This window comes from Mytilus californianus, unplaced genomic scaffold (genome assembly GCF_021869535.1).
Source record: "Mytilus californianus isolate M0D057914Y unplaced genomic scaffold, xbMytCali1.0.p SCAF_11, whole genome shotgun sequence".
Lineage (NCBI taxonomy): Eukaryota > Metazoa > Mollusca > Bivalvia > Mytilida > Mytilidae > Mytilus > Mytilus californianus.
In genome coordinates, this window is record NW_026262593.1 from 58,228,487 (window position 1) to 58,350,382 (window position 121,896).

The 121,896-nt window shown below is 31.1% G+C and overlaps 1 protein-coding gene and 1 long non-coding RNA gene across 6 annotated transcripts; one reads left to right on the forward strand and one right to left on the reverse strand.

Annotated features, from left to right (window-relative positions):
* The first annotated feature begins 26,485 nt into the window (after nucleotides 1-26,485).
* Nucleotides 26,486-121,677, forward strand: LOC127720411 (D-glucuronyl C5-epimerase-like). 5 transcript variants are annotated; one of them, XM_052226988.1, is made up of 8 exons: nucleotides 26,486-26,800; nucleotides 65,427-65,589; nucleotides 96,344-96,413; nucleotides 110,321-110,457; nucleotides 112,693-112,867; nucleotides 113,443-113,614; nucleotides 114,589-114,828; nucleotides 115,745-121,677. In XM_052226988.1, exons 4-8 carry the CDS (start codon nucleotides 110,342-110,344, stop codon nucleotides 116,776-116,778), a joined length of 1,737 nt encoding a protein of 578 aa, XP_052082948.1. In that variant the 5' UTR covers nucleotides 26,486-26,800; nucleotides 65,427-65,589; nucleotides 96,344-96,413; nucleotides 110,321-110,341; the 3' UTR covers nucleotides 116,779-121,677. The 5 variants fall into 5 exon arrangements, with proteins under 5 accessions (XP_052082948.1, XP_052082949.1, XP_052082951.1 ...); XM_052226989.1 differs by lacking the exon at nucleotides 26,486-26,800 and adding an exon at nucleotides 52,424-52,556; XM_052226991.1 differs by lacking the exons at nucleotides 26,486-26,800; nucleotides 65,427-65,589 and adding an exon at nucleotides 81,397-82,077.
* On the reverse strand, nucleotides 66,917-80,717 carry LOC127720412 (uncharacterized). Its single transcript, XR_007990726.1, has 2 exons — nucleotides 80,552-80,717; nucleotides 66,917-70,385 (listed from the first exon to the last, which is right to left on the reverse strand). It is a non-coding gene; the product is annotated as an uncharacterized LOC127720412 (long non-coding RNA).
* Nucleotides 121,678-121,896: the final 219 nt, after the last annotated feature.

A 121,896-nucleotide genomic window follows, 5' to 3' on the forward strand; every position in this document is an offset into this window, starting at 1 on the left:
AGTGCTACGTGCAATATGGCCATTTATTTCCAATATTTGAATTATTATATTCTATTCGGCCAAGTGACATCAACAATGCTAATTTTGCTTTAAAATATCAAAACTATATCGTCCTATTTATTTGTAAAAAAAACCGAATTTTGAGACGACTAAAGATTTCCTATTTTTAATATTTCAGCTATCAAATAGTGGCTCTTGTGATATCCCTTCCTTTACTGACATTGAATGATATTGAATGCTTTATTTTTATATTTGTACTACTTTATAATGAATTGTAAATAATTGATAGTTTTACAGGGAAAAAAGTGGTATTTTTTTATCTGTTTGAGCACAGATTGATTTTTTAAAGCCATATCCAATTTCAAATTTAAAAAAAAAGTTATTTCTTCAAAGAACTTATAAAGTTATCACTAAAGATTATCTTTGAATTGAATTATCCACTTAAAGCTATCGTTTTGTTGCTAAAGTGTCATCAAATTAGGATGAGTTAAAACTAAATAATTAAGAAATTTTCTTTTCTCGCTCTTTAAACTAATGGCGTCACTATGACTCTAAATGTTGCATGATAGCGATCAGCAAATATTTAACAAGTTCCCCAGTCTTCCCAAAAAACTAATGACATGTGAGGTTAATTTCGTCTTAAACATCATTTATCATAACCGCTACAGAATTTCCTATTTGAATGTTTCTATTGGGGTCCAGTATTTTGTATTTCACATTTGGGTATGTTACAGGCCTAGAAAATTTACATGACCGATGATTTATGAATTTGGCGATGTCTTATGGTTAGACAAGAGTAAATGACCAATCCGCAATTGCGTGATACCAAAACACTTAATATGAAGTATCAAAATATTTAAAGGAGTAACACGACTAGTATCACATGTGGAGCAAGATCTGCTTACCCTATTTTATTGTTTTTCGACATGGCGTTGATAGTCTGTTTCCGACTAAGGGTTTGAATGTCCCTTTTGTATCTTCCGCCTCTCATTTATTAGTTATTTGTTTTTATAGTGATTAAGATTATAACACAGTGTTGACTGCTGTACCCCAATTTTTGACTTTTTTACCTAATATGTCTGTCTGGTTTGCTCACACATTGTTGTCAATATAATGGAATTCTATGCGACTGTCATACAAGTGAGTGGTTTAGCTAGCTATAAAACCAGGTTTAATCCACCATTTTCTACATAAGGAAATGCCTGTACCAAGTCAGAAATATGACAGTTGTTTTCCATTCGTTGATGTGTTTGAGCTTTTGGTTTTACAATTTTATAAAGGACTTTCCGTTTCGAATCTTCCTTGGAGTTCGGTTTTTTTGTAATTTTACTTTTTCTAGCACATGAAACATTTGATGTTGATGTAGAATCTTGACTAAGTAAATTTGAAACAATATTACATCACTGCGAACGTATTCGGGTGAATTGTTGCTATTTTACCATTTCTTTGTTATCATTCTTTGTCCGCTCAACTCAGCAAAGAAACTTCAAGTGCTAACTATATTTACCGATATACAAGTGCTATCTTTGCCATGGAAACTCTACAAAATATAATTAATATGACATATATACCAAACTCAATTAACAATATTCGGCAAACGTAAAATTGTACATTTAGATATGTTTTGACTTTCAAAATGACTGTAGCAACCACAGAAAACCATAATGCATAAGGGAACGTTTTCTATAACATGTATAATATGAACCTCAATTCAAATGAAATGCCAGCTAATATCTTTAGTTTAAGCATTTTTGGTGTTTTACCCTAAGTATAGAAGTAATTTTGTTTATTATTGTCGCATTGTTTTGTTCAAGAGAGAGGCGAAAGGAGTACTGTAGATTCAGAAATTATTGCGAGCATTTATTATTGCGATTTTTGAAGAATGGACATAAATGCGAGGTTAATATTGCAATTTTTGGAAAATATGCATACAGATATATGTATCAGATATCCGAATGCGAGTTCTTATTATTGCGATACTCACCAAGTCGCATTAGTCACAATGATAAAAAAACCTCGTAATAATTTCTGAATTTACAGTAAGACCGATACACAATTTTCTAGAAATAGAATAGAATAAACAGAACAGACAAAAGAGAACAATATCTCATAAACTTTTTCATTGAAAGTTTTATCTAAATTTTGTGACCGATTTTTTTTTAATAAGAATATACAATATAACAAGAGGCTCTCGTGAGCCTGAATCGCTCACCAGTAATTTTTTGCTTAAATCTTTCATCAATGATTATTTTTGCTTTTCAATATATAGTAATGAGTGGCTTAAAAATGCCATTTTAATGTTCTTTGTATCTGTCATATTTTCTTCGAAAGAAAAAAAAATGATTTTACCCCTATGTTTCATTTTAGCTATAGTGGCTAATGTTTCTTGATGTACAAGGAAATAAAATAAAAAACTTATACTAGATACTCTGAAACTCATTCAGCCCAAGTTTGGCTGAAATTGATTCAGCAGTTTCAAAGGAGAAGATTTTTTAAAGTAAGCAAACTAGATGAACAAATTGTGAAAAATTGTCTTTAAAGGACAATAACTCCTTAAGGGGTCAATTGACAACTTTGGTCATATAAACTTATTTGTAGATCTTAATTTGCTGAACATTTTTGCTGTGTACAGTTTATCTTTATCTATAATAATATTCAAAATAACCGAAAACTGCAAAATTTCCTTTAAATCATCAATTCAGGGGCAATAACCTAAAAATCAGATACCCGATTAGGCTGATAATTTCATGCCAGGTAGACCTTGACCTAATTAATACTTTAATTTCTCGTCTGATTTGCTCTAAATGCTTTAGTTTTTGAGATTTAAGTCAAAAACTGCAGTTTACCCTATGTTCTATTTTTAGCCATGGCGGCCATGTTTTCTAAGGAAACAAAAAATAATACACAAACTTTATTCTAGATAACCTAAGAATCATTCAGCTTAAGTTTGGTTTAATTTGTTTCATTTGTTCCAGAGGTGAAGATTTTTTAAAGATAGAAAACATGATAAACAAATTGTGTAAAAATTGTCTTAAAGGACAATACCTCCTTAAGGGGTCAATTGACAATTTTGGTCATTTAACTTATTTGTACATGTAGATCTTACTATGCTGAACATTTTTGCTGATTACAGTTTATCTTTATCTATAATATATTCAAGATAATGACCGAAAACTGAAAAATTTCTTTAAAATTACCAATTCAGTGGCAACAACCCAACAATGGTTTTTTTTTATTCATCTGAAAAATTCAGGGCTGATAGAACTTGACCTAATGAGCATTTTTACCCCATTTCAGATTTGTTATAAATGCTTTAGTTTTTTGAGATATAAACCAAAAACTGTATTTTATCCCTATGTTCTTTTTTTAACTATGGCGGCCATGTTTTTTTGACGAAACAAAAAATAAAACACAAACTTTATTCTAGATACCCTAAGGATCATTCAGCTTACGTTTTGTTGGAATTGGTTCAGTAGTTTCAGAGGAGAAGCTGTTTGAAATAGTTTACACCGGACGAACGACGACGGACGACGACAGGTGACGACGGAAGATGACGGACGACAAGTGATGGCAAAAGATCACATTTGGAAATGTAAGCTAAAAATTGAATACCTTGTCGGGTAAGAGAAAACGAGCGGACGAACCAACCTGACAAGAATGAAAAAGGAGAATAGGCGAATCAAAAACAAGCAATCATGTGTTAGGATGCTAACACTAATGTTGCCAAATCATATCACATCCATTCGTATAAGTGGGTCTCTTCTTGAAAAAGAATTATCATACCAGAATAGTCGTCTGATCTGTAATTTTACCGATTGTGTCCCATTCCTCAGTATGACATTTTGAGTGAATGTTGATTCGCATGGCGGTCGATGAACGCATAGCAAGAAACGCTATCTTACGTCGCATCAAGTCACGTCCCGAAGTTCATGTAACTCCGCCAGTTTTTTCGTTGGTAACCTTGATTTGTATCTTATTTATTTTATCATTCAATTTTTATGATTTAAACATCAGTAAACTCTTTTTGGCTAGATTCAAGCACTCAGATTTTTCTTCTTTTACTCAAGCTGGGAAACAGAATTGAAACCTGATTCTATAACAGACGTACAAAAATTGTCCCAATTGAATACAGATTAACCTTTAATCTTTTGTGTAAGTGTGTGAACTATTTCATTTTGAGTCGACACCAGGTGTAACGCATAGCATGATAACAAAGACTATATATCTCTACAATAATAAGGTCACCATTCACAGTATCACATCTGGTACATCATATAAGTGAGTGTAATTGTATACTGTTGATAAGATGATCCTATCTACGTACCGACCCAGTGATATTTTTGTATTGCACGTCATTGTTTTGTATACATTCTTTAAGAATAGACAAAAAACAAACCATGTTTTTCTATGCTTATTCGAAAGGCTTTGACCTTTCATAATACCAAGGATTTTCCATGTTGTACTTCAAACTGATTAACTGGTGTACAGGTTGCTAGTAAAATGTTTGTTAAAAATAAAGCCTGTGCAATGTAATAGAATTATTCTTACCATCCAATTTCAGAGATTAGCTTCCTGTTTCACTTACCAAAGCATTAGTCTGAGAACAAATTCTATATAAATATATACAAATGATAGACACAAGACATAACGTTATTAATGTACTTCTCGCAAATATATATAAATATATACAAATGATAGACACAAGACATAACGTTATTAATGTACTTCTCGCAAATATATATAAATATATACAAATGATAGACACAAGACATAACGTTATTAAAGTACTTCTCGCAACTTATGAAAATAAGAAGATGTGGTATGATTTCTAATGAGACAACTCTCCATCAGAGACAAAATGACATAGAAGTTAGCCACTATCGGCCACCGTACTTCAACAGTGATACAAATCCATTCCGCATAGCAAGCTATATTATGCTCCGAAATGACAGATGTAAAGCTATTCAAACGAGAAAAAGTGCCCGTATGCCAAATACTGAGTAGTATAGAATGTATATTGTCCTGGAATAAAGTATAAACTTGAATATACAGGCGCTGTTGAAAATTTGCTGCACAGAAATGTTAAGTTATCCATAGAACAATTAGAATAATAAAGTATAGTGCTCAACCGATAATTAATGACATTTTCTAAATGTTAGTCCAGATATCAAGTGGAGTAGAATGTATTTGTGGTATCCTTTGGATGTACGTAAGATTTAAGTTTGTCAGACATCAGTATTTATATTTTTGAATTTGATCTCACATATTGGCATTTAAAAGTTTTACATTCAGTGCAACCCGGCAAAAACTGCCAAAATAGCCTTATTTTGATTGTGTCATAATTATTATATAGGAGCAACAGCTTTACCAAAAAGATATATTTCTTAAAAAAGTATTTCACGATAATATTTGTTTAGGTAAAGCTGTTCGTCTATAATTGGACCAAAAACTATGCGTAACATACTCATTTTATATCATATACGAACATTTCAGCATGTTAATGACGGCATAGTGACATCAAAAGTGACTTTCTGCACTAAAGTGTTCAGAGTATATTAATCTGTTGATCTTTCAATACCATTGATATATCTACGAAAGGCTTCCATAGGTTTACATTTTTGCAATTTCATGTCCCGAATAAAGACTCTTATAATACATCCTCCTTTAAAGGCATAGATGCAACAGTGATGTCTTTTTATTGACATCATGTCTAGAATCGAGAAGATTAAGAGTTTTCAATGTGTTATTAAGACCTTATGCTGCCTTTTATATAACATTCCTTAATCTATTGTGGTTAAGGGGTGTTTTGTCATTCCCCGTCTCCCTGTTCAGAATATGTACTTCTTCTAGTCCGTTCGAAAGTACACTTGAACTTTAAGCAACTCAGAACTTTATTTTTAAAAAATTAAAATTAACGAAATTGTAGATGACAATACGAAAAAACCCATCTATAACGACTAAGAAAATACATCTTGATATACATATTTCCATCATAAGCAACAACTCATGCCAAAATTATTTCACTCAAAAGTGCACATGGGTATTGGCTTTTGTGTGATAATGCTAACCTCATCGTCATCATCAAGAGAGTAAACGTAAATCTAATAGTTAAAAATCAACATAGATCTGGCATATTGTAAACAGTCCAACTTCACATATATCTTTTAACAACTACTTGTTAAACTGCAATATTCAAGTCATAAAAAATTCATCAGATTATTTTGAATAGTGTTTAAAAAAAAAAGAATAATAAGTTATGACCATAACGACTCCCGGGCAGATACGTTTTTCCTAAGATAAGAATATTCATCAAATTTCAACACTTTTATAATGTATGGACCTGCTGGCTCCTTGTTGTGAAGATTCATGTAAGATATTCAGTGTCTGATTTAAATCTTTATTGGCACATAATTTTCAGATAGGTTATTTTATTGTGAAATTATATCTTTGAGTAGATGTTTGACAATGCAAATGTTGGAAAAAAGATAAATAGTATTTAAATCATATTTGATTGGATCAGGTATAAACAAATCTATTTACAGTTATAACCTTTGCTGACGTAAAGAAACATATTTACTTATAAAGGACATTTTTTTGTAGAATGAAACAAAAAATCAAGATTTGCAAGACGGTGTTACAGCAAAATATATCAATTGCAAGATACAGTTCCAAAATGAGCAAATTGTATTATTTTTAATGTTTGGTCGCAGTGTTAATCTGATAAAAGAGAGGCAAAAGATACAAAAGGGATATTCAAACTCATGAGTTGAAGAAAAATAACAGCACACAAAACACATCACAGAAAGACTGAAACCCCATCAAAAACAAGGGGTGATCTCTGGTTCTGAAAGCAGTACCCGTTGCACATTTGACACCCGTGATAACGGATGAAAGGAAGTGGTTTGGGTTAAATAGCCAGCTACTCATATAACCGTTTTAAAAAAAAAAGCCAGGAAGTATGACGATTCATAAGGGGTATTTGTGAACAGGTTTCACCCATAATTTGTCATGCATATATAGGACGATAACACATTAACATGTACCGTCAGGTTCTACAAAGTAGGTGTCCGTGCCCGGGATGAAGGGCAAGCAATTTGTTAGCAAAAGCTTTATATGAGGAGATCGCTGCTATGGTTCCACCGAACAGATGTCTTGTTTCTTTTGATATTTCTCGTTCTTGGTTGTTCTTTGTCTTTATTCTTCTTTTCCACAATTGATTCGATATATTCAACAAGACGATTAACAAAAAATTAAAAAGGCTCTATGCAAAGCTCATCCTAAACATTTACATGCAATTTAAAGAGTGGCTTAGTAGGGACTAGAAGCGAATCATATCAAAACCACTTGAAAGAGATAAATGCATCGCATTTTTGGCAATAAATAAGAGTCAACATTTGTTTAAGAATGTTCAGATCTCAACTCTCCATTCTGACCATACAAATCAATGTAAAAAAACCTGCAAGAATCCCATCGACTCCAAAATAATTATTGTTTTAAAACAAAATTTAAGGCATAATTTTTGAAAATATCTTGAAAAAAAAGTAGACTAACAGAAGTCAACACATAAGTGGTGAAATGTGTGATCTTCCAAAAAGCCCATGATTCGACAATAACTATTTAACGTTTCATTCTTCATGTTGATACATCTACTGAGAGGCAGAATTGACCATATGTTTGGCTGCGTTGGCTTAATGTCTCCATGATTTGCTTTATTAAAATTTTTGTTTAACAAAGTTGGCATTACAGAAACGCATGTCATGGCAGCCAAAATTAGAACCAAATTACTGTTAATAGAAACAGTGATCAACCACAACCCCTGTTTTCGTTGTATATATATATGCATAACACACACAACTGTTCGGCATTGAAACTGAAATTTGTAACATTTTTGTAACTTTTGAGTAAGGATTTTGTATTGTGAATGGATGTTTCCTTAATTGTAACAGTATGAATGGAATATTTTCATTAATTTTCACTGCACCGATGCAAACATGAATAAAATTCAACATGCATCTGCCAATTACCTTAATCTTTACATATTACTTTATAATTCGCAACATCATGTAACAGAAGTGTTTTCAATTAATTTAATACTCGTGAAAATTATATACATAAGCCTCTTTCTTGCGCAAGATAATCAACTTATTGACGTTTTCCTGTGCTGTTTCTGCTATCTGTTATTTTTAAACACAAACAAACACTATATGAATTCAACAGTCAACATCACGACTGATTATGGATTCACATGGTGGGTGGTGCATGTGTAGCAGGAGACGCTTAAGGGCATACGATACACTTTTGATCCCACGGTGATTTTTTGACGAAAAGTTGCATATAAGCTATTTTTCACTTAATCAATTCAAATATGTAATAAAAATACCTTCATGAACTAAATTTAGAGATAAATGGGGTCGAAAGTTTGGATATTTACTTGAAATTTCGTTTTTTGGGGACAATTCTATCCTTTGAACAGACATACTTAACTTTTGTATTTCAAAAGATAAATACATGCGGATTTTTATAAAAAGATTTGGAATATCTTCGTTTAAAAAATTAGGATCTTAATTTGTGTAACAAGTCTGTGAAAATTATTCATTTTTATCAAATTTTCTTGATTTTGAAAAAAAACGGAATTTTGTGCTGTATATTTATCTAATTTAAAAAAATTACATCGATGACTTCTTCATAAAAATTGGAACAAATAATCTTCAAATAGTATCAACTCAAATCCCATTTTAAAAAAAGAGTGGTCCATGTATTAGTACTCGTTTTTAAGCTGATGATTAAAATCACTCGCAAAATGCATCTTTTCACGATATGTCGCAGTTTGACGTCGCGAAGCAACGTCATTATCTCCCCTGTAACAGTATCGTATGCCCTTAACCTGTTCAACAAATTAGTCTCAAGCCGTTTTACCGTCATGCGATTCCCTCATTTTGTTTTAGTGTGATTAGTATATTCTTACTGGATTTGTGAGATTTGAACATCGGTAAACTATTGTTGCCTCTAATTTACTTTGGGTCCTCAATGATCTTTAACTTCGTATTCTTTTTGGCCTGTTTTACTTTTTTGATTCGAGAGTCACTGATAAGTCTTTTGTAGACGAAAAGCGCGTCGGCGTACAAAATTTCAATCCTGGTATCTATGATGAGTTTATTTACATTATCTTTTGCAACGTCAATTTTACAACGTGTTATCACCAATAATTTTTATAAAGATTAGATATATTCTTTCCTAAAATTGACGAACTTTATCCTGCAATCGACCTTTCAACTATACAAATACAGGCAGACAGATAACATGAAGCGATAAACGTATAGTACACGTTAATAGTTTCCTATTATCCCGCTTCTGTTGTGAGCGAACGGTTATATTCAAATTACTGATTACGTCACACGCTATCCGCGTTTTAGTCATGCTGTTTTCATTGAAAAACAAAATACAACGGTTGGGAAGTAACAAAAACTATATGTTTAAGTGTGAATATTTTATACAGGATAAAGAAATATTCCTACATTGTAGGGAAATATAAAATGTATTTGTACTCGCTATGAAGCAGATGTCCGAATACTGTATATGTATCTAAAACCACCGAAGTTCACCATGTTTTGATTTTTTAGATACATTTAGAGTATCAAACGTGTCTAGATTGACTCATTGTTCATAAGTGTGTAAGTGTTTTTATTTCCTCATTTAATTTGCGCAGAAAATAACCATGTGAATCAAAGTTTACTGATGGTATTATTAGATATCTAGTTTTGCGCACTAACAATCCTTAATATACTTTCAAATTTCCAAACATGCCATTATCATTTCCCAAGAACAAGAGTGTTATGGAATTAAACAAGTAAAACATGCTCATGAGTGGTGTTAATGCATATACATGCAGGTGTTAAATGTTACATCCATAAAACGTTCTATTTAAGGCATTATGTTATTTAAATAAACTTTACAATGTTTCAACATTTTAAAATGTGGCTAAAGACTTAACTTGAAATTCTTTCTTTGAAATTCTGTCCATCTTCATAAGCGTGTGAGTAACATCTTTTTATAATCGCTTGGTCTGTACCGCTGCTGATAAGCTATAATGCGACAAATTACAAATGCCTCGGTTTTAGCATGATTTCGAATAATACATCGCCTCTGTATCTTTTACAGGTCATTGAATTATAGGATTGTCATAAATTTACAGTTGCAATTCCTTCACATAAATACTATCTTACACTGATTGCCATTCTCTTGGTCCAAAAACGAACTGCATAATCAAATTAAAAAAAGTTTTAATGTAACTGTGTGATTATCATAATGCAAATATGTCAATAAACTAAATATTGCATACTAATGGAGAATTAATGATATGATTGTTCTTTTTAAGAGTACAAAAGTCTTTTCTTAATGGCACATGGATAAGCAAAATCCTAATTAGTTCGACGAGCATGAATACAAATTAGTATAAAAATGACTAAATCTAAATCGGGTACAAATATATTTCATACGAATTTTAAGGTATTACAGACTTTTCACTGACCAAATTATGCAAGACATTTAAAAGAGAAATACACATTGAAAAAAGGTAAAATATAAACAACAAAATCATTCAAATAGATAAAACCAATGAAACCAATAAATGTAGCTAGTATCGTGCCTACTACATGTTTTGTTTGCAGATTTAGTGAAACATTTATTGCCATTATGATCGGAAAGATACGACAGGTGGTTTCCTTTATTAAAATATATTAACAAAAAGTATACAAATTAACTTACTCATTAGCATGTGGAACTTTAACAAAAAATAGATTTTGATTTTGGTTTGACCTAAAATTTACTGAAATGAAAAATACTGATTGCGGTTACGTTTGATGTGGTCAAATTTAATTTGCGTATATATTATCTAATCCAGACCGGCTTTTTATTTGATATTACTTTGAATATTATTGTTGCGCTGAATATATTTTAACATGGAAAGGATCTGTTTGTGATTAAAAGAACGTTTTATGAAAATACAGTCCATTGATTTAATTTGGGTATGACCTTGACGAACCACTTAAACATAAATGATACAAGATTTTTGTTGTTAAAGATTCATATAATTTATTACAAAATAGATTGCATATCTAAACGAATAACTGTAAACATTGAATAATAGATAAACAGTTCATAAATTAACAGCACATCCGTAGTACATAACGATAAACAATTTATACAAATAAAGATGATTTTTAAATTTATTTCGACTTACGATCGTACGGTTCAAAAATGACTAATTTATTACCAGTAGTTAGTCAACTGAATATATTCATAGAACTGTTTCGAAAGTTAAAATCTTAATGGAAAGTACATCAACCAATATTATCAAAGTGCATTCTTTCTCTTTTATATTTTGCTAATCAAAAAGTATTTTGCTAATTCAAAAGCATTCAGAACGTTGTCTTTTATAGGGTGCTACCTTGAAAGAATATATACCTAAAATAGGAAGATAACTTCGCCTTACCCGTATATCCCTAATCAAGTGAAATTTGAATATGTGTATCCTTTTTGAGGGATAGCATTCTTAAACTTTTTATTCTGTTGTTTACTAAATCTTCATGGCACAGCACTCAAACTGTACACATTAAATTACAAAAGATGAAAGAAGACTTAAATTACATTCAGTTTCTTCTTCAATATTTTTCTATTTGTTTATTATGTATTTGAAGTCGGCAATCTGCCAGTCGTGTGTCAGGATGCAATTAAATAAAGCTTTGTACACTCTACGATGAAAACGACATTATCAAATAAAGGAAGAGAAATATACAGGCATAACCAACTTTTCAAATAAAATCAAATAATTAAAGCTTATCAATAAATTTACATAATGCTGAAAATAAACTGGGAAGATTACTTACCTAAAAAAGTAAGAAACTTAACCAAATATCTTTACAAAAACCATGTTATCTGGGTTCAGAATACTGCCTGTACTCTCCTTTTTTAATTCTTCTGTTTATGACAAAAGTAATTTGAATTCCATATCTGAATTCATTTTTATAGTGCATTTTTTGTATATTATGTTCCTCGGTTAATCCAGATAAGTGGGTTGTGTAGCAGCGGATGGCATGGAATAGACTGCTAAAAATACTAATTCAACAAGGCTACATTCAACTGGCATTTTACTCCCTCTCATACGTTCTTAGCATTGCATATCAATGAGAAATGTCCAATAGTATGACATAATTTTGTTCTTGAGTCTTTTATTAGAGATCTTTGTGAACGAGTTATATCCCTTTGGCTTATATTACGCTTTACCAGGGCAGCAACTTGTGTTTGTCTTGTTAAGAGCCAGTCTACAATTGGCAAAAGAAAACAAGGGAAGAAGTGTGTAAAAGCAGAATCAAATCGGTAATTTGCAAATCGACTATTTGGTTAAATTGCCTTTTATCATTGACGTTTACCCCGCATTTTGATACTTCAAAACATCTATTTTATCTTGACTTTAATACGAAGAGTAGGCGAATACTATTACACGCTGTCCTATGAAAGAGATTTGTAATTAGACAGGCATCTGAATATTTGAATCCAAATGGAAGCTATAAATAACAAAAAACGGAAATTGTTTAATTGATATTCTAATAATTTTTACAATTAACGACTATTCTTTTTATTATTTTTTTTATGCTTGCATAATGTATTGTAACGCCTTTGTGGCATATTGAAACTTATTGTCAATAATGTTAATAAATAATTACTGTTTTTAGAATAAGAATCTTAATTCATTTCGTTGATTAAATTACATGAGAAATCAAATCCTCTGCCTGGCATTTACCTTATTCCGTTTCCTGTTGTGGTTTCAAATAAAATGCCCATAGAAAAAATAGTGATTTCTTTAAGATATCAGCATAAAACAACCTAAATTTTGCAACTACTGAGACTATTTTACATTTCCATACTTTTATTTATTTATTAATTTTTTTGGTGTTTTAACGCCACTTTTAGGCGCCGCTTTTGGGCTATTTCGTGGCGGCCAGTTTTTATTGGTGGAGGAAGCCGGAGTGCCCGGAGAAAACCGCCGACCTTCGATAGGAAAACTGACAATCCTAGGCAATTAAGATTGGAGTCGAGTGCACCCGCACGAGCGGGGTTCGAACTCACAACCTCAGTGTTGACTGGCTAGTGATTACAGTAGTAACTGCTTAGAACACTCGGCCACCGAGGCCCCTCCATACTTTTATATACGTTTTGAAATCAATCTCATAAGTCGAAGACAAACTGACAACGTCGTGACAAAGAAAAAAAAACAACCAAACGAAAAACAACAGTCTACAAAACATAAGGTATAAAACTAAACACCAGAACCAAAACCCGGGAAGGGTGGGAGTCTCAGGTAAATAAACAAACATAGTTTGTCATATTTTGCATGTCTGGGACTTTTATAGTCGACTCTACGGTATGGGTTTTTCTCATTGTTGAAGGCCGTATGGCTGCCTATTATTGGTTACATCCACTTCATTTGAACTGTGGTGGATAGTTTCTCATGCGATATCATACCACATCTCCTTATTTTTATATAAGTAAATTACTGGTGCCTCGTATTCAGTGCAATTAATTAAGGGCGTTAAATACAAAATGGGCCGAAACGGATCAAATATCAGTATTACCAAATGAATTTGTATTTATAAATACAATCAAATATATTAAACAGATAGAGAGACACCAAAGGAACAATCAAAAATCGAAGTCGAATCGAAGAAAAATAGATTACCAAACAAATAATGGACACAAACACCACAATGCAAACCAAATAATAGGGTGCTTATGTATAAAGAATAGAGAAAATGGCAAATAAAATAACGAAAAGAGAAAAAAAAAATGGCATAATAAATTAAAAAATAAAGTAATGAAAGAAATGAAAGACCCCATTCAGACCCTTATATATTTGGTATATACCTGTGAAGTCTATGTTTAAAGCATGGGGATGTTTTAAGTTAGGAAATTATTTCTGTACGTGACACGTAAGCTCTAAATGAAAACTTTTATTCAAAAACTATACATATCTATTGCATATTGTTTATCATTTTATGAATATTTGTATTTTTCATTGTATTTGCTACACCATAAGTATTGCATAAATAACAGTTAAGACGTACATTATTAACCATATAAATTATTTATTACATAAGAGGACTGACACATCAAAGAAGTAATATTAAGCAAGTTTAGACGTATAAATTTGCTGCACTAGAAGTCTCTGTTGCATATTGAATGCCAGTCTATTTACGCTTTACCAGACAAAAGTCTGCCTTTACATAATAATGCATCTAATTTTGACAAATTCTCTACTCAAATACCAGGAACTTTATTGCAGTATTACATTATAGTATGCTAGTTTGGTAAAATACGACTTCATGTTGTCAAAAAGTACATAAACATTGTTTCAATTTGATTTTATGCTTCCCTCGGTTCATTTGCCCCTTGCATTAAATTGATATATTTGTGACTTTATGATTATCTATTTTATATCTTATATATGTATAGTAAACAGAGCAATGTTCTTTCACAATATGATATAAGATACAAAGGTACAAAATACATCAACAAGTGTACATGAGAAATTGAACAAGCATTGGTACAAGCAAGAACCAGGACTAATACCACATTAAAACAAAATTTAAGTTAAAACGGTGTATATAATCACAGAAACCACTGTATATGCAGTATATAAAATAGACTGTGAATTTCATTCTCAAATATATCGACCTACTTTAAAGGATTGATATTGCAGATGTATAAAGGGCTATTCCTTTTTTATTTATTGGATCTGTAAAAGCGTAATGATACTTAAAGCGACAATTGTTTGCCATATAGCTACTCAAGTATCTATTTTTTATGTTGTAATGTTATACCACTGTTTCAGGTTTGGGTGAAGGTTGGCGCCTGTTAAAACGTTTAAACCCGCTGTATTTTATGCATCTGACCTAAGTCAGGAGACTGTTGTTCAGTGGTTGTCGTTTGTTGGTGTGTTTCTCGTTTTTTTATATAGATTAGACCGTTGGGTTTCCTGTTTGATTTTACACTAGTCTTTTTGGGGCCCTTTATAGTTTGCTGTTCGGTGTGAGACAAGGCTCCGTGTTGAAGACCGCACTTTGACATTTTTTATTTTCCTGCACTTGTTGGTTACTTCTGTTGGTGGATTGTAAGTCCCCTAGGGTATCGTAAACCTAGGAGTCAATGCTTAACCACTGACATAACCGGCAGACTGTTTGATTGACTTCCATAAGAGGCATTTGCTTTTCATCAAAGCGATGAGTTAAACCAGTATGTGCTGCACCAAAACAATCACTTTTACAGCATTTTCTGTTCCAATACATCTATGAATCTAATGCAAAGACAAAATCACAAAACTAACTGTATGTTTATTTCTGCCATTCACACACAAAAACTGACGCCCCTTTTAGCACCAGTTGTTATTTTTTTTACGTGTAGAATCTGCTAAACTCCCACGCAGGTGATTAAATAAACGTTCTGAATTACCGTATCCAATTAGAATAGACATACATGCGTAAATACTTTTTATAGATCTGCAAGACACAATTGTATGGTGCGCAGCAACGTTGGTATAAACACTATTTATTTTCCATTTCGGCCATAGAAGTTTGGTTATACATAAAAAAAAATTGACTTGATATTGCAAATATTGCCAACAACTCATTCATTTGACTACATTGAAACCTCAACTACAAAAACAACAAAATATTATTGAACTCTTTATCCACTATTTTCTACATAAGGATATGGCTGTACCAAGTCAGAAATATGACAGTTGTTTTCTATTCGTTTAATGTGTTTGAGCTTTTGATTTTGCCATTTGATAAAGTACTTTCTGTTGTAAATTTCCTTTGGAGTTCGGTATTTTTGTTATTTTACTTTTTATTGAACTCCACTAATGTTTTTATTTAAAGAAAGAAAAACTACAGGTAAAATATCGTTTAAAAACTAATAATATCGATTAATAGAAATCATGACATTACATTTTCTTTAAATACATATATTAATTTTTAATATTTTTATGAAATGCTAGACTATAAATCAGTTTTTCGGTATACATACTTTGTGTCACGCGAATGGCGTACGCCTTACATCAAAGGCATATTTTTTTTTTTAATTATATTTGTTGTGTATATTTGATACACACCTGAATGCGTTCTAACTTTTACTATGCAGCTAAATGCTTTTAAATTGCAGTTCAAATAGATTATATCATTCCCATTTTCTGTTAATGCTAATTTAAGTATTTCTGCGTAAATGGCGACAAAAAATATTAAAGGGAACAATTCAATGAAAAAAAAGCAAATCATAATGGTCGAGAATAATGTTCCTCTATGAACAATCGTCCACAAGATCTCCATGTTGTTATACGTAATACCTGTACACTCATCTCGTTGTCCTTATACAGGATTAATATTCCAAGTCTTTAAACGAAAACAAAACAGCTTCATATGTTTTTTTTGTTGTTAATATCGTAACAACTATCTCAGGCCACAAATGCCCACTGGGGCCTCGGTGGCCAGGTGGTCTAAGTAGTTCTACTACTGTAATCACTAGCCAGTCAACACTGAGGTTGTGAGTTCGAACCCCGCTCGTGCGGGTGCACTCGACTCCAATCTTAATTGACTAGGATTGTCAGTTTTCCTATCGAAGGTCGGTGGTTTTCCCCGGGCACTCCGGCTTCCTCCACCAATAAAAACTGGCCGCCACGAAACAGCCCAAATGTGGCGCTTAAAAGTGGCGTTAAAACACCAACAATCAATCAATCACAAATGCCCAGAAAAATAGTTTTTCTTCTGAAATTTGCAAACTTCAGCATAAATATGCAACTTATTTCTATATTTTGTTCTGGCTTAGTTATTTTTCGATGAAGGTAGACAACCCAAAACATTTTATTATAATTTGTACAGTAGCATTACCCATAAAATGATTTATCTCACATTTTATTTTTGGTTAATTAGAGGTTTTTAATAAAAGTCATCAAATATCTAATTTTTCAGTCTATGTTTCAGCACTTTTGTGATTACGTAAAATATCATTGATATGTTATTTTTTTGTGCATTAACTGTTTAAGAACTGTTTATTTATTCTAAAAAAACTAAGGTTTTCTACCCACAGGGCATTGATTTTCTTAGCCGTATTTTATAAAGCTTTCGGAATTTTCGGTTATACACGCGTCAACTTCGAATTTAATTTGGCCTTCCTACTGTAATGATTCGAGTGCCACTGACGAGTCTTTTACAGACAAGACGCGTGTCTGGCGAACCAGATTATAAGCATGTTATCTTTGATGATTTTCTACTCTATGTTCAGATTGATTATACTTATCGTTGTCAATATAATGGAATTTGATGCGACTGTCATACAAGTGAGAGGTTTAGCTAGCTATAAATCCAGGTTCAATCCACCATTTTCTACATAAGAAAATGCCTGTACCAAGTCAGGAATATGACAGTTGTTATCCATTCGTTTGATGTGTTTGAACTTTTGATTTTGCCATTTGATATGGGACTTTCCTTTTTGAATTTTCCTCGGAGTTCAGTATTTTTGTGATTTTACTTTATACTACCGCACCACATTACAAGTATATTTTGAATTTTACTGTTTTTTCATTGGTTTGTATGATCTAAATGAGTTAACGAGTTTAAAACATGGATAGACTACTGTCGTCTATTATGTGTTATTATGTCTCATTAGAGTCCGTCTCCAAATACAATTATAATTGTTGACATCCGTCTGTTCTCAATCTTTACTCATTAGAATACGTTTACAAACACTACGATATCATAATAAGCAATTATGTTCTTTAGTAATTACGCCAATTTGTGGAAATACCTCTTATTTCGTGTTAATTTCTAATAGATAACAAACAAAACTTAACGAAGTCCCTAAATACGTCATTAACTTCAATGCTTGGCTTTGTAATTGTCACTGGATGTCAGTAACAGTTCGGCAGTTATTTTTACGGAAACGATTTCTACACTGAAGAACTAGTTATACATTTTGTAGTTAAGGAAAATTGTAAAAATAAATAAAGAGGTGGGAAATTCCTAGGAACATTCAAAACTCACTGGTCAAAGAGAAATTGACCACGTCATGCAAAAAAAAAAACGAAAAAATTACGAAAAGACAAACAAGTCCATAAAACACGTAATAGAATGATCTCAGGTGCTTCGGAAAGGTAAGCGGATCCTGCTCCACATGTGGCACCCATCATCTTGTTCATGGTTATTACAAATTTATAGTATATCTAGCATGCTTTCTTCATATGAATCACACACGCCTGATAGGGAACATTGGTTTCGAGATTCCACTTGATTTGGAGATTGACAACAGGGCAGGAATATATAGACTTTGACTTGTTTTTTTTTTATTTGTCTTGGAGCTTGTTACTTCTTCCCGTATTTTTACCTCCGATGTTCTGTTTTGCTTGACGTTCAGTATGTTAGCGTTGAAGTAATATTATGTGGTCGCAATGTATTGAAAAATTAAATATTCTAAATATTGGCTGACCAACTGGACAAATCAGGACATGAGTACAAAGTAACATCAGGACATCGGTTAAGTTCGTCTTAAATCGGCATACCTTGAAAGAAAATAAGTAAATTTCAGCATATTTGGTCATGGTTTTGATATTTTTTAGTGTATGTAAATTTCGAACATTTAGAATATTCTAGGCTTAGGGTGGTTCTCTCCTCCTTGCAACATACGGGTATCTTTAGCTTATCAAATGAAAAGACAGGTGAGGATCATCAGGATCGATGTGGTTCAGTTATCTTAAGGATGTCCGCTGCTGGCATTCAAAATAATAAATAGATATAAGAAGATGTGGTATGAGTGCCAATGAGACAACTCTCCATCCAAGTCAAAATTTATAAAAGTAAACCATTATAGATCAAAGTACGGTCTTCAACAAGGAGCCTTGGCTCACACCGAACAGCAAGCTATAAAGGGCCCCAAAAAATTACTAGTGTAAAACCATTCAAACGGGAAAACCAACGGTCTAATCTATATAAAAAACGAGAAACGAGAAACACTTATGAACCACATCAACAAACGACAACTACTGAACATCAGATACTTTTATAAATCACGTCATTTTTCATTGAAAATGTCTGATATATCATTTTGTAATGTAAGATTTTTTTAAATTTAGATAAATACTTTTAGTGGATAAACATTTTTAATGACAGAATTTCAGAAAAGCCTGAGGAGTAACGAAATTTTCAATAAAAGTAAAAAAGGTGATATGAAACCATACTGAATAGTATCGAAGCGTTTATACTGTGTCGATTGGTATTGGCGTTAAAACATAGTACTGTATTACCTTTAAAATATGTGTGAAATGTATCAATTTGTAACGAACATTATAATTAACTTTATCTGTATCTTTCTGCTCAGTGGTCAAAACTATAAATCTTACAAGGTCCAATAAAGCACATCAGATAAGATAAACAACCGGTTAAAGAAGACAAAAAAAAAGTTTTAACTAACATAAATGGTTTCTTTGAAGTAAATAGATACAAAACATTTCGATTACTTGTTGAGGATATTTAAACTAAAGTATTACTTTCTTTTTGAAATGTCGATTACTTTTTTTTTTTTATAAATTACGCTTATCAGTGGTATTTCTCTATCGTAATCATTATATAACATCCGAAGCAAATATTTTGATTTCTTTAATGTAAAAAAAACACAATTTATTCTTAGATACCAAACGACATGCACAATAGAGAAAAACAGTGAGAAAATTCTTTACAATACAATAAACAGATGTTAAACAATGTTAAGAATTGATCTAGATAGATATGTAGAAAAAAAGTCACGATGTTTTTGAAGCTGACTGCAACATGCATTTATCATCCTTACTGATAGATAAATTGAATAACTTCCAAGACAATGTAGAGATATATTGTGTTCAACGTTAAATTATAAATATTAAGAATTGATCTTGAGAGTTATATAGAAAAAAGTCACGATATTTTACTGAAGCTGACTGCACATGCTTTTATTTTCATGCATAAAACATGCTTACTGAGAGATAAATTGAATCAATTCCAAGATAATGAAGAGCTATGTTGTGTTCAACATTAACTAAGAACATTGTCCTGTGTTTTCTTTTATATGAGATAATTTCCCAGGATTCTATGAACATGTTATCTTGTTACAATTGTATACTCTACACTTTCGTGCGTTATGTCAGAAAAAGGCATATATATATATATATATATATATATTTACATTCTACCACTGCATCGAGTATGATACGATATTTCTCCAACCTAGCTTTTTGAATACCCAAAGTTTAATTGTCTCGGGTGCATGATGTTTTAATGCTAGAGATACTGTGTTTGAATCTGTTTCTCTAATGATTTTTGGACGATAGGTAGACCCACTTTCTTTTTCTTTTCCAATTATCTGCAAAAAGATGCGGTCTTTTTTCTAGGCGTCGTCAGGCACGGTATCAATTTTTGGTATTGCGTAACAGGAAAGCATGAAAATTTGACGTCATATTTGATTTTCATTTATGAGATGTTTCCCTTTGAATATCACATGTAACTGCACTGAGAAACATACTTAATTGACTTTTATTTTGCACAAAATTGAAATAATTTGTTGTTGTTATTTGGTATTATAGAGTTAAGTGCCTTTTCTGTGTTGATTTTAATATGCGTTCTTTTATGTAGATTTGGTTATTCTACTGATCGATAACCTCGCCATTCAAAGTCTTTAGTTAATCCTTTTTTTTTCTTTTAAGGTATTCTGTGTTCATGGTAGATCTCTAATATTATATGTTTTATTTTTTTTTCTCAACTCTATATACTCTCCGGCAGATTTGTAGCTTGACATGTTATCAAGTAAATACTCCTGTCTATTGTTGAAGACCATATGTTGACCTCTAGACTTATTTTGGTTTGCTAGAATGCGGTCTCATAGACATATATCATATCTCTTTTTATTAAAAACCAAATATACCGCTACGTACCATAAGTATTTAAAAACCAAGTAGATTCAATAGATGACGTAATCATGAATAGACAATTCCTATTTTAATGATTTTCAATACTGGAAGTAACATCGGATCATAGATGATCATTACAAAATAAAAACAATGCATTTAACAAGCATTGCTTTATTCATTAAAAAAATATTCACAACTGTTTTGTCTATCATATTTCGTCCAGTTTACATAACCTTGCGAGTCATGTTCTCTGTTTAATTGTAAAGTATATATTTTAACTCCTGTAACAACTTTAAGCCCGTATATTTATCAAGAATGTAACATTGAAAGCATGCATATGATGCATACCGTGTCGAAGCGTGTGTTAATTAGGGTTGAGAAGTAGTATGTTGCGTGAAATTGTGTGAAGCATTTTTTGCTATAAGACGTAACAATCAGTCATCTGCAATTGCATGGCAGTCGTGTTGTAATTTTTTATGGCGTCTTCTTTTGTTTTTGTTTAAATTACATTTATTTACTACCATGTTTTTAATAGCATTGTTGGTAGACAGACCCGCCTGTTTGTCAATATTTTGGCATTGATTATTATAACTGGCGTCCAAATATATATTTTTCGTGATATCTTTTTTTAAAGAGGTTGCAATTCTGTGATTCAGTTTTGATCTTTGCAGGTTTGGATATCCTTTCAACCTATTTCGATTGTAGCTTCGAATTATTCACCTTTCGTTCGCCGACCCTAAATTTGTTAAGGGCGTCTCTGGTGAAGGAAAGGAGAGGGTATGATGCGGCCATTTTTTTATCCATGAAATCGTCAAATTAAAACATATCATTACCTATCAAATAAAAGCTTTAAGCTCCAATTGTGAACTTTCTGTTTCTGTGTAGCAACATTCTAGATGCACCTACAAACGCATTATATATCTCCCAGTTGATATAATATTCCAGGGCTAGTGTTTCCTATCTTGATTTCCTTGATAGAGGCTTTGTGCTTGTACATGGAAGCTATTGCATCAAGGGTTCCTAGTGGTTAAGTTCAAGTCATCATTTTGATGGATTTACAGACGCCTTCATGGTTTGGTTGACCTTTATAGAATATCTGTATCAAATGTTATACGAATATGTTCCACTTGTCGTAACCTCAATCCTGTCCACTTTATCTCGGTCATTACCGAAAGCGACTAATTTTCTGAAAATTTACTTGCTTGAACAACACGACGTGTCCACATGTGTTGTGCTCAAACCCAAGCACAGAATTCAAGATAGTATAACTTAAGTGTGTGAGTGTAGAACCACGTGCACCTTTTCTACACAAAAATAAAAAAAACAAAAACTAGCTAGGGAACACTTTTTTATCGGGAGGATAACCTTAGACTTTAACAAATCTTATCTTTTGGAAAACTGAAAATAAGTAACAATGTTAAGTAATATCCTGTAAGTACAGAAACACTGGCTAAAGGCTTGTGCCACATTCTGTATGTGCCTCCTCTTAGTCAGGGGCCTGTAATTCAGTGGTCGTCTTTTGTTGCTGTATATCATTTTTGTATTTCGTTCATTGTTTTTTTACATAAATCAGGTCGTTAGTTTTCTCGTTTGAATTGTTTTACATTTGTCATTTCGGGGCCTTTTATAGCTGATTTTGCTCAACGGTGACCTAAAGTTATTAACTTTTATGCAATTTGGTCTCTGGTGGAGAGTTCTCTCATTGGCAATTATACCACATCTTCCTATTTTTATATTGATAATGATAAATCATCGCTAATGCCAAAGCAATGCATATCTTTATATATATAAAACAAAGGTAGACAGTCGTGTATGAAATTAAATTAAAACATGCAGAATCAGCTATGTCGAAATCTCACTCAAAAAAGGGCAAAAGTTTCGAAAAGTCAGAGATATAGTTTTAAATACATTGAGAGCAAATAAGAAGTGATTATAAAAACATCAAAACGGTATAAAGCGGACTCGTTTTTTTTTCAAGTTATTTTGCATGTTATTAAATGTTCCTATTATGGCCTGTACATGTTAAACGGACGTCTAACGCAGACATGTAAGTGTTTATCAAATTTCATCAAATTGCAAAAGAATGCTTATTAAATTCGTTCCATTTGACATTTCTCTTCAAAGACGTTATTCTTAATAATGAACGTATATTTTTACAGGTTATTTCCAAATATCCTTTACATTTCTTCAAAATTAAACTTATTAAAGTAATTAATGATGCAACCGACTTATTCAGGAATCATATTTCGTCAAATTACAAAAGAATGCTCATTGAATTCTTTCTTTTTTTATATTTGCCTTCATAGACATTATTCATAATGATGAATATATATTTTTACAGGTTATTTCAAAATATCATAAACATTTCTTCAAAATTAAACTTATTAAAGTAATTTAATGATGCAACCGGCTTATTAAAAAAGTAAATAGCTAACATTTTTTCAATTGATGTTGACAGTTACAGCTGTTTTATTAGAAGCCATTTAAAAACTAATTTCATGACTTAGTTTTTTTTTTAGTACTTAGCACACGCCGCGAAAAGTAAACAAGTAAGACTACACGTGGCGAGGTTATGCATTTTACAAAAGTATTTGGTGATTTGATACCGAGATAAGATACGGAAGCTGACATCGGCTTGTCTAACGCGTTGTTTACATGCAGGTATGAACCTGTCGATTTTTTTTGGAAGATAAAATAAGCAGATAGCGAACTTGTTAAATATATTTTTTCACATCATCAATTTATAAAGGTTTCGTGTCGTGTAATATGAGGAAAATTTAATATATTCTGACATACTTAAATATCTAAAATATTTACAATAAAGCATAAGATAAGTGGATAAGGTTGACGAATAATGACAATATTTAAGTTTTGTATAATAACGTCGCTGATGTATGAATAGATATCAGTCTATTGACTTTGTGGATACCCTAAATAATAGTATATCAGTAACTACACTAAACCATTCAAATATTTCTGGGTACAAAAATACAGTTCTCTTATGGTTGTGGGCGATAATCTATTTCCCGCTTGAAGAGATGTTTCTTATGTCACACTGTACGGAGTGTGATATGAATAAGTGATGCGAAAAATGCATTAATTTGGCTGGCAATGTGTTACGAAATTACGACTTTTCTGTCAGTGGCGGATCCAGGGGAAAGGGGGGTCCCCTTTCTTTTTGACGATCAATGCTTTTGAATGGGACATATGGTTGGAACCCCTCCCCCCTTTTAAATGGCTAGATCCGTCCCTATCTGTTATCTATGTGTAAGATTAATGAGGACTTCCAATAGTCACATTTCTCCCTTGACAAACTAAAATTTTTTATTTCGTCAATAATACACAGAACACTCACATGTTTCATCTGCAAATATTCTTTTTGATAAACCTGATGTTATTCTGAAGCGTACCAAAGGCTTGAAAACGTCTGAATTTCTGACACAGTATTATCATGCTAAAGTCAGCTTGCCAAATCTGAAAAATATCACCAGGAGAAAGATAATTTTCACCGTAAGAGAAATAGGTTTACAACTTTGTTATCGCTCTAATTCTTACTCGTTATGAAACCTATAATTATCTCGATAATTACCACAAGACTAATGATGAGCCAGAGGTAACTGTTAAGGGATGTGCCGTTTAGACTAAGACGATATATTATGAGAGTGCAATACTCACAAACCCGGGCATCAACCCCTTACCAGTCCGTATTTTTGCTTATCGTACACCATAAGTTTAAGAATTGTTTCAAATATTTATTACTTCAACTAGCATACCCATACTTCTTGCACTACTTTTTTGATGTATTATCTAACATATTTGTTAACGAATATTGTGAAACAAATAATCAATCAACCAGTCAATTAGTCAAGCGTTGTGTTTTTCCTGTCAATCTTAATTTCTTATCGTTTGACAATCAATCATTACATCATACGGAACTGGTAACCATATCAATGTTCATACTTTATTTGGATTTTAACTTTTTGACTATAGCGTCACTGATGAGTCTTTTGTAGATAAAACGCGCGTCTGGCGTACAAAATTTTAATCCTGGTATCTATAATGAGTTTATTTCAAACAAGTGTGTTCTATATGAAATGTGTTTTCATGTTATATATATGAATGCAGTACATATGTATGTAGAAGGACAACTTGATTCATAGTTATGCATAGAAGCAGCATGTTCATTTGACCTTTTGGGGTTAATAAATGTCAAAACAATATCTGACATTACCTACGTATAACAAAGCATATTATGTCTTATTTTCGGCACACACGTCACATGCTTAATACAAATGTAACAGTAGCGTAAGATATTTATTTTGCCCACACATGTCGTGTGTACAGAAGAAATGTAAAAAAAAAACAACTACAGAAGCACATCACTTAAATCTGTCATTACGTGTACTGCATATATATTGTATATATTTATAGCGAATTTCTAAGATTAAAAATAGGATGGTTACTATTATTACTATCTATTACTACAAATTCATCTTCGATGTTATTTCTGAGAAAGACAAATTGGTATCTCTGTGCAATACAAATATGAAGCTTGCCTAAGAATCCATGGATACGTTTTACGCTGTCTTTGAAGATGTTCAACAAAAGTCTTACGACATCATCCGAAAATAATTTTATCTGAATAGTTGCTCATACATGTACTTGGATATGTCACAAGTTGAAAGACATTCCTTAATTGGTACGAGAAATACTGTACGCTTGGTTGTAGAAGTCAAATGATAGTTTTTAATTGTTTTTTAATAATTTTATGGGCATATTTTTCGTATGGATATATTAAAAACTGAAGATAATGTATCCATATGTTAATCTTTTTGTTCACTTTAAACAAAGTAATATTAACATAGCAAGATATCAAAATAAATGGTATTAAATGGTATTCATGTGAAATTGAATTGATCATTAAAATAAAACTTAATCCATAAAATATAATCTCAACTAATGCTATCATGCTTGTTTTCGCATATATATCGCTAGTTGATAAAAGTTTGAAATATATACGGATTATAATCTGTCATAAAACCACAGCATCATACCAAAACTTTAAATTGATATTACTTTAAAATGTAGGTTTTGAATAAGCTCGATCCACGGGAGTGGGTATATCATCGCTACATACAATTACAGAAAAATGAAAAGATATTTCAATCACTAGCGGAATGAAATAGAACGCGTTAAATAACAAGTTGTTAAGGGTTAGAAATACTTTAACACTTTCAATTCAAAACGTTGGACCTCTTTTCTCACTTCACTCTCGAATTTTCTTTTTAAAACTTACTTTTTTTGTCAAAACTTTTTCGTTGTGTCTTTGTCCGTTGTATGATATATAAGCAAACGTAGATAGAAGTCTACGTGCAGCAGATGATTAAATTATGAAAAGATTTTACACTATATGGACATCTTCTACACGTTTATTATCATAATGATATCTACCATCTTAATCAAGCGTAAAGATGATCATAGACCCATTACAATGAATTTATTACTTGTAAGGATTAAATCTATACAACTATTGGGGATGTTTCGCCAATCACAGCACACGGATGATTTTAAACCTCCTCTTTCCATTCATTGAAATAACTTGAGCTTTTTGACCACTTGTCACTGTTTTGAAGCTTTTTGACTATAGAATACAGCCGAGGCTATAGTTGACAACGGACTTTAGCTCATGTAAACATTTATTATAGTTTGTTAGAGTGCATTTTTGTCAATATTGTTACTGTGAGAGATAGACGGAAGTAAAAATAGTTGACATTTTTTCAATACATTGTTGAATACTTACTAAGGATTACTTTGTTAACGGTAAGTTTTCATATATATATATATATGCATCATGCTTCATATCGTATTACTCTAGCAAATACCATGGAAATAGTGTGCCTACTTAATAACTCTTATATATAATGGCATAACATGTTTGTTTGCGTGTATAAACAAGTCATTTATATGTATTTTTAATTCTTTAACCCATATCACAGAGTGCTACAATTGCAGTCGCAAAATAAAAACTTAGGGTGTTATTTATAATTTTATATGAATTCATTTTTCAGTATTTAATGGATTGTATCTAAAACAGTGATTTGTAGAATTTTCTGTGAATATAACAGGTCTGTTTGAGCGCAGTAAATGTTTCGTTTATTTGGTTTCAAGTGATGAAAAAGTATCATAAAAAGTCTTCGTGCTTACTTTAATCTAATTTGTCGCACCATCAATCGCTTAATTAAATATATTTCTAACAATACGCAGTTAATTCCAATGTAAAAAAAAAACAGAGCTGCGTGTGTGTTTGTGAAGCAAGGTTATATTTTTGAAACTTCTGTTAAAGCACATTAAAAGCAATCTCAAACAATTAACGAAGTGATAATGGTGTTCATTGCATGATTGATTGCATAATGTCTGCTAAGAAGTGAGATCTGAATAGGATTAAATGGGAGAACCTTACTCGAAATAAATCAAATAACTGAAGACACAACTTCTATACATAAATTACACCTATGTGCTACCAGGACGTCTTTTCAATATTGAAATCATTTATAAACGATATTGATGCATATTGAAATAAATCAGCATGCATTTAAGGGATTAAGAAAGCTTATTATTTCCATGTTTCTCCGTAAATCACTTTTAATATTTAGTTGGTAAAGTCTGGCATCTTATCAACTAAATAGTCTTTAATATATTATGACATAATTGTGAATTCATACATTTCAGTGCATTTCAATGCATATTTTCTAATAAGAACCAACTCACTGCAGCTGAATGCAGTTTTTAAACATTATCAAAGTTACGCTTTAACGAATGAATGCAAAAGCCGCATAATCTGTTTCCACGTAAATTGAGTGACAAAGGGTATACCATGCAGTTATTTCCAATGAAATCTGGAATATGTTTTGTAGCATTCAAATTTCATATTAAAAAGTATAATATTTTGCAAATTACTGCTGTTGCTTTACGTATTTACACATATGAATTAAAGAATTCTGGTTTTGTTCGTTATTTAAGGCTGTTGAAGGCGGTCTGAATGTATATGCATCTTCAAAAGTTAGTGACCTTGACAAATTGTTTTTACTATATTGCAATGCAAATTTCATATTGAAAAGTATAATATTTTGTTCTATGAATTCTGGTTTTGTTCGTTATTTAAGGCTGTTGAAGGCGGTCTGAATATGTATGCAACTTCAACAGTTAGTGACCATGACAAGTTGTTTTACTACATTGCAATGCAAATTATATATTGAAAAGTATAATATTTTGAATATTACCACTGGTGTTGTATATACGTATTTACATATGAATGAAAGAATTCTGGTTTTGTTCATTATTTAAGGCTGTTATAGACGGTCGTCTGAATATGATTGAATATGCAATTTCAAACGTTGGTGACCTTGACAAATTGTTTTGACTCTTTTCAATTTATTGAATTTCCGATTGTCTCCAGATTTAATTTACATGGGCTCTTAGTCCGGATTTGACAGTTTCTTGATTATTCAGACATTCTGTCCTGTTACCCATCAATCATTCGGAGAAAGATTTATCAATAACATTGAATAGAACATGCACGGGTTAATGGTAGATTATTGTTTTGTTAACGAGTATATGGCGTCAACAGCAAAATTGTCAATGAAATACTTTGCAAATAGTTAACATACGATAAGAAAAGATTCTTCAGCGTACGATGATAATTATATTGTCTTTTATATATAGGATAGTTTTTGCTGTCTTATCAGTGACTTATACCCCCACAACTCCTTCGAGTCTTCTCTAGTTTTTTTGGTCTGTTTGGATGCTGTATTGTTGACTTGTACACCACATCTCCTTCGAGTCTTCCCTTGTTATTTTGTGCTGTTTGGATGCTGTCATGTTGACTTGTACGCCACATCTCCTTCGAGTCTTCCCTTGTTATTTTGTGCTGTTTGGATGCTGTCATGTTGACTTGTACGCCACATCCCCTTCGAGTCTTCCCTTGTTATTTTGTGCTGTTTGGATGCTGTCATGTTGACTTGTACACAACATCTCCTTCGAGTCTTCTCTAGTTTTTTGTGCTGTATGGATGCTGTCATGTTGACTTGTACACAACATCTCCTTCGAGTCTTCTCTAGTTTTTTGTGCTGTATGGATGCTATCTGCAGTGATCGGGAAGGACGTGCGCCTTGCGCCAATTGCGCTTATCGACCAGAAATGGCGCATAGAGTGACAATTGTAAGCGCCCGCGTGGCGCATGATATTTTTCACTTCGTTTTGAAACGTTGAGATATCGTCAAATGGATTTCCGATAGTATTTCGTGCCGCCATGTGTGAGTACACAACTGTGTAGTGTTTACTCCAATGATAGGAGTACCTATATATTTTTGGGACGTCTCGGGTGTTTTCCTATGGTAATAATAGCAACATGCGGTATGACTGATTACCCCAAAAACGTAATTAACCATCATTCATGATATAATTTTTTATAAACAACTTTAAATTTGTGAAAATTGGCTAGTACAGGCGAGAATTCTTCTCTTATTATAATCTTTTAAGTAAGCTTACTATTATTTCGATTGAAAAACCCAAAAGCCTTTTTATGAATAGCATATTATTTGTCTCCATAAAAGGGGCTTAACTATCCTTGTCTTTTTTTTTTTGGTCTTTGGCTCGTTTTGACATTTTGTAAACATGCCTTCTGCGAATTGTTGTTGTGTCTTATCAATTAACGTTGCTCTCTACTGTTATTCTTGTCATCGTGATGAAGTAATAATAATACAAGTGCAGAGGAAATGCCAGAAACTTCCTCTAATACGGAACGTCTGGAATAAGTATGGTATCGACGTAGACCCAAATTTAATGTAAAAAAAAAAACCATGAACATGAACAAGGGAACAGTACCAGTTTTAACATTGTAAATAAAGGTTATCGTAAATATTGCCCGGTTTGGAAGAAGTTATTGTATTTTCATTGAAATTGAAATTACAAAATCACAGGAACAATATTCATGATATTAATTAGAATCATACTTGTAAGTACAGTGAAATATACCCTTTTTTTATTTTTTGTTTTTATTGTAAACGAATGGCCCACTCATTTGACAACATGGCCCATTAATTCTAAAAATGGCCCATTGAATTTATTTTTGGGGGGTCCTGGGCCCATAGAGAAAAAATCCTTCCAGATCACTGCTATCTTATTGACTTGTGCTCCACATCTTCTTTTATTCAGACTTTTAAATACTATCATCTTACAAAGGCAGTAAGTGTTATACGTGTTTTTTTATGCAGCTCATATTCAGAGTAAAATTTATCAGAATATAATATTTCATTTGTTTGTTTTTTCAAAAAGTACTTTATGGATCTATTGCTTCTTTTATACAATAGCATTATAAGATAAATGTTACATAATAGGGGTTTACAAGACAAAATCCACGGGTTATACCGTATGATGACACGTATTTAATATTGACTCCAATCCATCGTTACAGTGTTTCGGAGCAGTGCTTATTGCTTATTCCATTAGTAGCTGATTTCTACATTATTCAATCTGCACAATTTCATTGTTATTAAGTAAGGTAGCATACTTTTGTAAAACAGAGGCGAATGATATCAAAAGGGACAACTCTTCAGTCGAAAATAAACTAACAACGCAATGGCAAAAAAAAAAAGCGAAAAAGACCGAAAGACAAACAACATTATACAAATCACAACATAGAAACATAGAAAACTAAAGACTGAGCAACACGAAACCCCACCAAAAACCAGGGGGCTCTCATGTGCTCTAGGATAATCAGACCCTGCTCCACAGGTGGTACCCATCGTTTTGCTTATGTTAGTACAAACCCGGTGATAAGTCTATTTGAGTAGGTCACATTTGAGGAAAAGAGGACGGGATTGTGGTTACGACAATCGAAACATATCCGTTGTCATCTGTGAAACAGATATTCCATAAAGGTCAACCAACTCGTGATGACTCTTGTAATTCATATATGCTTAAAAAATTTTATCGGGATTGTCAATATCTTATTTGAAAATATTAATATAAAAGTAAAAGAAGATGTGGTGTATGGGTCAATAACGCAACCCAACGACAACCAAAAACCTTAAAGATTTCTAGCGTCAACATTCTTGAGAGTGCGGATGGGGGTTTACAAAATAGAGAATAATGGGGGGTGGGGTGGGGGGGTGGGGGTGGGGGGAATAAAAAGAATAGAGAAAAATAGACCAAAAAATATAAAGAATAAAGAAAAATGGGCAAAAAGTATAAAGAATATAGAAAAATGGCCTAAAACTTTAAAGAATACAGAAATGAACGACCCCATCCAGACCCTCATACTCGGTCTTCAACAATTGATAAGGAAAATACAATACTAAGTATGTTAAGCTATGAATTGCCCCGAGTGAATCTTATGATTGATTGATTGTTGTTGGATTAACTACCAGTGGTAAATATTGCATGCATGTTGAGTACGAGAACAGAAAAATAAAAAAAAATAAAAAAAATAGCCAGGACCTGTAAAAGGTGTCGTCCGGGATGAAGGACGGGAAATTTGGACTATTACTGGAAAATGAGGGTACATTGGATAGAGACAGAAATGTCACCTTGCAACAGGCCGCTTAAAGACCTATCAAAGAGTTTTTTCAAGGGTTCTAATCGTGCAGGGAGTGTGGCACTCTCTCTACACGAGGCATCGGATTTTACTTGCCTATTCTGACCGGACGTGGCTGCGTATTTATACATCCCGCTCAGCCAAACGGATGTCCAACTTTGGTGTGGGTTTTACTGCCGGTCGGAAGGAGAACACAAGTGACCATATTGCTATTCCCTAGTCATCTTTTTTGCGGGGAAAGGGGAAGGGAGGGGGGGTGTCGAAGAATATTAAAAACCACCCTAAAGGACAAACACCTTTATGTATAACTAAATATAACCAATTGTGAAGTTCCTAACTTCGGAGAGACAATTGTATATGTGAATGGATCAAATTTGTTCGTTTAAGTTGGTAAGAATATAAAAGGAGACTTGGATGGGGTATATATAATGAAACAGCAACCCATTTACACCAAAGAATAACAAACAAGAGTATAACTACGTGTTTATATCAAATTTAAACATACATAAACTTATTACAAGTGATAATTGCTTGAGAGAACCGCCATAACTTTTTGGTAAGGTAAAAAGGCAAATTACAAATGTGATGTCTTTATTCATGTTTAATACCATGTAAAACTGCAATTTAAAGTACGTTGTTAGATCTCTATACACAAAAATAATCATAGATGTGTTAAATATATAAATTTTCCATTAAATATGTTTTATGTTTTAATAGGTTCAATTATAACTGTATTGATATTGGCATCTCAAAATGATCCAATAACAATTGTACCATTAATATTGCACCTATTTGATTGTTATGAATATATATATATATATATTGATCTGGATGAAATTGATGTCTTAAACAGTATCAAACTGTCACGAATTTTACAACATACAAGAGAAAAGTCATGGGTTCATGACTTACAACAAAGTAACTTTTTTGTGAATTGTCAGAAAAAGGGAGGGGGTGGGGTACCAATAAAAAATAAAAAATCATAAGTCGAATAAGAACAGACGACACGATTATCAAAGAAAAACAACGAAAAGTCCCGAAAACACTACACAGAAAACTAAAGATTGAGCAACAAAAACTCCACCTTAAACTGGATTCTTTGCAGAAGGTCCGTTTTTCCAGCTCCACTTGTGATAACCGCCTCTATAAATGCCGTCTCAAAATGTCAAGACCTTCCAAGAAGAAGCAAAACAAAAGAGAATATAACATGACCATGATAAATCAAACTTATATAAAAAAAGAATCATAAAAAAATTAAAAAGCCAAAATTGGTTTAAAAACAAGTGTTCTTTAATGGTAAAAGCTCTTGCTCTAAATGTAACAGTGAAACAAAAACTTGTACTCATTTTCTAAAAAAAAAATACTGTCGAAAGTTCGTTATCTCATTACAATTCGCTATGTCCTGGTTTGAAATAAATAACTATAAAGTACTTTTGACAAAGATTCATATTGCCTGAGATACATTGACAGGTATTTTGTCGAGGTACGTGAGCCACTGTTTCTGAGGCGACAGCGAGTAAAAAAGTCATCAAAGTGACGGGGCTTAAAATTTAAGTTTTCCAAACGCGAGTTTCTTCTACATGAGACTCGTCAGTGGGAACTCCAAACAGTTAGGTAACATCTATGGCAAGCCGTTTTACTAGTTATTCTTACTTCAAGATCTCTAATAAACTTTTTAGTTTATAAGCTATCTGATATAGTTTATAAGATATCTTATATAGTTTATAAGATATCTTATATAGTTTATAAGATATCTTATATACTTTATCTCATATCTAATATTTTGATAATGATGTTTTCTCGGGGTAACAATCTGCTCTCTAATACCTCTCAGCTATGTACTATTTACATAATGTTCCTTGTTAGTAATCAGATAACTGTTTTGTCAGCAAATAATCTTAAAACAGAAAAGGTTACGTAGTATTATATTAAATCAATTTCCTATATATGAGCTTTCGAATCATCTGCAATGACATTGTTACTTTAAGCTCATGAGATAATATTTTCATTTATTTATTTATTTAATCTCTGTCTATATTCTACGGTGACTTCCAAAATCAAATTAACTATAAATCGGTTTATCAGGATCACGTAAAATCGTCGTTTCTGTGTCATCAAAGCACAAATGGTAGTATCTTGATGAGGGTGGTAAAGGGGGAGGGGGTGCTTGCACGGAAAAAACGTGAAATAAGACATAATTTCACGTTGAACGTGAAATAATTTCTGTCATGGACGTTGCACGAAAAATAAAGACTTTGATGTGAACCTTTTGTGACTGAGTCACTGCCTTCTTGTATATATAAACTCTCTGTTTTACTTGTTATTCCCGATTTAGTATACACATTTATGATATAAATGATTTACGGCTTTTAAAAAAGTATTTCTTGACGATCCCTGCCAAGTAATTGAATTTTATTTGAAAAATACCGAGCACGCAAAATAAGCATTTGAAAATCACGATGCACGTAAAATTAAATAAGCAGAACACGTTGAACGAGGCACCTGTCTTGCACGACTGAACGTCAAATAAAAAAGTAAAAACACGTTGAACGTGAAATAAAAAACGGCGATCACGTTGCACGAAAATAACCCTTTACCACCCTCCTTGATCTGCCTACTCAAGTTTGAAAATAAGCTTCAATCCTAAATCATTAAAGTGAGCGACTCAGTTTCCGTATATCGATTATGTCTATCGAAACCATCTTACATTGCATTACAAGAGCGAGAAAAAAAACTATGTTTAGTTTCTTTGATGAGCAAAAAGTACAGATTTCAAGTCCTTATATGTAATATAATATCTGACTCGTTTTGGATAACATTCACAACATTTAAGAATCATTTGATCTTTCAATATTTACAGGTATCTGTGATGTCTTCGCGAACCTATCATTAAAACAAACGACAACATCTTTATATAAAGAGAAAGTACACATACAGTCATTATAGTAATACATATTTTTGATTCGTCATTCTCCAATCAAATTCGTAACTCGTTGATATTTCTCATATATATATATATATATAAGTTGATGGCAGCAAGGACTCGATTCATGTTTCCTATTCTTATAATTACTCACATCTACCTAAGTTGGTCTCTGGGGTAGAGTTGTCTCATTAGCAATCATACCACATCTTCTTATTTTTATATTGAAATCTTAGAAATTCAATAAAATGTCAAAGAGTAAAAATAGTTTTTAGGATTTTATATAACAAAACCACCAGGACCAAAGATTGATTTCATTTGTTTTTTTTTTACTTTACATATTGGATTCTTCCTGTATAACCTTTATATAAAATTTGCCAATCATTGATCTTTATGATATCTACTGGTATCAATTATGTCATCGGGAACATTTTATAGTGTAATACCCACAGTAACTGCGATACTTATCACAAGACTATCGGTGTATTACAACAATGTAAAAACATATATTATCACGGAGATCAATCGTCTGGAATGTGACTTCTAGATGTGACCTCATGATTCCATGGTGGTAAAACATCATCATTCACAGGTAGATCTACCTACACCTGGGAGGTACTTTAAAGGATTGGAGACGTTCTTCTAACTGTTTCATCTAAGTGCAGCTAAGAGGTTCTTCGATGGGTTATTTGTATCGACATGCATCTTAGAGGTTTTTTCAAATAGTGTGATCTACTAACACCATTGATTTTCTTAAAAGGTTTAATCTGCCACCATCTAATAGGTTGATCAGAGAGTTATACCAATACCTAACAGGTTCAAGTGGTCGAATTAAGAAACACTGGGAGACGTAATTCGTTCCGACTTATATTCCTCAATATTAAAACAATCACCCTCGTTTGCTTGCATGCAATTATCTTTTTCGTTCGGAATTTACTCTAGTGAGTACGAAACTTTAAGGAGAAAGTATATAACTGATCGGAAATGCTATATTAACGAAGATATCAGCAAATATTGCATTTTTATTTTACAAAGAAATCTACATGAATAATATGATAATATATTAAATATTAGCATAATTATTGCTGAAATATAAAAAAAACAGGTTTTGTTCTGAAATAAACATTTTAATATAAAAATTTCGAAAGTTTAAATGAGAATAGCCGACATTATGATAGTCTTCATCGTAAATCCTTTAATATCTCCTCTAGAAAATATAAAACATCTCATAGTACAAAATCTAACAACTGACTAAATCTGTCATTTAAATACATTTAAAATAAATCCATTTTCGGCAGTGCTTTAGACAGACATTTATTTCTCCCCTTGCTTTCTTAAATACTCTGGAATTTAACCAATTATTATTATTATTTCTACCTCCCTTTCAGTTTACCCTATTCAAACGGCTCCATCAGTCTAATTGTTCTTGATTTACATTTATCATGAAGAATCTCATCTTTTAAAGGGACCACCGAAACAGATTATCAACAATACGTTGCGTGCATTGTGCAATAAAAAGATTAATCATTAAGATAATTTTATTTACATACAGAAAATAGATTATGAATAGTGAATTTGAAAGCAATAAGTACCGAAAAGAATACACCAATAGCACATTTTATTTAACAATGAAAACATTCCTGACCCTTGAAACACCCATGAACATTCGTCATTTACTAATGAAATATAAGACAAAATAACAAGGTGGGCATTTTGTAAAAAAAAACGCAGATATGTTTCTTCTTCCTCCATATCGAAAATACACATGATGCAATAAACACTCACCTTTTGACCTTCTGGGCGATCTGAAAAGCAATCGCCGATGGTCTATTGTCAAATTTTGTAGAGTCGAGATAATAATTTGTAAAATACAAAAGGTTTAAACCTGTTGGTGTTCAGAAATGTGTGCATACCTTTGGAGGGTGGTCATTCAATGCACCCTATTAGAGTAATCCCATTAAATCAACACTTGAAAGCAGATTCTCTGTTACTATCATTATATAGTCAGTCCATGTAATCTGTCTATTGTTACGTTTGCATATTTGGATCTCCACTTTATCATTACATTTTGTCCTCTGTTTACACAATGTACCCATCTGACCATCTGTTAAGACGACAGTGTCATTGTAATTTGAAATTAAGCTTGTTAGGAAGTAATGTAACATTTGAGGATTTTATTCCTTCATAAATACACAATATCATGTTCACACTACTATTTAGATAAAGAAAAAGAAAAGATGATAGTACCTTACAGAAGTAGCAAGCAATGTATTTGACTCCTATTTTTGTTTTCTCTTTACTTTTTTTAAGTTATCATTTAAAGACCCACTCTTATACCATCTTTATTATCGTATATCTATTTTGCACACCTGTGTATTTCCCAAAGGACTATACATAACGATTCTTGCCCTCCCTTTTAATTGGCATCAGGTGACCAAGCGTCTATTCAATTTACCATGATCAACACAAAAACATGCCGAACCGTTCTAATATAAATTCCCACCGGTCGAAGTTGTACTTTCTGGTTTCCAGTTCGGATAAAGTTTAGTTTAGTAATATAGTAGAACTAAGTTCGTGGTCATTTTATTTAGAAACTAAAAGAGAGGCGAAAGATACCAAAGGGACATTCAACCTCATGAGTCGTAAATAAATGACAATACCATGACAACAAAAAAAAGACAAACAACAGTTTACAAAACACAAAGAAAACCTAAGATTGAGAAACACGAACCCCATCAACTTTTAACTCCCTCTGGCAACTCGACCTTAGATGGATTTGGCTAATATCTTAAGGTCCTTTTTGGTCATATAGCTCTTCAAATGTTTCGGTTCTTATACATCTTTGGTATTCAAATATCCGGCGTTGAGCGTTCTTGATGAAGGTAAATCCAGAAAAGCGCTTCAGGCGCTTAAAAAGTATAAAGTGTTGTTTTCATTTTTATATCTCACTCTGTTTATGAATTATAATCCTAATACTCATCATATGTTGAAGTCTTTCCAAACTTAATAATATCTTAGAATCATAAAACAAGCTCATAAGGCTGGACCATTTTTTGAAATATTTAATTTAAAAATTTTATTCTTCTTCCTTTGTCCTGTCCCTTTTTACATGTCTTTGTTGATGATCATGGCGACGTTTACTTACCACCTACTAAACCTACTTTCATTAAGATAGTACACTTTCACTCCTAATGCTTCCATTTCAATAATTTAAGTCTATCGCCGTGCCTTGTTGAGAAAAAAACCTTTCTGACGTTAGTCACGCGAAATAATGTGATAAAGGAAGCACGATGTCTTCTTCTTGTTTTTCGTTAATCAAAATGCATTTCCATCATTTGTTTGTAGAATAACATTTGTAAGTCAAATGTGTTTTGTCTCAGTCAATAAGTATTGTAACAATCCAAAACAAATTTCCATAACCTTACAATTATTTTCCATTTACAATAAAATCCTTTTCCTATAATCACTAATAAACAATCAGGAAAGGCATTAGATAAAAGTATTTTATTGATGATTTCCTTCATCAAAATTCACAATAAATGGACACTCATGACTTCACTAAAATATCCAATACTTTTTGATTTCCTTCAATTGGAACAGATAATGAGCTATTGTCTGGAACAGTTTTTTTTATGGTGATGGAAATATGCACTAGTCTTACGAAAATCGTAATCGGTTTTCTTTCAAGCCAAAACTTTACTAAATAAATTAATATAACTATTTATTTGATTGTTGACAGAGGAAGGCTTTCTAGTGTTTTTCTTATTTGATTTTGGGGGAAAACTTCCAATCCAAATTATAAGATTAGTACAAATCGATATGTTTTGTTCGGCATTTGTTGTTTATATTCTGTTTCTTTCCTTCTATTGATTTTTATGCATGATTGTTTTTTTTTATAATGATTTATGTGAATATCATTTATTTGTTTCTATAGTAACTTTTGTGAAACCATTGGTGTTGGCACCATTCTATCAAATTTAGTGATGTTTTCAATTTTTTACCTCATCAGATTAGCTTTCTTTGAAGTTGTACATGTGTTTTGCAATCATTGCCGAGGATCTTGTTTTCTTGTGCCAACATGCTTTTGATATATTGTTCTTTAGTATGAGTTAAATTGTGCCCACACAGGTGTGTTTTAATCGGATCTGGCCATATTTTCTATGTTTTTAACGATTTTGGCATTTCTAATATCAACACTTCAACTTGATTTCCCCCAGTGTATCTAACAATATCTACTAGCACTATTTCTTCCATGTTCCTCCTGTAACTAGCTGTCATACAGACCCCCAGCGTTGATATATGCCTGCTATCACTAGACTATGATATGTGTGTCGCGATATTCGCGTGCAACAGGAAGTCATACATGATGAACTACATGAAAGTAAAACGATTTTAGGTAAATCTGCAAAGAGTATCATACAGTACATCAAAAATCTATAACTGACCTTGCATTAATCTCCATATTGTCAATACGCAGTGTGAATACACCATGACAAAGGTTGTAGTGCGATAGATTAAAATTTATTCTAGCCATTGCTTTCGTACTGCCAGATGTCAGGAAGTGTTGCACTGCATCAAAGGTTCAATTACTGTAATCAAAATGTCGATCAAACGGGCGAAAGTTTATAACCATTTCATTGACAATCTTCGATGCAAGAAATGAAAGCTTAGTAGATTTCCCTGGTGGAAAATGTGCAAAGAATATGCAACAATATTTAATTAAGTTCGACAGTTTATAGGTTCGATTTTTGAATTACTGGTAACCAATCAAAGTGCTTCATTTTGATAGATTTGCTTTAGTTAATGGTTTTAAGGATTATAAATTGTCTCGATATGAAATAAATCTGACTTGAAAGAACACGATTTATTGCGAAAATAGCTGTCTTCATACAAAATAGAGACTGATGGTCTTCTTAATCCTATACGCTTATATAACAAGTTAAACTTAAATGACAGACACACGAAAAGACATTTAAAAACTCTACATAAATTTTCATAAATATACAGCTTTTGCGCTAATCGACGTGACTAATTCGTTTTTATTTTGAATTCAAAAAACAATTCCAATTACCTACACTTTTAATGAATGAAATTGGAAAAATAATAGCATATCTTTTTTCTCAAGAATTTCTTTATTTTTCAGTAATTGTTTAATACTTTCCCCCTTTTATTTTATTTTGATTGACAACATAAAGACATATTTGACTTTTTTTTTTTCATTAGCATTATCTGACTATCTATTCATATTATATCTTGTGTAAAGATAAAGGGAAGCAATATTTCTTATAAAATGTAAGTTTCATACAATTTGCAATGCTTCCTTGCTGTTCGATTATTAAAGTATTTGTTCAGTGCCTCCAGCACCAGATGGCCAAGGATTCTAAATTAGAACTTAACGATTTACAAATGATTGGATTGAGTGAAAACAGTCTCTTCATCACAACACTTAATGATTACCAAAGAAAGAAAAACGTCTTATCTTAACTCAAAGGAAGTGTTCATTAAATCCTGTTTCAGGCGGACAGCGGCTAACATCATGATTTGATTATTAAGGTTACCAAAGCTAGATGTTGTATAATTCAGACGTTGGAAACAGACACAGGATAATCAACACTTTATTTGATTATGCGGTTGAAAAGTCCTTTCAAAATGATCTTTATTCGGCATGCTGAATTCTCACACATGAACGAAAGCTGCAAGGCAAATGTACAAAAACACTAAAATGTTCAACGCAAAAAATATGAATATAGCAAATGTCTTTTCCTCGAATGCAAGTTATTTTAAAATAAGGGATTTTTTTTATCATGAGTTAATAATATTACACTTCTTTCCGTGACATGAATGATATGTTCCTGTCACATTCATCGGTTTGAAAAAATCTTTAAAAACTGAGTTCCAGTTCTATATTTTAGATCAATTAAACACTAGTTACTCCATTGAAATTTTGTTATTGAAGATAGGGAATCTGGTATTTCTTTACTATATAACCTGTTTAAATTGTACATAAAATACCATCGTTAGTCCATTTCTGTCCATTTAATGATAGTATTCAATATTCATAATTTTTAAGCATTGTTTATGATATTCAATTAATGGCAAATTTATGGATTTTCCATAACGCAACCATTACAAAAAAGAATAGCATTAATTAATTCATGACACTTCCATTAGCAAAACACAACAGTAATGATACGTATAAGTTGTATATCATTATTACTACGTATAACTTAGACTATATAGTTCAAATTGTTAAAAGTTATAACCACTTTATTTAATCCTTAGGCACACTTACTATTAAGATGACATATTCTTACTTGTTATAAGTGATGTTTTCCTGATTTCAATTGCGTTGCGAGACAGATGATATATCACGAATAGCTAGATTAGAATAATGGATCATACATATCAATTCTTTTATTTGCATTTGATGTAAGTTTGAAGTAAGAGTACAGTAATGAAAATCTGTGTGAGACTAGGCAAGCATCTGACCAAGAGTTATAGAGGGTAAACTATTATTTATATCTCATGTAAAATATAAGCCGTTAATTGTGTTTGAAAAGGATAAAAAAAAAACTCATCAAATATACCAGGCTAATAAAAGAGAGGCGAAAGATACCAAAGGGATATTCAAACTCAAAACTTGAAAATAAACTGACAATGCCATGAAAAAAAAAACAAAAAACGACGAAAAACAAACAGTACGCAAAACACAACAAAGAAGACTAAAGACTGAGCAACATGAACACCACCTAAAAACTCAGGTTCTCCGGAAGGGTTATTTTCGAGGACGCCAGATGCGCATTTCGTCTACATAAGTCGTACCTATATAATTCAAATGTTAAGATATGATGACTTAAAAAATATTGAGGAATGTTTCTTCTTTCATGAAACTTTTGATTTGGACCATGAACGTAGCCTCAGCTATGTGACAGGAATGCAAATCTATCGGCTAAAAATCTTTCATCAAAAAACTTCTTTCATATCACATTTAATGTGAGTTAGGAACAAATTGGTACGAAATTCAATACTAACCATTCCTCCAACGAACGAAAAGTACCTTGGAATAAAGCCAAGGACAACTCAAATTCCCTTAAAACAAGAACTGAATGGGTAAGTGTAGCTTGTTTCGAATGCGCCGGGACATAGTCATTTACAAGTGAGAGGTTTAGCTAGCTATAAAATCAGGTTTAATCCACCATTTTCTACATAATCTGTACCAAATCAGAAATATGACAGCTGTTTTCTATTGGTGTGATGTGTTTGAACTTTTGAGTTTGCCATTTGATAAAGGACTTTCCGTTTTGAATTTTCATTGGAGTTCGGTATTTTTGTTATTTTACTTTTTACACTATCTCGTAGATTGTTTTACTGCTTAGATTTAAAGAAAAAAATGATTAACAGACCATACATTAAACATTTGATGTGTCTTGTGTTGACGAAACGCACGTCTGTCTTACCAAATTATACGCCTGATATCTTTGATTAGTTTTTAAAATAATTTTGACTATGAACATTTTGAGATGATACCATAGAATTTTTCGATCACGCGATAAAACACACATACGATGGGTACCTTCTTCCAGGTTTGTTTTTAATGAGTTGCATCGTACCCAGGAATAGTTTTTCAAACACATTATGTGTACATATGCATTTAGTCTAGTTTTTTTATACAAGGAGACTTATAACGTATCCATTAAAGAACTTGTAAATTGAGCATCTCAATACAAATAGTACATTTTTATATTGTGCAGAAGATAGTATGTTGTCCTTCAAAGTTACTAAAACAAACTTAAAAAGTATATGGTTGGTCGTGTAAACATAAGATTTACATACATTTACATGTATATGGCACGGCAGGTTATGACCTTTGATGAACAAAATACGTTGTATCATTCGCTATATTAGTTTCAGCCGTTAACATGAACGTTTGTTAATACTAAAATGTGCATCTGGACAATTCAAAATGATGTGCTTCACAGTATGCAATATGGAAAAAAACTTTATTTGATTGTGGGAAATTTTGCAGAATGACGCAGTAGGCGTTTGATAGCTGTAATTATCACAAACATACGTTACGTAATATGAAATAAATATATATTTACATATCTTTATAAATGCCTATTAAATATCCCTGTGCAAATTGAATTTTAATACGTAATATTAAATTACATTTACTATGTATGGTCTTTAATGATTTTGTAAAGATTGTACCATAGCAGCTCCCACTAAACACTTATCAGAACAACAGCTTCTCGTTTAATTCCTATTAGTCAAATCACAACTGGTACTTCTACCACTAAACCAGTGCTTTGTTTAGTGGTCTATTAGACCATGAAAGTATTATATTGAGATATACTACTTCTATGATTAGAGTTACTACTACATTGTGTGATAGACAAATTACGATGTATGTCTTGAAGTTGACTCGTCAATAAGGTCTGAGGTGCCGAATAACATAAAGTAGTGTTGTTTTTTTTGTCAAGGTTATTATGTTGTTTACAAGTACTCTAAATGTATGAAAAAACTGTAAAAAAACAATATCAGTGTCTAATTTCAAAAATGATAACGGTAGTAACCGGATAAATTTTGTGGCAATTTCAAAATTAACCTTCTGCAGACTCGTTACGTTTAGTTTTTAGCATGCTTGGTCTGCTTTTTCCATAATCCGATTTATATTTTGATTTTTGCATAATATCATTTTTATCAAGTGTAGACTTTCTTATTGTTTTGAACTTTTTTGTATTATTTCATTGTGCATTTAGATACGTAAATGTTAAAAAAAAAGCTTCATGAAGCAAGCCATAGTAGATAATAAGATGACGTCTTTTTTCAATTGCGTTTATTAACAACACATATCAATGATATGATTGTAGTATGAGTTTAAAAAACTATAGGTCATACAAAATTATTTACACAAGATATCATTCACGCGTAAAGTTTTTTGGATGTGTCAATGCTTAATCCAGATCTCTTTAATATTTTAAATTGCACATGAAAATCTAATGTCACCGGAATTGAACTGGTATTACTTTAGTAATGTCAAATGTATAACATATGGTTTTTATTAGCACCGAAATTGAAATGTGTCAGTCGCAAGAAACAGATAACACTTGAAAGGTTTCTACTGTATTTGTTTGTAATATAATAAATCATCTATACATATATATCCCCATAATTTGTAAAGAACCTTGAAAGTGACAAATTATTAAAGATAGCAATTAAATTCTTACGCAATAGGTGTCATCCACAAACCATTTATATACAAATATATGCTTTAAGGACAATCAAATATAAACGAAATTACGTGCGTCTCAAGGATATCATAAGGATTCCTTTTCTTCGTCAATGTCATTTCTGTCGTATTGTTGAAAAGCATCTGCGTATATAATCGGTTAAAGTCTTGTTAAGCAATAGTTAGATAATGGTTAGGTGTCTATCAAATCATCTTCTATTAATCATGAATGAATAGAAAAATATTTACAGTACAATAGTTGTCTGCGAGCTGTCATTAGAATCCCTCTTAAAATAAATTATACAGTCTCATCTGTAAAACACCATCTGTATTCAAATATGAGATTGTAGACAATTATTTTCATGAAAGAACTTGAGGTATTAGTTGTTCATGTAACTTGAAATTAAACGTAAATGCAATTTGTTGGTGTAACGTTGCACTATATGTGGGATTTTCCGTAAGATGGTTAATTCAAACTGCGAGACGCTAATTCTGTTGAAATTGAGAGGCAAGACTCTCTCTCTCTCTCTCTCTCTCTCTCTCTCTCTCTCTCTCTCTCTCTCTCTCTCTCAGATTGAAAAGCCGAATATTCCTAACTTTTCATTTGAATCGAAATGTCGAATCTATCATGACCATATCAGATGCCACTGTAATTTAAAGATGTCAGAGGTTTTTTCTACCATCTTACAATATATGATATCATGTAAACTAACAGTTCCCCAAACAAATGTGTTATATGTTGATTTATGAAGTTATATAGTATTGGATCAGGGATCATATATCATTATTCTATACAAAGTTATCAACTTATTCTATTCCGTGCGATACAATGTTTATTCACAGCTGTAAGACTGTATAATAACATATGTATGTATCTTCCCTTAAGGTTGTGTTTTGTTCGGATGTCCTTACGTTATAAGAATATATGAAAAATAACTCATGTATAAAGGTTCGTCCTGTTGTTTTAGTTCAGATACTTTGGAATAAATGACTTTGAATGAGGTTGATACGAGATTTATCATTTTCTTTTATGTGAATAAATATTGTAGCTCAAGTGAAGACATCATTTATGACATGATATTACCTCCAAAATTATTGCCTTCTTTTGTGCTTTGTGCATCTAATTAGTTCGAATTCTCTTATTGATTCCATTAATGAAGAATTGTAAGTCTCTTTCATACAATTTGTAACTTAGATATTCATCATTTGTTAAAAATCGTTCTCCAGTTATAGTTATCCAATGATTTATAACAATTCATGATGCATATTACAGTCTGTATTAGGTACCTTGACATGTAATGAATTTTTTTTATTCGTTGTTTGGCGCTGCAATTGTCTATAATGATATTTGTCTGGCTTTGATGTTTCATAAATTTTCGTTACTTATGTCCTGTAGATATCTTGCGGATTTTACTTTAAGGAGTTGTTGGACAGCTTTGCAGTTTAAATGACATAAAACAGTTCATCAATTTTCTGTTATTGTTTTCTTTTCTACAAGCGGCGTCAATTATTTTTCTACTTTTTTTATTTGCGATGCAAATTGTTCTTCAAAAGCAAAGATTACAAGTAAAATCATATCATTTCAGTATTTTTGGTTACGGAATTAAAATATTAAGTAATGCGACGAGTAAAGTTATTTTTGTAACACAAAAAGTGACTGATACTTCATGGTTTTAATTCTGTCCACAATCATCCAAAGCAAAAATGCTATAATGAAAGTACAGATAGTGTCTTCCTGAACTATTTATAACGTTGCTGTATGACAACTGATATTAGGGTGGCATTATTTCCCATCAGTAGGTAAAGTACATTATTTTTGCCTTCAGATTCAGCGAACATAAAAATGTGATGTGATTTTCAATGAGACAACTCTCAACCAGAAATCAAATGACGTTGAAGTTAACAACTATAGGTCACCGTACGGCCTTCAACAATGAGCACAAATCATACCGAATAGTCAGCTATGCTTTGATACGGTATAATTCATCATTGTTTCATCATTGCTGATACCAAGTCAGGAATATGACAGTTGTTTTCCAGTCGATTAGTTGGTTGATAAAGTCCAATGTTCGACTTTGTCAGTTTTTATGAACTTCCCTTTTTTGAATTTACCTCGGAGTTCAGTAATTTTGTTATACCTTTTTACACATACTTGTATTTTTTGTTGTCCATTGTAACATTTTTATGTAGTTTTGAAAGCTGCTTTAACATATTTTATTGAACGTCTGTATGTGTATCTTTCTATCCACTAATCGAGAGCAGGATTGATCGCTCAAAAAATAAGTTTAGCATCGCTCCATGTTCATGTGCATGTCTTAAGTCAGGAACCGCGTCCTTGCTAATCTGCTGTCATCCCTTAATGTTTTTGTCCTGCTTTAGGAGTTTAGTGTTGATGGCAGATCCTTGATAATTTCTGTTTAATCCAATTTTGCGACTCCAGACGATTCAGAGCTTTACATATTACATGGACACTTTGGAAATTATTTTAAATTGAGGAATATATCTCCCTCATGCAAATCTCTAAGTTTTGGATTTTCAAATATGTTGGTCTCCAGCATCACTGAAGAGACATTTGTTGTCAAAACGCATCTAATGCAGAAAAAAATTGGTACTGTTAATGTTACTGTCTATTGTTTGGGACTGTATGTTGACCTGTGGAGAAAAATTTGAAGACACCGGCTTGTTCACAAGGAGAACATTTTGAGGCCGCGGGTTGTCAGCGAGAAAGCAGACAGATGTCTTTTGATATTTGATGGTTGCTGTATACCTCTCATTTCTTTGTATACCCCACTATTCATTTTATCTATTTGATGGTTGCTGTATTTCATTTTATGTATTTGATGGTTGCTGTATTTCATTTTAGACTATTGTCCGGTGTTGAATCAAATCATCACACTTCATCTATAAAGTTTACTAGTGTAAAGTTTCAGCGACTTCATAGGTGTGCCAAGATTGTCCTTAGATAACCCGTCGTCAGATTAACATGTATTAATAACTAGGATCACATGAACATTACTTTACTATACAATAGTTATATTAACATTACTGGAACCCATTCATCCAGTTACTATACATTGCTCGATTAACTCTGAACTACTATAGAAGGATATTAAGACTAGGCTGGCATTGAAAAGACCTGCATAGTGACTTTTTATCTACTATTCTTCTTTGATGTGAATAACTGTATACTTGTCAAGCATCAATTTATTATTAGGGATGTAACATTTTAGAAATCCATATTATATACAATATTGTCATTTTATCTGTAATGTAGAAAATATGTAAATATAATATATATGAAAAGGGGAGATTAAACATCCAAATATGCAGAATGTTTCTTTAAATATAGACATATTTCCTTTGTACATAACAATTTAGTTATTATTTCTACATTATGAATGGCAGTTAGACTTTTTAAAACATTTTTCGTGGAAGAAACTGCATTTTAGTATGTTAAAATGAAAGTACATATGAAACGATTGACATTTTCCCACTCCAGAAAATAATATAACTAAATTGTTCTTCCATTAACAATGGTGTACATTTCGCGTTGGTGTATTTTTATTTATCATTCAAAAGATAATTCATTCAAATATTTGTGACAAAAAATATAGTCTTACCTTAAAATGTAAATGAACTGTAAGTATTATAAAAAAACATTTATGAGCTCAATAAAATTGAGAAAAGATTCAAATAAATTATATCCTCATTTTGTTACTACTTTTTAACGGTTGTGGAATGTTTTAATTTTTTACTTCAAGTAATTTACACTATTCTTAGACTTGCACTTATACTGTTTTCAAAATTTTACATTTTACATCCGTTGGTTCATTCTTGAAAACTCTTAAACAGCTCTTTGCAATTTAAGAGCTGTTCGCATTACTTTGATATGTGTATAGTGATTACAGCGTGTTCCTTTTTTAAAATTAGAGGACAAACATTTTCTCTACATCTACGCAACTCCATCATAAGAACTTTTATTGTAACTGTAGAAAAAACTTTCTATATTGTTGTTGATAGCCAATTATCTTTATTTTATCGGCGAAACCCCTTGGGCAACAGGTATGAGCCTGTTTTTCCTGCCATACCATTACTTCAGTAAAGTTATTCTTGATTTGACACATGTCGCGTATGTCAGTACCCCTGTCAGTGGACAGGTGCCCGTCAAGTTTCAATGTTAAAGGGTTGATTTTATGTTAATGCTATATTTTGCGGATATTTAATTACCATAAAGTAATTGTAATGTTGTGGTTATTTATAAGACATCATCTCAGGGTGGAACATTTTATTGCATATTTCTACTGAGGCATACAAATCAGTAACAATAGAAATATGCTTAAAAAGTCGTATAAAATTTTGTTTGAGGGGGGTCAAAAGTTCTTGTTTGGAATTTATTTGTATAAAAACGATTTCACTTTTAAAAGAAATACTGTAGGACATCATAAAAACATCAATACAACAAATCATAACAGATGGAAATCAGTTAAAAGTACTCGGATCATCGGGTCAGTCTAAAATTTTATATGACAGAAGAAATATGTTTTCATGCAACTTGTGTTGTAAAAATCGCTGACTATTCACTATTTACACAGAATCAGATTCTCTAAAATTCTTCGTGGTCTTTTACCCCTGTGTAGTAAAACCACCTACCCTCCTTTCTTATGTGTTTAAATCAAAAGCTTATTTTGTTTTCCATTTGAATAAAATATGTATTTCAAATATATATTATATATTTTCCCGACAATTGACAATTCTCGTGGAGTCAGATTATATGACAAAACCATCATTCCATTCAAATTTTAAGCTTAAAAGCAAATATTGTTCTTCTTTTTCATTTGATATATACCCCTACTGCATTTTTGTCTTGAATTAATGTTTGTCTACTATATTACCCTAACGTAGTTTTCACTGATTGACTGTAAACCAAATTTCTTGTCCAGCAATTAGTACTTTTTCATAAAGGTAAATATTTAAATTGTATATATAAACATATTTGTCAAAGTTTAGTTTACATGATATTATTTTAAGTACACAGTCTAATGATTGAGTGAGGGTCTGAATCGGGGTTAACAGAATAGAGAATATTGGGCTAGTAAAATAGAACAGGGAAAATTGACCAAAAAAGTAAAGAATAGAGAATAAAGGGGTGCTAAAATATAAAGAATAGAGAAAAATGGACCAAACGTATTAAGAATAGAGAAAAATGGACCAAACGTATTAAGAATAGAGAAAAATGGACCAAACGTATATAGAATAGAGAAAAAAGGGCCTAAAAAATTAAAGAATACAGAAATGAAGGACCCCCAATCCAGACCCTCTTGAGTGCTATTTTCTTGCATCTTTGTGTCAATCAGATGAATAGAGGGGTAAATTGCCTCTATGTAGATATCACGTGATGTAATGTTCTACATGAATATAGGAAAATAAATTGTAGATTTCTAGATAAGTGAAACTTTTTGATCTATTTCATATCGTATTTATCAAATTTTGATAGCTCATAATAACATTGGAATGTTGTTTTGCTTTATATAAGTATACGAAAAGATTGCGTGGATATAGCTTTGAATGTAATGCTACGATTGAACAGGAAAAGGGGGAATTATAGAAAAGATTAAAAAGATTCGAAGAAATGAAAATTTACATGTCAGAAATGAACACGAATGATATGATTCCGTGCACATACACATGTTTCTAAAATAAGATTCGCTTGCGACCATAAGTTTGGAAAGGCAAAAGTTTAAAAACACTGTGAAAAAACAAATGGGCCTAAATTGAATAACCAATGAGTTGCTAGCTTACTTTTTTGAAGTTTTTTCTCCAAAGCTAGCCGGAGTAAGTGACAGCGTCTTAATTATATCTTTGACTTTAGCACATGCATGAGTTCCCACTTTAAATTCACAAGAAACTTAAAAAGACGAGGTAAGCACTTTTTTACTGTAAAGTTTCTTTATTCATAAAATAAATTCCATGATGATATTCCTCATAATGGGACGGGGTTCTTTCACCAAATGGCAAATATTTTTCTTTCTTATGAAAGTATTGCAAAGCAACATTGATTACTGTTATAAAGTACGTCACCGAAAAATTTCGTCAAATACGTAATTTGTTCTCTTTTCTGTAATCGGTAGAAGGCTTTCATATTTTCCATTAATTAACCTTTTCAAAATATCAACTAAGTACAGTTGTTTATTATCATGGCAGCGTATTTTACCATTATCTGCACCGTCCCCGGGGTGTGACACAAGACACAAATCCTTCGTCAACAATATGTTTGTTCGACAGAAGTCGTGTCATTACCATTTGAGTGCATATCGTGTATTTAAAATCCCATGTGTTTTAATTCGGATTTTATTTCCATAAATGTTTAAAGTAAAGCTGACATTTCAGTTTATGTTCATCAAAGGAAAGTGCATTTCAATAAATTCATGTTGTTTAAACATCAATGAGTTTACCTAGTGTGCACAAGTGGTGATTAGAAATGACCTCCATAAATAAATGATTTCGTTTGAAAATTATTTTTGCATAGTCTTTACTTAAGGATGTTTTATGATGCTCAAATATCAATTACAAATAAACTTGCACTTACTTGCACTTATTTGCAACCACAATTATGCTGGATCAGTACATTTTGCTGATTTTCTCTCTTGTTAAGTTAAAGAGAAAAAAATGTCCCAAAAAATGTAAACAACACTTTATTAATTGCATGCGTCCGAAGCGCTTTTCTGGATTAATCTTCATCAGGAAAGTTCAAATCCGAATATTTGAAAGCCAATGATGTATAAGAACCTAAACATTTGAACAGCTATATGACCGCAAAGGACTTAAAACAATTATAGCCAAATCAATCTAAGGTGGCAATCAAAAACATCAGTCAATGAAAGACAGGGAACACCATGGCTATCACAAACATATAGCGAAAAGACAGGGAACACCATGGCTATCACAAACATATAGCGAAAAGACAGGGAACACCATGGCTATCACAAACATATAGCGAAAAGACAGGGAACACCATGGCTATCACAAACATATAGCGAAAAGACAGGGAACACCATGGCAATCACAAACATATAGCGAAAAGACAGGGAACACCATGGCTATCACAAACATATAGCGAAAAGACAGGGAACACCATGGCAATCACAAACATATAGCGAAAAGACAGGGAACACCATGGCTATCACAAACATATAGCGAAAAGACAGGGAACACCATGGCTATCACAAACATATAGCGAAAAGACAGGGAACACCATGGCTATCACAAACATATAGCGAAAAGACAAACATAAGTCGAACAAACAAATGGACATCAATCTAAATATTAAGCATCGGAAGGGTACAAAGTTCCTGCTCCTTAAATGGTACCCGTCGTGTTATTCATGAGTAAACATTCGGAAAAAAGATTGAATTCAACATTATACTTTTTTCTTTGTATCTTTTATGCTTAGCATTATTATATTCTTTTATTTCTATGTAATAATTATATACTTAAAGTTTACTACCACATTCCAACTGAAGTATTCTTATTTACTTAAATGGAAGAAATGCACCCTTAAATAAATTTGTATTATTAAAGCAAAAGTAAAGTTGAATATTATCCATAGACCGAAATATGAAAATAGTTTTCAGTGACGTTTCATTTGAAATTAATAAGCAATTGGTAGAATATAAGACAATTATACTTAAGAAGAAAACCTACATACATATATAATTTAATTCTGGATGTTACACGTCTTATGATTGGCTGAAAGTTTTTTGTCTATCAGCTCATAGACATAATTTTGTCATGTGACCGTGACGTCACCAACTTTTTTTCAAAATTTACTCCTTAAAAATGGAATTTAGGATTAAATTATAAGTAATGACTGTAATATTTTTTCTGTCTATTCGAAATAACCTAAAAAATGTGGTGCACACTTATAAATAACCCGCTACGCGGGTTATTCAGTGTGCACCACTTTTTTTAGGTTATTTCTTTATAGACAGAAAAAATATTACAGTCATTCCTTAAATACGTATAAGCAAACACTTAGAATATAGTTTTTATTGAAATCTGAACAGTAACATATCTTTGTACATATTGTGCTGCATAGATATGAGAACTAAGATTATTGAAATAAGATTATTGTTTATGTTGCATTTAAACAGTAAACAGTAAACCCTATTATCGTGTTTCGGTATGGCATATACAACAGAATATATTTTCAACATCAGGAAATGCCTGTACCAAGTCAGGAATATGACAGTTGTTTTCCTTTCGTTTAATGTGTTTGAGCTTTTGATTTTGCCATTTGATAAGGGACTTTCCGTTTTGAATTTTTCTTGGAGTTTGGTATTTTTGTTATTTTACTTTCCAGATTGCTATGAAACATAATTGTTGTGAATATCGAGTACAGCAATCTACCAGCTATTGCATATGCCATGTCGATAGCCGGTAATAGGATGTGATAGTCCTATATGCCTTTGATGATTTATTTTTTTTTATCTTGTCAGTAATTTCTTCTAATGCAACCTATCTTTTAGTAACATCTCATTCTATGGTAGTGTCCTATATAGCACTCCTTTCCATTAAAATGATTATATCTTTGCGGTATGAAATGGTACCTACATATACATATGTCCTTGTGTTAAATTATGTAGTTAACACGTGAACTACCTGGTACAGGTGTTTTAAATATACCTGTAAAAAAACGATACTTTAGTCAACATAACTTGTATATTAAAACGATATGTATACTTTGTGGCGATTACACATTCATGTCTTGTGTTAGAATGTAAGGATTATTCTTTTTAAACCAGGACAAAATCCTCGACCAAACAAAATCGTAAGTTACAAAGTTGATATGATAAATAGGGGATAATTTCTAAAATTAATAAATTAAATACGTGTACAAAACTACATTACTTTGAAATTATCAAACGTCCTAATAATAGTATTAAACAAAAATGAAATTCTGTATTTTTTAACTTTTTCCCCTTGGTTTCCATATTAAAAATTAACTATTTTTTAACATTGGAGAAGTATTGTTACCTCTTATTTGATTGAAAAACGGTCAAACATCTTATATTTACATCCCAACATCACCAGGAAGATAACTATATATATCCCTATATTTTTTTAAGTTCCAACCTCCTTATGAAATGTTTCTTTCAAAAGGAATCAAGTGATATGGATATTTGATGTCAACTCACTTGCACAGACTATTGTTACCCTATCAGAGACAAAAGGCTTACATTTGAATAACCAAATATTTAGCATTTGCATTGAAGTTTATGGTGTGGTCCTTATTTAATTCAATAATATTTGTTTTTGACTGCATTTCTTAGTTTAATAATTACTAGAAATAGGGTTTCCAAATACGTTCTTGTGACTGCGGACTTTCGCGTTTATGTCGAAAACTTCATAGCGCATTTTAAGTAGATATAAGAAGATGTGGTATGAGTGCCAATGAGACAACTCTCCATCCAAGTCACAATTAGTAAAAGTGAACCATTATAGTTCAAAGTACGGCCTTCAACACGGAGCCTTGGCTTACACCGAACAGTAAGCTATAAAGGGCCCCAAAATGACTAGTGTAAAACAATTCAAACAGGAAAACCAACGGTCTAATCTATATAAAAGTATAAAGTGCTACTTTAATGAGGTCTATATTTACATGTGTTCTTCGTGGTGTTAGTGTAGTTAGCATCGTGTGTATCGTCTTTTATTTCCATTACTAAGCATTTTTTACAACACATTGGGATTTATTCATTTATGTATATAACTATTTGATCGAATTTTTAAATCCAATAAATCAGAATAAAAATCTTGTTATAATTGTTCATTTTGGAAATCAAACTACATATACATTAAAGCAAGTGTTTGTGTCATTCATGTAGTTATATTTTATTCATACCTTATTTATTTTTTCAATGATGGACAACAATTATGTAGACTAATTGATGCTTTTCTACGTACCAGTGACCCAGTTCAATTCCGAGGACATCATTCCGTCTAAATTTGTCATCATCGAAGACGTGTAATAGTTCTTTTGTTCTATTTTTATCTTCAACTTTGTCAAATAAGTCCTTTAAGATATGAATGGAGTTGTTATTTAATTAGCTTGAGGGAGGCGACAAAACTCCACTATCTGTCAGTCAGACATCTGAAAATAAAACATCATTATCAATTAGGGCTGCATGAATGAATCTTGAAATTATAGTCATATGTTTGTTTCACCTTTTGTTACCTGTATTTGGTCGATGAACAGAACAACATAAATTACTGTATATAACTTTTTCATAAATCCAGTTGTATGGAATTCTAATAGCAATACAGGATTTGAATTGCCATACTACCCATAAGTAGATAAAAACGACAAGTTAAGACCTCTTATTTGTGACTTTGCTGAACCTTTGTTTTTGATTGTTCGATGACTTCTTAGTCTTACTTCTAACGTTTGTTTTCCATGCTCGAATCGCCTCAGCAGATGAAATTTATAATTTTAGTTAGTGCAGCGGCTTGTTTCTTTTTCTTATATTCACGAGAAAAACAGAAAAAATACCAAAAGGGTAAACATCAAAAGTCGAACTGGCACAGACATCACCATAATAAAAAAATAAAGCGACACTGCAAACAGTAGTATCCAAACTTAATATATATAAACCATACCAAAAGGATTGATTTATTGATTATTTAATTGTTGGTGTCTAACGCTATTTTCATCGCTATTGGGTATATCGTGTTGGTCATATTTTATTGATTGAAAAAGCTAATGTGTCCGTAGAAAACCACCCACCTTCAACAGGAAAACTGACAATCCTTGTCATTTAAGATTGGAGTCGAACTTACAACCTCAGTGTTGACAGGCTACAGGCTAGTAATACAGTAGATGAACTACTAAGACCTCTGGGTCACCGAGGCCCCTCATACCAAAAGAAACCGACAAACAAGTTAACTATTAAGGAACACGACAAGTCACTCATTATATAGAAATCAAAAGATTCATTAACATGAAACGGGATCGGACTTAAGGATGTTCGTTACTCTTCTTTTGATTTTTTGTCAGATATTCGAAATCCACTAGTTTTATCCATATAATGCCAATAAAAAGTTTGCCCGGTAACCCCTACTTTTCTTTCCATAATTTTTTCATAGTTTTTGAAAGAAAAAGGTGCCCATGTTAAATGCATGTAAAATCTAGAAAGAATCATTTCTCGCCAACCTTCTCAAAAACAAAGACACGGACCTTTAATTTTGCTGCTTTTTAATTTCCGTTATTAATATACTATCAATTTATAACAGTCTTTTTAAAATCTTGTTCTTTTGAAACAGAGGTGCGATCATCCTTGAGCGTTCCTAAAAGATAATCATTTCCTGCTCCATTGAATACAATGGTACTGATAATAATATTATGCTTAGTCACCACAACTAAAAAACTTTTTTACAATTTGCAAACATTCAGACTATCATATATAAATCAAGACGCTCGACATGGCAAAAAGTAGTATCTACGTTTTGTTTAAGTAGTGCAGAACGTCTGTTTATTCGTTCTTTTTCAATATTGTTTTGTACTCGATGCTTCATTCTATTTCGTTGTACATGTTCAGGAATAACTAAGTATGTATGATTATAAATCAGTTGTGCATAAATGATCATTAAATGCAGTTTGTTAAATAATCCATGGTGTGCGTATATAGAGACGCCTTGTCATTAAGAAGATTACCATAATCAAAGCATCGATTTCTGCAATATAAGAAGCATATAAGTTTGCCCTTCTGAACCGTACCCTTGTGTGTAAGATAAACATCTAACCTATTGAAGAATTTGTTCCACTGGAGATTCAATTATCTGTCATCATAATAGAGTTTACAATTATCTAGTGACATATTAATATATTAATTATTTAACACAATGTATGTAGAATCAACAAATTACATGCATTTCGTTTGGGCATTTACCGTGAACTGGCAATTAGGGGTTCAAAGTATGACACTATTCAAGGTAAAATGTGCGGTACAAGTGGATTATTGTTTTGGCGACACTATTATCTGAGAAAGAGGCGTTAAGTTCAACATGAAATCACTCATTCATCATCTTATATACAATATATGTATATTCCCATAAGAGAAGGTTAATTGTATCAGTGGAGATATAATGCAGTGTGGTATTGAAGCAACACTTTTTGCAACTACTAGTATATGCATTGTCTTATCATAGAAAGTTTGTTTTTAAGAATAGATTGTCACTCATTTGTCTTGTTTTATAACAGTCTGTTATATCTCAGTTACTTACTCTAAAATTCTGTGAAATTCTACCCGATAATAATATTTTGATAATATAATGTTATCAGCTAGTAACCTTCTACTTGAGTTGTATCCAAATTTACTCCCTATGCAGTGTAGATGTATATTGTTTTTTTTTCTTTTTTTGACATTTTGTTTTCATTTGGGTTGATCATGTTTTTGTGTTTTTACAGCTTTTCTGGGGAAGGGATTCCCGGTTCTTCTGTGTAGTGATGTGTCTGTATTATATTTCTTCTCCAAACCAATTCCATAGATTCAGGAATGTATATTCTAACGGCACTTTTTTACTATGAAGAGTAGTCGTGCAGCCTGTATTTGGTTTCTAACGCGATGGTTGGTTAAGATTTTTAAGTAAAATTCAATCAATGTACATCTCATGAACTACTGAACGGAATTCCGCCGAATGCTCCTTCGTTATGTGTTTAAGGGTTGGAGAGACAAGATTTAATTGTTTTCTTCATTTAGGTTCCTGGGGGATATTATAGTAGGGCTCTTGTCAAAATGTCTATCTGAAAACATAGGCGATGGTTATTGATCAGCACTTGACTCGTCTGGGTCTGTATCTGTTTCTGACAAAACTAATCATACGATTATCCAAAGCGTTTTCTGTTCGTGTGCTCTAATTCATCACTCAATATGTCTCAGTTATAAATGATTTAAGGGCAAGCCATATATCCAAAGATTCTGTGGCTCTTAGATAAAAAAAAATCTGGATTAACTTGGTCTTGGTTAAAAATAATTAAATTGCAAACTTCTGAAACCATAACATTACGGCAAAATCTTATTTTATACAGAACTCCGAAAATTCAGGAATAGCGGTCAATGCAGCGATATGGTGCATGTAATTACTGATTTTGCGGTACCTGCAAACGTCTCCAATAGCACCCAATACTTCAGGTCTATACTCATAACGGTGACATGTAGTATTTTGTATATATGAAGTCAGGTGTTATGGACAGGTGTACCAGGTAGCCATCAAGTCTATTTACTTTTTGTGTTATATGAGCCAAATTACTAAATAGGGGTAATCAATTTAACAAAGAGTATAAATTATATATCATTAAAATAATCATAGAAATTAAACAATTTTAGCATCCGATGCTACGAATTACTTTTTCTACTTATTTGTTATTGGGCCACGAGGATTGGTATTTGATCGACTTTTCAGTCGTGTATGTCAATTTTTAAGTCTTAATCTTACAGTGCATTATCGATAAAGGAATGAAATAATGCAAACAGTCAGGTAGGAATATTTCATTTTACCTATTACATTTGTATGTCTAGTTATTACATACTATTAAAGATCAGTAAAGTTGTGAACAAATGAAAGTATTTAAGACAGAACTGGGGACAAATGGTAACAAGCAGAATCAGTTGATAAACTCAAATATCCACGAAAAGGAAACGCATGCATCCTCTTTAAACGTTTCACAACCGTAAACTAATTGTTTATGCCTAAATATTCAAGAATTTTTAAGATTGTTTTTTGTTTTTTATTTATAAAATGTCTCGTTGAAGTTGTCTTTAGAAAGGTATAATTGGAAGAGCCTGCTTTTTTTTTTACCTTGATTTGAATTTTTTAAATAGATTTATGAGATTTGAATATTGGTAAACTATACTGTTGCCTCTAAATTGTTAACTGGCGATTATCTCTGCTTTCTATATCCCTATATGCCTTTGATGGATAGTTGTTTTGATGAAAGAAGTCACAGTGGCGAGCGGATATACCGTATATTTTAACTGGAAATGGTCCTGCAGTTAATTTCAAATTGTTGTAACACGAGTTTTATATGAATACTGTTGACGTGGAAATAAGCGTTTTCGATTATTTATTACAGTTAAAATAGCGTAGTGCAAATTGATATCAACAAGAACCAAAGCGATCTCTCTTCTAGGAATAAGTACCCCAAGGTCAAGTAGTCTTTGATAATCTTCTTATCATTTGCAAACTTTATTACGATTTGAAGAAACTCATATTTGAGTTTAAATTGTATAATATCCAATCTTTAAATCTATTTAAAAGTCCTCTTATCGAAAATAAGCCATCCAGAAATATTCAGGTCTACAGAGAGCAATAGAATTGTATTGATTCTCTGACAAGCCCGAACGTGATGTATGATGAAACTTGGTCTTTACTTATGTTTATCTTATTTTTTACAAGATTCCTGCATATTGGAGATCAAAATACTCATATGAAGTAATCTTTTCGTAATAAGTTGTCTGTGTCTATTGATAAACTGTCAAATGTATAAATCTTATATTAAAATTTGCGTCAGTGTTTTAAGCTCGAATAGAATTTATGATAGGATTTTTTATAATGTATTAATCTTCCGCATATTTTGTATTCCACAAGAACGTGGATAGCAATCCAATATAGGCACTTATAATAGATTAAACATGTGTGCAGATGTATGGGGGTGTGGATCGACAAATAATTTTGTATTTTAGTTGTTATTGCAAATTCAATTTTTATTCTTCAGAATAAATTCCAGCTGCGAAAAAAAGATATTGCAATTTATTTCATTCGAAACCCAACAATGGGTTTACAGTTTCAATATACGATATCTATACTAATATTGATATTAACTTCTTTTTAATCTTTTGTTGTTTGGTGGAATGTGGTATTACATTAAACCACAATCATCGTTCGGTTTATATCATCGAGTCTCCTGCTCGTTGAAATTATTTTAGATAAGGCTACACGCTTAATCGTAAGTTGAAGGCTTATAGTCCATGTCAATAAAGAAATTTATATTTCATATTCATATTTTTTATAAGATGTGCCGATTGCTGAATATCTGTGGTTCTCTTCGGTAACTCATGCTTCCTCAACCAATAAAAGCTGGTCACCATGCTAAAGCCAAGATTGCTGAAAGTGGCGTTCAACACCAACAATGAATCGTTTTATCATAAGACCGGTATATATCGATAAATCAGTGGTCATTTGCAGATGTTTCATGGATTCAGCGGTTTCTGTCAAAGAATTACATTCCTTGTAAACACATTTTTCTTGAAATATCAAACAAATTATTCCATAAAGACCGAGACATACAGTACAGAACTGATAAAATCAAGCTTGCGCAATCAAACATACCAACATTCAAGGAGCGCTTCCACTAAACAAAATAAGTGGAAATGTTTCGGGACGACTCAGGTTTTATGTTGTATTGTTCCTTTAGGGATAGGCATAAGATGCTTTGGCACAAAAAGGTTTGATGTTTAACCGAACCGGCCTTTCTAATTCCTTATCTCAACTTTTACAATGAAATGGTTAAACTGGTTGTTTTCTCAAAACAAGACCGTACGTCAGGCCCATAAACTAAATGTCTTTTTGCTAATCAACCTTAAACTTAACAATTAAATTTTGACAGTGACTTTAATACGACAACTATAATCATGTTCATCGTTATGTTTAAAGGCGTGTAAGCATGTAGGGCATATTACAATAGCACAAAAACCTTTAAGATCAAGACCTGTCAACTATGAAAATATCTGTCATACGTATATATATATGTAACTTCCAAACTTCTTAGTTTCAAAAGTTTGTTTGAAATTAATGTGTTGCTCTGTATTTACGGCTGGTGGAATATCAGGTGGAACGGAAAAATTTCCCCGACACAAATGGATGGTAAACATTCGTAATTTGTTATTATGTTTCTATATGTTGTATTTTAAAATATTTTCGCATATTTGATACCATATTGCTACATACTTGTAAAGCTCTATGTCAAGGGAAATTGAGAAAAGCATCGTTTGCAATCCAATTTTTTTTTTATTTCTTATATTTCTGTCATATTACCAATTATGTGTTGCACATATTCCTGTCCATATAATGCAGAAAAAAATACAGGCTAAATGAATAGACATTGATTGGGAGAAAGGGGTTGGTGGTAAAGAAACAGATGTTTCGATGTTAGCAACACACTTTCGTGGTTAAACATTCACATCATTAGAAATGCTTAAATTAACATGAATACTTGAAGTAGTTATCGGAGGTCAAGTACGAAAAGGATAGGACATAGATGACAGCTTCGGACAAATAATTATTGTTTGTAATATTTCATATTCATAATGTTTTCTTTGAGTACATATTATAACCAACATCGTCATTTGTGGAATACAGTAGACTTATGGGATTATCGTTGTTACCACGTGATTTCCGTAAGCCGGAAATTATGGTCATTTATTTCATATGAGGGAATAAATCACAATTCTGTCTGAAGCTATTGATGTAGAATTGTAAGAGAATAAGATTTAATTGATCGAAAGACTTACCATCGCGATTTCCAAAGATAAGTCTGAAATAAACATTTCTTGAGTGTAGTCGGTTATTAGTTACATGTAAAAGCAATTGAAGCTGTATGGCAATAAAATTTTCTTGTACAAATTTTGTACTCCGAGTACTGAGTAAAGTATTATGACCGTCAGTTCTTCATTTGTATTTTGTTTAAGCTTATGTGTATTTATCATTTGCGCTAGGTTCTTATGATCTACTGTGTTGTTATCTGTAATTGTATAATTTAGCCAGTCAACCTTGAATTCAAAACGATTTAAAAATTAATTGGCAGCTGCTTTAGCGTCAAGCGACTTAAATGCATATTCAAGATGGCGTCATGTTAACGCGATACGAGGATACACTGCTTTGTACTGAACTGTGTCGGATTTCGAGGGCTAGATCACATATTAACAATCCACATAAAAGTCGTGTCACTAAGGCTACAATCGAACAAACCCTTCTGTGATCTAACTCCTAAATGCCGCGGAGAGGACCGAGAAAATATCAATATTGAAGTCCAATGTTCCACCTAGTTTCGGATCGAACGTAAACACCGAGGTGTGTCGGATATCGAGTGCCAGATTACAAGGTAATATTCCGCAGAAAAGTTGCTTCATATCTTCATATTATTATCAAACAGACTTCTAAATGAAGGTAGTAATGGGGTACCCCACTTGACGTTTGACGGTAAAGGGCATTTCTACCCTCCTTAATGTCGCGGAGAGGCCTCAAATATCAATTTCGAACTCCATGGTTTTACCCAGAATATGATCGAACGTGAAAACCGAGGTGATTGCATGGATTACATATAAAATAGACATTTACTCAATGTGGTGCATAAGTGATAAGTTACGAATTAGACTTACCGTAAAAGTAATTATGGGATATACGACATATGGTACTTGTATTATGCTTATGTTAAATTTGTTGCAATTCTATCTATAATATTTTACACATGGATCGAACGTGTGCATGTGCATATAAATACGGTAGCAAAAATACTATGTAGACAGGTGCGGATCCAGAATTTTAAAAAAGGGGCCCCCATTGCAAGACAACGTTAGGAGAGGGACTTGTAAAATGTCTATGTATTAACCATATATATAGCTTCATTATGGTAGATACCGATTTAAATGCGTACGACACGTGTTCCTAGAAAAGCATTCATCATGTACGCTCGAGACAAATTTGGGAAATGAGATTGATAAATCCTTGGGAACGTTAAGACAAAAACAGCAAAATTCTTCTATAGAAGTTTCCAGAAGATCAGAAAAAGGCGAACGAAACTAAAGGTTTAATCAAACCCATAAGTGGAAAACGAACTAACAAATGTCATGGCAAAAAACTAAAACGACCAAAAGACAAACAACAGTATAAAAAAAAACACAACATCGAAAACTCAAAACTGAGCAACACGAATCATAAAAGCTTATAATTTAAGGCAAATCCACAATAATTAGTAGTTTAATATCGTGTAAAATTTACACAATAACTTCTCATTATTATACAACCATGAATGGTCCTTAGTTACAAGACTTGACTTCAAACAGTTCGTTTTATATACTTAGATTATATACAAGAAAATCACGGTCAATAGAAAAAAATGTAAAATATATATTTAAGTGCAGTATATATTTGATAAATATATATAACGTCTCAATAAAAATGAATTGGCAATTGTTCATCGGATTGATATGTTATATACTATTATATCAATCGAGTTTACTTATAAAGCCCCTGGAGATTAAATTGTGATAGGGGGAGAGGCTCAATCTCTCAACAGTCCTCAAAAGAACAATATACCTATACAAAAACGAACGTAATCGAGTCAGATTCCGTCGGACAATTACTACTTTTGAAACTTCAGAAAAATTTAAATTAACATGATTAAAGCTGGAATTTAAATTGCATTTACCTATAAGTATATATGATGTAATGAAAGTGGATTTGTTTAACAATGTTAACAATGAGGTTACATTTGAAATGCGGCGTTCCAAGTAGGTATATTCTTTACAGAATAATTTCAAATCAGGACAAAACTATTGCTTTTATCAAATTTTAATTGAATTGTCTTTTTAAGAAACACGAATCCAGAAATTATATTTACTCGGGTCATATAACCCTTCAATGGCTCTTGTGTGGAACATGATGTAACTTCGGATTTCATCTTGGCGGCTGTGTAATTAACTGAAGTATACCGCCGGTTCTAATAAGTACTTTGAAGTCTTTAGTAAATAATTCAAATTTTAATTCAAACTTTTTTTTCAGAAGTATTTATTTTGAAACTTATGTCGGTGAATGAATTTTAAATGAGTTTCCGAGGGAGAATGGGTGTACTCGAAAAGACTATCAGCCTACAGGCTTATGTCCTCGTCAGAAAATTAATTTAACAAACTGCTGAGACACGCAAAGCTAACACAGTGAGATTTATCCCCTTTTCACGCAAATATTGTCAAATCAGAAAAAAAATATACATAAAGTATTAAATTCATTAAAACGAAGATAAAAGTCATTCTGACAACTTAATGGTGTTGTTCCTCTACAATTCTGCGCATGTTTTCTGTCAATACCATCGCGTGAATGGACTGAACTGAATAAGCGGAGTATCGGCACGACTGAATTGTTTTGGTAATGTTCACACACATGCTTGTAATGTTATAGCATATACAATAATTTATCTTACTTCCTATACATTTCTAGGAATATGATTGGTTAAAAGCGCAATAATGTATTGGTTTATTCTCTTTTACAATGTACATTGTATCTCACAGTTTCATCATAACTTTTCTATATTAAATTTCGTTCGCATTTTTTTTTTTTATACAAACTATTGTCAAACGTAGTTTACATATTAAAACTGGACGAATTTCACTTCAATTCAAAGGTTAATATTTCCTTTTACAAAAGAATCACCATGATAGTCATATGATACCGTGTTCATCTCTGTTTTGGGTATCGTGTCCGCGGTACATACCCAATATTACAAGAAACTAAAAGAAATATGAGGGGGTGGACAGGGGGGTACCCTTCTCCCCCCCCCCCCCCACCTCCCTCAAAAGATGTCCTTCCCCTCAAATATGGGTGTTATCGTTGCCACTGATTAGCATATACCACTGCCTCCTCTTGCATTCTTTGATATTTGACACAAATAAGACATCGCTCTTGAACAATTTTTTCTTCTTCACATTTGTGTCTTATTCTTTTTTTTTTTCTATTTGCAAAAAAATTAGACTAGTATAATGTGTTATAGTAGTCACAGGCAAAAATGACGCTGATCACTTGACATAGATCTTTTACTTAGATTTCGAATGATCTTATCATATAACGGCATAATTTCACCATACATGCATATTCTGATATGCAGAGATAATATCGCAAACCAGAATCATTGTAAAATACGGCAAAAAGTACAGTTGAGAGAATTGATTATTTCATTGACATGATTTTTCATCTTATATACGCCCTTTTTTAGTTTAATACGTAAATTGTTTATCTGTCACGGATTGATTAACTGCTGTTTGTTTAACGTCCATTGGCAAATATTTCATTCATGTTCATAAACGATGTACTATTAAAAATATAGCATCAAGGGTACGTTTAGGCCATTTCAATCTTCTCTGACAGGAAACCTATTGACTAATATTAAAAGGATATACAACACTTGTTATTTTTCAATCTCTTTCAAAGGATTAGTCAACTTAGGATAATCCAGATTTTTAGCAACTTGACTCTTTAATGTCATATTAAATTCATCAAATTTGTGTAATTCAAGTGTCTTAAGCCTAATCTGATTTAACGGTTTGTATATAAATGTTACCAAACTTAACCTTCTTTGTTGTATTTTCTGTGGGTTTTTTTTCTACTGATACTACCCGAAGGGTCAATGCGTTATAGAAAATTTGATCACCGGAAAATCTCTTTCTTTAGTTGTGATCTTAATATCATGTCCTTCTTCCTCGCCTTGTCCTCGGTTGAACTGGGTTGCTTCATTGTTTAATTTCAGTAACATTATAATCCTCGCATGCGTTCTCACGTATCTCTGTATTTCCGGTTTTCATCTCAAATAAACTTTGTTAATTATTCTATGTAGCAGTCTTCAATAAAAAAATTGTAACACGGAAGGCTATTCGGAAAATGTTATTGTCTATAAATATTACAAGCTCTAAGATTGCACTTCTATCTGGTAATGTTGACCCTAATTACGTTTGGGTGTTCATCCTAGGTTATAACATTCTCAAACCTTGGCTTTCCAAACTTCTTTCTCTGGAAATTCTTGGTGAACGTTAACCAAGAAATGCACATTGACCGTATATGCATTAAAGATGTGGGGCATACATCAATATGACAGCAACCCGAAACAAAAAACCGAAAGACATCAAAATAATTTTACTGACATTTCAAGAAAAAAAAATCATAATTTGTTTTCTTTTTTAATCTCTCGTTGTGTTTCCAGATTATACAAGTCCTTCTGATGATGTTTTTTTTATGTTAATATTTATCAATCATAAAAATATTATTTATGATTTTGTTTTCATAAATTGACAGATATGCTTTTTTTAAGTTGACTCCTCACATATTTGTACTTGAATACAAATTACAGTTTAATTTGGGAGATTCTCTATCAATACAAGTTATAAATAAGTTAAAAGGATAACAAAGGTACAAACAACACTTTTATAAAATAAATTTATGTCCAAACACGCCTCATTAATTCATTTTCATAAAAAAAATTACATAACTTGTTTATCTATTTATAGATAACTGCTATATATAAAGAAAGAGAAATAAATAAATGTATAATTAATTATCAGATAACAATTAATACAAAAGCTTATTGTAACAATAAAATAAATTAAATTAATGCAAATTAATTTTTTGAAAAATTAATTCTAAACTTTGCAAAAAGTACTTTTAAATATTTGCATATTGAATTTTTTGTACTTAACTTTCTTTTGAAATATTCTTCATGTGTTTTCATAATACAAGACACTGAAATATACTAATCACTCAAAATTTAGTGTCTGACAGACTTAATTAATTAACAGGTACATTGACAAATATGTAGATCAAAAGCCACCAGGTAGACAGTATTTTCCTAATCAATCATCTACCTTTTGTTTCCTTTTAATTACAGGTGTGACCAAGTGAAAACAAGGAATATTAATTGGATTTTGTGAAAAAGCTATTATTTGTGTTCAAGACTGAGATATTTCATTCTCCAAGAATTATTGACATTGCATTGAGGGAGATAACTCTAAACTGGAACTTATAAACCACCAAAAGATGGGATCATAAAGGTTTGTTTTTCATCTTCCTTTTTATTTATTTTTAAGGTTATTGCAAAAAAAAAAGTATTTAATCAACAGGGAGTTATTTATTATAGTTCAGTATTTTTTATGCAACTGGAATGATTTTATCTGTTTGAATTGTTTCAAACTTGTCATTTTGGGACCTTTTATATCTTGCTATGCCAAATGGGTTTTTCTCATTGTTGAAGGCCGATATGACCTAGAGTTGCTAACTTCTACATCATTTGGTCTCTGGTGGAGAGTTGTCTCATTGGCAATCAGGTATTTCACATCCAATCTTTTATGGTAATATTCTATACAAAGCACAAAAATGTTGCCATTCACCTCAAAAGCTAACCAAACCTTTAAACAGACTTATTCAGAAGGGATATAGTTAAGATACTGTTGTCAGGTCACTTTTGGTATTAATATTGATTCACTCATAGGGTCTTTGCATCGGAAATAAACACATTTATTTTAAAACCAGTTATTGGCATAAGGGTTATGTTCTTCTCATATATTTTATAATGGTATGATACTAAACCCCTAATGGGAGGGATTGTGCTTGAAGAGGTCTGGAGCTAGCATGTCAATAACTGCTAGTACTAGTAGTCCTTTGTTAATTTATGTATCATTTGTCATTTTGCTAAGTTTTTTTTGTTACCTATTTTGACATCAGACTCAGACTTCTTTTTAACCGAGTTTTACTGTGCATAAAAAAAACTGCATATTGCTGTGTGTTTGTTTATTCTACATTGGCTAGAGGTATAGGGGAGGGATTGAGATATCACAAAACATGTTTAACCCCATCGCATGTTTGCGCCTGTCCCAAGTCAGGAGCCTCTGGCCTTTATTTGTCTTGTATGTTTTTTAATTTTAGTTCATTTATATGTTTTGGAGTTTAGTGTGACGTGCATTTTCATTGAACTAGTACACATTTTTGTTTAGGAGCCAGCTGAGGCCCGCCTCCGGGTGCAGGATTTTCTCGCTGTGTTGAAGACCCATTGGTGGCCTTCAGCTGTTTTCTGCTCTTTGGTCGGGTTGTTGTCTCTTTGACATATTCCCAATTTCCATTCTCAATTTTATACCAAATTTTCTTATTTTCATATTATTGTTCTTTACCATGATTGATTGATAATTGCTCAACAGCATACTTTATTGCAATCAGAGCCCCTTTTATATATAATTGTTTAATATAAAAATCATTGTACTGATTATGCCAATAATGGGTCCTCTATTGGAAATAAAATTTATCTATCTATCTATATAACATATATGTACATGTATATTTAAGCGAACAAGGCATTTTATTTCAAATCAGACAAAAGATCAATCATTTAAAACAATAGTATTTATATATAGACAAAATGATTACATAAATGCATTTTTCACCAATAAAAGACACCTGTGTCTAATAAAATTGATAGAGAACTTTTACACATGATCTTTGGATCTTAATACCATCAATATTGTGATACATCTGTTGCCTAAAATACAACACAAGTATAGTTTTTATCAAGTAATACTTTTTTAATTTGATAATTTTTTCTAAAAGTCAAAGGTGTGAACATTATAGCTGAGGGTCTGGATGGGGGGTCCCCCCATTTCCGTATTCTTCATTTTTCATACCATTTTTCTCTATTCTTTATATTTTAGCTCCCAATTTTTCTTTATTTTTTATCATTTTGGACTATATTTCTCTGTTCTTTTTATTTTGGCTATTTTTTCTGAAATCTTGGTCCAATATTCTCTAATCTGTACAGTAACCCCATCCAGACCCTCAGAATGGAAAAATATTTCATCTAAAAATATAAATATGTTTTCCATAAGGATAATCTTATACAATATATGATAATAAATGTTTTCCTAATATCAGGTGTAAGATTATGATTTCGGTGACTTTGTATGCAGTTTTTAATCAGTTAATTGACACAAACATCTCTCAATACATGTACACAAGAGTACATTTCATTAATCCCACTGTACACTTTCTTTAAATAAATCACAACTACAAACATGTTGTTTTAACAATTAATTTTACCTACTCAATATACTACTTATGTTAATAATAAAGTCATGTCAAGTTTTTTCATGTTATTCTTAGTTATATAAACATATATACTTTTACTTCAAATGTTTGCCTTTAATATAAATGTGTGCCAAGTGGTTTTGATGAAATGTGACAATTTGTAATGACCGTTGAACAGTCCATGAAGAGCTAGCTTTTATTCTTAAACTTTATACTATGCTTCTGTTCAAGGTAGGACGCATTTTACTATTCTTTAAAAAAAATATTAGATCAATATTTGGTACAATTAATGCTGAAAATAATGTTGCTTGCACATTGGTCAAATAAAAGGTTCTAGGACCAAATTAATGTTATATTGAAAAAAGGAACTTTTTTATTTTCATCCTTTGTAAATTTGAAATTGTAATCATATAATATTAAAAAGAGGGAAAGGGGTGACCAAAATTAGTAGATACACCTTTACCCCTTGCATACATAACAAAGTCATAATTAAAATCTCAGCACATTTTCACTTATTGCTATTTCGGTGATACTGTACAAACTTACTAAATTTGTCAAATAGGTGACTTATAGGTCCAAGTGGCCAGGTGCAACATTGACTATACAAACTTTGCAATTGTGTTATATTTATTGAGACATGTTTACTATGATAAATAAAGTACTTACTTACTTATATCAAACTTAGCCTCAAAAACTTGATTCTTTCAAATGTCGTCAAAATACTTTGTTATTTACTTCAAAATATAAAAATGTGCATTTTTATTTTATATGTTTTTTTTGTCATCTATAGACCAAGGTAAAATGAGGAGTGTTGATTAAATATAACTTACAGTAAAAAAAAATTGAATTTATCTGTCCTAAGTGAGGAATCTTTGAATATTTTCACAAAAAATATATCGAGCAGAAATACTGATAAGTCATGGACATTTCAGTATATTGCTATCAATGTATCTGCATCTCCATACATATATTTGTAGATGTCTCTCATTGCAAATTTGCAGAACATCATCTTGTTTTTTAAGCCTTTGGTTGTCACAGTTAAATTAGAGACATTCTTTAGCTGTCAAAATTTGGCTTAATTTTAAGTTTGGGTGCAAAATCAATGCTGAATTCAACACGATAACTTCTACATTTCTGTTCTGTTGCTTTTAGTTGATTATGGCTACTACATGTATTTAATCAATAACATTGTTCATCATAGTATTTATGTAATGTATTTCATTCTAAGACACATGAGGTCATTCATCAAGATTTGAATTGGCAAAAACTATGCCACTGACAATCATAAAATAAATGTTTTAAAAAGTGAATTAGTCACACAAGTACATCTTGGTTCAAATTCTCAAACCTACAATGTAATAGTCCTTGTCATCAGATGATTTCTGTTCCAAAAGTAGATTGCATTTCCTGCCGAAAAGTACATGAGACATTTTTATTTATATAAGATAGATGGCTTTTATAAAAATTAAACACAGATTTATCCTGCCACCATGTTTGTCATCAATCTATTGTCATGTCAAACTTTAGTATGTCAAAATATGGAATCATTAGGACGTGAGGAGTTCCACGGTTCAACATTGCAAAAGTTGTGTACATTTACAATTATTTACGTTGTACTTTAGGAATATACCTGTATATATGGGATAATCCTCTGATTTCAAAACTGAAGATTGTTTTTAAATCAATGTTTAAGTTGGTACCAAACACCTTGACTAAAATTAATTTGTATCGTTTAATTTTCATAAGATTTTGACAAAATATTTACTTTGACCCTTTGACAAAAATATTAAAATTTCAAAAAACTTGAACCACACACTTTATTGGAAAAAATTCATTGGATATATAGCAGTTTGACAATCACTAATTTTGATCATTGAGAAGCTTAATATTTCCTTAACAATAGAACGTGATTAAAACGTTATGTACCACCTTAAGTGTGGGTTTACATGTTGAGATCTTCTTCACTGGTGCTGATCCACGTTCAAGCCTGATTTTTGTCCAAAAAGAAAAATAAAGAAGGGAGTTCCTATTCCCCCCGCAGTGCACATATTTTATCTGCCTAAGGGCAAAAACTAAAAATAAAATCTGTTTCAAAGTTTCTTATAAATATCTTACAAGAAATGTAGGCATGACTTCTTTAACAATGTTACTTCCTGTATATTTCTATTTCCAAGGGGCATAACTCTTCCAAGATCTTGCTGATATCAGCCTTTGATATTAACTTCATTAAAATAAATTGTCAAGTAATGTAGGTGTAAGGGTGCTTAAAAATGCAATGTTCAAAATAAAGCACAATTCAAAGTGACATCAATCCTGTAAAATAGTTAAGCGCTGATTTTTTTTAACTCAATCAAGGCATTGCTGATATAAACCTATGATATAATTGATGGACACTTGGTATTTCTATGTTTCCCACAAAGTGTTGCATGGGGGGAGTTTCAATGAAAGCAGGTTTAAACACACCCTCCAAGAATCCAAGATCTACATATTTAACCATGTATCTATCTGACACTAATACTTGAGCAGACCCTTCCATCATCAGCCTCATTATGAATGTGTCCAATACTTAAATACCCATACATCTCCTGTCATTGCAGTGTCAATGTCAGGTTATTATTTCATACTTAAAACAAATGATTTTAAAATATGAGTAATCACATTTAAATGCAAAGATTATGATTTATAACTTGTATATTTCCTTCAGCTGTGTTATAACACAAGTTCCATTCAATATTCCTGGGCGTCACCAATGGGCTGTTGTCAATTCCTTACATCCCTGAAAAAAATGAAGTATCACCGTGATAAAACATTTTTATATTATATTTTATTGACCTTTTTTTACAATTTATAAGTTATAAAATACAAAATAGTGCAGTCAAACCCAAGTAAAGCCTTAAGGCTTAGGCAGTGCACACCAATATAGAACACAATGATAGATTGGTTATCATTTATGGCAGCCAGCATTTATCTGTTATCCATAATTTCCTCTAAAAAGTACATTTTCAGCAGGTAAGTTTTTCAATTTAAGCAGGTAATTACTAGAACTTTGGAAAAATGATGGCAGTTTAAATCACAATTGCTCAAGCATTACTTGCATAAGTTAATATATAAAGTTTATTGAATCAACCTTTTTCCCTCAACAAGCAGGTAAACGATAACAGAACACTATATAAATTTGGTAAGTCTGAAAGTGCATTTTTGTCAATGAGCTTGGTTAAAAATGGTTTGTTCGAGTTCTGAAATAAACTTGTGTAAGCTTGCCATAAGTTCGTGGGCCTGTCCCAAATGAGAAACCTTGTTAGGTGTTGTCTTTTGTTATATCTTAATGGTTTTAGTCATTTATGGAATTTTGTACTGAAAAAAAATCTTCTTTTCAACTTTTCTAGACACCAAGGCCATTTGGAGCTTTACATATAGCATAAAACTTGTCTATTGTTGAAAACGGACCTCTAGATGTCTTTTGTTTTTCTGTGTAGTTATGTTGCTGTCTCATCTATATTAGCCCCATTTCTTATTTTACTCAAATTATAGCATTACATTTCACCATGTAAATCTTAAATATCATTCCAATACATGTAGTAATTTCATATAAAAGTGCAAAACTTTAACCATCATTTAAATCTATTATAGATTTAAATGATGGTTAAAGTTTTGCACCATAAAACTGTAAATATATATTAAACACTATAAAACTGGATAATATTAAGGGGCAATTGGGCAGCTGATAAGAGAAATCAAAAGATTCTAGGAAAAGGGATTGAGGCACGAAGTGTTTTCAAGTACTGTTACATTCATCTATTAGTAGTTTTCACAAAGTCTTAAAACATTTGAAAATTGGTTTCATTTTAATCATATGGTCTAACTTATTAATATTAATTACACTTATTTGAAAGGAGGTGTAATATTACATACAGTTTTATTATACAAATTTGACCTAAAATTTTCTCCAAAAGTAAAAAGTTTTTAAAATTTATTTTATTTTAAAAATCTTGTCTTAAAACATTAATCTTTGTTATCCTTGATTGATAGGGAGATGTTAAATTACACCCCTAACAGTAGTTCAAAGTTCTCTTATACAAATTTGACCTAAAACGAACCCGAACAAATTCTTTTCCTTCCTGTGAACTGTATCAGATTTTGATGCATTAAATTCTGATTGATCACCAAAGCTACATAAGCCTTGAAAAGATAATTCTCATTCACCGTGTAATTTTTTTAAAAGGTGCACAATTCAAAAATTTGATGTATTTCCTCAATCCTTTTAACTTATCGCTGCCGTAAATAAGTTTCTTGTATTGGATATATTTTACCCTTTCAAAAGACCCTATGATATATTGGACTATTTAACCATGGTCTAATCCAGGTATGACAATGGGCTAACTGTATTAAGCAAGTAAACTGTGGTCCGACTTTTATATTTTGTGAATGTAATAGTATTTATATAATTTGTCATATGTTTTATACCATGTAAAGCCTGTAGGATATGATTTAAGATAAATGGCAAGCTTAAGGAGTCGCGACAAAAACAGATTTTCCGACACAAATTCATTAGTTCTGGATTAATTTCCTTTGTTAAAATTGACAAGAATTTTACTTTTTATTTCAATTACGTACTTAACACAAAAACAAGATTACTGAGCCATATTTTTTTTAATATTTTGAAGATAAATTTTCAGTATTCTCATGTTTTTTGCACGTGCACTTTTCTACATTATTATGAAAGGTAACCTTAACAACAACACTGAATGATGTATATGTTAGTAATACATAATATTGAGTTTTGAAATAAAACAAAAAAACACACATTATCATGGTAAGCTCATCCTGAATATGCATGAAATATTTGCCACTGGACATTAAGCAACCAACAACCAATCAATCAATAATACTTAGCATACACCAACTCTTAGTACAAAGTACTGGAAAACAAAAAGTAGGTGTCTGCCTTAAAACTCATCACTGTCTGAATGCTTACCATATATGAAGCCATTCTGTTTATTTGTACCTAAGAAAAGTGTGACAGACAAGGGAAATGCAATACAGCCCAAATAACTATACTTTTGATTCATAAAAAAAGTATATTGCATGTGTCAAACAGGAATTCATGACAGTATTATAATGAAAAGAGATAAAATAAATATAATTCGCCATATAAAAAGGCATCAGCTTTAATCACTTCTGAATACTTTTATTGTGGAGATGAAATCTACTGAAAATAGTTGGCAACGTTTAGAAACGTATTGAACTAGCTAAATTATATACAGTGCATTTTAAATGGTTTTGTGCAGTAATTAAATTTTTTAAACATTGAGCCAATTGAAAGCAATCTAGACAGTTTGATAACCAACCCACCTACGTATGGATTACGTAAGTCTGTTTCCAGGTGTAATAAAAGCAGGTCTTTTAATTACAGGTGTAAAGAATTCCTGATTGTCACATTCCTAAATCCTAGTCAAGAATCTGAATGAAATCTTTAACCCAACAAAAAAAATCTAATGTTAGTGCCTTGACTATTAGCCATCAAAGTACCAGTAAATCATATATGAATATTTTTAATTAAAGAAGGGATCAGGACCTTATAAGCCGCTTTCATTTCAATTTGGGAAATATTTTGTTCACTTTGATTTGTGTTACATGTTTATTGAGCCTCCTCATGGGGTTTTTGATTATGTGATTACTTTGCTGTTTTTATAGTGATTATTTGATCCCAGACCAAATAAGTCATGATTATTTGATAATCCAGGACTGTATTTTTGATTATTTGATTATCTGTTTAAAAAAATAATTAATGATTATGTGATTATATTGGCAAAAAATTTGTGATTATGTGATTACTTAGACATCCCCTTGAGAGGCCTCTTTATTATATACAAGATTCAGCACTTTCCAGAAACTATATAAAAATAAGAAAATTCGTAAGGGTTCCGCGGAACCCAGTGTCTCGCCTACTTTTGCTGTTAGTCGCAGGCTCAACAAAAATGGGGAAAATTTTTAAAAAAATTTCCTCTAGATACTATCTTTTGATTGTAAGAAGCTTCTATCCAAGTTTGGTAAAAATCCAGGATGGTTTATGAATCTAATAAATGTCCATTTATAAGTAATATAAAGAAAAACAGGAAATAAATTTTTACAAAATTTCCTTCTAGATACTAGCTTTTGATCATAAACAAGCTTCTGTCCAAATTTGGTAAAAATCCAGGATAGTTTAAGAAAGTTATTAAAATTTTAAAAACTTTAACCACAGAGTGAATGCAATGTTAACTGGCAGAAAAACTAAGTCCATTTATAAGTAAAATACGGATAAACAGGATTTTTTTTTTACAAAATTTACTTCTGGATACTATCTTATGATCATAAACAAGCGCCTGTCCAAGTATGGAAGAAATCCAGGATAGTTTAAGGAAGTTATAAAAATTTCAAAAACTTTAACCACAGAGTAAATATTTGTGGACGCCGCCGACAACGGAATGTAGGATCGCTATGTCTCGCTTTTGCGACAAAAAAGTTGCAGGCTCGACAAAAATGTCCATAGTACATGGATGCCCCACTCACACTATCATTTTCTATGTTCCCAGTGAACCATGAAATTGAGGTCAAAACTCTAATTTGGCATTAAAATTTGAAAGATCATATCATGGGAACATGTGTACTAAGTTTCAAGTTGATTGGAATTCAACTTCATCAAAAACTACCTTGACCAAAAACTTTAACCTGAAGTGGGACAGACGGATGAACGGAGGAACGAACTGATGCACAGACCGAAAAACATAATGTCCTCTACTATAGTAGGTGGGGCATAATAAGAAAATGTGGTATGATTGCATAATGAGACATAACTCTCCTCCAGAAACCAAATAATGTAGAAGTAAGCAACTATAGGTCACCATATGCCTTCAATAATGAGCAAAACCCATACAGTATACTAATGTTTAAAAGGCGCCAAAATGACAAGTGCAAAACAATTCAGACCAGAAAACTAACAGTGAACGAAAAACAAATATGATAATCAGCAACAAATGACAACCACTGAATTACAAGCTCAACTGAATTATGTTGACAATAAATTAATCTGCCTCTACTATTTCGTTTAAGACAAAGAAGCCTAAAGGCCCAAGACCACAATTAATGATCCCGCTTTTCGTTGTCCACGAATATAGTTCCTTTTAATTAGAGTGTAGTTTTTCTTAATTTTTTTTCTTTCCCTTCCTCACTCATTTCTTAGTTTTTTTTGGGTGGAAATAAAAGAAGAGAGGTGAAATAAACTTTTGGATGTTGTATTTTAACTGATTTTGATATGGAAAGAGTGATTAGGCCAGGTGCAAAAAGGTGATATTTACAGTTTTCGGAACATCTCTTGACTTGTCCATAGGGGTATGGAGGTGTATTGGCTAAATTTGTTAGAGTCATTGGTTCAATCTTTCTGAATTTTGGATATATTTTTGGACTAGTACTATACATTACACACACAAAAGATTTGACAAAAATGCAAGGTGCAATTTTTTTAATGATACAAAACGTTATAAAGAACTAATAGGGGAATTTAATTGTGGTCTGTGGCCTAAGAGGTGAATTCAGGAAATATTGAATTTGTACTTTGACAACTTCCCTGAATGATCTATTGTTATTAATTTGTCAAACTACATGAGAATAAATGATTTCCACTTTTATTTGATAGAAATTTTGTAAAAAAGTGACATTTCAGCCTACATGCCCAAAATTGAACTTTTTCAGTTGTTTCAATATTTTTACAAAAGTAGCATGCTTACTTTCTCTCTGACAGGTTTTTCTGATTTTCTATTTGTGTTTGTGGTATCTAATGTAGATGTTTAACTCATTTTTGAACACCGAACACAAAAAAAAGTAGATAAAATCAGAATAAGAGTGCAAAATGTGCTGCTTTAATGGTCTTAGTCTAACGGTCAGTATGAAGCAAGTGAAAAATGAGGTTCTATGCACATACAAGTTGAATTCCTTTTAGCAGATTTCACTGAATCTGTATCAAAAGCACTTATTACTGGTTGTTTGACCTTGTCTGTTTCACAGACTACCTTTATTTTCTTTTGTTTGATAGCTAGTGGTTAAAATATTGGCCTTTTGAGGCTGAAATTTCATGCCGGTTTTAAAAAGTAAAGTAAATACCTTTGCATCAAATCATACTGTCTACATATAAAGTTGAAAGTGACAGTCATGTTACATCCAGGCTCCATGTTTTATCATATCTAAACAAAGATTTGAGCAAAAAGAAGCATATCTCTATCTACCATATCATTTATATGCTTTTTAATATGCAAATGTGGGGAACGACCTAAATTGACAACCTGTTTTTTTAAGCTTGACATTGCTGAAGACCATTTTATTCACATGTGTTATGCTATTTGAAACTTATATTTCCAATAAAAGTACATTTATAACATGTAAAAGGTTTTTTTATAACTTAATAACTTCAGAAAATTGTGGTAAGTGAAAAATATTACATTTCATATAAGGCCTGACTTCATTTGAAAACCTCTATTTTTTGGCACAGGCTCATATAAAATTTACTTCTGGCCATTTTTTATAAGTCTGAAACATGAAGTATGCTATCTGTTGCTTTTAATAGGTGATAACTTATACATAGAAACATTAAAAAATGTAAGTTTTGGTATATTTTGGTTTTTAGAAGCCCAAATTTGATAGTTGAAATTGTTCTAATTCAACACCACAATTCAGCACCCAAAGTTCAGATATAAAAAATACCACATTTTTTATAATTGGTATCATATGGCTTTGAAACTTTGTAAACTGTTTTATAATACACTAAGCTTAAATCATGCCAAGTTTTATTAGAATTGGTCAAGTTTTAGACCCCTAATAGGCCCAAGACCACAATTAATGATCCCGCTTTTCGTTGTCCACGAATATAGTTCCTTTTAATTAGAGTGTAGTTTTTCTTAATTTTTTTTCTTTCCCTTCCTCACTCATTTCTTAGTTTTTTTTGGGTGGAAATAAAAGAAGAGAGGTGAAATAAACTTTTGGATGTTGTATTTTAACTGATTTTGATATGGAAAGAGTGATTAGGCCAGGTGCAAAAAGGTGATATTTACAGTTTTCGGAACATCTCTTGACTTGTCCATAGGGGTATGGAGGTGTATTGGCTAAATTTGTTAGAGTCATTGGTTCAATCTTTCTGAATTTTGGATATATTTTTGGACTAGTACTATACATTACACACACAAAAGATTTGACAAAAATGCAAGGTGCAATTTTTTTAATGATACAAAACGTTATAAAGAACTAATAGGGGAATTTAATTGTGGTCTGTGGCCTAAAGATAAAAAAATTCCTTTCCTAACTTTCATTCATAAACAAAGGGAAGATAATCGTTTGATTTTAACTTATCCAGGCCTCATGACTTAGTTAGTTGTTACATTTATAATGCCAACAGCATCAAATACCTAAGACTGTTAGATTACCTAGGATTTGAGTAATTCCCTGTTATTACACCAGGGTATAGTAAATATAAACAAATATTCACCACTTCAAAGTACCTGTTATATCATAGTCTGATTAGGGAATTAAAGTAGCTAATATCCCATAAAAGGGCCATCACCACTAATTTTGAAGAATAAATCAAAGTTATTGAATAATTTAATCTGTGGGATTTTTGTGGCTTACTCCAATGTTTACTAAATCATGCCTATTTATAAAAACAATTTCAATTTTCATCAATTGTAATTGTAAAATGAGAGTGAAATTTTGAATTTGTAAATATAATAGCTTCTCTGTTATTCTAAAACCAGTAATTTGGTTTAAATAAATGCTATGTAGTTTACAGCAGTAGAATATTTGATTTGTGTTCTCATGGAAATGAAAGAACTATTTATTTTCTACAGGATTGTGCATTTTCAGAAGAAAACTTTCAACCAATCCTCTAATCTTTTGTGCTAATTAGCTCTGACATAATTTATTTAACACATTTAGATAATCAAATTATCTGTTTGCGGAACCTGTAATATTAGAACAAACAAATTTCCAACATCTCTTTGCATATTTGGCCTTTGAGGGTTCTGTTTGATTAATTTTTTTAAGAAAACTTTTGTTTACTGCTTTCAACATCCTATCCCCCTTTATTTCATTTAAATTTTTTTTTGTAAAGTATTATAACTTTTGGCCGATAAGAGTTATCCTTATGAACTTAGGAAAACATTGCATAATATATTAAAGCAAAAAAAATTACATCAAAGTGAAGTAGACTTTCCTTATTACTGGTAATACCCTCCTCTCCCTTTACATAGAGATTGCACTCAGCTGACATCCTTGATTTTTGACATTGTTCCTTTTATGGTGACCATAAATAAGAAGTGTACTGAATTAATTTAAAGTTTCTAAACACAAATATTTGTTGTTTGTTCAAGGTCACTAACGATCTCATCAAGCTTTTGATGAAGAATGCTTGTACATTAATCCGTAATAATTACAAACTTTGATGTGATACAAAAAAGCGAGCAGTATAGTTGTGTACTCAGAAGAAGAAGCCTCTAATACAAAACAAATACAAGAAGCGCCACCCGTCGTTGACCAAAATATTGTATAAATATTTATGTTTTCTCACCCGATTTAATCATTTATTCGTAGCTGATAAACATATTTGATTTAACCATGGAAGATATCTGATACAGGGTAAAATATGGGCATTGTAACACGCTAATGTAAATAAAATTAAAAACTCTTTTTGAAATTATATTAAATTACGTTTAATGCTTAAAGCTAACCTATTGAAAATGTTAATATTTTGAGCAAAGTGTAACTTTCTGTATATAACAATGTTAGAAGTTAATTTGTTTTTCTTTTGTGTATATGTTTAGAATAAGATAATGCGATATACCACCCATTTTTGTTTGAGCTATATGTGTTTTACAACGAATTATCGTGACAACTTTCATATATTATCTACCAATTTTTTATTCACCAAGGACATGCAAGGTTTAAATATAAATCCAAATTAGTCACTGATATATATATATATATATATAATGTAATATACATGTCAATGGTTAGTTTAGGATTGCGAACAATATACACGATATAGGGAAATTATAAAAAAAAAACATGTAGAAAAACATAATAACAAATTTAAAAGAACCGCAATTACCAATATTGAATAAAAAATTAGGGGGTTAATAGTTTAATTTCACATTTGAAAATGATATAAGTTGATCTACATCCTGCATTGAAAAATAATATAAGTTTACATGGTGCATTACGTCAGTGTTTATAGCTGTAGATTTTTAGGCAATTTAAATAGTACAATACTGAAATGACAGTGCACATGGTGAAATGTCCCAATTAACTGCTTCACTAGTATTGATTGACTTTTATGTTGAAAGTCTAAATACAAGTTCATGTATAACAGAAATTTAACATTATCAATGACCCTTGAAAATAAGGTCATGGTCAGATGAACCGTGTCAGATGGACATGTACACCTTACAATCATTCTGGTAGTTGACCTTTTGCTATGGTATATGAGAAATGGACCTAATCACAAAATTTAGTGTTGACCAATTAACCATGAATATGAGGTCAAGGTCAAATGGAAATGTAGCAAGAACAATCATCATATGCTTCTTATATAGTTGACCTATGACATTTAGTTTCTGAGAACAGACCTAATAATGTATACTGTGTGTTGATAATTACTGAAACAAAAATTGAGGTCAAGGTCAGGGGAACCCTGTCTGATAGACCTGAAAACCTTGCAAAAATCTATATACCAAATACAGTTGTCCAATTGGTCATAATAACTGAAAAAATATACTGTAAAAAAACTATACAGTTGAAGTGCTCATTAGGAGCCAGCTGAAGCTTGCATCTGGGTGTGGGATTTTCTTGCTGCATTGAAGACCCATTGATCGCCATAGGCTGTTTTCTGCTCTTAGGTTGGATTGTTGTCTCTTTAACACATTCCCCGTTTCCATTCTCTGTTCTTTTAAATCATCAAAATGAGGACAAGCACAATCGAGATATGCTGAATGGATATCTAAGACCATAAGGCATCTCTTTATATATAGTATAGAAATTATCCTTCTCTTCTACACTCATACATATGTAGCTTTAAACCAAAAATCCAACCCTTAGCCACTGCCAGATGAGCAGTTCCATAATTGATACAGTTTTATCTTTTGTTAGAGATTCTGGCATTTAAATTGTAGATTTTGCTCAATATAATTTGACAATATTTAACCAAAACTGATGTTAAAAACTTTAGACCATTAAAATTTTTCACACATTTACAGGAATTTTATGTTTGATACATTCCAAAAACTATCAATAACTAAAGTGGTCTGAGATTTTGAAGTTGTTACAATAAAATTATCACACCTACCAACTTAGGTATATCAATTATTTAAAGTCAATTACTTGCAAATATTTCCATGTGAAGTAGGCTGAAAACTGACAAAACTTTAGGTGTTAGACAAACAATGATATAAGTCTAAACATGTATAGAAATAGTTTTAAAAGATGTGAAAACAGGAGGATATAAATAACACTTGTTTGGGAGGGTCCCTGAAAAATAGTTACAGTTGGCTGATCAATTCATCAACAGAAGGCCTATATTAAAAATCTTGTTGGTCTGTCTGTCTGTTGCAGTTTGGGGATGAATTAGTGGTTCTGTATCAGGGATGGCTGCCAAAGTTAATTACGCCAAAAACTGTCATAAATATTTTGTATTAATAGTAATATCACAACTATATTTATTTGAAATTTTGAAAATTTGAAATTTGTAGTATTTAGGTTAATTAAAAAAACATAAAAATCTAAGGGCCAATTTAAGCCCTTCCTGAACCTTTGTTGCATTGAAAGTATTTTTTCCTGAATTAGTCCTGAAAAAGTTTGAAAGCCTGCAAGTAATATATATATATATTAAGCTTAATCCTTCAAATATAAATAACTCATACTCACTTGACTGTCACAGTTAAAAAGTTAGGTCACATGACAATTACTTCTACTCATTCAGACAATGCCACATTGTCTTTTGAGGTCAGTATTTTCTTCACATTCAACTTTTTCACTGGATAAACCAAATTGAAGGAATGCTACCTGTAAAAATTTGAAATACAGATGAGCTTCTAGCAGCACATTGTCATATTTACTGCATGCTGTATGATCTAAATATGTAGGTTAAAGGGGTTCTCTGTAAAAATATAGATGCATTTGTTAGGATTTTCCCTATGAAACCTTGGGAAAAAAAATTTTAAATGTTGAAAGTTCAAATTTTCAAAACTACAAAAAATAAATCTCCACGTATTTATGAGTATCAATTTCCACACCTGTAGCTAGAGTGGTTAGGACACCCCCTCCCCCCCCCCAAAAAAAAATGAACCAAACTTTTAATATTTAAGAGTATTAAAGTAGAGATTCAGATTGAAGTTGGACTATTAAAGTCAGAGCATCTTGACCCTTATTTAAATAATCCCCCTCAGAGACATCTTGGTATTGGCCTTATTTCTGGAGAATAAAATCAAGTGCAAAAGAGGATATGGAGATTGAAAACTTGAAATGATACTTTGACCATGTGTCCAATAATGATTGTAAATTTAAATGGATTTTCAAAAACTGATGTGCTATAGTACCATTCCTTCTATATTACATATATATTTCAATATAAAACCATACTTTCCTACAGAACATGAAATAGACCTAGAAAAAAGACCCTTTTAGTAATTAGAATTTAAAATTTTGCAAGGTATGCATTTTATTTATAAAAGCAGATGGTTTCAATGAAATTTATTTGATTTTTAAATCCCCATACTTAAAAACTCTATGCTGTAATTTATCATGTTTATAGTTCATATTTGCACAAAGATGTCCGTTAAGTATTGTTTTCTGAATGAAAAATGATAGCATTTCATTACAATCTTTTAATGGATTTGTATGGCTTTTTACCTATTCTTTAATCTGTTTACAGAGATATATCATTGGAACTTTATCAATAATTTTATGAAATTTTGTATGAATTTGTAAGTATTTTAACTCGTTATGTGTGAAAACAGGATATTTACTTCAAAATTTTAACCTTTTCATTCATACAAACCAAATAAAATAAAAGTAACAACATAAATATGAACAAACTAAACACAAGATAAAGTGACTAAATGATCCACGGACTTCTATAAATTTTTTTACCTAGGTCAACAATTAAATTTGTCGAGTTTTGTTAAAGGTACACGTCCCTATTGATTCAATTTTAGTATTTACGACAGTTGACACTGCAGTTATTGTTCATTCATAACTTAAATGATCGAACAGGAAAACTGTGGCAAATATAATCAAATTGTCGCTGTGTGATCGATGTCTCGGACAACAAGATACAATATCAAAGGTGTGACATATACACTTATAATAAGATATATTGGACTGGTCTGATCGGTGTAATATCAATTAATGTTATGATACAGTTATTATGTGAACTTGACTAACATGATAAGGTAAGACACATCACGATTGATTTAATTTTTAAATTCTCATTCTTAATGGAAATCATAACTAATTTGTATTCCTAAATTTAATACTTATCTGTTTTGAGATTGGTCATTTGTAACACCATAAAATATAATAGTCTGAAAAATGAAAATAACAATTTACTGATATTTTAAGCAATTTTCTAAAATGTTATCCTTTAAAACTTCTAGTTTACATCATAATATACATAGACATAAAAGTCAGTGGTGCTCTATTTTTTAACCTCAAAAATGTAAATTCAGAAACTAATGTGTGCATTATTAATGCTAAACTGATTACTGGTAAAAAATGCAAGATCTAATCAAAGTGATTGCATATATTTTGTGAAGAAAAATCACTACTGGAGCTATGAATGCAAGTTTTTATTACAGTGAACCTGATAAGATCTCATTTTTCACATAAATAAAATCATTGCAATAATTTCTAAATTTACAGTAGATAAACCAGTAAGCTATCAGAATCTTTGGTATATAGACATTTTCAATATCACAGAAAATTGTGTAAAATTTAATTATAATGATAAGTAATTCTATTCACCTGATCTTAAATCTGTATATATATTGATATTAGACAGGAAGACATTGTTAAACATATATTGAGGGTGGGTTAAAAGTTATGGCAAAGAGATGGGATAAGTTTAAAGTAGGGAAATTTAATTACGTTTTTCTCAAGGTTACTTGATTATTCAATTTTATTGACATTTTGATTCTTTTCATTCAGTAAAAAAGTTTATCAATGGTGTCTTTTTTCATAGTTAGAAAAGCATTGCAATCAATTAATTGGACTATTGAGGCAATCCTTCTGTGAAGGGTTGTTCAAAAATGTCTTGAGCACTTGATATAGGTGGTCCCTCAAAATATTGATCTGTTTTTGGTTTTATTTTGTAAAAAAATTAATTGCCATTTGACATTTACCTTATATGAACCAATATCAAGATAAGGGGCCATTGGCCAGATGTAGTCTGCTCATAATCATACCCTGCAGCAAATGTTTCTAATTGGAAGCAGATAAATGAATCAGTAGCCTGCAAACCAAAAGAAAAATAAACAAATAAAAATATAAGACTCATATAAATAATTCATTGCATATTGTGGTCATCAATTATGCAAATTAACTTACGGACAGATTTTAGGCAATCATGCAGGCTTTATTATTGCACCTGACAAAAGAACACTTCTGCTCACTAAGAAATAAATGTCAATGGAAAATAAGCATTGAGCAGACATATTCAAGGCTATTAAATTTACAAAATAAGAAGACGAGTGGCTATATTTTTATGATACTATCATTTCGCTATTTTCTTAAAACCTCAAGTGTTTTTATGGTAGAAGATGAGCTTTAAGTGTCATAAATACTTGAAATTCATAGTTAATAGATATTTGCATAGGCAGATGTGCCATATGTCAGAAAATCAAATTATTTGTTGTATGTTTGTACAAATTTTGTACAACATATGTTTGACCATAATTATGTAGGATATAAAAATGAGATTTCTGACTTCTGGACATGAAATGAAAGTTTGGCTATTTTCCAAGAAAATAAAATAGTAAAAATCACTTTTACATCAATCTGTTCATTTTTACTTATATACTTTTCTTCAGTCCTTGCATTCGTTAAAATTATGAGCAGGATTATCATACTCAGACTCAGAAATCAAACAGTCAAAATAATAAATTTGGTGTTTCGAGCACAAACTTTGTACACTCAGTACTGAATATAGTTTCATCACCAAGATCCAGGAGTGTCTCATTATTTATAAAGAAATTATAAGTAAAAGTTCGTTGGAATTAAAATATCAGCCATATTATAACTCTATCATATGCACAAAAATATATAATATAGACTAATAACTTTTTAATTTAACATTGCAGTGAAATGGCGTCTTCTGGCACAATAGCAGTTGACGTAATATTTCACAACATGTGTAGCTCAAATTGGCATCACAGTACAACACAAATATGCAATAATTAAGTATGATACAGAAGTTATATAATATAAGTTATTAAGCAAATAGATTGACAAATTAGACCTCATTTGTCTAATCATAAAATCTTTTTTGTTTTTTGTGAGGCAATAATTAGCATACAGAGATGAATATAAATTATATCATTATATAGTTATGTAACTATTAGTATACGAAACAATGGTTTTCATCCTGACATCTGGTCGTACATGTATTAATCATTGTGGTTACAGTAAACTAAAATGAATTTAATCATTTGAACTATATTCATGTATTATACTTCTTTAAAATAAAGATCTACTGTTTGTTTTTTTCCGGCAACTTTAAAACCTCAATGAAAAAAAGGTTGATTGATTAAACTATGCTTGCCATCCAGCAAAACATACAAATATAGAAATGAAATTTCACTAGTCTGATGCACTAATGTGGATTTTCAACATCCTGTATCTCCAGGATATAGCCAGCGTGAAGACAGGTGACTTTACCTGGAGACAAGATTCTGAACCAGAGCAAACCAGCTTTGCTTTCATATCAAATATGCTGAGTGTGCATATTCACTTGACTAAGAACTTAATGGCATATAAAAAAAAAATTATGTATAATTTACAATCAGAACAACTCTTTTGAAAAATGTTCACTAAAATTATGTAACAGTCCCCTTTCACCAATGGATATAAACACCACTCAAATGTTTTTTCTTTCATTCTCCTTTTTTTTTAAAAACAAAGCTTAATCAATAATGTGACAGATTCAAATCAGACAACTAAAGCTGAGGATTTCATGCCTACAGATTCAATTCCATTAACCCAACACATTAATCCTTAGATTTATGGTGATAATCTCTTAATTCAAGGACCAAATCCCATCAGCAAAGAAATACATGGTGTTGATGGACTACTAATTACCCCTATTAATAAACAAAATAATGAGTTGTCTGCCCCTTGTGTAAACAATTCTACAACCATTATTACACAATATTTGTTCATCATGAGTATATCTTGTCATATTTAATGTCTAAATCAAGTGTATCAAAAAAGATTACAGCGTTTGGAAAACCTTAACCTAGTATCTGATATACCTATGAAAGGGAGATAATTGGCTATAATTACAAACATTCGTAACAGATGCACGATATTGATCTTTATCAAGTAACTATTGTTTCTATGCTGTTAGAAATTTGATGAGTTTGGAAAATGTACAGAGATTTTGTGTGCTGAACTGTCTGATGGTTTTTTGATGTTATTCACTATTTCAAGGTAAAAACTTTGTTTTGTTTTTTTTTCAATTAACAGCAAAATGTAAATATTTAAAAAAGATTTTTTTTATTTTGTTTTATGTTTCAACATTTTACACTAATGAAAGTTAAAATCTTAAAATCAAATTAATATTTTTTCCTCAATGTTAGACAGCAAAGCTATTTCTACATAACTCTTAATCATTGTAAAGAATTTTTTAGGCTTAGTACTAATAAGTACTAAAAATTAAAAAAAAAGTACAATAGTTCTGTGCTGTTTCATACTTTGATATCATGTCTTTAATACTTTTATCTTAACATAGAAATAAAATAAAACTGATAGATTGTAAACTTGATAAAATAAACCTATATATTTCTTATAAATATACATAATTCCCACTAGCCTTGTGCATTAACTAGTTACATTAACTTCAGCTTGTTAAAGGAATTCACTATAAAATAGAAGTAGAAATGTCTTTACATTTGGAATTGTCAACCATTCTACTGCAATTTCAATGCTAATCATTGAAAAATTGATTTTATATTGTTTTCTTAGTTTGAATATCACTATTTATTGGTAAGAATGACATCCTATGCTATTAACATAAGGATATATATATTTAGATGGTCTATTTCTGTTGCTACTCCATTGCTCTATACTACACATGAATTTTGACACATTTAATCATAAGTACATACTTATGACTTATTTTTTTTTACATCTGGGATATATTTAGGATAAAAATTTGCAATCTTATACCGATATCAGAAATCAAAGGTCAAAACTTAGGTTTCAATTTAACTATCATTATATCTATCTAGTATTTCACACATAACTTACACCAGTATTTTGATTTTCAGAATATAAAACAGAAGCTGATGTATTTTGAATCTTACACTTTTAATGTCTTGTAAATCTGGCCTCTTTAAAGTCTATGCTAGTTTTGTACATAAAACAGGCCATTAGTTTACTCATTTAAATTGTTTTTACAATTGTCATTTTGGGGACTTGTTATGCAGTATTAGTTTTGTTCATTATTGAAGATGGTACAGTAATCTATTGTTGCTAACTTCTACCTCATTTGGTCTCAAAGTGGAGAGTTGTCTCATTGGCAATCATGCAACATCTTCTTATTCTCATATTAACATTGAATGCTATTGCACTGTGCAGTTTGAGGAGCAGAGACATACAAAACATGACCTTATATTACATTTTAAAAGTACAATGACATCTGGTATGTCTCTTTGCAAAATAATGTGTAAAAAATTGCAAAAATCTTCTAATTTGTAAATTTTTCAATATCTAATTATTTTTTTACAGAAAATTACACTGGTTCAATGCTTTTAAAATTTGATTGTTTTTGTTGAATCATATACATGACTTAACAGTCTAAAAATTTTTGGGAGGAATAGATATACTTGAATATTTGACTTCTTTTTAAAATCTCATAAAATTGATAAATTAGCAATTTTTACATAACTTATTATCATAAATTATCTGGACAATAAAAGTTAAATTTGTGATGGAGCCTCTAAGAAAATATTAAATGCTATTTTTTTTCTCTGCATATTTTTCTCTCATAATTTGAATACACATATATATGATAAAATTATCACTGAACTGACAAACTGTTGACAATTGAAGTTTGACTGATGATTAATATTGTTAGGAAATCGTTGAAATGTAAAATTTTATCTACATTTTTTTTCTCCTCCAAAACATCATATATTATGTATGTGTTAATTTTTCTTTCTATTAAAGTTAAGATCAGTTAATCATAATAAATAAAGTTTGACGGATGATTAATATTGTTAGGATATAGTTGAAATGAAAAATTTTCTTTGCATTTTGATTTTTTACACAAACATGATATATTATGTATGCATTAATTTTTCTTTCTATTAAAGCAAATATCAGTTAATCATACTAAAGCTATGACAAATAAACATGCTTTTACTTTTTGTTTATTTATGTAATGAATATGTTTTTTTTTCAGTTGATTGAGTACTGTAGCTAAATAAAATAGTTAATGTGTCATAAACTATCAGAAATCGAAATATCAAGCAAGATTCCCACAAATTTAAATCCAAAAGAAGGCAAATATCTCTCAGGGGAAAATCTCAAACATATAACATTCTCTATAAAATAGCAAATTTTTATTAGAACCCTTTTAAAATAAATTGAACATACTACATATCTATAAGCTTCTCCATAAAATTTTCTTTGACTAGCTTTCAAACCAGATATTCAAATTCAATGCTGTTAAGTTGGAAATATTTGCTAGGGGTTTATTTTTTGCCAATTTCACAATTATTGAGATAAAAATCACAGAAATATTCCCTCATGAAAAAAAAATATCTCTAAGAAATATCAACACCAGGGACAAGAAAATAGGAAAATTAAACCTTGCTGACAGGTTTGGCCCTTGAAATAATGAAATTCAAACTCTGAAAAAAAAACCCACACAAATTAAAATAATTGAAGAATGCAGACAATCAACACTGCATCACGAAAGAATTGATATGGGGGTTGATGTACAAGAGACAAAAAATTTGCTTACAGACTTGAAAATAAGCATATAAGCTATAAGTATTTCCACTGAGAACTTTCAAGTAGCTATCAATATCAATAGATTAATATAAGTATATTTTAGATAATGCAATATATATAAAAAAAAAATCATGAATTGTGGTCTTTCAATTTGCATACCAGTGGTGCATGCACCTATTTTTAACCACGGAAATGAAACAAGTGTCATAGATTGACAACTATCAGTCAATGGACTTGTTGATATCACATCACGCCATGTGCCCCTTTAACTAGATTGAGATTAGGTGTTAGTAGTTTTATCTTTATAGATAAACAAGTTACAAACAATTATAGATCAATTTCCAAACATGATAGTTACTTCTGACCAGCAGGACACTATCATTATACAGATTGTACAATGATACTAGATAAAAGTCCACAGGTTTGTATACTTTATTATTATACTATGTACAACTCAAGTATCTAATGATTCAGAAATTAGATGTTTTTCATAAAAATAGGTGTGAGGTCCAATTTAATTTTGAAATTTCACGGAAAATAGGAATATTAGGTTCTAAACCTAAACATACATGTACTAAACCTGTGAACAAAATTTTAAATTTTATATGTTAAATTCAAGTATCTAATGACTCAGAAATTAGATGTTTTTCATAATAATAGGTGTGAGGTACAATGAAATTTTGAAATTTCTCAGAAAAAAAAAGGAATATTAGGTTCTAAACCTAAACATACATGTACTTAAGCTGTGAACAAGATTTTAAACTTTGTATGTTAAATTCAAGTATCGAATGACTAAGAAATTAGATGTTTTAAAAAATTAGGTGTGAGGTCCAATTAAATTTTGAAATTTCTCAGAAAAAAGGAATATTTTCTTCTTATTATAAACCTATACATGTACTTAAGCTGAGATCGAGATTTTAAACTAATAAAGGGGAAACGTGAGTAGCTTCTATTATTCATCATTATATATAACTTTTAATGATCTGATAATTACTAATTGATTAATTAAATGAATGACTGTATTAATAATTATTATTAAAAGGATGAGTTGAACTAATTTAATATGCAAATTTATCCGAACCACCAAGGAAGATCACCTCTCATCACGACAAATATTAACCTTTGAATATAATTTAGTGATGTGATATTTCATATTGGCTATAAATCACATGTGGTAATGTTAATATTTCATCAGTAGCAATCTATTTCAGTCCAGCATTATCATAGTAAGAAACATATAAGGTCAATATATATTGTGGATTCATTTACTTTCGTGGATTGAGGAAAATTTATATTTTCGTGGATACATCAGATTTCGTGGTTTTTCCCAAGTCTGCTTACAAGCCTATAGAAAATTTGTGGTTCACCTTTACACTTGAAATCAAAGAATTAGTATCCAACGAATAATAATGAATCCATCGTAATACGCTATGGTACGATGAACCTCAAATAGCATTCCAGTGGGGTCGGGTGAGTCCTTATGGTGGAAAATAAGTGTTTAAATTTAGTGCATTTTCTTATTTTTGATAACCAGGCCCCTCTTTTTTACAGTGGGGAACTCTGGGGCCCCAATCCCTATTTGCAATACTATATAATATTAGTCTACACTGTTTTTCACTGCAGGATCAACCCTTCTTTGAAAGTCCAGAGTTCGTCACTGATATTAACCATTTCTAAATAATAAGTCTACACTGTTTTTAACTGTAGGCTCTACTTAACACAATGGTAACACCATATCTTACAAAACTCCCAAAAGTTAAATGGAGAAATACTTATTGTGTGGCTTTAATCTTTCACTTTTTCATTTAATAACCTTGTGACACTATAGGTCTTGTACTTTATCAATGTCATCGAGTTTTGTCACCATATATCAAACGGTGTTTGTCCCCCCACAAACTTGTAGACTTCATGACCAGGTAAAGCCTCATAAAAAGATGTGTTTATGCCGATTTAATACCGGAAGGATTGTTAGGATTAAAGGAAAAATCTGTTGTAAAATCACAAACAAATTTATATTCTTTAAATCTCTCCTAAGTTGCTGGTAATGGTGGCAAATTCACACATCCATTTATTGGTTTTTAAAGCCTGGGGATGTCGGGATGGACGTAAGTAGTTTTGAATGACCGTACAAATTTGAGATTTATACGAAATTAAGCCTCCGACTGTGTGGATTATGGAATATAAACCTATAAAACGTGTAATAACTAGTAATTTACACATACTTTGTCAAAGGGAGAGTGTTTAGGATTCATAGTTAGCTTTAAGGTTGAATTTTGCTTTGAACGATAAGGATTTTGGATTAAAAACTCATCTTTTTCCCCAAATTTCAAAAGGTCATATTTTTTAATACATCATGAAGATTTACAGGTTAAAAAGCCATAATTACAACATAATAGGGTCAGTGAATGCTTTCAAATAACCATATACAGTTTGGAGGTCTAAAATTGACTTAATTCAGTGCAAAGAAGATCTGAAAGGAAACTTTACATTGAAAAGATTTTTTGTGTAGATGGTTACATTTTTGGATTTAATATTTGGATTTGAAACAAATTTTGTGGTAAGTTTTTGTATGGAAAAAATATTGCAGTTAGATCTGTATATTTTACCTTACATACCATTTCATTAGGTTTTGTAAACTACATGTATCATTTTTCCCAGCTTTTCATTCATATCTTTGTCTTTTGTCTTTATGAGTTTTTCCTATAGACTATCTGTGTATCTGCAAATACAAAAGTTGTCATTGAAAATGAAAAATTTTAACTTTTCATCTACTTTTTCCTGTATACAATTCTGCCACTAATCCTCATTAAAGAAGATATGTGTCAGACATAGCAATTATGCAACAATCTTTGGTGCTAGCTCAGCTGCTGCTACTGTGCAGTGTAAAAAGATGTGATAATAATCTTCATTCTCATTTTCACCTTTGCATGCTATTTTAATATCATAACATTTTTAATTGAAATACAGCGGAATTTAAAAAGATTAGTTGAAAGAGTGTTAATAATAAGATATATATATAGAAGTACATGTTAAATTAATTTTTCAGATTTTAAACCAATATTGCTTTAAAAGTAGAAATTAGTTTCCATTGTTGTAAAATTATTAAATGTGTGACCAAATTATGTGAATGATTGGATTAATATAGAAATAAATGCAATGTGTAAATAACATATTATAACCTTCAATGGACTGTTGAAATATTTCCTCACATTATATTTATTTAAATGATATAACAAAAGAAATATGTTAACACCTTCAGCTCAAAAATTTACATTTCACTTTTGGCTACAAATTACTTATAATAATTTTTTAAGGCAATTAGTACTCAATTTCAATTTTTTGACAACCTGTTGAAAAATTACTGTCACTTTAACTAACAATCAATTTAATATTTTTTGTTTAACTCAAGGCAATTGAAGACCAAAAAATAATTAAATTGATGATAGTCTATCTCTAAGGACAGTACATTTGTTCTTGGTTGACCTTGAGGGGTATACTTGTCAAATTTATGATTTATCAAAATATATATTTAGGATGTATACAATTCAGTACAGAGTACACATATTGTTGTGTTAGTTGTGACTTTTGAACAGTGATTTAACTTACAAGCTTTTATATCAATTCAATTTGGAGATTTGTTACAACAAGATCAGGTCAGTTTCAACTTTTTTTTCTTTTGAAATAGGATAAATACTAAATGGATATTGAAAACTTAAAAAAAAAAAAAGAAAAAAGGGGAAATAGGAGAAAGAGAAACTTTCTAATTCCTATTTTACCACATTTTACTTTATCTTGAGTCATTTCAAAATCATCATGGTTGCTGATATTGTAGTCAAATAACTTCTGCCATGTGCTGATAAAACTGAACTTATTAAAAGAAGTCTTCCTTAAAAAAGGTTAAAAAAACATTAAAATTAAGAAATCAATGTCACAATTGTAATAATGTTTAAAAAAAAAAATGCTACAAGATGAACAACGCAATGATGAAAAAATGGCATGTTAATTTTTACTAGTAATATTCTGTAAAGAAATCGCACGAATTAACCTCAAATAGTTGTCAGATTTCTTTTCTAATACTCACAATAGTTACTTAATGTATTGATTTCTGAATTTTATACAAAATAATATTGTTTTTAAATAGCAACCATTTTAGATGAACTATTGAAAGAACAGGTTCATGTTTGACTCCATAACTATTTCGTTCAGAAATTTGAGTAAAAAAAATTTATGGCTGACATTGCATGTGTTTAATTTGCTGATATTGCAAATTTTAATCTGAGTTCGGCCATTATGTTTATGGAGACTAGTTATTTGGTTAATTGTCAAAGCCAGCTCTACTATAAATCAATTCCTTTGGTTTTACTTGTTTTCTGCATTTCTTACAAAAGCCACTTAGCATCACATGCAAAAATAAATCATCTGATTTTTTGTCCTTGATAAAATTACGTAAATTGAACATTTCAGAAATTTAACAAAAATCCCTATGATCACGGACTGTGATCTCCAAGAGTCAATATCACCATGAACTAAATCCTTGATCAATTGCAATGTGACAGACAATTAAGAAAAAACAATTTGAGCTGACATACCACAAACATTCATAGAAACCGGATTATAAGATCTAATCGTTCTGCCATATTTTTTTACCTATCAAGCTTGCATCGATTAGAGTCACTCTACCTGCAGAATCGTTATTGTTATACTAAGGTCTTTCGGTAATTTGCAATTAGTTGTTCAGTTTATCGGAATTTTATAAAATTATTGTTGATGGTAAAATCACGAACCTGATGGTTAAGAAATTCATTATTGATGAAAAAATTGATTAAGAAATTGACTGACTCAATTGATGGAGTTGTGTAAGTACTTTTTATATATAGTGATAATCTGGGTATTTCTAATGATTTCAAGGCGAAATCTATTTCATTTTGGAACCTTTCAAGGTGAACGAAGCAGTTAATTGGACAAATAATACTGATTCTTTTAATATTATATAGTCAATTAAAAATAAATTATGGTTTACTTCAGTTCAGATTTGAAAAATATCTTGTAATCTTTTTTACAGTGGTTTAAGGCCAATCACCCGGATTTCCCACCTTGTTAAAACATCTATTTTATTTCTGAAGTGCTGCAATATTGAATTATGTAACATTTTGTTGCACTGAAAATCTGAGGTGGCCTCCCTTGTGAAAATGATAATTAAGTTATGTAATTTTAACATTTTGTAGCTACAACTAGTAAAATAAACTAGTGCAAAATTGAACTTCATATTTTCATGTCTTAGATCATATTAACCTAATTAAATAAATAACAAATATGGATGACTGGGCGATATCTCTCCATCAATGACTCCATCTTAATTTTTTTGGGGTTATATAGTATTAACAGTATAATTATTAAAGTTAAAGATTCAATATTTCTCAATCCATCATATTTATATAATTAAAGTCACTCAGAGGTTATTCCAGGGTAACATTTGTAATAATTATCGCCCAGTAATCAAAATAATCGCCCTGAGTTATAAATTATCTGTCAATATCTATATCTGAAAACAAATTATGGGATAATACAATAATATCACATGATCATATATACTTACAAGGACGGGACAGATTGGAAACATATAAGCCCAACACAAGGGGAAATACCAAGCAGATATATTGTGCATCTAATGCATTTTTCATCCCTTCAATCAAACTGATGTTTTGAAAACTAATTAAGTTGCAGACTTTGTAAACAACAGAAATCTTCTGCTATCATATCTGGCACAGTGTAAAACATAGTAGAACCATCTGATCATGATATTAATCAAGAATATAGGAAGACAAGATCAAAAGGTCAGAGATGGATATAGAGGGTCCTGAGAGGACTGGCCAATGTAAAGAAGAATGGACAAGAATTAAAAAAAATCTTCCTTTAATTTATCAGGATTAAATCACATTTTAAAGGCTCTTTGACTTTAAGAGTAAATGTATAAAGGATTCTAAAATGAATACAGCACTTGGTATATCTAAAATTGTAAGCAGGGGCGGATCCAGCCATTTTTAAAAGGGGGGTTCCAACCCAGGATAAAGGGGGGGTTCCGACAAAATGTCCACATTCCGCATTGATCATCAAAAAAAAGGGGGGTTGGAACCCCAAGAACCCCCGCCCCCTTGATCCACCACTGGTAAACTCATGTAAAATGAAGATCTAACTTAAAAAAAAAGTCATAAGCAATGCATGTATATGTGAAATTAATAGAATGAAACTTAAGAGACAAAAATATTCACATTCTCGTTGTTCATGATTCTGCAAATAGTATCCAGTTCTTCTTCTGATAACCTTTTCTTTTTCTGTCTAGGAAATTCTAGGAAACTTTAAACTTCTTGAAACCTGCAATAATATTTCAATACATGTAAAATTAATATTTTTCTCACAGTAATAAGCAATTTAGTGTACGGACAGATTTAAGAGCAATGGTTTGAAAGCATATATATGAATATGAAGCTTTACAATTTTTTTAACATGTTGGAAGATTATAAACATCAGTCCCTGGGTCACCCTCTTTATCCCCTTTCCCTCCTCTATCCCCCCCAAAAAATAAAAAAAATTCTTGGGCTTCTGTATATGCCATAATTATATCTTGACATTTCTTCTAAACTGACCTGTTGTTTGACACTTAATAGGGCACCTACAACAGTATATTATCTTCTGATCCTATCTTATCACAACAAAATGGACTTAACATAAATTTCATGGTCAATTCACTGGTCAATTTCAATGGTCATTTACCTTAAACTGACCTTTTATTCTATTGCTTGTGAAGTAGTGTATTTATTTGATAATTTATAAACTTGGTAGTTACGGTATGTGTGGCATAGAGAGTATTGTCTAGTGATAATAGTAGAATGGAATGCCTTTACAGCCGGTATGATTCATTTCTATAGTAAATATTGAGAAATAATGGATAAAAAAGGGGGGAGGAGGTTTAAGACTTCAGTTAAAAAGAGGGACATGCAAGCCTTGCATAATAGTTTTGGAACCAAGAGTAAAGAAGAAGTGTTCTAGGGTTACTCAAGTTAAAAAAATTCAAGCAAACTGCAATATACTTTATTACTATTTATCCACCATTGACAATGTCAGGGGTCACAATTGATTTTTTTCATGGCCATAAGACATCCTATTTATCCACCACTAATGGACATCACATTTATTGACCTCACAATAGAAAATGTCTGATGCCACAAAGGGAAAGTGATTGTTGTGTAACGTCAATAGTTCAAGTGTGGCAGATTCCCAAATAGCAATATGGCAAAAATGTAGTGGCGTAATATTTGGTCAGCTGCAGAGAATCTACAATGGGGATGAGGTCTTTTAGAGAACATCTTTCTCTTTTATGAGGGATGATTTAAAAACATTATGATATATGCCTGAGATACATTATTTCATTTCACATACTGAAATAGTGTCTGTGAGGATTGAACATCTAGAAAAATCATTTCTGTTTGAAAATGAAGAAAATATATTAGCCATTTTAAAGATATTACGCTTGATCTGAGCTTACAGCTGTTGTAAAAGTGATTTAAAACAACTGCATTAGACTGTGCAATGGGTTTTATGTACAATTTGCACTAAATGATTACTTTTACTTTGTCAAAACAATTTCTCTGAAAACAATTATTCAAATTTATCACCAAGTAAAACAATTATCTCTCGGCACCCTGAGAGCCATATGGACTGTATAATCATACAATTACTAGTTAATATTGCGAGTTAATTATTTTTCAATAATTAAAATCTGACTTAGAAGAATAATTCTAAATGTGATTTGGTGAGTAACACAGCTACAAAAATAGAACTGACCATTTGCGAGAAAATTGATTCACAAATAACTGGTTTATGATGCAAGGTAAATTTCCAGACTAATTCAATTAATTAAGTAGATCCAAGAAGAAAAAAGGGGTGGGGGTAAGTATCTCAAAACAGCGAATCTGAGATTCAGTTAGTTTGATAAGTAAAGCCAGAGGAGTCATGGCAAACAATACAGGTAACTTTGGAAAAATCACACCCGTAGCTAGAGGGTTTGGATGACCCTTCCCCCAAAAAATAAAAACCAACAAAAAAATAACCAAATTTTTACCTAAACTAAAGTTGAGATTAAGAATGAAGTTTGTCATTAAAAGTGGAGTGTCATGACCCCAAATAACCCTGTCAGAAACATCCTGGCTACAGGCCTGAAATTAACTAGAAAAATGCGTTCAAACTTCTTTCGCAACCAGTTGAGTACACCCTGCTATTAATATAGATGTATGGATACATTGGTAAAAAGAAAATGCAAACAGCTTCTGTTGTATGGGAAGTTTACATTACATACAATAGTACTTTTTAGTACCTGTAATCTCTGAACACAATACTTGAGACAGTGTGTCTGAAAGTTTGCTCTTTTGAAATTTAATTCAATTTTATTCTATTTTAGCTTGAACCATTACTTTCTTTCTTTTACAGAAATGACAATTTAAGTTGGAACAGGATAATTTAGTTGGAAAAGAAAAGAATTATGCACATGTTGTGAACCGTAAGTATAGTAAATATCCATTTAACAATATTACTAGGTGCCCTGATGGCCAAACGATCTTAGAAGTTCATTTACAGTGATCATAAGCCAGTCAACACTGAGGTTGCAAGTCCTAACCCTGCTCATGGCAAGGTGCATTCAACTCTGATCTTAATTGACTAGGGCTTTATAGAGGTTATTCCCTAGTAACTGAACAACTGCTCATTGTTAAATGTCGCTTATATTTGTTCCTTCAAACTGGTCTTTGGCATGAAGCTGTCATGCCAGGGATACAACACATATATTTTCATTTTTTTATTCTGTGAATTTCTGAGGGAAAACTTTTAAAAAATTCAGATATTGAAATACCAATCTTTATACCCTCTCAGGAAATCAACCTTTACACCCTCTCAGGAAAACCAACCTTTACATCCCTTAGGAAATAGAAATACAAATATCAATCAGGACTTAATTTATTATTTTTGGAAAATGAAACCAAATTAATGCTACACAGATTTTGACGTGACTATGTTAAGGAAGCATGAGGCACAAATGAGAAAATAGGAGAAAAGCATATGTCAAGTCACAGTTTTAAAGTGTTAGATCTATAGATTTTCTATCTGCGTTTTTACAAGTCAAGGAAATAACTGTTTACATAACAAAATATCTTAAAGGTAAAAAAATAATAAATTATCCTTTCTACATGCTTAATGGACATGACAAAACTTAAAAGGATAAAAAGACCTCTTTTAAACATCATTTAAAACATATATTTTAAGGCTAATTGACCTTTGACTCCTACATTCAAATATTTCAAAATATTTTAATGGTTATTCCCTGTATATGAAGGGTATCTTGTCTATTTACTTAACTAAAATCTTAACAAAAACGTGAATATAAATGGTCCTAAAAACTGTGTTGAATTGCAAGCTTATTAATTCAAATTTATACAAATTTATGAGGCATTTAATTTATGGAATTCTGTCAACATTTATCAAAAGTTAGCGGATACGTGTAAAATTTTAAAGTGCTTTTTCTTTTGTCTGCATGTTGAAGATGATCTTTATACCTATAACAATAAAACCATTTTTCAAGATCTCCGTATATTTTTATATGTTTAGGTGTGTAATATTAGACCCTATCAAAATTTAATATTCAGACTATTAAACTACAAGTATAACTGGCTTCCATCCAAGCTTTTGAAAAAAGTGCATTAAAGATTTGACAGTATGATAAATGTAAACATACTTGTTGTGCATGTTACGTACTTGTTTTTATATATATAACATTGCAAAACAAAAGGGTTTTATAAATTATGTGTTTAGTTCAGATCAGGAATTTTGTATCAAACTGTAAAAAATATTGGACATGCTTACTTGCAATCAGAAACTTCATATTGAATTTACAATTCTTATGGACTAACTCATTAAATTCGCAGGTTTAACATGTTCAAATTACCTTTATTGCATAAAAAAAGTTAATTGACTAAACCTAAAGCTTCAGTTTCAATTAGTATGGCCATGCAACTTGCATGCTGTATCCAGCAAAAAGAAATCAACCTATATGCAGATTTGTAAATTCGAACCAAAACCATAGCTGAGTTAACCAATTTTCTTGGAAGTGGTCAGTTTATATAGAACTGTTTTAGAAAACCTCCTGTATTTGAACCAAAATTCCTGACTTGGAACGCAAAAAAACCCTAAGATAAAGTCACCTGAAGGAACTTGTTTCATCTGCATCATTCTGACTTCAATAGACTATTTTCATGTTACTGACTTTTGACTCCAGAGTATATAATTTTTTGACAGGTTACTTACTTTGTGGTAGGACAATCTGGTACTAGCTAGGTCAAGTAAAAGCAACTTAAAAAAGTTAAATCAGGCTTACAAACGGTGCAATTCGGGGCAAACAATCACTGATTTCTGATGATTTTGTCATCTATAGAAAACATAAAACAGTAAATCCCCCCCCCCCCCCTCTTCCAAAATAGTACGGATTGTAAACTTGCTATTTAGTTCTTTTAGTTGCTCTTAAATTCTTATCAATTGTTTAAACAGCTCTTGATAGAATTCAAATTAAACTTATCAGTTTCTGGAACAAGGTTAACACTTGTATGCATTTTGTTGTAAATGATAATTCTGGGAAAAACCAAAGTGCATATGCAGCACTTATCACATAATTGATCTTAAAGAATTTAAATGCCTTAAGCCACTCATTTAAATGACTTCAATTTTCTAACTTAATTCTGAAGAAAATCCTAAATGCTAGGCTTTCATCTCTTAATTAAACAAACAATCTTCGAAATGCAGATTGCAGAAAATTACAAGTTTTACAAATGCTCTCTCTCCACAAATTTGAACACAAATCAGGAATTTAATAGAAACTTAATTGCAATATAAAGTCAGTCCATAAATCTGGTTACTTAATCAAAAGGTCAATTTTTGTTTAAATTGCCATTTTTCAACAATAAGCCAGAATAACAGAAAATTCTCACCACAGATTTACCTCAGACCTCCTTAAACCAAAATAGAAACTATAATGTTCTCATCAAATTCTTAACTGCTTCCAAACACTTGATGCTCACAATCAGAATTATTCAACAGTTCAATCCTCTTTATACAAAGAGCTTGATTGATTCTGTAAGAATATAACATTATTGGCTTTTATTATTTAAACTTTATTCTAAATGTTCAATTCATGAGGGTCTGGATGGGTGGGGGTCCTTCATTTCTGTATTCTTTAATTTTTCAGGCCATTTTTCTCTATTCTTTATACTTTTTGCCCATTATTCTCTATTCTGTATATTCTAGCCCCTCATTATTCTCTATGCTTTATATTTTAGCACCTCATTATTCTCTATTCTTTATTTTTTGGGGCAATTTTTCTCTTTTCTTTATATTTTTTGCCCATCATTCTCTATTCTGTAAACCCCCATTCACACCCTCATTCATATGCTTAAATACAAATAATTACAGATTAATAAATAGTAGCCTTTTGATTTTTGATTTTTACTTTTAAATATATACTAATATCATGAAAATATGTTTGGAATTCATAAAAATGTATTTTTTTCTATCTTGATTGTGATATTGGAAATCCATTATGACTGAACACTTGGTAAAGGTTTTTTGTGTATTTCAATAATACATACATTTGTATTTTATAGTTATTTCTTAACTGATTATTTGATATTCTGTGGCTGTAAAAGTTTTCTTTTAATACTGAAGTAAACTTTTGTTTAGGTGTGTTGAAACTTATTAAAAGTATGAAGAATTTCTCTTGGTAAAGAATCTTACAGTAACAGAATTTTATTCAATGCTCCTTTTATTTTAGTTTTCCGCTAGTTTACATGTTGATGTCTCAGCTGCATCTTAGCATAGATGCTAGAACACCTCATTTCTTAACATATCCCCGAGTCCCTTTTAAAAAGTTTCCCAATCTGTGCAGTCTTTCCTAGGTCCTTTTTTCATCTCTTCATCAAACATATAAGTATGAATGAACTTTATGTGAGCAAAAGGTCAATATTGTTGTTTTTAGCTTAGCTTTGAAATAAGAGTCTTACTTTGCCTTTTAATTTGTTAATATACATAACAGCAGCATGTAAGAGCAAATAAAGGCAAAGTATTAAGCATGAAATAATTAATATAAAGATAAAAAGATGTGGCATAATTGCCAATGAGACAACTCTCCACAAGAGACCAAATGACACAGAAATTAACATGTATTAAGGTCTCTGTACAGCTTTCAACAATGAGTAAAACTCATACGGCATAGTCAGCTATAAAAGGACCAGAAAAGACAAATGAAAAATAATTCAAACGAGTATACTTTGCATTAAGGTAAAAAAAGTATTTTGCTATCGAAGTGGATGAATATTTATGGCATTAAGAATTCTAACGTCTACTAAGTTTGCTGTATATACAGAAACTTTCATGAAAAACAACTTTGGACATGCATTAGGATACATTTCAATATAATACATGAATTAAGTGTGCATGTTGACAATAATATAACAATCAACTTATAGCATAATCATGTACTTATTTTCTGCATATGTTTTTTTGTACTTTTAGATCAATGTTCAAGTTACCCTTCCTATACCTTTGTCTTGACCTCTACCTTCATCATGGCTTTCACTTTTCCATGATCTCACTTTTTCCATGACCTTTCTGTCAGGAAATTCTATATCTGTGGCTATGAATATAATCTTTTTTCCTTCCTGGAAGGAAACAAAATGTACATGTAATTTTAATAAAGTCCACAGTGACTATGCATGTCAACAACATTATATCTGAAATGATCTGTATACATTCGTACCTATACAAGGTAAACATGTTTAAAAGTTTTGAACAGAGGTTCGAGGAATGTATGTAAAGATTTTATTGAAAACAAATTTGAGTCATCATTGATTTATGCGATATAATTGATAATACTATAGAAGCCATAATAAAGAATGCATCTGATATACATTTGCGATCGTACATGTTTAGAATTAATGCAATCATGGATAATGGCTTGCATTCTTTAATTTTCTTTTGACAATATGTCTCATCATGAAACTCATTGTAAGATGTTCTTTCCTCCAGAATATTTGAAACTACATAACATTTTGAAATTCATTTAGAAGAAAAAAATTAACAGAAATGAATTGCCTTAAGTGAATATATTTATTTGTGTACAATTTATTTATATAAAAAATAATTGTTCATTTTGGTATCAAGAGAAATACAAATTTGGCATACTAAATGTACACTAAATTTAGACACAATATAAATTAACAATGAACTTTGTTCCTTTTCAAGCTTTATAAATTTTAATGCATAAAAGAACAAGGGGCAGCTCAAGTGCCAATTGGTCAAAGTAAATAGTCATCATCTTGACCTAAACAAATATTTGTTTCAAACCACTGTAGGGGTTTTGATCTTGATGAAGTCACATACAAAAATGCAAAAAATTAAGTGATGTATATTCTTTCCTGGTATGAGATAGGGTAATATCCGGAGAAAATTATCTCTCTTTTTAATTTGGGTCATTTAGGTGATCCAAGGTCAATGCCATTGTAATAATAAGCAGCCTCAAAAAAGTAATTCATGTAAACATATTTAAGAATATAAATTATTATGCTATATAACAATTTCTGAAGTTTCCTCTTACCACATAGACTATATTGGGACTTGAATTTGATTTATTAACCATACTGTTTAATTTATATGACAGTTGAAGAGTTACCTCCCATTGTCATGAAGTTAAGTTTGTAAACAGACCAACAGTTTGTGACTGACATCTCTACATCATGTTTAAACAATCTATCAATAAATTATGTAACTGCATATGACAGCGCTGTGTGTGTCATAAAAAAATTCAAGGGTCAGGTGCATTGTGGGAAACTAGATTAGCCAATTCTGAATTAGATAATGATTAAACAATTTGTATCTATTTTAACTGCACCAGCTAGATGAATAAAAAAACATGACACTATCTCATTGATTCTTACTCAATGTGTGGGTTAAGGGTCAATATCTACCTTAAAAATATCTATTTCATTCTGATTGTTATTATAGATTGCTGTCTGGATAAGACATACAGATAATGTATTTCTAGTTTTGCATCAATGTTTGATTAACCAGGGTCGACAGGTCAAAGTTTTACGGCAAATTGAAACAACAATACACATTCAGGGACCAGGGGAAGGGAGGTGTTTTATTGAGGGAAGATTGATGAAATTTCAAATGTTCAGGATCATAGAAAAATGGTTAGTTTACTAGTTTGAATAGTTTTACATTTTTCATGGCTGGTTATTATTATATAGCTAATACTATGTGGTATGAGTTTTGCTCATTGTTGAAGGCCGTACAGGATGACGTACAGTTGCTAATTATTACATCATTTGGTCTCTGGTGGAGTCTCAGTTGTCTCATTAGCAAGCACACCACATCTTCATATCTTTTATATTATGTGAAAAATGCCCCTCTTTATAAATTCCCTCAGGGAAAGACTTTCTCTCTTCCGGCTGTAAAAGTTAACATCTAATATCTGTGCATGTATAAATGCAGAAAAATATGTATTTCAAATATAATATAAGAAATATTTAACCAAGCAGATATATGTTTTCAGTGTGCCCTTTAAGTCTAACAATAGGTGTATAAAAATGAAGATTAATGGATTAGTCTCAGCTGTTAAGATGATCAGAATACTATATCTTCTTCAAGACATTTTTTTCCGAAAAAATCAATCTTCTTAGACAGGAAGTCATGATGAATTGTATACATGTCTTTCCGTGACCTTTTCATTACCTACAAATTGACTTAAGTACATGGTGAAAGGTAACACAAGGCCAAGCGTTTTTATATTACAGTCTGACTGAATGTTGGTCAATTAGGTCCTAATTGACCATGTTAAACATCTGAGGGGTTATCTCCTCTTTAACAATAATTGATGATATACTATGTACGTTATCTTACTACATATATCAGTAATAGGTCATTATTGACAGGTAAAAGCTACCTGTAATTCTTAACTATCATTTATTGGAGTGTTGCTGGGTTTTACTCTTGATGGAGAGACTATATATTATGTTTCTATATGCAAATGAATGAAAAAATGTACTATCTAGAAAATTCATTGATAAGATTACAAACTATACTCAAATTCTCTTCAAGAGACATATAATACACACTGAGATTGGCAATTCTGTTTAATAGTCATATAGCATTTGGTTCTCTCATTATTTTTCTAACTACTTTTTCATGTACAGACATATTACTTCTCTATTCATTTTATATAATTTTAGAAGTTTTCCCATATGCTTTAAAAGGTTAGAAAAATTTATCATTTAAAATATAAAAGATTTTAGGAACAACAAAAGCCTAAATTAAAAATGGACATCAAGATATTGAAACTCATCCTAGAAGGGTAAAATGCTTTGGTACAATCTATACTTCTTATTTGTTTATGAAAATACAAATTATATGACGTAATTAAACCTGAAAATCTAAATAATTTCTTGATAGGGTATTACATTTATTATATAAATATTTTTTGTGATTTTTAAGAAGATTTTGATTCATACATTTATGCACCTGTCCAAAGTCAGGAACCTCTGTTAGTTTTGTGTGTTTTCAAATTTTGGTTCATTTATATGTTTTGGAATTTCACTGAACTAGTATATATCATTGGTTAGGGGCCAGCTGAAGCCTGCCTCTGGGTGGGGGATTTTCTCACTGTGTTGAAGACCCATTGGTGGCCATTTGAACTTTGGTGGATAGTTGTCTCATTGGCAATCATACCTCATCTCCTTATTTTTATATGGGCTGTTTTCTGCTCTTTGTTCGGGTTGTTGTCTTTTTGACACACATTCCCCGTTTCCATTCTCAACTCTATTTATATTTTCAATCAAATCACTTAATCTGTGTGATATCACAATATTTTGCTCATTTGCTAATCTCTTTTATATATGTCTTTGCATAACTTAAAAGAAGAACAAAATAGATCAGCATATTTTTGGTCTATGATCATGGTGATCTGCAAATAGTTAAAAAATGAGGTTAACCTTCATTTCAAAATGAAATATAACATTCATGATGACATGAGCTTCCACAATAAAGTGCACAGGTAAATAAAAAAGAAAAACTTGATAGAAATCGTGTTTTCGTGATCCTAGCAAAATAATTTGATTATAAGTATTGAATGCTTCTTTTAGTAATTTTATAGGGTTGTAAAAGCGTTGTCCGTGCACACATGTTTAGAATGAAGCGCTTCCACGCTTCATACAAAATGTATTTCGGTTAATGCTTTTACACCCCAATAAATTTACAAAAAGAAGCATTCAATTCTTAAGTAAAATTCGATTTCCTAATTGAGTAGAATCAATTAAACAATAGATGTCCTACTGTGGATTTATTAATATTCGTTGGATACCAATTTTCGTGGATTTCGTGGGAACAGGGGAACCATGAATTTAAATGTTCAACGAATTACAAATTTACTAAAGGAAATATGCAGACTTTGCCGAAACCACGAAATTAAATATCCACGAAAATGCAAGTTTTCTTCAATCCACGAAAATTGGTACCCACGAAAATAAATGAATCCACAGTATATGATAATAAGGGTGTAATTATACAAATGATTTCATTTGTTGTACAAGGTACCACTATTGTATAAAAATAGCTTTATTGAATCTGCTTGTCACTTTATATCATAAGTAATAGATACCCTATAAATAATCAATTAAATATGTAAAATAAGCAAATAAAGTATGACAAATATTGCCTGCATCAAATTACTAGATATTTTAGCTGTTGTAATAAAAAAATAACAAATGGATATAGTTAGATAATATTTCATCTGTAATATTTTTTTATGGTGCATGTTTCAGGTTGAAAATTGTAAATTTTAACCATAAAATGGACAACGTAAAAATTCCGAAGGCTGTATTTCGGTAAAAATACTTTAAAAAAATTACATAAAAAATTCTCTGGGGCTATATATCAGTCAACACAACCCACTAAGCAAATAACATTGTTGCACTATAGATACTTTTTTCTTCCCCTATGAGAAGGTATAATATAACAATATTAAATTTTAACCATAGCTATACTTTTTAAATAAATCAACGTTTTTCTTGTCTTGAATGAAGGTAACCTAACTGTGACTTTGAGATGAAGAACAGCAATAAAAGCGCTGTTCCTTTGCTTTTTTGTGTGTTTTTTTGCTGTGCATGTACAGGTTTTGTGCCATTCTTCTTCTTCTTCTTCTTCCTGGTACGGGAAAGACTCCGGTGCCAGAGTGTGGAATATCCCGGGACTGTGGCGCTATAATGTACATGCAAATGGATGTCGAAATTGTGTTATAATAAAATAAAATATTTGCCACAGTTCAATTACAATTTAAAATAACATTAGTTGTAGTTTAATGTTAAACATATTAACATTATGTACAGTGGCTTAAATACACTAATTAATTAGCCAGACTAGAACCTCCAAATGTTAAGGTTAGGTGGGCCATAGATGGATACCCCATATCCTTTGTTTATCTAACCTATTTACATTATTACATTTTGACCACTGCTACTGTATGTAAAATGAAGGAGATATCGTATTATTACCAATTACTATTTATCCATTTTTATGGAGTTTTCTGAGTATCATTATGAAAATTAAGATTAGTTCTATCGTTGTTAGATTATATTCTCTTTGATGTTAGTAAAATTTGGTCAACAATATTGTGGGACAACCACAAACAAAAAATGGTATCTCTCTGATAAAATTGTTCAATTATCTCAAGTTTGGAAAGTTATTAAACACTACCCCTCCTACTGAACCTATTATCACCTGTTTGTCACTAAGTTAAAAGCAACCCTGACCCTGCCTTTCGGTAGTGCTGAGTTGAAAATAGGATTGATATAATTATCACTTGCAATTTTGAAATGTTGGTAAAAAATAAAAACATCTGGCCATTGAGAAAAATTCATTTTCAAGAGTCTCAAAGATAGAACATCAACATTCAAATGGATAAGTGTCTGTGCGACAGTTTCACAGGAATAAAACTGCAAAGTTCACATAACTAGACATTCAGAGGTCAGTCATTAAAATAACTTTCCCAATGATCTATTGTGGATGACTGTCTCATTGCATTGCAACTACATGCACATGTACAGTGTATCTTGTATATACATGTTTCAGGAAATTTCAAATTAATTAAGATATATAACTACCTTATAATGTAGTTTTAGGTTTCGCAGGTGACAATAGTTAAAAGTTTTGTTTTTTATTTATTTTTTATCATTTCATTGATTTATAAATTTCTTTTATTAATTATACTTTTTTTCTACTTTGCCAATGTATATATATATATAGATACCAAAATCTGAAGGAAACATAACTGTATAACCCAACATTTTTTTTCTCAAAGAAATGTGAATTTGATAAAAAAAAAAATTATTACAAAAGGGTAATAATTCTAAGTTGGGAACTTATTAGCTTAATTAAACAATAGCTGAATGTTACCTAAATTAAGTGCATGTTGTGAGCTTGAAATAATTTAAGGACTGAGCAAGGATTTGTTTTATGAGTAATCTCACTATACAAATCCTTGGACTGAGTTAAAAAAAAATCATTTTAATATCAAATTTAATTCAGTTGAAACCTGGTATTAAATCAAATAAATGGATTTTTTTTTATCTTTTCAGTTATAATCCAATGCATAATAAATTGAATAAAATCTTTTCAAAAACGTGTCCCATAAAAAACATAATACTACAGATGTAATATCAACTAATTATTACCATTTGTTAATAGCAAATATGATCTAGTAATTTGATGCAGGCAACATTTGTCATACTTTATTTGCTTATTTTACATATTTAATTGATTATTTAAAGGGTATCTATTACTTATGATATATAGTGACAAGCAGATGAGATGAAGCTAATAATATACAACTGTGGTGCCTTGTACAAAAAATAAAATCATTTGTATAATTACACCCTCATTATCATATTAGGACATCTATTGTTTAATTGATTTTACTCAATTACAAAATAGAATCTTTTCAATTTAATATAACCTGAGTTTTTCGTGGCATTTTAAAATGTTTTGTATTGTAGTGAGCTATCGTGAAATTTAACTTGTTTCCATTCTACCAAAATCACCATAATGTGAATAGACCACACCTGTGCTGTTTCAAGCAGGTAAATTTTCGACGTGGATTACTTCCCTTAGAATTTACTCTTCAGTAAAGGAGGTATAAGTTATGTCTGGCATCTGGATTACATATTTGCGGAATATTTCTTTTTTCTATGAATTAATTAGGAATTAAGAACAAAGGATGATTGTACTTCACTTGAAATTTTGACAGATAATCAATGTTGTCATGGGTAAGATTATGAATTTTAAGATACAGTGTTTAAGATGGTTGTTATGATTGAACAATATAACCCGTACGAAATTATAAGGCGTATTACGCCTGGAAATCTGGCGTAAACCAGGCGTAAGTGGTAGTTACGTGTCCAGATCCAGGCGTAAGGGAACAGGAAACGTAAATTTGTAGTCCTTACGGGCGTAGAAAATATGGTAAACCTGGTGTAAATTGAAATAAGCAAGGCGTAAATTTTCCTACGGGCGTAAAACTGTTGGTATGGCGTAAATCATAATACCCATAATGCTTTGTTGATAAAGGATCATGGGATTTTTTTTTCAAAATTTTTCTCCTTGGTATTATTTTGCAAGAGTTGGACTTATGGCAGCTTTATATATTCAGGGATAATTAAGCTTGTTTTGTGCTTTTTGGAAGAATTTGAAATTGGAATTATGGAATCAAATTGATTAATGAAAATTGTGAAATAAATGAAAGTAATATACATGGTAAAAGATAATTATGTGAGTAACTAAGTTTTATTTTTTAACAGTAATTTTGAATTCTGAAAACCTTCATCCTTGGATGATAACATTAAAATCTTTCACATTAAGTTAAATTGCAGTATTATCATTGATATTTTGGTTCAAATGACATTAATTTAAAAAAAAACACTTAGTTAAAATGCTGGTTTTATTTCAGTAAGAATTAATTGTCATAATTCTAATTTAAACTTAAACTTATTTGAGCCAGTGTCTGTCTAATATGTATATATTTATTTATATAGCTTCATCAATTAATGGTTAATATTTCAAGTTTCATGTCAAAAAATGAGAAATTTAAGCAATAGTAGAAGTTTGTATCAAATACACAAAAGTACACAGCTAGGGTAATACACTGATTTAAAATAAGTGTAGTATTATGTAAGGATATTACGCCTGCTTTTTTTATTGAGAAGGCGTACTCATTTGCATATAACGCCTGGTTTTCTGTGGACCAGGCGTACTCATTTAAATATTACGCCTAATTTTACGCCTGGTTTCCGCCTCAGTTACGCTTGGTTTCCGCCTGGTTTACGCCTGGTTGACGCCTGGACATGCATTCTCTAAACACTACAATGACGCCCTGATAAAGTATGATTTCTACGCCTGGTTTCCGTGTCATTTACGGGCGTCCCATTTCGTACAGGAATGAAATATATTGAACTCCATGAACTTCATGAACTTTATACCTTTCACTTACCTGATTACTCTGTTACATGTATATTTATATTAATGTATATTGATTAACATAACCGAAAATTTCCGAATATCTCATAACCATTTATTGCAAATAAAAAATAGATACGAATGAGATGTCTTCTACTCTCCTTCTTGAAGTTCTTCTTTTGGTATACAGATATCTTTCATGGTGATTTAATTTACACCAGCTGTTAAAACCGTGTTTCCAATTTTATTTCAATCAGCACATGTTTGTTTTCATTTTGGAATATCGATTAGATAAAATGTGGTCAAGTTAAAATAATTTTGTTCATCCAGTAAGTCATTTCAGTTTGAAAATATTAAAAGAATGGAGATGTCAACGTAAATTTGTTCCTCCATTCAGAAGTTCCTTTGGAAACTTTGTTATAAACACAGATTTTGTATCTGTTCCTGATGGAAAAATATTATATACCTCATATTCCGTCAGGAAAAAATACTGTAATATTTCTTCCATTTGAGACAAAAAAGACAAACAAACTTCTATTCCATTGATCATACATGTAGATCTAGAGGAAGTTTATAATGTCAGCATGTAAAGTCCAAATGAACAGTTGTAAATATATTATTGCATCATCATTCTTTTAATACTGGTGCCAGTTATTTTAGTTACAGTGATTATGAATAATGAAGGATATGTGGGAATAAAGGTCAATGAGACAGCAACCCATTGACACAAATAACCAAAAGGAATTTGATCTAAATTCTACATGAAGTCTTAAACAATAGACCGGTGTCTGAATATACATGTTGATGCTGTATATCAAGCTATAAATCCTTACAAGTCTAAAAAGTTGTGTATAAATAAATTATTAAATTACAATTTTATTTTAACTTGAACCAAAACAAATTACTTGTTCCTAGAACTTTATGATTATAAACAGTTATAAGGTAGAACCTTGGATTTACTAAGCTGTGCTTATTATTATTATAAAATTTATATTTTCATCTGTCATGTTTGTTCATGTAATAATCATGATAATAGGTATTGTTATAATATCTCATTTATGAATATTTAAGTAAAACTTATTATACACATGTAAACGAATCCAAACTTAAACAAAAATTTTTATTTTCATTATTATTCAATATTGAGTTAATGGCAACACACATGAAAACAATTTGACAAGTGGAGGTTTATTTGTGTACTAAAACTGTTCTTTATGCTGGCATGGCTGGTACAAGAAACCATCCCCAAAACTTGGTCTAAAAATAAATGAACCAATTTGAGGTTTGGTTCATAATGATGATCTAGTAGCCTAAATATGAAATGACATAATGCATGTGTAACAAGTATGTGTATAAAATATATAAGGAAGTTATTCAACACTTTTTTTAAGAGTTTTCCAATTGAGCCACTTTAACTGATACTTGACATCTCAAGAGTCATTGACGCAAATAAACTTATGATGAAAATTTTCATTTCTAATACAGTTTCTTCTAGAAAAAATGTATACTTAATGTACATTTTCTGTTGTACACATGATGTTTTTATGTAAATGTACATCTTTTACGTCATTTATATTGCATCATGTATATTGCACGTAAGTTACACAGTTGTTAATTTACAAGATAATTAATGTTATGAATTTAAAGAATATGTGGCAACGTTAAGTATTTTCCCTTCTATATTTGTATCTGTAGATGAAGTAAAAAATAATCTGGACTTTTTATTGAAGCATGATAAGGGAATGTTTCATTATTGTTTGAAATTTTACATTATATTTTCTGAATTTAGCTTTAACAAAAATACTCCCATGATGTTATAATTATATATAAGCATATCTCAAGTTTTAAATATTTTTTTATTTTCAGGTTGATGTATACAAGCATACCATGGCACGGGTGTCATTAAAAAGTGCTATACTATCATTAGGAATCTTTTCTGTAATGGTCACTGTTTATCAGTGGGGCAGCTGTGACATTGGACACAGGGATGATAATTTCTATCGGTATGTATCAAGATCGTGAATTTAGACAGTTGTTGTTTGACAGGGTATCATCTACTTTTTATATGTTCTAGTAGCTGTTTATCAGTGGAAACCTTTGACACTGGACAAAGGGAGGATTAACTACTGATTTTGGGAAACATGTGTTGGGGGACAGGGTATCATCTTCTTTATACATATGTGTTTCTGTACTTTAGTTATTTTAGACCTACTTAATATGTTATAGTTGCTGTTTATCAGTGGGGTGCCTGTTTGTGATGGACAAAGGGAGGATTAATTGGGTATGAGTATCTACAATGTATGAAGAGCCTGATATGGGACAACATGTTTTTATGCCCCACCTTTGATAGTAGAGGGGCATTATGTTTTTCGGTCTGTGCGTCCGTTCATCCGTTTGTTCGTTCGTCCGTCCGTTCATCCGTCTGTCCCACTTCAGGTTAAAGTTTTTGGTCAAGGTAGTTTTTGATGAAGTTGAAGTCCAATCAACTTGAAACTTAGTACACATGTTCCCTATGATATTATCTTTCTAATTTTAATGCCAAGTTTTGACCCCAATTTCATGGTCCACTGAACATAGAAAATGATAGTGTGAGTGGGGCATCCGTGTACTATGGACACATTCTTGTTTTTTTATGGGGCAGCATGTGTTAGTGGGCAAAAATATTGTCTTCTTTATCATGTTTATATACAGATGTTTCTGTACTTTAGTTTATCAGTGGGGAACCAGTGACAGTGGACACAGGTAGGAATAATTGGTAAAGAGCTAGTATTCTACAATGTATGAAGAGTGTGGTTTTGGGCAACATGTGTTAGTGGGCAGAGTATTGTCTTCTTTATATATACATGTGTTTCTGTACTTCAGTTGTTGATTATCAGTGATTGTACTCAGGGATGATCATGATGATTGAGTATGAGTATCTGTACTCAGGGATGATTGAGTATGAGTATCTACATGTATGAAAAGCCTGATTTGGGGTTACATGTGTCTGTGGACAGAGTATCCTCTTCTTTATATACATTTTTTTATGTACTTTATTTATGTTTCTGTACTTCAGTTGTTGATTATCAGTGGGTAACCTGTGACATTGTACTCAGGGATGATCATGATGATTGAGTATGAGTATCTACATGTACGAAAAGCCTGATTTGGGGTTACATGTGTCTGTGGACAGAGTATCCTCTTCTTTATATATATTTTTTTATGTACTTTATTTATTTTTTACCAGACTGAGAGGTAGGGGCACCTGTTACACTGGACGCAGGGATGATAATTTCTACTGCTATGAAACAGGCTATTGTCATTTGTTTTGAATAAGTTTGTGGCAACAGGTGTTGGAATAGAGAATCCATCTGATTAATGTCTTTACATACAACATGTACATTAACATTTGTTAGGTACTTTAGTTATTGTTTATCAGTAGGGCACCTGTGGAACTAGACACAGGAATGATAATTTCTACTGATTTCTGTACGAAATAAGAGGTCTAACCCTATCAGACTAGTTCCATTTGTTTTGAATAGTGTAAAGCCTATTGTCTTTATGCATGCACAAAAGACATTGGTCCTCATGGGTGTTAGTATCTGTTAGTTGAACATACAGATGATAAGGTAAAACTGTAAAAAAGAGATGGAAGGTACATAGCTCATAAGTCAAAGAGAAATTTACTACACCATGGCAAACAAATGAAAAACAACGACAAAAAGACGAAAAAACAACGACAAAAAGACGAAAAACAACAACAAAAAGACGAAAAATAACGACAAAAAGACGAAAAACAGCGACAAAAAGACAAGTCCACAAAACACTACATAGAAAACTAAGTACTGAGCAACATGAACCCCACCAAATACTCAAGATGATGTTTGGTGCTCTGCAATGGTAAGCAGACAGATCCTGCTACACTAGTAGCTCCTGTCAAGTTGCTCCTGCTTAGTCGAAATTTGGTGATAGATTTTTTTGAAAGTTTCATTTGGAGTAACACACATTGTAGACTTATTTGACAAGTTTGATGAATTTTTTGGTGAGATGGTTCTTAGCCCTCATTGTTTCAAGTAAGGTAACATTTTGCAAAAATGAAAAGTATTTAAGATGCTTTGCAGTAAGTGAAAACTATGCAACACAATATCATAATAGACACCTTTGCTGACATGATTGTAGTTTATGTTGATTATATTAGGGAGATTTGAAACAGCATATATAAAATTCCAGGGTCTCTAATTTTCATTATTTCATTGCAGGGAAAATGTAGGATTTCAACCCCGTGTTGCACAGTCTTTTAAAGAAAATAGTAACAAAAACACATTGAAGTATAAGGAAATAGAATGTGTCATCAATGGAGAAGATTCCCAGAAATGTCGTAGAGAAGCTAAAGAAGTTTACATGCCATTTTCATTTATTCAGAAGTATTTTGAGGTAAGCAATTTATTATTTCAAACTCAAAAGTGACCATATACATTTCTTCTATGTGGTAAGGGAGATAATCCAATCTTGCTATTACACTTTGTTAAATGATAGCTATAGTATGATAATAGTATCATTTCTTGAAAGTAACACTTTCAGACAACAAATTTTAAAAGGCTAATGACATTAATAATTCAATATGAATTAAAGGAGATGAAAGGGGGTGTGCAGTAAACATAAAAAGACAAAACCCAAACATTATTGTAAGACAAAACAGATTCAGAGAACAATTTTTAGAAGGCTGATGAAATTAATTTTATGTGAATGAAAGGGGGTGTGTAGTAAACATATTAAAGACAGGAACCTAACAATATAGTAAGACAAAAAAGACATCTAAGTCAAAAATGGTCCTCAATGATGTACAATTTTGCATGCGTGTAACCATTAGATGATATGTAAAGATCCAAACTTTTACTTATTTGAAAGACTGAAAGAAAAGATTTTTGAAATTTTATATACCTGTATTTACATGATTTAGTATGTTTAGAGAAATTACGTATTTGCAAGTTTTTTCTAATTTGTTTTAGGTTTATGGATCCATTGAATCATATGATGGATATGAGAGGTTTGAATTCCAGCACAGTTATTCCAAAGTCCATCCCATCCCAGATCAATACTCACCAGGTGGCATCTTTATGTCATTTGAGTTCTATAACGTGGAGGAGCGCAACAGAGTTAAATGTCTCACTGGCCAATATGGTAAAAAAAATTAAAAATAGGAAAAAATTTGATACTGTCAACCAACCAATTTTCGTGTACTGTTTATTTTAGTGACTTTTGTGAGTTGACAAATAAAGGGAAAACTGATTGCCAGGAATATGTCAAACTTGGACTACCTTTTGAAAAAATCAAGAAGGCTATAAAATCATGGAAATAGTTTGCTTTAAAATCGTTTAAAACATCCAAGCATGGAAATAATTTTCAGCAAAAAATAAGTAGGTTTACCGTAAACTACTTGTACGAGAATAAAATATTATGGTTCAAATATTATGTTGTTCCCACAATTATATTTTTAAAAGCCCCTCATTCAGATGTTTGATAATTACAATGCCTGTTAGAGTACAAACTTATTCAGAATTATTTGAAGATCATTTATTATTGTGTGTCAGCTGCTGGAAAGATTACTTAGTTTCATCAACCAGAAATTTTTACGACATATTTAGTTATGTAACTTAATAATCGGTTAAATATTACAATTCAATTCAAAGATTTTATTGTTTAAATCAATTTTATTTAGACAAAGGGATTGGATAAAAGTTCAGGCTATATAAATCCATTCCCATACATGATTGATAGAATAATTATTGGTTTTTACATATAACATAAATTTATACATTTTGTCTCACAGAGTCAGGGGAGGCAATCCTCCCTGGTTTATCAATTGATTCGATAGTCATGATAGTTAAAAGGTTAAGAATTAGATAATAATGTACCAGTATATCACAGTATGGAGCCTAAAAATATAAGACTTACCAAACACAAAAAAATAACTCAGAAAACCCATAGAGAGTGAGTTTTTATCTTGAATGCTCATTCTTAATAAACATCTTTCATCATTTTTTTCCTGCACAAAGTTTCACATTTTTGTTAATTTATTTCCAAGGTTATTTGTGAGGTAAAGTTTAGATATGATTTTTTTTGTACATGAGATAGTACCTCTTTTTTGAAAACAGGTGTACCAATGTCAACCCAGTGGACCTCCAGTGGCCATTATTATCCAATACAGATAGCCCAATTTGGTCTAAGTCATTACAGTAAACATCTGGCTGGACCTAAACCAAAGGTCCAGGTCCTAGAAGATGGAGAGTCAGGTGATACATCAGAATGGCTCTTACCTGATAGAAGATCTCAGTTGGCTGTTAAAACTGATGCAGATTTTACCGACAACAGCATCATTGAATTTGATACATCAGGTATATATGTCTTTGAAGTATAGAAATAGTTAAGATGAAAGCAATTTTAACCAAATTATTATACCCCCGCTTTAAAAAAGTGGGGGTATACTGTTTTACCTCCGTCCATCCATCCGTCCATCCATCCGTCCGTCTGTCCCTTGAATATTTTTCGTCGCATCTTTCTCAGGAACTACACTACAAGGATTTCTGAAATTTGGTTTCAGGGTTTATATAAGTCAGCTATACCGTGTGATGCGTTTTCAGATTCCTGTTTACCGTCAAGTATTTGGGCGGGGGTATCATCAGTGAGCAGTAGCTCACAGTTTCACTTGTTTTCATTTAAAGAAAAACAACACTTCATATTTTAATTTCATTAATTTTTTTAAATCCAAATCCAAAGAAAAATTATGCTTTCAATTATTAAATTGTAAATATTGTTTATAACATATGATTATACTTCTATAGTTCATAATTGTCCTAAACATGTATGAAATATTTGCCACTGGAAGTTAAGCAAATCAATCACAGTTTAAAGATTCAGAAGTTATTTTGATGTTTTAGGTTATGCAAAAAATAAGGCAGGACACTGATCACATTAATAAAAAGTTGCATTTTCATTTTTATTGGTAATGCCTAATTAATAGTCTATTACAACACATTATGGGTAATTTATCTCACATATTTCGATATTGGATGGATGCAGAGATTTGAAGAAATAAATACATGCACAAAAACTGAATTTACACAATTTTTAAACGGTCAATTACAATAACCCAAAAAATCAAAGTTTCTGTATTCAGTTTTGATATTGTGTTCATATAGTATTAAAACAACATTGTTTTGGATGGAGGATATGATCTTTTTGTAGTATCTTCTTCTTTCATTGTCTTTATAGAATTTTGAATGCAGAATCAATAATTTTTATATTTTACAGAAAACCTAAAGAACCCTGGAATTACAATTTCGATGGACGAGAAGAAGTTATCAACTTTATCTTTAGACATTAAATTTATTTCGAACGGAAGTCTAACGGTTTTGCTACGGACAGGAGATGGAAATTTGTTCAGAATTCATTATGTGTTGGGAGATACTCTGATTTACCTTCAAAAACGTGACCTTTATTATGGCTTAGGGTCAAAGGCTAGAGGTAAATGGCTACACATTACAAGAATGGTAATGGTCGACTTTCAAAAAGGATTAGCTCTATCAATGTCTAAATCGAAAGTGGCAAAATTTAAAAGAAATGCAAGAATAGCAGCGATTTGTTTACGTGGACATGGATTGGTTGATAATGTTACACTGTCGTCTGCTGCTCATCTTGAACATTTCTTTGATGCTGCTAATTATTTAGTAAATCAGCAAGATGATCAGGGAGGATGGCCAATCATGGTCCAAAGGAAGCTTGTTCCTGCTGTCCTTGAACTTGATGCAGGGTGGTACTCTGCAATGGGTCAAGGTCAGTCAATATCACTGTTAGTGAGAGCATTTATTGTTTCAAAAGACCAAAAATATTTAGACGCTGCAGAGAGAGCGCTAGACGTGTTTGGAATTAAAAGCGGTGATGGTGGTGTGTTGACTAAGTTTGCAGGAGTGTACGATTGGTATGAGGAGTACCCAACTACACCCTCAAGTTATGTTTTAAATGGATTTATATATTCATTATTAGGATTATATGACTTAAAAGAAGTGGCATCGGGCAAGGGTGCCGAACATGCCACAAGACTATTTGATGTTGGCATGAAGACATTGAAAAACATGTTATTAATGTTTGATTCAGGCTCGGGGACATTTTATGACTTGAGACATTTGACACTAGGTGGCGCTCCTAATCGTGCAAGATGGGATTACCATACAGTTCATATTAATCAACTAAATCTACTTAGTTTAATTGACAATGACCCTTTGTTCACTTCAACATCGAAAAGATGGACAGACTACATGAAGGGCAAGCTATCACCTCATAATTAAAACTTCCTTTGTTATATATTGTTTACTTTTGTGCTGTAGCCCTGATTTTTGTTATTTGATATGCATCGGGTAGAAATTAACATTATGCATACACACACTGTATGTTGGAAATTGCAACATTATTTCAGGAAAACGTAAAACTTTGTCAAAAATGTAACAATATTGTTACGGTAATACATTTACAAATTGTATTTTGAAAAGTATCATGGAAGGTACAAAAATGTATAATTTATAATATCAATAGAAACCAAAAATATGATTTTTTTTTACTTATTGGTTAAATAAATGTGTAAATGTCTATTACGTGAAAAAACTTGGAAAAATTAGATTTTTTATTTGTTCAAATGTTATTGAAATTTGACTTTTTTTCAGCAGTATTCTACCTGTGTATACATGGTATACATAGTTTTCATATCTTAAGCAATTTATTTCATTTGCATGTTTATCATTGTTTATGAGAATGTCAATTTATGTGCGCTATGTTAATTTCTATCTCTTGCATCTTATTGTTAAGTATTTGTTTTGTTTTGATTTATACTGTGTAATAGCTATACCAATAATTTGTTAATGATGTCAAATATTTTTATGTGTTATGAAGATTTGTTATTTTATGTTTTAACATGGTGCTGCCAAGTTGAATGTCAAAAATAGTACTTTTCATGGATTAATCATGAAAAAAATATTTTTAGTGACAAAGAGTTTTGCTCTTAATTTTTTGTTTGGAATACGAAGGACTACTTGAACTGAGATTTTTATTTGCTATCTTGACAGACAATTTTATGTGCAAATATTAAACCAAATCATTGACTTAAATTGAATTCTGAAATCCCATTGTCAGTAAAATCTGCTTTGTACTGTACATGTAACTGTTTAAATTGTTTTCAATGGACGTTCTCTACAAATAAACCAATTTCTTCCGACAATTACAAGTTATTAACAAACAAAAATATGATAATGCAGAGTAAAAAACTCTCTAAGAAGATAGTTGTAACTAATAAAAAGTATGACAGCATAAACACTTCTGATTTGCAGTCATAAAAAAAACCAATGTCAACATTTGACAAAGGGGGATAATATTGTAGTCCTGTTTAATTCATTTATAACGAAAGGGGTATTTTATTTACCTTTTAGCTGTTTTTACATTATTTTTGTCCATGATGTATATGTCCTCTTTTGTAAATAGTTGTACAGTTTCTAAATTGTAAATATTTTGAGTAATTTAGTGCCATAGAATTAAAAATGCATAAATGATAAACAGACAAATAAGTCATTTGAAAGAACTGATGAGAAACATTAATTCGGGTATATGTTGGTTTGAAGTCACATGGGGGGATTAAATTCAATATCCCCCAATTCCTAGAACTATTGCAACAAAGGGACATGGTTTCTCTAAATATTTTTAGCTTGCCAATTCATCCTTTTAATTTTCAAAGAATGGAAATTGAATTTTTGAATTGGTCAACCTGCATCAAGTATGAAAGATTTATGACTTATTTTTGGAGTTTATTATATAATTAACATTCCATAAGGATTATTTAACCTAAAACTATGTTGTATAATATAATGCTATTTACATGTATCATTCTACAAAGCTTTAAGGTAATCATTGAATTGATCTCAGTTAAGGGGAGATAATACTACTTTGTGAAAGGGAAGGTAATTAAATATTAATAGTGACATGTGACATTGTTTTTAAATTTATTTATTTTGGTTGAATTAAAACATCAGTCTTTAAAGTTAGGAAAAGTTACTGATTGGAAAGACTTTGCATACTTAAGAATACAAAAACAAAATGAATGAGGTAGATTCTTTAAAGTATTATTTCAAATTGGATATATAAATAATGTTGGAAGTACAATGTATTGAGCTAAAATATCTGGAAAAAAAACGTACATTTTCAGTCCTAGTTTTGTAAAAAGACTTTTTAAAAGCACGAAATTTTGTAGCGTTTTTTAATTGTTTGTGTAAAGCTTTTGCCATCAGTCATGTCAAAGATTCAGGTTATTGTAATAAATGCTGTAAATGTACATACAGAGAAGGTTAAGGTGACCAACATCTGTAAATTTCTAATATATGTAGGTCACTGTAGCATAATTTTCCATTTATGGTACAATGTTGTAAATAATTCATTAACAAAGCTGTGATTTTATGTAAATGGTTGTGACTTAAATGGTTGTTGAAATAGGCTATATTAATATAATACCTAGAGTTTTATCGCATTTGTTTTTTTTTTTTTGTAAAATCCGGTGGGTTGGCTGTTTCTCTCTTTCTTTTTCTGTTGCAAGTTTTGAACAATTTACTTAAAGTAGACAATGGATCTTATATTTTTCTACGGTTAGACATTTATATAAAACAGAAGACCTCAACGTGGCAGAAATTTCAAATAAAAAAATACTGTAAGCATCTTTATGGCTGAAATGTTGGGTTTTTGTTGATGAGAATCTAGGTATTAATTTTATGTAGCCTGAGCCAAAACAATGTGTTATTTTGGTTGTTGTAATTTAAGGCACATGCAGTGCTGGGTCATCATATCACTTGTCGGTCATTTGTTAGTATTCTGCAGTAGTTCAGGACAGTAAGAAATTTTTTTTTGCATGCATATGGAATGTATTTTTTTCTGTGCTAACTACATGTAATTTGTTTATATTGATTTTCTACACAAAGTTTGTTATGTTGAAATTTAGTACTTTGTAAAGTATTCATCTATAGATTGTAAATTCAAATTTCATTCATTATTGAGTCGATAGTCTATAATTCAAATTTAGTTTCATGGAATTGTGTGCATACTGTAGTAATTTAAGACATATAGTAGCAAAAATCGAGGTGGTCATTCAGTTTTATTATTTAAATTATTTTTTAAAAAAATTATGTAACAGAATTTGAGGGTCTATATTATTAAAATCTTTAAAGATAATTCTATTATGATTTTTTATAAATTTAAAAAAAAATCAAAAAGGAAATGAGACCCTTTCCATTCCCTTCATGTTTCTCTGTTGTGGAACAGTTGCTATGTAAACAAACAGGCTGCTATGTCCACAAACAATATAGAAGTTAATTTGCATAAATTTTAAAATTTAAGTGTTTTGCATGTTGTGTTAAGGAATTGATCTCATATATATTTCATACTGTTCTGAACTACTAAACAAGCTGACTATATAATAAATATATTGTGTTCTTTTATTTTTACCGTAAGCATATCACTATTTTTATTTCCAATCATTTTTATCAGTGATTTCATTACCAAATATATTTTACCATTGTTCGTACTACATTGTATCACATAAGTATACAGTTAAAGTGACAAAATGCAGATTTTATTTTGCAGTTTTAAAATTAAGTGATGAAATGCTGATTTTATTCTGCAGTTTTAAAATTAAATGGTAAAATACTGATGATATTCTCCTGTTTTAGTATACTTTGTTTTCACAACACCATATAAAAGACTCATAAGGTCTTTGGACAGTTTATTTTGTTGTGAGAAATTTTAAAATTCATATCCATGTGTTAAAAATATTTGAATTTGAATTTTGTTTTATTTCAAATTTTCAAAGAAAAAGTATATTTCAGCATGAAAAAAAGTACTTTTTTCATGATTTATTCTTCACAGAACCTCTGATTTACTGTGAATTCACATTCAATGCACTTTTGTTAGTGGATAGTTGAGGGTCTGGATGAGGGTCTTGATTTCTGTATTCTTAATTTCTTTTGCCCATTATTCTCTGTTCTTTATCTTTTTTTTTGCCAATTATTCTCTGTTCTTTTTTTTCCCATTATTCTCTATTCTTTATTTTTTTTTTTTGCCAATTATTCTCTATTCTTTTTTTTTCCATTATTCTCTGTTCTTTATTTTTTTTTGTCCCATTTTTTCCTCTATTCTGTATTGGCCCATGATTTTCTATTCTCTAAACCTATCCAGACCCTCATAGCTTATTGTGCAATTATTTTTATAAAACGAGTTAGGTACCTCTCTGTATTTTCATGGTGCTTTACTGTAGATTTCTCTACATTTATTTTTATCCTATTGTCAATTTTTCTGAAAATTTTATCATATATTTTTTTTCCATTTTGGTTGATCTATGAAATTTTTATAATCATACCTTTATAGACTTTGTGTAAATTTTCAATTAAGATATATAAATTTTAAAATTTGATAATATGAAATTTTTAATTTGGATAATTAAAAAAAATGCAGAATATTCATTTTATGGATGCCACTTTGTTACAGTATCTTTTATACATTGTTAGATAATCAATTTACAATTGTAACTTCAACCAAAAAAAAGATATAAAGGTTTATGTATGTAAATATTTTTTTATTTTTACCGATATTTCAGATGCTGTCGTTGACATGCAAACAAATATTATACTCATTAATCGTTTGGTTGTAGAATGTGTTGAATGAGCTTATTTTAAACAGACTGGTGTAAACTTATTTTTCAAAACAGGTTAAGTTTGAATTCTCAAGGTCAAAGTGACATTCTTGTTTATTAAGGTTTTATGGGGAAAATACCCAGGACTTGATTTAAATTAGAAATACACACACATATGTTTGCATTTGATGTTAGAATTATCAGGTCTTGATTATGATAGAAAATTTTACATGATTCATAACAGAACATTTTTCCTAAGAAGTTGAATTTTAGTTGAAATTTTATACAGTTGATTTATTTTAAGACAATAATAATACTTCTCAAATGTATTATTGAAAAACTTCATTCTTGTTTTATGTGTATAATTTAATTTTTATTCCAGTCTTCATTGTATGAATGATAACTGCAGAGAGAGTTATTGTATTTTCATATCATTGTTAAACATGTAATTGATCAGAATGATATTCTGGACAATGAATATAAAAAATTATGAAAAACCATTCATAAAAATATTAAAAAATGAAAATGATATTGTGTTGCATCATTTTGAATATCAGAGTCATTCAGCTTTTGAGGTTTGGCCATGGCCACAAGTTGGATCAATTGAAGGTACTCCAGTTATTGTGCTCATTAAAAAAAATGAAGTACAATTATCGTACTCAGACTCAGAAATTAACCAATCAAAATTCTGGTTGTGGTGTTTAGAGCACTCTGATTACTAAGTAAAGTTTTATGACCGTATACCCAG

Bases quoted from the DNA above. Each gene is read 5' to 3' on its own strand.
- LOC127720411 (XM_052226987.1), top strand. The intron at 113,615-114,588 runs GTAAAAAAAATT...TTTTGAAAACAG, and splicing joins ATGTCTCACTGGCCAATATG to GTGTACCAATGTCAACCCAG. The intron at 114,829-115,744 runs GTATATATGTCT...TATATTTTACAG, and splicing joins CATTGAATTTGATACATCAG to AAAACCTAAAGAACCCTGGA.